Source organism: Chenopodium album, chromosome 16 (assembly GCF_948465745.1).
Source record: "Chenopodium album chromosome 16, dcCheAlbu1.1, whole genome shotgun sequence".
Taxonomy (NCBI): domain Eukaryota; kingdom Viridiplantae; phylum Streptophyta; class Magnoliopsida; order Caryophyllales; family Amaranthaceae; genus Chenopodium; species Chenopodium album.
In genome coordinates this window covers 13109799-13253977 of record NC_137849.1, presented here as the reverse complement: position 1 = coordinate 13253977, position 144179 = coordinate 13109799, and the positions used below count along the sequence as shown (strand labels likewise).

Here is a 144179-nt window from a genome sequence, read left to right as displayed (position 1 = left end):
CCCTTTATTTAAAGAGAATTGGTTAAAGAATCAAATATAAATGAACAATCATATGGTCTAATTAAACCTTATTTTTCCCTTACATATAAATATAAATATTCCAAAATCTAAATACTTATAATCAAATATGGAGTATCTTTTCTTTAAAAAAATATGGAGTATCTTTTTAAAATTAAATGTCTATTTACATTTGAGAAAAAATAATTATCATATATATTCATATATTGTAAAATTAAAAAGAAAAAAAATTCTTCAAAAAAAAAAAAGAAAAAAAATAAGAGAAATATTTAGTCAAAGATTACTAATCACCACCACCCCCCCCCCCCAAAATCTGAATACTAAATTAAAATCACTTTTCCCTTTTATTTTACTAAATAACTGATATTTTTTTTTTTTTTTTGAATTGAAAGAAGCCCTACTAGGGATACTACTCTTCATTACTCAGTTCACACTCAAATTGAAATCCAACAAATTACAAACATAATGTGAGGAGGAGCATGAGGCTAATTTCATTTTTTAAAAAACATAATGTGGTAAATAACTAAATTTTCACTTTTTTGACGTAATGTGGTAAATAACTGAATTTTCATTTATTTTAATCGAAGGCTAATTACAAACATAATGTGGTAAACAACAAGATTTATTTTTATTTTCTTTTTAAACAAATTTTCTTTTTTTTTTAATAAGGCAAATTAATTTTTTTTTCTCAGAAAAAAAAGGTAAATTAATTTATTTTTTAAAGCCAATATTTCTTTTAATTAACATAATTTTTCTTTTATCCTAATTTATGGTTATATTATTATAGTTAAAATAGTTAGATTAGTTATCATCTCTAAAATATAGAAAATATTTTTACATATATTTTCTCCCGTAATTCCGTAAATAACGTCTTCTAAATCAAACGTTCAAATGAAAAAGCAAAAATCATGGAAGCCGTCTTTCAATTTATTTTTTATTATTTATTATTTACAAAAATAAAATAAAATAAATTCATCATCAACATAAACAAATGCCCAACTTAAACGATGGCATTGCAGATTCAAGCTTTAACAATGGCAAATACTCAAAAAATTATATGATTAATCAAAATTTAACACGAAATTATGTGATAATAAAATTAAACACAATATCATAAGATATTATGCGATTTTATTTTTAACCAAATTGTGTATACATACTATTACATTGATTTCAATCTCATAAATTAATTTTATATTGATGTATAAATATGATGATTATACATTAATCTTATTGATATCATCATATATATACTTTGGTAATTTAAGAATGAGTTTTAGATGAAAAATAAAGGTTAAAAGTTGAAGATGAAATCTACCATTGAAGAAGGTTGAAACTATTAATATGAGTTTTCCTCTAAAAAAAATGCTATGAATTTTATAATTTATTTGGATGGTTGTTTATAAAATTGTAATTTGGAAAAAAAGTAAAATAAAAACTTTACTAAAACAAACAACACTTTGATGATTGGTTGCTGACTAAGCATGACTTAAATGATGTGTAAATTAAATTTTATAATTTTTTTAAAATTTAATATTCAGTGGCTAAGATTAAATAACAAAAATAATAAATAGTTTAGATTTAATCTCTTAGCGCAGTCGAACATAGTCGTTCGTAGCTGACTACTATACTAGAATCATCCGTTGTTGGTCACGTGTTAGTAAAAATATCAGACAGGCGGCGTTTTATTTATGTTAGTAATGGCAAGTAAACAATTGTAAAAGGAATGATTGTCTCATTAAGAAAGTTTAATAAAAAAAAGGAAGAGGGAGAACGTAGAGGCGATTTGCAGGAAAAAGGACAAAAGCACCAAAAACTGATCGATTGTTGGTGAATTGTGTTCTTTTAAGGTCGAAAATATTCAGATGACCATAGTTGAACTAGTACATAATTGAGTTTATGTAATACGTTTTAGTAACACTTTTTAAAATGCAAAATTATTAGATTTATAAATAACACTTTGTAACACTTTTTTAGAGTGTAACACGCAATGTAACATTTTTAACATAGGTAACATTATATAGTAATACTAATACTAGAGTGTTACCTTATTTTTTCGAAAAATTTAAACCTGAGCAATTAAAAAAAGTAAGTGAAAATCAATTCATTAAAAATGCCAATCATCCCCCAAAGGTAAAAGGAATAATTTGGGCTAAAAAAACCACCAGTTAAATTACAAGAAAAAAAAAACAGAAGAAAAAGTTAATCTCTCTAAGTTTAATTTCCTCCTCGCAATAGGCCATAGCAACGATAGATTTATAATCTCTTAGGTTTCATATTATCAATCGTATTACGCAATGTCATTGGAAGGACTGAAAGGAATGGTGTCCTTCGAACAAGTGTATTCTTCTGATAGAGGGTTCGGAATCAATTACGGAGTTAATTATTCAGTGAAGTCAAGGAAGAAGGAAGAAACAAAGTGTAGACCTGATTGTGTCTCCCCAAAAACCGAACCCACTAATGAGTACCTTTCACGTTCTGATTTGTGAGTTCGGTAAAGAGTTGAAGAGTCTTGCAAACTCTCTTTAAGCTTTAACCATATCTCTAACCTAATGTAAAATGTTTTAATCCTAAATCATTCATTTCGTGTCTTTAAACCCAAAAACATTAATTTTGTGTCCTTAAAATCATTCATTTCATGCCCAAATTATAAAAACGTTCAAACTATATTAGGTCCATAATCTCAGTTCAATTATTGCTTAGTTGGATGGATCTTGAAAAAACCTTTCCAACGATATAAGAAATTTTGTTAATTACTACCTCAAAAACAGAGGCTTTGTAAATTACTACCCCTAAAAAAAAGTTTTTAATTACTACCCCTAAAACTGATTAATTCAAGTGATTGCTACCCTTTTCCCCAATCAACCCTTAATTACGCGATTTAAGCTCTTAATGATATCATTATCCGACTAATTTATAATTAGTTACTTTTAAATCTTAATTAATTAATTAATTAAACCCAATAACCACCTCCACACCACCATTGCACCACCACCGCCCGCCCTCCACCCACTACCAAACCTCGACAATCGCGCCCCAGCATGTACTATGCCTGAAACCGCGAACGACGCCGGCAACATCATACCTCGAGCCCGGCAACACCTTACCTCGACCCCAACACCGTCCGAACTACCACTCTTCTTTCTCTTCATTCATTCCTAATTTGTAAACCCTAACCCTAATCTCTCCTTTTTCTCTCTTCCAAATTCATTATAACACATTCAATTTCATTGTAAAAATCCTCCAAACATCTTGATCTATCTTCCAATTCTTCCATGGATTGCTCAATTGCGATTTTTAATCATGTTGTGTGCTCAATAAAAACCCTAGATTTTTAATTTGGGGGTTTAAGGGTTTCAACTGGTGGTTAAGGGGAGGAACGGAGTGGAGACAGCAGGTGGTGGGGCGAATCATGTTCGCCGGCTTTGGGGAGGAGGTTTTAGCGTCGGTCAGTGGGGAGGGAGATTTATGGAGGGGAGCTAAGTGGTGGTTCAGTGGTTGGAGTTGAGCTAGGTGGGAAGCATAGTGGTGGTTTAGGGGTCACCGCCGGCGCACGGTTTTAGTGGTAGTATTCGCCGGCGCGCAGTGGCCGAGGTGGGGAGAAGGGTGGCGGAGGTGGTGTAGTGGTGGTTTAGAGGTTGTGTTAAGGTTTATTTAATTAATCATGGCTTAAAAACCACTAATTACAATTTAGCTGGATAATGATATCATTAAGAGCTTAAATCACCTAATTAGGGGTTGATTAGGGAAAAGGGTAACAATCACTTGAATTAATCAGTTTTAGGGGTAGTAATTAAAAACTTTTTTTTTAGGGGTAGTAATTTATAAAGCCTCTGTTTTTGAGGTAGTAATTAACAAAATTTCCAACGATATATTATAAGCCTAAATTTCGACTTAAAACGAATAAGTTATGGCCAAAATACTAAACCGAGCCCAAACTAAGCCTATGTCCACCTTAGCTACGACCCAATGATTATAGAGGGTCCAAATATCTTATTTACGCCATATACAATCATATTCCTAATCCTAAATCAGTTAGGTTTTTATAGAATGCTCTAGAAGGTTCTAATCTATCCTTTCCGAAAAAGATCAAAGAGTTCGAGATTGAGTAAAACTTCTCCTTTTAATAATACTTATCCCAGGCCATTCAAATTCAAAGACGGTTGGGTATCTTTTGCATAGAAAACCCATCAGAAACCAAACTCCGTACGAAATTTTCTATCTTATTCTGAACCATCGCACAATGATGGGTTCATTGCGACACGATAAACCCTATCGTGAAACGACAAGTGTGTCGCGATGCGATGAAATTTTAGGATAAATTCTTATTTTTTGCGTAGTCGCGACGCGATATCCCTATTGCGAAGCGATAAGGGTCATCGCGACGCGTCAAGCCCTGGCGCATCGCGTCAAATGTTATTCTATTTTGTTTAGAACTTCTGATCTTTCTGATCGTCCAGACTCTCTTTTTTCCTTATAAATAGAGGTCGTTTTCCCTGCTTTCAAATCATCTAGAAACCATCAATCCTAAGCTACAACAACCTAACCAAGAGCTACAACCATCAAGAATCCTTAGCTCAAATCATTATCTATACACAAATTCCTACATTTCTAATATTCTTAGCCTTAGCCTAAACACATCCTTGATACATCCCAATCAAACACCATACTTCCTTTGCATGATTCGAATACTCCAAACTATACTCGACATTGCCTTCGACCACAACGTGAAAGGTTGATAGTTATGAGGGTTTGGTCCCAAATCTGTATTTCAATTCTTAATTTATATAGTTTATTATTTATTTTGTTGATTTAGCTTTCTTGAAGTTTACTAACGTGTGTATTGTTTTGATAGCAAGAAGTTCGAGGCATCGAAGTAAGTAATTTAATTACTTATTTAGTCTTTTGATTTTGGAGTAGAAATCATGTTTAGGATGTTATTTGGATTTCTAGTATCATGTTTAGGATATTATCTTGATTTCTAGTATCATGTTTAGGATAACGCTTTGATTTTTGTTATTAGTGACATGCTAGGATTTGTTATTAATCTGTTTGGTATCATGCCTAGGATCTTGGTACTAACTATATTTTGATGATACTTTTATTATGATGATTGTTATATTAATCATATGTTGCTTGATTATCGATGATTTATTGCTATTGCTTGATCACGCCCCTTTTGCAGGATTTAAGGAAATTTGTACTTGAAATAAAACTAATAAGATAATTAACAATTGAATTTAGGTTTAACATGATTTTAATTCGAGTGATCACCAATATTAGATTTGATCGTGCATTAATAATCAACCAGCATAGATTAAACAGGTTTAGGATTCACTTAATGTATGTATGTTGATCGAAAAGCGCGCATGAATATCATAAGAATTAAGTAGAGGCATGTTTAAGGTGGGTTTGGCTTCTCTTAGGTCAAATTCGTACCATCATCCCCGAACATCCAATCATGGTTCCAGACCACTATGAAGTAAGCAATCTTTGTGATTGTGGATGGGATGTAATCTTCACACCCGTAAACGGTTTACAAGTTCCTAAAACTTGTTGGCGACTCTATTTCTTTAGCTTCCTTTCCTTAGAGTGCCGGATGCCTAAAAACAGAACCACAGTAGGGCAGAGTTAAAATTCCCTACAATTATTAGCGACTCCGCTGGGGAGGATTTCTAAATTGATTTCTAATTTGTTTAGCGATTGATTTAGAATGAGTGGATGAGACTTGAAAAATTCTTGATATTCATGTGCGTAATTTTATTTAACATTCTAGCATAAGCAGAAAAAGGTACGCATTGGAAAGACCACCAATAATGCGTCAAAAACATAGGATATACATGTGCGAGAGGCCAAAAATATTTTTCACAACTAAAATCGAAAAGACGCCGCAAAAAATTGAAAAAATACTGAAAATTGAATCTGTCGTAGAGCGCTAGAACTGTCGCTTGGCGTCAGTGACCAACGTCGGACGGCAGTCTTGTCGTTTCTCGACAGGGTTGTCACCGGACGTTGGATACTACCGTCCAACGATATGATCTTGCGATTCTGTGCCAGCTTTGTCTTCGTGTTTTGCCTGATTCTAGCACTGTCTCGACGATTTTACTTCCTGATTAAGTTTTTTCAACCTTTATGAAACCTTATGTGTTTTACATATGGTTTTAGCCCTTGGAAATTCATGCTCCGTCCACCATAATAAACGCTCCGTGTGATAATGGATGCATCCAAGTTTGTGAATTCACCAAACCATGAAGTTGAGTTTAACTCACGGGGTCCCGTCCATCATGCCAGCCCTTCTAAAAGAAGGCTTCCAAATGATGCATCCGAACTCTTAAACATGAACCCTCTTGGACACCAAAATCCTTGACCTTAGAGAACTAGAGCCATGGTTAGGTGGCAAACTTATTGCATCAAATTGTGACTACTTGACTACTTGTGCATATCTTACTTGTGCATACCTTGTTTGTGATTAAACTAAACCTATGTCTTGAATTGTTTCTTGTACATATGTCTATACATACTAACCCAAAGCTAAGAGGACCTTGCTTGATTAGTTAATTAATATGAACCCAAAGTATAAATATGCTCGACCTAGAAAACTTTTAGGTTTAAACCTTCGAAGGAACGACTGAAAACAAGTCTCTATGATGCTCCAGCTTTGGCGCACCCCATTTAACTTATGGCGCGAGACGATTGTAACCATCAAGACACGTCAGGCTTGACGCATCGCGATGGAGCAATCACCACGCGACAGTTCCATCGCTATGCGATGGTTCGGCCTTTCCTTCTACGTCTTCGCATGGAGTCCCACTATCACGATTAATTAGTTTAATGTCAATATGTAGTCTTTCCCTCGTCTTGTATGAGTCTAACCTCATGTCTAGTCAATGGTCTGAGTCTTGTAAATATCACTTACACCCACGAGTCTTCACACACTTTGTACAAACTTCTTTTTTCACACCATGACCTCTTAGGTCCATGCACAAGTCATCCTTTCCACCATTTGAGTTGAGGGTCCACCTTATTCCTGGAAATTTCCATGTCTCTCCACCAATACATCCTTTCCCTTTACATCACTTTCCATATATTACATACCTCACACTTTCCTTTCTTAAACACTTTCCACATTCACAAACTTCCCCTATACACATATACCCTTCCTGCATACTTTCCTCTTACATACTTTTGCCATACATATCATTCACCTCATCCACTATGCTCTTTCCCCATGTGTGCATGTTGAATTGAGTTCGAGTCATGTGATTAACAAAAAGTGTCCATGGTTTCCTTTTCTACAAAGTTTGGTCAAGGAAAGAGGGTCGATTAGTTCAAGATAACTCCTACATACAAGATATCTTCTTCACAAACATGGTTCGAAGGAAGAAGAAACCAATGTCGGTTAAAAAAGAAGATGTTGAAAAACTCCAAAAGACCATGCAGGGTCTTGCCGAGCTTGTCAAGGGATTCTCCATTCGAATGGAGAAAGTTGAAGATACTAATAAACAAGTATCACCTGAGACCATCAAGCGGATCCAAGAGACGCTAAGCCAAGTATATACCTAATTGTTATATGTATCTTGATATGAGTACCAAGGTAATCTCACTGGATAAAGAACTTCTTCCGCACAAGTTCTCTACAAATGACATCCCAAAGTTCAAGCTCACTGATAACCTTTACTTCCACCTGAGAGCTTTTGAAACAACCATGGAAATCAAGGGGGTTGATAAGAAATTTTCCCTCACTTTTCTCTCTTTCTTTGGAACCAATATGCCAATAATGGTTCTTTCTATGGACTCTGAGAAAATGGATATCTGGGATGGTATTATGCATACTTTCATTGACAGGTGCAAGTGTAATGTTCAAATAGAGACTGACTATAGAGAGCTTGAAATCATGAAGCAAAAGGACAATGAAGAATTCATTGAATTCTATACAAGGTGGAAGGAAGTTTCTGCTAGGATGATCAAGGTTCAAGACGAAAAAGACTTTGTGAGAATGTTCATCAAAAACCTTTAAGACATGTATTCTAAGCCCCTAAAATATCAACCTTTAAGCACCTTCAAGGTCGTCTATGATATAGGTATTAACATTGAAGATGACCTCTTGAAGGCTAATTACAATAGCAACAATGACAAGAGTAAGAAGAACAATAATGTCTTTAGGAAACCTTTCACTAATCGGAGGCCAAGATCAGCTATCTATCACGAACATTAAGTTTTTCAAAATCCTAACATCCATCATCAATAATCAGATCAGCCGCATAATTGCAATCTTTAGGCCTTGATTTACTTATAGCATGGCATCCTTCCTCATCAATAAGCCACGGGGCCTCCCATACTCTCACCTTTCTGACATCCCCAATTCTCCATAAAGCTCCCTCAAGAATGAGAGCCTTAGAGCTCCATATACTCCGCCATGAGTAGCTCGAATAAGGACCAAGTGATGCAGCCTCTAACACTATAGAATGAGGATAATATTTAGCCTTAAAAACCCGACTAAGCAGAGAGTCCTCATTACACGCAAGATGCCAGTTTTTCTTCCTTAACAACGCATCATTAAAAACCCTAAGATCTCAGAAACCCATACCCCCCCCCCCCCAAACATTTAGGTTGACACAAATAATCACATTTCTTTTAATGAATTTTTCTATCTTTCACATTTGACCCCCACCAAAAATGAGCCATCATAGAATGGATCTCTTTAATAAGGGACACTGGGAATTTGTAGACATTCATAAGATAGGTAGGAATAGACTGTATAATACTCCGTATTTTTATGTACTTTTATAAAGTATTTAAGTATTTATAAAATGTATTTTAAGGGCTCAAGTATTGTAATCAAATATTTTAAAGGGCTAAAGTATTTTAATTATAAAGTTTTATAAAAGTAAATTATATTTTGGGTCAAACGTTTATTAATTATATGGGCTCATTTAAATAATCGTATGTAAACTCTTCCTACATACTCTTATTGGACCTACCCATTTCATTTAAATAAGCACAACCCTTTATTTGAACCCTTGTGGGTCAAATATTTTACAATTCAAGCCCATTTATTTATTGAGCCCAAACTTAAACCCTATTCTCTACTCTATAAATACCTCTCAAAACCCCAAAATTTTCCCACAAAGAGGCTCAAGAATCATATTGGGGTAAGTATTATTTTCTTTTTATTTTTCCTTTTTCTCATTCTTTTTCCTTGATTTTTTCCTTGGTTCATGCGTGAACAACATCACGCTTGCCTTGCATCTTGACCTTGCCACCTCGTTGCCACGTCACCTGCTGCCCCTTAACGCCGGCCACCACACGCTACCGACCTACTGCCGGCCACCCTCCATAGTGGTTCTCACACTCTCTCTCCTCCCTATTTTTAATTTAATTTATGTATTATATATTTTGGGTATTGATTTTGATTGTTAAATTATGACTAGTATGTTTTAAAATTGTGTTTTAATCATTAAAGAGTATAAATTTCAGATTTTGTATTCTTTTTAATTATGATATAATGAGGTATTAAAAGTTAGGGTTTTAATTATAAAAGAATTGATTTTTTAAGGTTCTAACTTACAATTGATTTGGGGGTTTTGTACACCCATTAACTGTAAGTGGTTATAAAGCTTAAAGATTGTATTTTTGTGAAATTTTAATGAGTTTTTGTTAATACTAGGGGGCTAGAGCGCGCTACGCGCACTTTTAGTTTGTAAATCGATTTTGTTTGACGTATTTAGAAATGGGGCAATGTTGGGGGTTTTTCAAATTTAATATTTAAGTATGTTATGAGTTTGAATTGAAATACAAAATGCGTAAGTCGTGTATTGCAATGTAAGAAATTAATTATTATTAGAAAAATAAAGCTAATATAATTATTCGTAATATCATAAGTATTGGTTAAATAACGTAGAGGTGGTGTTGGGAGATCGAAGTACAAATATGGTTTTTTTTTTGGTTGTATAGCAATAGTAAAGGATGTTATTTAGACAACTTTAATATTTAATAAGGTTAGAGAAAGGCCACGCGTAAAGGCCTAATGTAAAATATTATGGAGATCAATATGGAGAATAACGTGATTGTTTTTGAAATTTTTTTTTTTCCTAATCAAATCTTTATGTCAATCCTAATTATTAATCTCATTTTTTTTTGGCATTTTAAATACTATGTTGTAGGTGAGTTATTACTTTGTATGGTACGATTGAAATTCCTAGTACTCCTTCATGCCAAAAAAAAGGGGGGGTTAAAAATCGGTTAAGTAAGGAATATATAATCACATCTTTTCATATTAAATTTGATTAATTTAATAAAAAGTGATACAAGTCGATTCAAATATGATGGTACGATTTCTAAAATTAAGTTTGTTATTTGAGATAAGTTAATTTATAAAATTGAGAAAATAAACATCACTTTTTTTTGTTATTTAACATAATTTCGCTTTTAGTTTTAAAATTAAATCGACTACTTATAATTCTCAGGAAAAATTATTACGTGACTTTAGTATAGGTAGTTTTTTGTATGTGTCCAAAAAAAAAAATTATTTTGGGATTGTTCTTATGTAGGCCTCATTTGTAACAAAAAATCAAAATGTTTTCTCGTACCACGTGCGTTGTATGAAATAGTACAACTCTTCTTCTTCTCTACATGTTATGATAGACATATGAAAATACACGAAAAAATAAGTGACGGTTGATTTGCAATAAAAGGCAAGAACTGATCTTCATTACACATCTCCCAAAATTGCTCTGTATTTTCTAGGAAAGTTGAAGAGCCTTTCCCTTTTTTTTCATCCTCTCTGTACATGTTTGAACCTAAAAACCTTTGGATCACCATGGTAGGAAATGATGACGATACTCCATTCACATAGTGGTATCGGAAATTTCTGGAAAAGTGCAAAGACAATCTCCGGGGTCAGTTTCTCGCAGCCAACGAAGTTCGACTGCAAGCGACAAAGAAGCTTGAGGGGCTAATGGAGGAAATGAAAGATGTTGATGCACAATTAGCAAAGTGCGCTGAGGTTGCCCAGAGGAAAAGCAAGGGTAAGGAACCTAAACCCGGAAGCAATTTTGATACTCCAATTGAAGTTGATAGTGATACTGATGAAGAGCCAGTGAGAATGAGAAGATTTGCAGGTTTTCAAGGTGAGTCATCTAAAAGCAGGGGCCAATGTAGTGGTGCTAAGGTGGCTTTTAGTGTTGGGGTTGAAGGAGGGGAGGCTGATATGGAAATAAGTGATGATGAGGGTCAAGTGAAGCATGTCATTGATTCAACGGTGGTTGTCCAGGCTGAAAGAGCGCAAGAGCAACCTGCAGTTGGGGTCGATGATGCCGGTGCAGTGCAGCAGGGGCAGCAACAACCTCAAGTGAACTAAGAGAGGGACTCAGAGGAGGAGCAAGAAGACGAAGAAGAGGAGGCTCAGGAGCAGGACGATTCATGGTACGACTATTCGGAGGAGGATAATGGCTATCCGTACCATTATCATTCTCCTGAAGTCTCTCATAGTGATGATGGAGCTTATGGTTCCGATTCTGACTAATTAAACAAAGTAGGGTTTTTTTTTAAGTAGATATGAATTTAGGGGCTAATTAGTTGTTTAAAGATTGGCTTTATCTATTTTGATGTAATATTTTGTGATTGAAGTATGGAACTTCTAATTATGTAGGATGTTATGATCGTGGTAGATCATAAGTATTTTGTTTGAATATTGATCATGGAAGGAATATAAGTATTTTGGTTATAATTGTGAGTTCATTTATTTATTTGTAGTCTAATTGCTTGTTTAATGAGTTTGTGTACATTAAAGCTAGCATTTCTAAGCATATGTATGTATGCTTGATTACAAAGGGAAGTAATTCGGAAAGGATTATCTTGATCTAAGTTGACATACAGTGAGTTTACATACATTATATTTTTAGAATTGATTGTGTAATGGGTTTTTTATATGCTTTAATGTTCTGAGGAGTGGGGGTGATTTTGTAAATGAGAACAGGAAAGATTTTTAGGGTTTTGATTGTGGGTTGTCTTAAAATCAGCCTGAGAATATTGAATATGGACCTGTTTCTAATGTTCAGATTCAGTCTGATATTCTGCTTTTTCATAATAGAATTAAGGATGGGGTTATTGGGGTTCTTGTTAATGGTACATTGTTTAGTAATTTGGACGCTATTACTTGTGTTCCTGCTGCTGAAAAAACAAAGTATGAGTCTGGAGATGTTAATAATCAATGTATGATGGGTCAGTTTTAAGAATTTATGGGTTAATAGATCAAGATAATGTTGGAATAGCAAGGGTAGTCAAATTGGTCTGCTGTGTTCATGTTTCTGAATCAGTTCTTTCCCAGCAAGAAGTGTGCTAGGTTAGATGGTATTAGTGATGATGCTAACATGGGTGACAATGGGTGATGGTTTTGATCAAATAATAGTGTTGCATAGGAAAGTGGGGGAATTTAAGTTTTAAGGGTGTACTTAGTGAAAGTTTATTTGGACTTGGAGAACAATCTAAATAAAAGTGGGAATTATTTTTCTATTTTATCTATTAATTTCCCAAGTCTAAATATAAAATAGAATAGTGTTGACCTAGGCATTATTTTTATAGTGCCTAAGGGGGCTAGATAGAGTTTATATAGGTATGTTATAGATATGCCAAGATAAAATAGTGTTGCATATGGGTGATTGGTATGTTATATGGTGCTTTAGATTTCGAATAATGGTTAGAGGCCATAAAAACCAAAATAGACTCCATGTTTGAAAATCATGTTTAAAACTTGATTGATTTGCATGAAGGGTGAAAGACCCATCGATCGCAAATAAGTTTTCAAGGAGAAAACTAACAAATGTGAAAATGTATATGCATACATAGCTAGATTGGTTGAAAAGGATTCACGGAGTTGATTTTAATAAAAACCTATCACCAATCAGAATGCTCATGTCTTTTCGTGATTATTCTAGCCAAATTGCACATATGAAATATGGCAAATTAGATACCAAAACCGCCTTCCTAAAATAGGATTTTGGAAGTGACTATGAAAATAGTCTAAGGGTTTTGAAAATCTGAATAATGCTAGATTTGAAAGCAAACTCAAGAAATCCATTATGGGATTGAAGGAAGCATTGCATAAAGGAATTGAAACGTGTTTTCTCATAAAGTTAATAAAAGGGATTCGCTTATGAAGAAACATAGAAATTCTTATGGATAAGAAGTTTAGTGGGAGCAAGAGTCAATCTTGTAAGGTCCAACAAGAAGTTTACGAACTCTGTTGTAAGTCAACTATCAAATGCTAAATGCTTAGATTTGAAAGTATTTTCAACAATGGACCAAGCAAAAAACGATAGTTAGTACATATTGGGAATTAAGATCTATTGTATAGACTTAATAAAATGTTTAAACGAGTAAAGGAATTTACCGTGTTAAACATGAATTGAAGGACTTTGAAAGGCTTTCGACCCATATGTATAAAACTATGTAAATGTTTGAACTAAGTATAAGCTAGGCTAAATACTAAGTCAAACAAGAAAGACTCTAGTAGAGACTTTCAACCATATCACATAACAAACAGTTTAGCAAGACTCAGTGAAACTGGATGAGCTAAAATATAACATGGATGGAATAATGTTGAGAATAATTCTACAATTAAATCCATCATGTACGCTACGATATGGAATCGTCACACGACTTACTTGCTTGGAGCAGGAGAAGAGTAAAGTACCAATCAAAATAAATCTAAGTCATGGATCGTTAGATTATGATCAAGAACATCCAAAGTACTTGGATAAGTAAAAGGGATGGGTTCTTGACGCATGGTAACAAATGTAATTTGAGAATTGATGTTGCAAGCACAAACCTTAACAAGGATCAAATCCTTAACAAGGAAGCCATTTATAAGCACGAGCTAACAATGAGTCGTGGCTTGAGAATGGTAACATGGACGTGCATCCATGTGTAATTTGCAGGAATTTAAGGTAAATTTCCATGATCACAAGTGATTAGGGTATCCCAAATCATTGTGAGCTGTTTGGAGTGAAATCCAAGCAAAGCATCATCAGGAAGTCTACTAAAATGTATGTTGAGAATATGGTTGCGTTAAAGGCAATAATAAGTAAGATGTTAAATGGAAAGTTCGTTGTTGAACGTTGATGATAGTAGGTTGTCAAGTTGAAGATCTCAGATCATGAAGATGAGTGGGAGCCATCACTTGGACAATAAATCCTAAATCACATATAATCCATGACACTCTCAAATCTTATCATCTTATTATGAAAGTGATCGATATTGAAGACGCTAGGATTTGCAAAGTAACTATAACTAAACCTATGCAATAAGTGAACGACAACATTCACAATTGCACGAAAGAAATCAAGCATATTAAATATGGGTGTGATTTCTATAAATGTTTTATAAAGAGTATTACTCTTAAAGCATTTGGAAAAACCATTTATCATAAGATGAAACGTTGAAAGGTTTCATAGTGGAATAAAAATTATTACTAATTATTCCACAAAACTATTTAATTGTGGTTTAGAATTAACTTATGAGTCCATTCGATTTTGAGAATATTGAAAATAGGGTATCAAGACCAGTTGGATAAAGAAACACCTATTAAGTGAACATTGAATATTATAATCGAAAATTATCCCTAATCGAGGTCATTTAAATGATGGACAATTAATGACCGCTTGAGATTAGTGTGTAGTTTGATTTATAGCACCGTTTCTTGTGCTACAAGGACATGATTGTCATAAATCATTTGCACAGGTATTGGTTTAGAACCATACTGGATCAACCTATGATAAATACTTTAAAAGATTTAAAAATCGTCATAAGTATACTTCTCATTATGGCTATCAGAACCTCTTTCCTCGACCATGAGTATTGTGAGTTCTCTTGTTTGAGTACTAGTCCGCTTCGATGTTAGTCAAACGTCTACCGTACATGGAGATTATAACGGCAACACTCGGGCGGCTAGGTCCTCTTAGTAAGAGAAGCTTACATTACAAGACTGGGAATGTCCCCCTACTAATAATAGGGAACATGTCTTTGTTGTTTACAAGGCCTCTCAAAGAGCGAGACTGTGAAAATGCATGGCCGTGCTCGGATGGATTTTAGAAATTATCTGTTTATTGACAGTCAGACTCAGATTTCGAGAAACACTTCTGGACGTAATAAGGATGACGAATAATCTTACCTTATAGTTCATGAAGAGACATTAAGTGACATAGGAAAAAGGCTATACACTAAAAGCGCACGTGTCCGGAAGGACAAGTGGGAGATTGATAGGAATGGTGTCCTTCGAACAAGTGTATTATTCCGATTGAGGGTTCGGAGCTATTGAAAAGCTATTTATTCAGTAAGTTCAAGTGATCGGAACCCTAGGCCGCTTTCGATCACTAATATTAATGTATAATATTAATGTATAATTAATATTACAGCTTAATCTTGACTGACCCTTTTGGGTCACACCCAAGCAACTAACGATCCGACATAACAAATTAATCCAAAAGGAATTAATGAGTCACTCGAGTATTGTGAACAAAGACGTCGGATTCCGAGCTTAGAGCGTCAGAACTGAATCTTAAAAGCCGAGCCAAAATTTAAGAATTGGCGAGACGGGAAAATGCTTCAAGTAACAAGTAAAAACTGTAGCCGCGCGAAAGGCTAGGGAAGCGCACTAAATAAAAGTGCGCCACGTGGCAACGCTCCACGTTGGTAGCCACCAAGTGGCAGCGCGCCATGTTACAGTGTGCACGGTGGCAGCGCGCCACGTTGGCAACCACCAAGTGGTAGCGTGCCACGGTAGCAGCGTGCCGAATTGGCAGCCACCAAGTGGCAGCGCGCCATGAGGGGGGCGCTGCCACCGAGGCAAGGGCCGCGGACCCGGGTGACGGGTCATGGATGCGGACCGAAAGGTGGCGGCCCAACCGAACCCATCTTAGGGCTCAAGGTTGGGTGCCACATGATTAGCTCACAATGGATGTGAGTTTCCTTGGGGAGCAAGTGAGGAAGTGGTCATCACCTAACTATGTAACACTTGTTAGTTAGTTATTCCTTGGTTTATTTAACTAGGAATTGAATTCAACATTCTTTCCATGTGGGATCTTTTTTGTGAAAAGTCCCACATTGAAAGATGAGTGGAATTCACAAGGAAGCACTCCTTATAAATAGCCAAAGCATACCTTGGGATTTTTTACTTGAGTAGGAGCTCAATTAGGCATCTCCACTTGAGAGAAAACCTATAAGCTCATTAATTCTTGGGTAGTCTTTTGGTCGGACTTGGCTAACCTCTAAGTAGTAGACCGGTCGAGTCAAGTTGTGGGTGGACTTCGTTGGAGGTCCTTGCCATTTGTGAGGCATTGGCTTTTCTCAAGTAACAGCTCTATCTGGTTGAGCGAAGCACGCTACAAGGGTAATTTAGTCTTTCTCTATTCTTGTTTTTTATGTATTTTGTTATATTAATTGTGAGTTTGTTCTTAGGCTTGTGTTATATTTCCGCGGTGAGTCGGACTCATCGAAACCCAACAACACTATCCTAGACAATTGCTGTAATTTATAACTTATAAGTGTAATCAGGAGATAAATTATTTATGGTGTGTGGCTTAATTAAAGCATTGAGTTTATATTATAGATTATGTGTGCAAGTATTTTTGTTTAGTGCTAATTACACTTTGTCTATCTATGTGCTGTTTAGATTTGTTGGAGACAAAATTGCAGATTGGAGGTTTATTTCTCCTTTGATAAGTAAGTCATTTAGAAATTGGTTTTACATTTTATTGGCAGAACATAATGTATTCTCTGAATGAATGAACAACTAGACACTAAGTTACTTGATGCCTAACTTCTATAGGGCCCCTTAGTATTATGTATTCTTCCACTTGATAGATGTTAAATTTATTTTTTACCAGGCCAGTACCCCAACTTGATAAAGGATGTGTGATTGATAGAAGCTAGAATTTTGATAAAAAGGGTGTGATTTCTGTTTATGGAGATGCTGAATGATGTAAAATCATGTTTTATTTAGTTTAAAAATGAATTAATGAAAGAAAAACTTCAAAAACACACCTTTGAATGCTCTATCACATGTTGGATATTCATGCTCTATCCTTTTCTTTTCTCTATATATCGAATATTTTCTAACTAGAATAAAGGGTTAAAAAAAATTCTAACCAAATTTTGAAAATTGAAATGAATAATTGCAATAAGTACATAATCTCATTTACACCAAAACTTTTGTAACCGATAAATATCAACCAAAAAATAAAGTCACACCATTATTTCTACCTTATTATATGCTTCTATGATATGAAAATTTTATGGACATTAACCCATCCTATAATCCTATACATTACTACATTATGGTAGACCTTGTATTAATTCTATAATTGCAACCCCGGAGGTAAATTTTTTGATATATAACCTAAATTTTTATCTATATAAACTTGTGAAAGTAATTGTTGTTGGTACTACATATTTTGGCCTTATTTCAAAGGTAGACACTTTATTCAAGCAGAACACAATGGGAACAACACCCCCCTCAGTAAGGCTGTTGTGTGGTATTACCTTCAAGATTCATCATCAGTACCCCTAGATTTATGATCCAACACTACCAAGATACAATGACTATTTATCAACGACTCTGTCCACGTCCCTTATTTAGTACGACCACGTCTGATCCAACATGGAATGAAATAAGAGAATTTCCACCAACAACTACGAGCCAACAACCTGAAGAGCTCCAAAGACATGAAGATCCACACATGTTGCATATCACAAATTCAACCAATAATGAAATTGCCACAACATCAAATACATTTGGAGACAATGGAAGGAAAAGGAAATGAAGCACAATGTAGGCACATTAGAATAAGAACACACTACCATAAAAAAAAAAAGGCTAAAAGCCAAACCCATGCTTAGTATTTAGATGTTAATTAAGAAATGTTGGACAAACATAATGAATATTGAATTCAACAATTGTATATTAACTTTTATTCCAGTTTGCACAAAATCAACAATTACAAATCCAACTCATAGATTTTACATTGATGCATTTCTCTTCCCACCCATATATATTTTTCCTTTTACATTTAATTATTTAAAAATAGATTAATGTTTACAATATACAATTCTCACTAAAAGACACATCTGGGGCATCTCCCGGGCCACAACCTAGTTGGATTTTAAAAGAGGAATCGGTATTATTAATTATTCTTATTGAAATATTGGCTCATTGGAATTGGTTTTAAAAAGAGGAATTGGTTTTATGAATCATTTTTATTGAATTATTGGATTAATTATTGGAATTGATTTTAAAAGCATGTTTGCAAATAAATTGGATTACATTATTTTGTACTTATCGAACTTAGCATATTTTGCTAATCTATATTTCCTATTTGTTTTGGTTCGCCCTGTTTATCGTAACGGTGAACAGTGTTGACTATTTTCAGGTGGAATCATGAATGAGCAAATGGAAGTCCTAGGATTTGCTTCACCTAGTTTAGGAATGTTGATTTTGTCTTTATTTTGAGTATTCATAACAATATTACTATTTTTCTAAGCATTAATAAAAAAAGTTGAGTTATCCGCTGCAAGTTTTTTATTGATTTAAATATTTTAAAGTAGCCTTGCGTAATCACGCGGCGGTAATACTCCTAAATATATCTCTATGGTATAATTATACGTATTATACTAGTATTTCCGTAGAGGAAGATTTGGGGGTGTTACAAAGTGGTATCAAATTTTTCGGTCCTAAAAAGATTTAAATTGGGAATAATAAAAATTGTGGGTAGACTTAAGAGAGCATATAGGATAGATAGAGTTTCACATTTGTGTGTGAAGGTAAAAAGCTTTATTTTTAAATAAAAACTATTTCCTATTTGTGGAAAGATAATTCAGAAAAGGATGCTCGGGTTCTCTACGGAGGCCTATAATAGGCACGCCTCTTTGTCTAGGAAAGGCTCGCCTTGACGTTGTAGGTAACTTTCCTGAGAAACGCGGGCTCGTCAGTCCTATATCATGACTCAAGTACATTATTATTATTTTCAAAAACAAAAAGAATTGAAACTATTTCTAGGCCTGAGTCTGTGTGATTGGTTGTGCATAAATTGGTGTTATAACACCTTGGTCTATTGTCAAGAGATCCGATTTTTCTTTTTTTTTTTTTAGTTTATTGCCCATGGTTGGGTGATCTTGAGTTATACTTGGTTTATTATGGAGTTATATATTGCTTTATGCAAATGGAATTTATGAGTTGAGTTGCTTATGTGAATTATCATTGAATTGGTAATTTATTTGTGTAAACAAGATAGAAATGATTGATTATATGAGGAAGGAATTCTTTGATTTTATTATTTGAAAGGTGATGGGAGGTCTAAAATTTGGTGTTTTAATGCTCATAGTTGAGTCATCTTAAGTTATATTTGTTGATTATACATATTGCTTCATATACAAGGAATTCATTGAGTTTTGATTTGATTATCTTATGTGGAATAACATTAATGTGTTTACTGAATTAATTTATTAATATGTTTAAACACATGTTGGATGAAGTGAAGAAGTAGATTCTTTAATATATATTACTCGAAATGTGAAGGGATTAGTACATGTTAATGGTATTGTGACTAAAATAACCACCCTTGTTCTAATTCTCTATGAGAAGTTTGACCTTGAAGTGTTTACTCAACCACCATGGCTAGTTCTATTATCTCTAGTCCATTTACCTAAAGTTGAAAAGTGTGAACCTTTCTTTGAGAATGAGAAGCACCATCATGAGGGTAAGTGGCTAGCAACCTTGACTCAATTCAAAAGTGATTTGTACTACCTTAAATTTGACTATGAACTTAGGAGGAAAGTTGGGGAACCACCAAAGTTGGGGAGAACCAAACCTTGAAAGAATTTCACCAACTTTATTACTTGAACTCCCAACTACCCTTTTGTTTATCCAAGACTACACAAAGAATTTGTTTCTTCCATTGATGAATCCATACCACCTTTTGAAAGATATAAGAATTATACTTCTCCTTCTCCTACTCCAAGTTTTAAGACTCCTATCTCGTGTAGCTGTCCAAGCCCAATAGCAAATTTTCACATTGCAAAAGGCCCAAAGTTCATGATGCTTCATCAATCAATAATCAATGAATCAATCAATAACTATATATTAAAAGACACACCAGCAATGACACATATCATCTCCTGGTGTATCCTTAGTTAATTTTCAACAAAAATAAAAATTTATTGATTAAAGAAACAAACTATTTACAAAGTAATATTATATATATATATATATATATATATATATATATATATATATATATATATATTCCATATTAATACATTGTAATTATATATTTAAAATGAAAAGATTTCACAAATCTTTCTTAAAAAATTTGGACAATAATAAATCAAAAATTAAATCATATTCTTAAAATAATTTCGTGACATGTTTTACAACAAGAAAAAATATTGCTCAGTTTTTTTGCCAACTTTTTGTTAGTTGTGTATAAGAAGCCACAACAAAAAAATTCAACATATCACATACTTTTATTATTCCTCGACTAATTGTAATTATATTACTTATCAGTTAATAAACTGTAACTATATATAACTTTAGATCACCGTGCATGGCACGAGACCTAACCTAGTATTCAGATAAAAGATTACCAAGCCTAAAGTATCATCCACCTTCTCCAAAGGCCCATTGTTATTTCTTGTAAGCCAATTTGTGGATTTTCTAGCCCATACTATAGCCCAATTCATAGCCCAATTCAAAGCTCAAGCCATGCTCCAAATTACAGTGAATACAACCCAGTTTACCAAACTAAAAATTTTACTACACTTGGCCTAGTTATTGAAGCTTATTGAGTGGATAGTAAGACAAGCTATGATGATCAAGATTATGACCCTACTAATGAAGACTTTGATTATGAGAATTCAGATTAATTGGTTGAATTACTTTATAAGCTTTCAGTAAATGTCTTGAGTGAAGTTATTCTTGTTTCAATTTTTCTATGTTTTGCAATGAATTAAGTGTTTTCATGATGTATTTCTTTTAATTTTCAATGATGGAATGAATAAGCAGGAATTATGTTTTTAAGAGAGAGAAATAAGCGATCTGGTTCCAAAGTAGGCAAGGTCCTTAGGAAGTTAACCAACATAGTTGGAAAACATCACGCAAGTGGTGAACCAAGGAAATCATCATTCTGACTTGGATTCTTACAGTGAAACCTTTAAAAGGATAGCCGCAGCTAAACTACCAGTGTACTTGGGAAAGGAGGACCCAACCAGTCTTGAAAACTAGATTAGGGAGTTTGACAAGTAGCTTGATGCCATCAATTGCCTTAGTGAATTGAGGGTGAATAATGGTGCTTATTATCTGAAGGAGGAGGCTGACTTGTGGTGGACCCAAAGGAAGGATGAGTTGTTGAAGAGACTTAACTTTGGGTGAGATGAGTTCAAAGAAGCCTTGAGAGAGAAGTTTTACCTTTCTTACCTGAGAAAGCGGAAGAGTATGGAGTTTACCAATCTCAAAATGGGAAGCATGTCTATCAAGGAGTATTACAACAATTTCATTGAGCTAACGAGGTTTGCACCTGAAGTTGTCCCAACTGAAACTATCAAAGTCTAGAAGTTTCATTTAGGATTTAATAAATTTTTTTAAGAATTTAGGTTTAATTATGTATTAATAAATAAATTAATTAGGATTAATACTTATTAATACACATAAATTGTATGTAACCTGTTGTAGCGGGTCATGTACAAGTTATGTGTTGTTAAAGAATAATACGGAGTACATATTAAATTTTGTCTTGCTAAGGAATAATTCAAAGTTTCTCTTGTTTGAAGAAGACCACACAAATTTTATATTATTCTTGTAAATTTTTCGTAAAAAAACAACTCACTGTTGAAAATGATACCCACAAGGCCATAGGTCAATATACTCCACTCAAGACTCTTAAAAGTCATGACACAAATGGTTTGTTGCAACTTTTTTATATTTTTGTTGTAGTTACCATAGGCATCATCTCAATATGTCATCGCACCATCCCAAAAATGAGCTTGACTTATAGGAAGTAAAATCGCGAAATCTGAAGCTTGTAAAGTTGAAAGCACAATAAGATAAATGTACGAGAAACATTAGTGGTATCATTAACATATATACAAAGCCTTACACATTTATACGAAACATATCCAAAAGGCACATCAAAACATGCTTTAAAGCAATTATGTTCAATTAAATCAAAGTATCAACTACACAGCTCATGAACACCACTGATATTCGACATTCATCTATTTGGCTTTTCAAAATCTGAAAAGTAGTATTAACTCAAGCACCACAACTACGTTGCATGCCAGCCCGGTTGAAAGAACCTAATCGAGACTTGTATCCCATGCAATAGAGCTTCTCCCAAACATATCCTTCTTCAACTGGTGTAAAAATGTATTACCAAATTTAGCATCTTCATAAAGTTGGGATTCATGAAGTATTGTTAAAAAAAAATAAGGACAAAACTTAATCCAATACTCTTACAGTCTTACTTGTTACATCCACTTCAAAGGCTCAACAAATATGGCAGAACATTCAGGCAATGAATTGGACACACCCTTCTTTTTTCTCCATCCAAAGCTTTCCACTCCCTTACCTTGCTCATGTGAAAGCTTTACCTTAACTTGACCATTTTGATTGATAACCTTCACACCCTAGTGAAAGCTGTCAAAGACCTCGATACCTTGCGATCCTTAGTTTGCTGATGCTTCATCATGTCGAATGCCTGCTCTCCCAATACTTCGGTGTAAGTTTCTCTGCCAGTACCTCGGTGCACTTTAGATGTAATGAGCCGGTACCTTGGCGCTTGTGCTTACTTGTGAACCAATACCTCGGTGCTTGTGCTTTGTAATGAGCCAATACTTAGGCGCTTAAGTCAATGAGATGATCGTCGTCAGGCCGATCACTAATTGCGATTGTAATCGAGCCGACTATTAATTATGTCAATTACTTTAGGGGCTAAATGGTGTACCAAGGAGCCCAAACGCTAAATGTGGTCCGCATAATCCATTTATGGGACCCATAGAGTCCATCGCTGGTAGTGGCAGATGCATCGTGCAACTTTAATCCCCATCGCGTCGCGATGGTCGCATTGCATAGCAATATGTTTGTATTTTGCCGATCCTTCCTCTCATTTCGAGTAATCTTCTCAAAGCTTCTTGTCTTCACTCCTAGAAGTGGTAGACTTTTTCAGCTTTGGAAAATCCATCTCAAGATTTTCCGAATCTTCAAATTGATTTATGTAGAAGACTTCCATCCTAGGAATTCTTTGTGATCATAATAAATCACTACTCAATCCACCAATACGATCGTCATTAGGCCGATCATCAATCAAATGTGATCGTAATCGGGCTGACTACTAATCGAATTATCTATCGCTCATCATGACGCTTGAAAGGCTCAAAATCATAATCACCTTCTTTGGAAGGAATCGATTTACTCATCACAAGGTTTGAGTAGATAATTGTCGTCTGGCAAATTGATCTACAGGAATTCAAGTCGTATCATGTCCGTATTCATCGTGCGGCAATAATTCTGTTGTGCCATGTTGTTTCCATCGTGTTGTACTGGAATTAAGATCAGAGTTTTAAAACTCGTTCTGCTCATTCATTCGGTTTCTGTGCCTTTGCTCATTTGTGCTCAACCTTAAGTTCTTTGTAAAGATTGCTCATCCATTAGGGACTTAGTGTACCTGCATCTATATTTTAGACTATAGGACTTTGCTCATGTTTATAATTATCTTGAGGTTAATCCAAAGCTTGGAGTTACTCAACTCATTGTGACTCAATGTGTTTAAATCAACTCGACTCAACGTGTTTTGACATATGTGTGCAGATTCAACTTGATGTGATGACATGACATGACTCAATATGCATGACTCGCATGTGAATTATGTTGTGTGACTCAAAAACGCAGAAAAAGCAAAAAATTTCTGTCATTTTTATGGAGGGTACCGACTTTCTCCCGAAAAAGAAAGACGTGAAAATGAATGGAGTGTTGAGTGAAAATGAAGTGAACTTCCCCAAAAAGAAAATATGAAAAAGGATGATTCGAGTAATGATGCATATTGAATGAGCTTTAATCAAGTTTATGGATTGATGTTGTATCCCATGGTGAAAGGATTATAGCGTCCTAGACTATCTCAGTTGATGACTTAATGATGAAAGTATTTGGGTAACTTAGGCACGGAGGCTAAGTACTTCATACTATGTTATGCAATGATGATATGAATAATGAATTACTCTAAGAGGATAACGTATGCTTCAAAGTTGTGTCAAGATTTCATGACAAAAGGTTCCTAAGTGTAGACACCCAAATGTGTCTCCCCAAAACCAAACCCAGTGATGAATACCTTTCACATCATTTCATTATCGAACGAAGTGAAAGTGTGAAAAGTCTAGTGATGAGGATGTTTTTATTAAAATATCTCTTCTTTCTGTTTTAGAAAATATTTCTTTTCTTACTCTATTTATGAAAACGTGCAGTCCAGTTTATTTTGGTCCATGATATGGGTCCAATAATAGTGTAGTTGGATGGGCCTTGAAAAGACCTTTCCAGCGATATATTATAAGCCCAATTCCGATGAATAATGAGGAAGTTATAGCCAAAATACTAAACTGGGCTCAAACCGGATTTTACCTACGACCCAATGATCATGTGTAGGGTCCAAAGGTTTAATCCTATTCCTAAACTAGTTAGGATTAATTAGAAGCTTCCATAAGTTTCTAAAAGATCTTAATTATCCTTTTTTGAAAAGATAAGATCATAGAATTTGAAATTGAATAAAAACTTTCCTTTTTTAAAAACTTTCCTTTTTTAAGTCCTAATTCTATTCGAATTTAAAGATGTTCAAAGACAGTCAGATATTATTTTCGTGCCTCATAATTTTTATCCAAATTTTATATGGTTGGATAGATATTAAAATTATCTTTCCAATGATATATTATAATATTAATTCCGAGCTATAACGAAAAAGATATGAAAGAAATACGAAACTCTATTTAAAACTGACACTATCCCACTATTTCGGCCATATCTTTTTTATCTATAAAATATTTTAATCTGATTCTAATTGAGTTGGAAAGTAGACTTCAAGAGCTTTCCAACGACATATTATATGACTTATTTGGACTTCTGGATCAAAAGTTATGATAAAAACAAAATTCGCAAAAACTGCTGACCGACGAGTTTTATTTCGATTCGAATTCGGATTCTTTTCTTATTCTTCGACTCTCTTTTTTCCTATAAATAGAGGTCATATCTCCCCTTTTTTCAATCATCTACAACAATCATCATCTTTCTCTCTCTAAAGCTAGAAGATTTCTCTCTCTCTATTCTTTTTCTAAGCCTTCCCTCAAACACAATTCCTCATACATTAGCACTAGACATACCTAGCCAAGTTCGAAGTTGCCTTCGCCCTAGACATGAAAGGTTATAATTTCTGAGGGTTTGGTCCCTAATCTCTATTTCAATTATTTGATTTAATTGTTTGATTTTATACTTTTCCTTGAAGTTACTAACGCGTGTATTTTGTTATTAGAAAGAGGTACGAGGCACCAAAGTATGTAATCTTATTGCTCTATTCTTGTGGAAAGCATGTTTAAATTTGTTTGATTCCTAGTATCATGTTAGGATGTCTTTATTGCTTTCTAGTATCATGTTTAGGGTGCTTCCTATGCTTTCTAATATCATATCAATATCATGTTAGTATCATGCTAGGGCTAAAGCTTTGATTTTTATTGTTTAGCGACATGCTAGGGTTTGTTATTAATCTTATTAGTATCATGCCTAGGATTTTGCTATTATATTTAAGCTTTATTATTAACATGATTATTATTGTTATTATTTTTATTATATTGCTTGATCACGCCCTCTCTTACATGTTTAAAGGGAATTTGTACTTGTAATCACGCTTAATAAGATAGTTAATAATCTTGTTTAGGGCTAATATGATTATAATTCAAGTGATCGCCAACAATAGTTTTGCTTGTGTATTAATATTCAACCAACATAGATAAACAGGTTTAGGGTTAGTCTGTTGATTGCATGCTAGTTAGAAAGCGTACATGAATACGAGAAGAATGAAGTAGAGGCCTATTTAGGGCAGGTTCAATCTCTTTTAGGTTGGATTTGTACCTTCATCTCCGAACCCTATTTGGTTCAAGACCTTTTGGAGTTGACGATCTCATGGATCGTTAAGGGGTGTAACCTTCACCCTGTGAACGGTTTACAAGTTCCTAAAACTTGTTGGGGACTCTTTTGCTCTAGCTTCCTTCCCTTTGGACGCCACCATGCTTAAGTGTATGATCACAGTGGGGTTCAAGCTTGGGGTTAATGCTTGAAATATTCCCTACACTAAGGGAAGGACTATTTCAGCTATGTATTTGTGACGTGTGTAAAAGTGACACTAAAATTAGGCTGCAAAGGCTAAGGGTATGGAAATATATAATGGTGACTCTTAGACTGTGTAGGCTAATGAAGTAGGGATCAAGCCCCCAAGTCTTGCTCTAAATGGATAGGGATGAGCATTGGAGATCCCTTGATATGATCATTTATAAATGTAAATATGAATGTGAATGTATTATTATTACGGTCGCACCCCAATGTGAGGTTGCCTACGTATCCGTTAGGAATCAGGCCGAACGTAGCTCTAGTCAAACCTCGCACAAGTGTGTGTATACCTTAAAGTGGTCTTTTGAAGGGTTGTAACGGGGTTAGGCTAAAGGTTGAAGAAGAAAGGATAAAAATCTCAAGACCCAATATAAGCTCTTAAGGTATGCAATCTCGCATTTGAATCTTTATATTCGTATGCTTGAGGTTTCTTACTTTTGTAGTCTTTTCACTTTATTTTTTGCTCCTCTTTTTTTACTTTTTTCTTTTGCATTTTCTTCAAATCCTTTTTTTATAAGTGTGGGCAATCCCGATCATGCGGTCTATCACTCACTTGGCATTCATGTTTCTCAAGCACGGTACTGAGCACTCAATAAGAGATACAATCTGAGACGTGTTCTTATCAAAGACATGTTCATATCAAAGACATTGGAACACTTGCCCTTTTGTACACTTTTATTGTTATTTGCTTTTTTGAACTTTTGAAACTTTTGGAAAATCACTCAAGCTTTTGTATTTGGAAATTGCATAAGTTGTTTTTTGGCTTTTACTGGATTTCAATTATAGAAAGTAATTTGGGAAAATTTTCAAGGGGGGCCAAGCCCTTGTATGCCCCTTCAAAGGTCCGCCTCTGCCCTACAAGTAATCTTTGAGTAAGTAACCCCTAAGTAAGTAACCCTTGCTAGTAACCCCTAAATTAGTAACCCCTACCACACTGTATGGCCTGCCACACAGAAAAGTTGTTGATAAAAATTTATATAACATAATTGTTCTAATTAATTGTAATACTCCTATTTTATTCTACATATAGCTTTAAAATTTCCCTACAAAATTCTATATATAATTACATTTTCAATAAGATAATATTTTTTTTCTTCATATTTCATGTATTGTATGAGTTGTTTTTTTTTAATTTAATTTCAACAATATATGTACATCTTTTTCACAATTTATATAATAAATCACTATCAATATCAATCAATTATTTACTATAAGACAAGAAAATAAATATGTAATTGAGAAGTGACACTCTAAATTCGCTTGTCTTCAATTCATATATGTAGTTTTATACTCCTTCCGTCCCTAAATGTTTGTCCCATTTGCCATTTTTGGTGACCCTTGATGTTATACTCATTTCATATTTGTGCTAATTTTGGACTCATAAAATGACAACTCTACCCTCATATTTACCCTCACATTTTACAATAAAAGTTGTGGTCACTTTTGACTACTCCGTAATTTAACTTTGTACCCATAAAGTGACTTTTCTCTCTCTTCTTTTATTTGAAAATGATTGAGAATTTCTTTTTCCAGTGTACTTTCATTACTCCACCTTTTACAGATTAATTCATGTGATTTTTCACCAAATGGGGCAATTATTTGGAGATGGTGGGAGTATAGAAAAAAAAAAACTTGACATGTTATATTTCATAATATAATGTTAAAATTACCAAGAATAATATAACCTTTGGTCTATTCTTTTTTTATAATACAATCTTTTGATTATTCCTAAATATTACAACCTTTCGGGGGTGTTAATTTTACACAAGACATAATCGATTAGTAACATGTTTTTATAGGTTATTGTGACATGTGTAATTGTTTTATTGGTTTTGTCAATTTAATTAATTAATTTATTATTATTATTATTATTATTATAGATATTAACAAAAACCTACAAAGTCAATCAGTTTACAAGAACTTAGTGGGGAACCGAGATACAATCTAGGCCCCCACTCATCTAGCTATAGCGAACCCGATCCTGCTAAAGATGTGAGCAGCTACACGAGCACTTATATCTTGATTCCTTGCAAACACCTGAACCCGCTTCACCAACGCAACAACATCCTTTTCTAATTCCCCCAATGAAGAAAAAGAGAAGAGAAGAAAACCATAACCAATAACCCTGCAACGCGCCCTATACTTGTCCCGTTTCCGCTGAGCAGCAACAGACACAACACGACCAGCAACAAAGTCAGACAACCCTGACTGTGTCAAAGGAGAAGACCTCGTCAAGTCAACACACACATCAAGGCCTTTATCTCAAGAATAAAGCAACACATTTGCAGGTCGAAGAGCCCCATCGTCGCCTCCATTCAACCCAACGTTAACCTCCTTTCATGCTGAAATTCCGGGCTGAAAACAAATATCAACAAGGATATCGCGAACAACAATATGCCGATGTTTAAAACCCACCATCCTAGCACAGTACACTCCATGATCTCCAAAATATCCCCATCGAAAACTCTTGAGCAAGCGGAATACGGTGCCGAAACCGAGAACAATGAAAAACCCAATCTGTAACAAAGAACAGAATGGTAAGCCTTACCATTCATAGTCTGACCCAATTAACCCCGATATTGGTACCGCCTCCCCCACCACCTAACCACTTCCCCAACAATGCAACCACCTCCTCTCCCTTCCCTATACACAGCCCTCCCCGACGACCGGTACTACCAGCGCCCAACTCCTCCAACATCCTCCGACTTACCATCTCCCTTACCCCAACCACATACCACAACCATTGAACCACGAATGGACCAGGATAATATATTATTTTGGTCATGGAGCCACCTAAGGTCGCCCACCAATCTATGAGTGAGCACCTACCCCCTAAAAAGCTTTAATATGATATAGTCAAATGGGTTACCAATGAACACTCAACTGATAAAAACAAAATAATGTCCCATGGGCAATTCTATTGCCTATGGTTTCTCCAAGGGTGTGGTTGATGAGTTATTAGGACTTTTGTAGACTGCCCCGCCCTTGCGAGATTGCGCTGATGCATTGTTAGGCAAGCCTAACACGATAGGAGGATGTTTAAACTCGGGGATCGCCTTTGCACAGGGCATCGACCATGTCAGCGACATAAGGCTTAGCCCCCGACTTTGGCTGTGACACAGTTTCAATTCCAGGTGCCCAAAATTTTTGCCCACCCTAATAGAGAGTATGGTAAAAAATAGGAAAATTTTTGTAATAAGACCTTTTAAGTGGTCAACTTTGTTTAAAATGACCTTTTAAGTGAAAAGTTGTGTAAAAGGACCTTTTAAATTGTATGATATTGTGAGGGGGTAATAGGTTGAGTTTTCCAGATGGTCAAAGGCAGAGCTCCAGTGTTGACTTTCACGTGGGAGTCACGTGACTTTTAGCCCACACATTTTTTTCCCCTTTCCCCTAAATTTCCTTCCTTTTCGAACTACTATACCCCTTTCAATTTTCCCCCTTTCCTTTCATTCTTCGAATTTTAGAGTGGACGCTCCATCAAATCCGCGCTCCATCAAATCCAATTTTGAGGCAGAAAAAGGTTGAACGTTTGCTCCCAAGTGTATGAGCGACCCCTTTGTCGCGGATCTTGTCTTTCTTAATTCTCACGTGATTTGCACCCATGTACGTGACAGGAGATGCTTATCAATATCCAACGACTGTGATTTGGTTGATGATGATGAACCATGAAGATGATGGATTAATGGTGAATATCGAAGGGAATTAGAGCAATCAGCTAACCACTTGAATCGAAGAAGCGGGGGTCTGATAGGATTTTGGAGTTTTTTTTATGTTTTTATTTTTCCTTCTGTTTTTTTTATTTTTCTTTATACATATCTCCAAAGTCCGAGAGTCTATTATATACACACGGGTATGCCACACTATACACGCAGGATCAATGACCCCGGGTGTATAATACACCCGGGTAGGGGTGTGCAAAAATGGACCTGGATCGGAAAACCGACTGAGACCGGACCGGGGGATATCAGGTCGGTCTTCGGTCCTCACAAATTGGCGATTTCGGGTTTTCGGTCCGGGTAGAAACCGAAATATTCTGGTCCGGACCGGAATGGATCGAAAAGTGTATTTTTGTAATTATTTGGGTGAAAATTTTAAATTTTATGTTTAAATTTCTAGGTGCAAAATAGGAAAACGCGTAAACAAAAACAAGACATTAAAAAAGTATGTATATATTAAGATACTAAAATGCAAAAAAAAAAAAAAGAATATAATCAGTCCATTCTGATCCAAAACCGGATCGGACCGGAATAAGCAGGTCTAGACCGGAACCCGGACCGATTGATTACGGTTTGGTCCCGATCCCCAAAAAAAGTCAATTTCGTTTTTTAGTCCATTCCGATCCCGATCCAATTTTAGACAGGTGCACAACCCTACACCCGGGTGTATATAACAAATTCTACCAAAGTCCCAGTCGTAAAAATCAATCCATCTACCCGGGTGTATATATCTGGTCGGACCGTCACAAAGGAGAAAAAAAAAAAATCTGGTCGGTGACTTCAATTTCCTCCTAAATTCCTTCTCCTCCAATCTCCTCCATCAATGGCTCCTCCACAACCCCTTCACGGCGGCGCTTCAAACCCCCAAACCCTTCAATTCCTAAGCAACGTCCTCTCACAACGCGGCCCTTCTTCCCTCCCTTACTCCGAAGACGTCAAATGGTTGATCCGCCAACACCTCGTCTCTCTCACCGACGCCTACCCTTCTCTCCAACCCAAAACCGCCATTTTCACGCACAACGATGGTCGCACTGTCAACCTTCTTCAAGCTGACGGCACTATTCCCATGTCTTATGCTGGTGTTACTTACAATATCCCTGTTGTTATCTGGCTTATGGAGTTGTACCCTCGTCATCCTCCTTGCGTTTTTGTCAATCCTACTCGTGATATGATCATCAAACGTCCTCATCCTCATGTTACGCCTTCTGGGATGGTTTCGATTCCGTATTTGCAGAAGTGGATCTACCCTAGCTCTAATTTGGTTGATTTGTGTCGTGATTTGAGTCATTATTTTGGGAGAGACCCGCCTTTGTATTCGCAGAGGAAACCCGATTCCGGGTCGAGTAATCCGAGTGCTAATCAGAGTCAGAGTCATAGTCATAGTCATGGGGATTCTGGGGTTTTGTCGAATTCTGGGTATTCGGGTTCTATGGGTTCTGGGTCTGTCGGGCATCCTTCGATGGCGGGACCGAGGGTTTTCCCGCCATCGCCGTATGTGGGTAGTGGGCGGATTATGCCCCCGTCGCCTCAGAGGCTGAGCGGGGGGACTGATGACCCAAACGAGGTTTTTAAGAGGAATGCGATTAATAAGCTTGTGGAGATGGTTCATGGAGATGTTGTGGGGTTGAGGAAGACGAGGGAGGCGGAAATGGAAGGTTTATTTAGTGCCCAAGCGAATTTGAGGCAGCGGGAAGAGCAGATTAATAAGGGGTTGAAAGAGATGTTGGATGAGAAGGAAGGCTTGGAACAGCAATTGCAATTGGTGTTGACAAATGCAGATGTGTTGGAAGGGTGGTTGAGGGAAAATGAGGAAAAGATGTCAAAATTGGGGAATAATGTCGATGTTGATGATGCGTTCGAGCCTTGTGATGCTCTTTCGAAGCAGATGATCGATGCTAGCACCTCTGATTTGGCGATAGAGGATGTCATTTATTCTTTGGATAAGGCGGTTCAGGATGGAGTTATACCTTTTGATCAGTACTTGAAGAATGTGAGGCTGTTGTCGAGAGAGCAGTTTTTCCACAGGGCTACTTCTATGAAAGTTCGAGCCGCTCAGATGCAAGCTCATGTTGCTAGTATGGCTGCCAGGACGTCACAATATATGATGTGAGCCGGAGGTTTTAGCTAATGGGAGTTCACCTCTTAGTCAGGTAGAATTCTTCCTAGTGATTTGATTGTTGTTGTTTTACTTGTGAAATGTATTGCTGTCTCAATCTCTTTACATTCTCGGTCTTATAGTTTTTTTCTCATGCTGAATTGCCAGTTTGTACTACCCTGTTACATGTGGTACCTTGACTGTATATGACATAGTGATTTGATTAATGTTAACCCGCTGCTTGATTTGGTCTGTTGAAGATCACTAGCTATTTTGGAGAATTGGAGATTAATTTTTAATTACCTGGATTGCATTTAAAACTTTATATGTATACTATTTGGTAATTTAGGGACTTGAATTTCGTTGCTGTTATCCAAGTTAAGTCTTTAAGAGTAGTGGTGGTCCAGTACAATGTTGTATGTAGTATTTGTCATTGGCTTGGCTGGAACTATGTTGCATATATTTGTAGAAGGTACTTGAATTGCAGTTTCGTAATGAGCTAAGTAACTATCAAAGTATTGTGAAATGCACACAAATATAGTGGTGGGTAGAAAGTAATGGCCAGAAAAATCATTAATTAATTCACTCTTAGAAATCTTAGTTCTAGAGCGTGATTACATGATATCTTTCTTTCTCCATCCCTGTTTCCATTGAATCTCTTCTTCACAACTTCTTGGCTTATGCCCCTCTCCCCTTAATGTCTCTTTGGTTTCCTTTGTGCAGTAGAAAGTTCCTCTTCTCTCTTTATCTTCTCTGGCTATCTCTATCCTCCTCAAGGAGATGCACATGTAGACTTCTGCAGTCCTAAAGGAGCTTTTTGTTTGTTCAGCCTCCATTTTATCTACATATGCTAAATTTTTTTGAACATTTTATAGATGACTAAGCGATCTTCATCTTAACAAAGAGAGGTTGCTTAGGCTCTGCAAATTTATACAATGCAGCTGCTTTTCCTCCTTATTTAATGCATCTTTTCTAATCCTATTTTATTTATTTTGTTGGATGTAAGGCAATCAATGATCATCAGCATCTTAACAGAAAGTAGTTGCTTAGGCTTAACAATGTAATGTAGTGTAATGTACCTGTTTCTCTTCTTTATTCGAATGCATCCTTTTTCATCCTTTACATTTTTTTTGGCTAGATAATTGATCCCTGCTTGGCTTTGCAAACCAAATTTACTCTTTTGTGCATTTCTGCCCCCTTCCATGTTCCTGTGTTTATGCTGCCTTTTGCAATTTCTCCTCTCTGTGCTAAGTCTCCTTCTTCCTCTCATAGTCTGTTTTTGTGCTTTGATCAGTACCTAAATTTTCTTTTGGCTCGACTAATGACTACAGTAAGACAGTAACCACTAGCCAAAATTAAAATTGGGAGGTTTGGTCTTTTCCAGAGCTAGGCTTTCCCAAGGTTGTTTGAGATAAATTTAAAATCATTTTGGGTATTCAATAATGGGGGTAAATTGTTGAAGCTTTCCATGGATAAAACTTTACAACTGAGTCTTTGTTTTTTAAATAAATGCTTGAAAGCTACTTTTAGTTCTTCTTTTCTCTAGTTATTATTTTGTGGGGGAGGGGATTCGGATGGTTATTGGTTGCGTTTCCCTTTTGTAGGATTGAATTATTCAAAATCCCTTTCAAAAGTTTTATTCCTTATCCATTCATATGTCGTACTAGAGTTGGTCCTGTTGCATAGTAGGAATAAGAAGCAACCTTTACCTATGAGCTCAGACCATTATTGAATTATGGAGTCCTAAGAAGTATCCAGCCCAATATTCCAGAATTTTCCTCCTGATTTGTATTTTCAAAATTCAGATTCATAAATAAGCTTTACATTTATCACTTGAAAAGAAAATGGAGGATTACTGTCGTATAGGAAAGGCAATGGGTTGGACTATGTGTTACCCGGCTCAATCCCACCACACAATAGGAGCTAAACTCTGACTCTGAGTACCTAAACTCTGACTCTGTCTCCGATAACCTCTGCAACCTCCCAAATCTGAATCCGCCTGTAAAGGAAAATTTTTACATTTTAAATTTTATACATATCGAAATTATTGAAAACTGTACATTGTATAATAGCAAATGAAATTTCAATAGCATTATATGTATAAATTATTAATTATTATAAACAAACAATTGAAGAAATTATGAAACTTAGATTTAGAAATATCAACTAACAATATTAATTCAAATAGCACATACTTATGTTTTTCTCAATTTTGATTCTTATTACAAGTTACAAATCTAGATCTACAAATTGATAAGAACAGTTTGAGAAAGAGATTTGTGAATTTTGAACCAATACACACATAGGTACACATGACAACCAAGTTCATTGATATAAGAGGAGAAACATTAATTGATGAGCTCGAAATATTAGACGGATAAATATTGGGTATTTTTTAGAGAAAAGGTGAAACATTAATCCATGGAAAGCTTCAACAATATAGCAAAGCAGAAGAATTATTGTATGCCAAGGGTTGAAGCTTCACCAGTAAGACAGTAACCACTAGCCAAAATTATTGTTGAAAGATTAGAGGAGAAGATGGTTCAATATAGCAAAGCAGAAGAAAGTGGCTGAAGCATTAAAAAAAAGGGTTTTGGTTCTTTACTTCTTTTATACCCCCTAAAAAATTGCAGTAAAAGTCCTATAAATATATATAGTGGGTCAGACTCAAACTCGGGTCAGATCCATCGGGCCTCAAGCAAGATTTGAGTCGAATCTGACTTCATTTGAATTTTGGACTATTTTAATTGGACTTGGATTCAGATTTATCTTTCCCGGATTTGGATAGGTTTTTTTTCTTCAAATCAGGTCAGACTTAGATTGAATTAAGATTGAATTGCTGTACTTAATATCATCTTTAGTAAATATTTTTAAGCACCTTGAACTACTATGATACTCAATCATTCTAATCTTTTCCAACAAGCCTTCTCTGAACTCTTCATCATTGGGAGAGCTAGTCCTTTTCATCTGTGCTGGAGTTTCTTGAAGCCTTATTTTCTTGATTTTTTTTAATATATGCTGAGTTTTAGTATATATTGTATCCTTTGTGAAAGATCCATCTTTATGTCCTATGATTTGCTGGAAGCTAGTTATTATCCCCCACAGCATTATGAGGCTCTCCACCCTTAGCCTTAACTGCATTTGCCTTGTAAATTGTACATAGATTGAATTTCAGCTTTTATCTACAGTCATTGTGGGTTTATGAAAATATGTGTAAGATTCTCTTTCTTGCTAGTCTGATGCTAACTAACCCTAGTGTTTTGACTATAGTGTCCTATTTTACCATACCCTACCATTTCCCATTCTTCTAACAAGGCTCCTGATAAAGGTTGGTTGGGTTGTCTTTTAGCCTCTTAGGAGTGGCCAAGCAAGGGTGTTGTATGCCATTCCCATACACTATTCAACAATATTTCAAAGCCAAAATTGGCCTCAACACTACAAACTAATGACTTGGGTGCAAAACGCACCTCTAGTGAGTTTTCTGGTCATCATTCTCGTCAGAGACTGAATTTTTTGATTTGCGTGTTGAAAAATATCCCGTTAAGGTTTCGGAGGTCATTTTAACCCTAATTGAGCTCAGAATAAGCAAAAACATAGGGTAAATGACTCAATTCGGTTTAAAAAACAATGACATGCAAATCGAGATATTATATACCACGCTAAACGAATCATGTACGCTATTTTTTTGCTTGTTTCGAGCTAAATTTAGGCCCTTTAAGAGTTAAAATTACCTCCAAAACCTTTATGAGATATTTTTCGGCACGCGAATCGAAAAATAAAAATTTAATTCACCGGCTCCGGTAAGAATGGTGGCCGAAAAACTCACTGAAGGTGCGCTTTGAACCCAAGTCATTAGTTTGTGGTGTTTTGGCCACTAAGCAGGTGCACCTAAGCCATAGTTCAGAGTGTTTTGGCCAATTTTGCCTACTTCAAAGGATATAATCCTTATCATTTCGATTCCATAAAAGTTTTTTCAACCTGAGTCTTGATCTCAAGGGCAGAAGATGACTTGCCTACTACTTATGTTAAGTAAGGGTTTCTTGTGCTCACTGTTGTAATCCAAAGTTGAAATTCTGTGAATGTGAGCCAGAACCTGTTAAGTGTTAACTTTGTTCAAAGTGTTATGTCCTAAAAGGTGATATAAGGAACATAACTGAAATGGTTTACGTATCGGAATGCGGAACATACACAACCTAGGTCACGAGCGAAGGTTGCTACTCTTCTTTGTGATTGAGCCAAATGCGGTTGTTTATGCGGCTTTGCAACTTTCATTTGATTGGTTCTCTAATTGACAAATTCCAATTTTATTTTTCTCTCTCTTCTTTCATGTGCTTCTAATTTATTTATTTTTAAGTCTTTTTCTCTCTCCTCTCTCCTGGTCTCTCGTGGCCATAACTTGGGCTACCCTTTTTAAAGAAATTTGACGGCTAGCGCTTTTTAATTGGTGATTTAGCTTTCACCTCCCTAAGCTACTTTGGGCCTTTAATATACGTTGGGCCTTCAATAAAATTATATCTTAAGCATACTGCATACTTAAATACATCCATATAAGATATATCTTCCTTTCACTTTTATTGCAACACTATGACTTTATAACATTTTAACTCACCGTATTTCTAATTATGGATAAGTAAAAAATATGGAAATCAGATGTTGTGAAAATATAAATCGAGACAAATTTAACAAGATTCCTCATTACTGTTGTTCTCAACATATAAACAAATAAAGTATAAAGGTAAATTGTAAGAATATGAATAGTGTAAATTCTGAAGTGTTGCAACTAAAAGTGAACATAATAAGTAACAAATTCAACTGGAAATATATTTAATTTATTATCCAAATAAAAGTCAATAAAAAATCACTGATAAATTTTTATTAATTAATTTATTTATTTCGTACTCAATTGTACCGGGTAATGTTTTGCATACCTGTCATTTTACCATGTTTGGAATTGAGCCCCATCCCATGCAACCATGGTCCTAAACTCTTGCGCTTTGAAAAATTGAAGACACACACCTGCCACAATTTACCTCAAAACTGATTTTAAATTCTTCCATGTTTTAACTTGAATCCAGATTAGCAGCTTCAGTTAAAGAATGTTTTTGGCAGTTCAATGGATGTAGCTAATCTCACCTCATCCACCCCTTGAAATAAATTCTTAAACTTTACTTGCCTCCAGGTGGGTATGGACTAGTGTGTTTGCTGAAGGATCTGATCATGGATGGTAATGAGGGGAGGTTGCTCCCGTTGCTGTCCACTTCCCTGGGACACTTCTAACTCAAGATTTTCTGACCTAGATTTTTGTTACTCGTACACTAGAGAGCATTTATAATTTCTCCTATGCTCTATAGTTTGAAAATGTATTTGGCTTCCTTTTCAACTTAATTTTTTATTTAGCCATCTTGTTTCAGTAGGTCTACTTGCTCTTTGTGCTTAGATTTTAGAGTATTGAATGTTACTCAACAAACTATGATATACCCCTTTAAAGACGGTTTAGCAGTAGCGTGTTCCCACCTCCGAGGAACTTGGGAGATCCTGGGTTTGAATGAAATAGAGGGATTATAAACCATTTGTACTTGACTACTTGTCTACCTGCATCTATCTTTGACCCTTCTGAATTAATGTACTACTTGTAATACATATTTTACTTGACATTCTCGTTTCTGATTAATTATTGTACTGACATGTTAATATAGATTTTTGTCATCTTTCAATGACCTGTCAACTTCCATATTTGAATTGACTAAAATATAAAGTTGACTTGCAATGTTACAAGTGTCATAAATAAGAATTAGGTTGGGGGAAATCAAATGATTCGTGATGTTATTGTTATAAAGATGGATTATAAGAAAAGATCTCTATGTTTAGAGGGTTTGGGGTTTAGCCAATTCAGTTTTATTAGCAAGTGTGTTAGATAACAATAAGTGATGGAACTCGATCTTTATTTTATAATAAATTACGAGTGAAGTAATTGCCTTTACTTGTATGAAGTGTGTAATGGCTTTGAGTCATATTTTGTTGGTTTCATCAATTAGCTTGTGTGAGTGTCAATACTTTAGTTGCCTGTGGTTCAAGTAATACTTGCTTCGTTCTTTTTTAATTGCAATGTTGGGGTTTTCTTGTTTGCCAGTGTCCTTTATATAATAATAATTATTTTCTTAATACTAGTTTTAGTTGAGTTATAAAATGAATATTTTAAAAGTATACATCGAGACGAATCTAACCAGACCCCAAATGACCATGTTTTTCCTAGCTTATAAATCATAAAAGATAATCAAAGGAGTTTGTGTGAAAAATATAGAATTTCCAATGTTGGGAGGAAGTATAATTTTTTAGCCTAATATTTCAAGTTGTTGCAAGTATTTTGGGCGAATAAATAAATATAAGAATACATACCTAAACAGGTTCTGTAATTATTATTTATCAAGGTCCTTATTAGATCATGATAAGTTATGTAACTTTTATGTATATATGAGGATTTTGACAAAGAGGATATGAGGTGTTGTAGGAGTAAGAATAAGAGTTGGAACCACTAGGGGGGTGTTTGGTAAAACAAAGGGAAAGGGTATGAAATCAACAAAGAGATTGGGTAAGAAAGGAAACGAAAAATCTTGGATTTACTTCGATGTTTGTTTAAAGAGTAGAGAGAAAGAAAAGAAAAAAGAGAAACCCATCTTTTTATTCCATGAAATTACTAAACTCCTTCCCTCTCAACCCTAACTCCACCTTCACAAGCCAACACAACACTTGGATGCTCAACCCTGCACCTGACCACCCAACCTCACCGATGATCGGTTCTCACACTCTCTTTTTCCCTCCTAAATCTGATTTATTATGGGTTATGGGTGGGATATCATAGAAGTTAGGTGGTTTTTTGAGTTTGGGTGAGTTTCCGATGGATGGTGTGGTTATTTTTGGGGATGATGGGGGTGTTTTTCTAGGGAATAAGGGAAGTTTTCCAGTGATTGGGAGTAGGTATTTGAGGGTGGAGATGGTGGTGATTTTTTGTGAGGGGGTGCATTTTCATGGGGGTGATGGTGGGTTGTTGGTGGTTGAGGTGGATTTTCGTTGGTGTGTCGTGTGAGGACTTTTTTGAGGTGGTTAGGATTGGCTAGTGAAGCAACAACGGTGGGGACGTACTAGTGAGGGTGTCAGTGGTGGGGTAGTGGGTGTATGGTGGTGTGGTAATAGCTTAGGGAAAGGGGATTGAAATACCATGGGGGTGTAGGGAATCAATGTAGAGGAGTTTTGGGGTAAGGAGGGGGTAAAGGAAATGAATAAAATGGGAATAACAAACAACAGTAAAGGGTATCTACTCTATGATTCCTTTTTACCCTATACCAAACGCCCCCTTAGTTTGTTAACAGCCCAATAGTACAGCAAATATGGTACCTTGTGCAGACTATAAGTCTATAAGGTGTTAATTTCGACGATGGAAGGTTTACATTTTAGTTCCAGCAGTCAATTAAGGATTCGAAAAGCTGAGCAGTTTGAGACTTTGAGTATTCCCTGGATGAAGAGTTAGCAAATAATTAGCAGAGAGCTTGACAAAGAAGCTCGTATGGGCAGAATTCTTTTCCCATTTCTCTAAAGCTTTTACTCTTTTGCTTGAACTGATCTTAGGGTTCTGGCTTTGCTGCAGGATTATATGTCGAAGTAAATACAAAGCAAACTGGAATCAATAAGTAGCCTGTTAATATTCCATGAATGAAGTCATTGCTGGGCTGGCCGATGGAGAAATCTGTATGCGAGTGACTGGAGGAAACGTGAATACGAGCTTTGGTTTAAAATTGTTCATAACATACATTATTGTATCATATAGGATATACAATGATTGCATGGATATTTCCTATAATATACCATGCTGTTTTTTGTTTCCAATTGTTTGTCTCGTTTGGGCTGAAGATCAATCTTGTGCTTACTTGATTTGATGTGTTAGTCTATTATGACCAATTTATTGTTTGGGGATTGAGCTTTATGACCCTAATTGTGTTTAATTTACCTATACAATGATGACTTGTAGAAGTCAGCAATTGTCTGATGGAAAAAAATACTCGCTCCTTGTCTAAATTAGTACAACATTTCTCTTACACATATGTTAATGCAAAACTTTGATTGATAATATCTTTAATTATCAATAAGTAAAATTATAATAATAGAATATTAATAAACTATTCATTAATACGATTTTCTACTAGACTATATTTATTCTTGTATATTAATCACAAAAATTAGTAAAAGTGAATTAGATGAATAGTGTAAGAGCATGAATATTGTTAAGGAAACAACTTTCCTTTTCCATATTGAGAAAGTAGAAATGGAGGAATGTTATGTATTTATTGATACATAACATGACAATTCATAAATATTTTAAGAATTAACATTATTACCACTGAGATTGTTACAATGATATACACTAAAGATTGTATCATTGTTATTATAATAGTATTGTAAATAGTTAAATTACACTAAAGATTGTTACAATGATATATTTTTGAAGCTAATATATGTACCACTAGGTTATGAAATTATGCCATTGGAGTATAATGGTATAATAGTAGTTGCAATGGTATTAAAATGGAAAAATAAAAATAAATAATCCTACCTTTGCGTGGTTTGACAATAACAATCCCACATTTTGATTATTACGAGGCAATCCCACCTTTATATGTCATCTTATTTTAACAAACGTTTTTATCTACAACTTGTTAAATAGGTTAAAAAATATTTTTTTGTACAGCCACGTGTCATTCAATAATTGGTCAAAATAAAAAAAGTTTAAAACAAAAACAAGTAAATTTTTTTTGAAAATTTAAAAAATTATATTTTCTTCGTAAATTATATAATTTCCATACTAATAGAATTTATCTAGTAAGTCAATTGAAAGTTCATTGTTAGATTGGATCCTATGAAATCATACTAGCTAGCTTAGTATTCTGCTAAATTTGGGGGAATTTGATATCAATAGATCTACTATGTGATACTGTCTTAGGAGTGGTGTGGGTGAAGTATAGTGACTACTTGAATAACCAAGCAATTGTTGATAATTGATTTAATATTTTTGTGAGGGCGCCCCCATTCATCTACAAGATGAACAACTTTCGTTTATCTTATGACTAATTCGTAAATAAAGAGAACAGTGACAGTACAGCTCAGATGTCGAGTAGATTGTGGGTTTGTAATTGCTGGATGGAAATGATGAGTAAGACACCGATGTGGCAAAAAATCAAGCGATGCTGTTATGTGGTTGATTGACAATTCTGCCGAACGATTCTGGAGCTCAACTCTATGCCGTTAAAGTTGCATTTAATATAGTCTTTAAGGTGTTTGGCTTAGTAGTTGGGAAGTTGTATGAGGAAGTAAACCTTAGATCGAGTGTTAATTTTGATCGTGACGAGATCAACGAGAAGGGGGATTCTGTCGAACGATTCTTGTCTCCTTGGTCTGGTAAGAGTAATTTCGAATTATATTTCAAAATTTTGTAACTATAGTGCAGGTTTATGTGAATTGTGCTACATTTGAAATCATTTGCTATTTTTTTGGATTGTTTATGTTGAGCTTAAAGAATTATTTGAAATCATTTGCTACATTTGAAATCAATTGCTTGTATTTTGCGAATTATTAGTTTGAGGAATTATTTATCGTGAGCTAGAGGAATTATTTATTGAGTAATAGAATTATTTGTGTTTACTGTGAAGCAAGTGGATCAATAATGTGGTGATATTGAATTTTTATGTCGTTTAAATAATTAATCCTGTGGGGCTACATGTAATTAAGCGTATTTGGTCTGTGATATTGATACAGCCTTGTGGAAGTGAGGTGAATAGTTGATGGTAGGACATATGGAATTTGTATAAAATATCGAATTGTTCGGAATTTTGTAGATTTATAATTTATTGGGGCTAAGTACTCATGTTACATAACTTTTTATTTTTGTTGACAATGGTTGAGGTAGGTGAGGTCTGATATTGTTTGTGATCCTGTAGGTGTGTTAAAATTCTGAACATACCCTGTTTGGGAATGGAGACTGGTGAATTTTCTCCGGGTATTGGTGGTAATGTAGGTGGTTTGCAGGATAAGGGTAGTGGGGTTAGGGGAAGGGAAATAAGCTCTGATGAGCTAATGGGTTTGACCGAGCAGCCGTTTGGGGAAGCTAATGGTTCCCTTGTACCTTTCATAGATGGTCAGCACTGCACACCTAACAATCAAAATGGCCAGTTTGCATCTCCCATTAAAACTGTGGAGATTGTACAAACGGTTGTTGCCAGTAACCATGTTAGTGTAATGAGTTATGTGGAAGAACCAAAGGTCGGAATGGTTTTCAAATCATGGCAGGACATAGAAGCATATTACAAAGAATATGCTGAGGAGAAGGGCTTTGGAGTGAGTAGGGTACAAGGTGTATATTCAAAGGGTGAGGGGAGAGATAGAATATCAACAATATGGAGGTGTGAGTGCTATGGTAGACCTGATATGAGGGCCCAAAAGGAAGCCAAAAAGAGAGCCAAAGAGGTGTATGAGTGGTACTGGTGGTGTAGTAGGAGGGGTGGTTGATGAGGATGAATTGAGTAAGAGTAAAAGAAGATCTAAAAAATGTGAATGCAAGGCAATGATATATGGTGGTGTGAACCGAGAAGGCTAATGGGTGATAAAGAAAGTCCAGTTAGAGCATTCTGGGCACGCACCTACTGCCGGTCGGGCAAAGCTCGTGAAAGAATACAGAATGAAGCACTTTAGTTCCACAATTTGGAAGAAGTTGTTTAATTATTTTGATGAAGAAGTTCCTGTGTCACAAATTCATGACTGCTTGAGTACGGAGTTGGGTGGGTATGAGACATTGCCATTTACTGTGAAAGATCTTCAACACGAGGTATACAAATCTCGTAGGTTAAAAATGAAGGGTGGTGATTCAAATGCAATGATGAGATACTTCCAACAAATGCAAGCTGGCCACCAGAATTTTTATCATTCCCAACGGCTCGATGATGAAGGAAGATTGAGAGACGTTTTGTGGGTTGATACTCGTAGCCGAGATGCTTATGAAGAGTTTAGTGACGTAGTTTGTTTCGATGCAACCTATCTGACAAATGAGTATGATTTGCCATTTTTTAATTTCGTAGGTGTTAATCATCACGGACAATCCATTTTGTTAGGATGTGCTTTAGTGTCCCATGAATATTGTGACACCTCAGATGGGTATTTAAGCAATGGTTGGAATGCTTGAATGATATACCTCCTAAAGCAATTCTAACAGATCAAGCCGCTGCTATGCGAAAGCCCCTTGAGGAGGTTATGCCAACAACTCGTCATCGTTGGTGTATATGGCACATTATGAGGAAAGTTCCTGAAAAACTTGGTAAATGTGAGAGGTAAGACTTACATGACTATTTCTGTAACTAATGTCCATTGGATGTTTTGCGTTTTTAACTATAGATTTAATGGTGTATGGTGTGTCTGTATAACAGGTACTAAGACTTCAAAAGCGAGTTGAAAGCAGTGGTGTATGAAAGTTTTACTATACATGAGTTTGAGAGACGGTGGTGTTCACTTGTTGAAACCTATTGCTAATAAGGGAATGATTGGCTTGATAGTCTATACAAGGAAAGGTACATGTGGGTACCTGCTTTTATGAGGGACTATTTATGGGCGGGAATGAAGACAATTCAATGAGTGGACAGTATAAACAGTTTTTTCGATGGTTTTGTGACTCGACACACAAAATTTTTTGAATTTCCACTCAAATACGTAAAAGCAATGTAGAGGCGTCAGAGAGATGAAACAGAAGCTGATATAAAATGTGCAAAGTACATTAGGAGACTAGCTACTGGCTTCAATGTTGAAAAACTCTTTCAGAAAATTTACACCGACACCAAGTTCCAAGAGGTGCAGACCGAGTGTGCAAGAATGCTTTATTGCTATCCACGTGAAGAGAATATTGTCTCAGACACTTTAATTTAGTACCTACTTGAAGCCCGGTTGTGGATTGTTCCAGAAGGAAAAAGTGAAGATGTTATAACTGATCGCCGAAGGTTCTACTCTACCACGTTCGACACGGAAACAAAGGTTGTGTGTTGTGATTGCCGGAAGTTTGAAACTCATGGCATAATGTGCAACCATATCATAAGGATTTTGGATTTGAATCAAGTTGTTGACATTCCTGAACACTATGTTCTTACGCGCTGGAGGAAAGATATCATGAGAAATCACACACTAGTGAAGGTTTCATATCATGATCCGAATAAGACAAACGAGGGGAAAAGGTATTGCACACTTATGAAAGCATTCGAGCCAATCTGTGATGAGGCGACAATAGTCAATGATGAGACAGTGGATATGGTTCTAACCACTCTTGACAAACTTAAAGTTGATGTCAGTAAATGTAGAAAAAGGAAGATGGAATAAACTATCCCAATGGTGTATCCAGATGATGGGGGTCCATCAGTTCAGCCTTGTTATGAGGATTTTGTGAGTAATCCGTCGGTTCAAAACCCTGGGCCACCGCAGACTTTATTTGAGGATTCACCTCTGGGTAATGTTACACTTAAGGATCCCCTTCCGAAGAAGAGAGGTCGAGGAAAGCCTAAGGGGTCAAAAAACAAGGGGTTGGCTGAGATGGGGTACAAAAAATCAACTAAGAAACAAGGACCTCGTACTAAGGTAAGAGCAATAACATTATTGGACCATTGATCTGGTATATAGGCTTTAATAACATACGTATATATGTACTAACTCATTGCTTGTTTCATGAAAGGCGTAGAAGAGGGGCAATGCTGGTGACATGAATGTTCACGCACCTACAGATCCAAGTGTCCCAGTCCAGAAACGTAGGAAGATGAGTGTAAGTCTAATGTATTTACGATTTATCACATCACAATAATCCTTACTCATTTTAATTCAATGTGTGTTTTTTTTTTTTACGAATTTTTAATTACCATGGGTGCAAGTTCGATGCAACCCTGCCCCGGACACTATCCAAGAAATTCCTGATGATGATTCTCTTCTTCGAGTCAGCCCTTTATCGGATCCTCCAGACGAACTTTCTAATGATGATTCTCTGCTTTGAGGCGTGTCCAATGGATTGTCTTACTCGTTCTGAAGTTATGTTCATGCAATTTGGAATGTTTACCAGATATAGATCCTCCTACTAACTAGTCAAAGAGGAATCCCAAATAAAATCCACGGAGTACGAATTTTAGTCTTTGAAAATGAACATTAATTCGTTTTATGTTCATGTACGTTTGTTCCTGGTTTTTAGGGTTTATGAACTCTAGTGTCAGCAATAATGTTGTTTAGATATTAATTATGTCTTAATTGTGTTGTTCGTTGATCACAACATGCTTAGTCATTAAGTATGTTGACGATGTTAACGGGCTTAAGGTTTTATTGCCCAGCTAGCAAACCAGTAATTTTTTTTCCAACCACTTTGGGCCACAACACTATGTACTACATCCTAAGTAGCTGGTTTTGTCCAAGTTACTAGGGTATAAGTATGATTTTGAGAGTCCCTTTACTAGCGGCCCAATTGCATCATTCAACTTTTTTTTTTTTTTTTTTTTTTGCAATTTGGACCTAATCCAAAAATCACATTTAAACATATACCATTAAACTAACCACAAACGGCCCGTTTTATTAGTGCCCTAATTTCTAAATATAATATTATCACAATATTATTTGCAAATGTTACAAATTCAAAATCGTAGTTCTTAAGATGTACAATGGTGCAACTAGAAGTAGGTGCACCACTATCGAGAAAGAATAATCCGAATATGACTTCGTTTAAAAAAATCCAACTGCGAGTCGGAGGAGGGTCGGATTTGGAGTCTACTTAGAATCCGACTTATCCGAAACCGACCCATTGTCATCCCTATGCACCACAACTGTACTTTTGACCAGTTCGTACAAAAATGACGGTACATAATAAAATACAATTTTTTTAAAAGTAGGTAATGTAACACGTAATTATGCAATAGTTTTGTAATATAAACTCCACATTTACTGCACATAAAATGAACATTTCTTAATAAATTATGAACATATAAAATTGCATGTTCATATTCTTTTTTTGTTACATGTTCATATTTTATTTACCAAAATGTTTTTTTTTTTTTTTTGACATGTTCACACAATAACAATATTTTATTTTTATTTTTAATTTTTTGGAAAGAAATCTTGAAGGACATGCAATAATTAACAATTGATTCCAAAATAAATCATAGATAACCATATACCATTATCACGACCCATTTCTTAATGGCCTAATATCAATATAGTATATCAGCCCAATGCTTTTTTCGTACAATAATACAAAATACTGGCCATTTGAAATATAACAGTATACTATAAAATACGGTCCACTTTTACTAATAGCCCAATTTCACTGTACCATACTTGTAATACAAGTGCAAATTTTACCCTTATACATAGAATGCATCGATCATAGTTTAAACATTTCCCCTCACTTTTAATTAAATATTAATATTCTACAATTGAAACTTAAATAATATATAAAGGAAATTACGACAAAACGATACGGAATTGTTAATGATTTAGGTTGTAACTAACAAAGTGATCTTTACCTCCTCAACATACATTGACTAACCCCGTTGACCTTACTTTCACCTTTAACACTTGTTTTTGGAATTTTGTCTTTTTCTGAACCCTTTGTCCTTTCCTGAACCCATGATAGTAGCTGAACCCTCGCTTCCGGGTGACACACAATCCCAAATTCTTTCCATAAACCACGGGTTTGCCTTCAACCAGCCAGAACCACTCTTACGTTTTTTTTTGTTTTAACTTTCCTCTGATGTTTGTTGAGACCGAACCATCTTCTCATTTCACGTGTTGATTCTGGTGACCTTGGGGCTTCGTTCAAGTCCACCCCCTTTAGTTGCCTATTCTTATCAGAAGTTGGTGTCAAAACCGGCAACAGTAAATGCAGGTTTCTTTTGGACAGATCATCGTACAACTCTTCCTCCCCTTCTCGTTCATAAAGAGAAGGACTCATCTCTAGCGCGTGTTGCCGCAATTCCTCATTAAAGTTAATTGATGAAGGATTTGAGCCCAAGCATGGCGCAAAGATACATCTTGGCAACAAAGTATCATACTCTTTCATATCACCGGGAACCATTACGATCCCTTGGACCGTTAAAAAGGGTTGACTTCACGTATTTTATACTACGTGTAGTTCGTACATTTTTCACTTCCATTGTGAGAACAATTAAAATTGAAATCAGTGGCTTGAGGATTCATCATATTCTAAGGGCAGAGAAGAGAGAACTATGTATATACTTAAAAGGTTGTTGAGATACATTTAAATGGCCCAATTACACAAGTTAAGGTAGTAAATGCTAATTGTACATGTATTATACAATGTGAATAGTCTGTACATTTATACAATAATGTTTGCTACCCCTATCTTGTACACTAGGATAAGCTAAGTACCTTTGTTCAATTAATTTTTATTAATTTTTTTTTTTTTTGGAAAATTTGTTAAAAATAAGCCAACCTTTGCGTGGTTAGCTCAAAATAAGTCAACATTTTGATTAATTAAGAATAAATTAACCTTTACAACATGTATTCTCAAAATGAGTCATGACCTATTAGCTTTGGGGATGACCAGTTGTTTTGGTTAAATATGTCACATGTTATAACATAATTGGTTTATTTTAAATAATTTAAATAAAATTATTATTTTAATTAATAATTGTAAAAAAAATTAAAATTAAATGCTCCCCTCTCACTGTAATACAGCTTACCCCACGTTGGCCAGCCACCTACAAGCCAGTCCTCCGCCAGCCGACCACCGACCACCGCCAACCCCGATTTGGACCCTAACTGTAGTACTACAATCACCCACATCACAACCCATCTCTTCCTCTCCTTCCCCAATTGCAGACTAGCGCCCCGTCGTTGGCCCCTTACCCAACGCCTGTCAAATCATCTTCTTTTATTTCACTCTGATCTTCCTCCTTCACCTTAACCCCCTTTTCTCCTCTTCCCTGAAAGACCATCTAACACTCCCACCCTCCCTAAATGTTGGCTCCTTTCTTTCTCTCTCCCTCCTTCTTGTAAATCGTCCAAACTCCCACCCCTTCTAAATCCCCCTTTCTAAATTTTGTTGTTATATCACCGATTTCATCAAACCTAGCTTCTTTTGCAGCGGATTTATTGAAGGATAGTGGTCGGCGGTGGGAGTGGTCTTTAGAGGTTGCGAGGAGGGTTTCAGAAAGCGGTGGCTGGTCATGGTCATAGTGGATGAGCAGAGGAGAGAGTATGGAAGGTTTTTTTTTTTTAAGGGAAGGTAAATGAAAAGGGAAAATAAAAAAATTTACCTATCTAGCAGGTCACTGGTAAAAAAAGCCCATATAAAATTGAGGGGTAATAAAAGTTGACTTATTTTTAGTTAATCAAAAGTGACTTATTTTGAGCTAATCATGCAAAGGTTGGCTTATTTTTGACAAATTTTTTTTTTTTTTTTTTTTTTTTTTTTTTTAAAAAAATAACAAGTTCCTTACTTTATATGATTCTTCCTCTTATATTAATATCAAAGTGCAAACACACAACACTATTTACTACTCATTAATATTTATATATATTGCATCATTACCATCAACAGTACATTATAACTAAGCATACATTCAAGCACTTACGACTATAACACATAATAATACTAATATGACTGAGTTGCGAGCCTACCACATACAGTGGTTCACTTATATATTAGATGAAGTACAATCGTCAAAATATTTATCCAACGTTAAGCTATTCCGCATTAAGTTATACTAATACTAGCCGATTATAAATTGTTCACACCCAAAACATAAACCTTACACACAAAAATTACATATAAAATGCTTAATTTAGTAGACAAACGAGCAACTCCAACGCTAGACTAAATCTCCCATGCTTAGGCGTTTCAACTGTTGTGGGGAAAAACATAGACCCTGTTGTTGTTCTTAATTCCAGCTTCACCTAAGGTTTGCAGGCCCGTGATAACCTTATTCTGATGGAAGGCAGTCACGTGGTTGGGATTAACATGGTGTTGCGCTCCCCACATGCAAAGGCACCATAAAGGGTGGCTTGGAGCATATCAGTCATAGGAAGTTCACGAGGCATGGTGACTAGGTCTTGGACATAGAACTTTTTGTACCTTGGATCAACATTGTTGTCTGGATTCTAAACAATAATTCCAACCACAAAGGATTTCATTTAATTAAATCAATTAAATCGCACAAAAATTATACATGAAAGACGTTTCTTTAAAATGTATTGCCACGATGTACTCAAATGAAAGCTTAACAATATACAATCTAAAATTTTCCTATATTAAAGTTTAAAAATTCTTAAATCTAAACTTGGGACCCATAAGAAAAGGTGAATGGCCATAAATCATAATAATAAAGTGAAAAAATGTTACTAATTCATTAACAGAACACTTGAGTAATGGAAGACAATCTGTTTTCTACTTACAGATATTAAAAAAAGTCAAAATTTAACAACAATAGTGATTTTACCATAACTGCATAAACCGATTACATTTATTCATATTAATTAAGTAGAAACATGCTATAAATTCAATGTCATAGCACATGAACACTGGACACATAACCAATTTTATTGAATCACAACTCTAAATAAGAGCTGAAAATTAGCAAGATTAATGAATTTACTATGAATGTTCATCGAGTTAAAATTTACATATTATTCAAGCAGCTAAAAACATTTAATTAATTCCTTCCCATAGCACTTGAGATCTCATACAATTTTTAATGCATTATATATTTTAAACAAGAGTCGAAAGTTAACAAGATCATACCTGAGGTTCCACGGAGAGAATATCTCCATCTTGAAGGCCATTAGCAAAGGTAGAGCGAATAGGGGAGACCACATCATTAAACCTCTTAATGATGATGTCCGGAACAATGAGATCGACTCTTGCGGCATAGTCCTGGTAGACACATTACATGAGCTCGTTTGTGTTGATGGTGTATATGACTCCAGGGTCATGCAGGTTCAAGCTACGCACTCTTATGGTTAGTTGAGGAATTCCACTGTTGAAATAGAAAGGAATTCCATCGTTGAACTGGGCCTGCTGAGCATACACAAAGGGTAAAGCACCGCCGATGAGTTGATGATGCGTTGGTTGCACCGCCTGGGCCGGTGCTACTTGATGCAGTGGCTTCCCTATTTCACCGTCCACTAATCCAGCATCGGCAGGAGGAACGTTGAGATCAGGATTTTCATTGTTTCCAGCAACAACCTCAGCCCTTTCAATAAGGAGGGAATCAACTATTTCCCTAGGGATGACGTTTAAAGGGGGTGGTGGTGGATTTTCAGGGGGGTTGTTTGGATTCACCGTAGCTGCGTGGGCAAGCATGGCTAGGGCTTGAATACTGCTGCGTGGTGAAGGCCCTTGAGACCTCCTAGAACGTGTGCCCCTCCTTGAAGAAGAAGGAGCCGCTTGGGTTTTTCTTCCAGGCATTGCAAGTTATGGATGCTTAAATTTTGTTGAAGAGGTGTTTTGTTGTGAAGAACAAACTGAGGAGGGAAGGTGTTTAAATAGGCAGGAAACCCTAGGGCAAGTTGACTTAACTTCATACATGTGTGCAATACTCTACAATGTATTGATTAAATTAAACAAAATTACTCAGTAATTGGTTTTGCTTTCTTGATTCATCATGATTTAGTGGAGTATATTGGTTTTAATATCTAAAGATAATATCCCTTTTATGGCTTTAATAAAAAATTAAAAATCGAAAATTAGACTAATACACCCAATTGTAATCCAAAACACTTAAAAAATAAAATAACATTGGAGAAATAGTACCGGTAATTACTAATACGGTCCGCACGATAATGCGTGTGACTTATTCAGGTTTTGGAATTTCAGTTCACTAAGGGCCTGTTCATATTTACTAAACTGAGCTGAACTGAACTGAACTGAACTGATTGGAGCTGAACTGAACTGAACTGAACTGATTGGAACTGAACTGAACTGAACTGAACTGAATTGAGCTGAAATGAATATTTTATGTGAGAGGGAAATTAAGAGCTGAACTGAACTGAACTGATTGGAACTGAACTGAACTGAACTGAAATTAAGTAAATATGAACAGACCCTAAGTGAATTTCACTTTGCGTTTTAAATAATCGCAAAAACCTGTGTTCCAAAATAGTGTTACGTTCAACTGAATATCTTAAACTTATATAGACTCGGGAACTAATTTGCCTTATATTGTTAAGGTGAATTGATTTTGTATCAAATTAAACAAAAAAGGCTATATGTATTATGATTAGGTCATTGTAACTTGTCAGACTTCGTTAGTGACTACCATGAACAAAATTAAGGTATAGAGGACTATCTATGATTAAGCTAAAATAAATATTTATGAGAGAAAGGAAAATAGGAGATGAACTGAACTGACCTGAAATGAACTGAAGTGAAAACGCCCTTAGTATGCTTAAATTAGAGATCAATTTATCCACACTTATATCCAACTAATCTTACGTAGAAAGTCCCATGTCCCATGTCACACGAACACACATTCTCTATCTAAAAATATTTAGGAACAAAGTTGGAGGGTGAAACCATAATTGAAACTTGTATTTCCAATTGGGGATGGACTGAAAAAAAATATTTTCCGCAAATCTACTAGTTCCTTTGTGATAGATACACGACTCCATTTTTTGGTGTATGTCAGATCTTCCAAGTACTGAGTAGTAGTTGATTTTCCAACCTCTTTTAACAATTACACTATTCACTCTGTGCATGCCTTTGTTTTAAATGAAGGGTAAAACTCTAGTAAATGTAATTGTTCATTTTTTACCCTTAACACAACAAACCCTAAAATTATAATCTGCACTAATTTTAATTTGACCACTTGTTACTATTATAAAGCCTAGCATACACACGTTTTTTTGCATTGCATTTTATTTTGCCAATGAGTTTAATAAACCACAAAACTTCTATTTAACTTGATTAAAATTAATGTAACTTTAAATTATTGGTATATGTAAAATTAGTAAAACTCTAGAAAATAAAACTGTTCATTTTTTACCCTTAACAAAACAAACCCTTAAATCATATTCTTCACTAATTTTAATTTCATATCTTGTTACTATTAAGAAGCCTAGCACACTCACGTTTCTTTGCATTTCATTTTATTATTCCAAATAGTTTAATAAACCACAAAAATCCTATATAACTTTATTAAAATGTATTTGACTTTAAATAATTGATGTATGTAAAATTAGATTATAAAATATAATTGTTACATTATTTCTTGATGTATATGTAGTTAGATTAAAAATCGTGTGTTGAAGGATTGTTTCTGTTTTTTAAGTGCAAATTATTACAGTTACCCAAATTACTAATTGACTTTGATTACCTAGCATGTCACTAATCCTTTTTCTGTACAGATGGATATCCTTTATCTTCATTAGTAAATTAATTTCTTTTAGGTGTCTATAATGTAGAGTAAAAATCACTTAATAAAATTGAATTCTTTGTACTTTTAATGCATTTCTATTAACTCAAGAAAAAAATTACAACTACCCCAATGTATCTTTGTAAGAAAGAAGGAATTTATGTCTTGTAAAATTCACCCAAAAAATATAAGGCAGGAGCATAATTATTTACCTGCATTGACAAGATATATAACTATCCCTTCCCTACTCAAGTACTCGAAAGTGGTATTGTTCATAAGCTTATCTTACGTAACTCACTCAGTATTGGCCGTCCTCGACTGAAGTAATCTTAAATGAAGTTGAAGTGATATCCAACCACATTGCAATTTCCATTTCCCACTTTTGCTCCCTAGAAACAGAGAAGGAAATTGGGACTTTTGATTCAACGGTGAGATGAAGAAACCCTAAGATTTTCTATTACTTGTATTTTTCTACCCTTTATATTGCGGAGCACCCAGTACTGTAGCAAATGAATAGTTTCTATATATCTTTTTTTTCATTCCCTGCTGAGTTGTGGCCCTTCTGGGCGGTTTGACCTAGGTGATCAAAGTAACCCATCCTGATTTAGGGTGGGTTTTGAATAGAATTTTCTGACCCGAAATTGGGTTGGGCTAGGCCCGGCCAGAAATTTTAATTTTTTAGACGGGTTGGGATATGCATTTTTATGTATTTTTAGTTGATTTTTTTGTTCCATCCGAGCCTGAAAGCCCGTATAGCACGTCCATTTAGGGCGGGTTTTGACACAAAACTTCCGGCCCAAAGCTTGGCCCGACCCGAGAGGTGGGTTGATTTTTTATTTACTTTGACTCGGCTTGCCCAATGATCACCTCTAGTTTGACCAAGATCTCGGATTCTCAGCTGAATATTTATTAATTTTAAGTTAAAAATAGGAAAAATAGACAAAAATAATCTCAATTTTGCCTCATTCGCTCAAAATAATCCCAACTTGGGATTATTTTTAAATAATCCGAACTTTGATATGAATTTGCTTCCAACGGTCCCTATTAGTCATCCAACTTGTTATAACAAGTTACTTGACTCATGTCAGCATATGATTGGTCAAAAAATAATAACTTAAAAAGTAAATAAAAATTAAATAATTTTGTTTAAGAAAAATAAAAAGTAATTATTTTAATTAACTTAAAAACTACCCCAGCCAACCCACCCTGCCCGCCGCCCAGCCCACGCTAAGGCCACTGCCGCCTAGAACCCCTCCCCGCGCCGGCGACATTACCTGCCTTCCCTTCCCCTTTCGCTACCGCAACTAAAGAACCCAAGCTCAACCGGCAACCGTTACCCTTGCAGCTACAACCCTACCCTCGAGCCGCAATTCCTACCCCTGTCGGCGGAATCCCACCCAAATCCCCACCTCTTTCCAACTTTCCGAACATGTGGATGCAAAAAGGGGTCGGGTTGATTAGTTTAAAAAAGGGGGAAAGGAGGGATTAGGGTTGCATTAGGGTCGGGGGTCGCGACGGGGAGGGGGCGTTGGCGAGAAGGTTGCGTAGGGAGGAGGGTAGTCTAGGCGACACTAAAAGTGGGGGCAGGCGAGACAAGGTGGAGGGTAGGTAGCTAGGGTACGGTGGCTGGTGGTTGGTTTTCTTGAAATTATTTTTAAAGTAACCAGTTTTTTTATTAATTTTAAAATAGTTAGTTTTAAAATAATTAGTTTTTAAAGACAAAGTTAATTAGGTAATTGTTAATTAGTACAAATAATCTTGTCTTGCAAAAAACAAATAGCCTTTTCACCAAGTTATTGGTCACTTGGGACCATTAAAAGCAAATTCATATCAAAGTTAAGATTATTAAAAAATAATCCAAAGTTGAGATTATTTTGGGAAAATAAAGCAAAGTTGGGATAATCCTTGTCAATTTTTTGTATAACTAGTTTTGGACACCTCGCGCGCGATCCGATTGGTGGAACGAAATAGTTTTTGATAGTAATCTCTACCTTATAAAAAGTACAAGATTACTCTTATAAATAGTGTTATGCCAATTATACCCTTTAAAATGTATATTTCCTACCTTATAAAAAGTACAAGATTACTTTTATAAATAGTGTTATGCCAATTATACCTTTTAAAATGTATATTTACATATATATACCTTCATTATTATGTACAAGTGTTTAAATGAATATTGTTTTGACAATTATACCATCTAAAATGTTTATTTACTTATTTGCCCTCATTAATGATAATTACCTTTTTTTTTACGGGAATTACCTTTTTATTTTAACTCTTAAGAATAATGTGTGAATATTTATACCGTACCCCTAAATATATGCTGCCAATAACTAAAATTTGTGATGTAAAGTCAAACCAAAAGAAATTCCAGATATGACTAACTATGTGCGCGCAACACGCGCGTTAGCTACCCTAATTAAGGTAAATGTGTAATTAATTTGTTTACTTTTTACATAGTATTCATTTTCCCTCAATCCATAAAAGTGAGTAGTCCATTTATTGTTCATTTCTATTACTGTAGTTTAGTGGCAGTGTAATACCATTTTTGCCCTCTGCTTTTTTTTTTTTTTTTTTTTTTTTTGGGTGAGCTCTTACGTGGCTTGGTTTGCTTCTATGAGAATGTCTCCTTTTCCTCCTGGTTTTCCTCCGTTCCATACATTTTACTTTTCAGAAAATCATTCCCACAAAGGAGAAATTGTTCAAGCTCAAACTTCATCAATTTAATGGCGAATTTTGATTCTATCAGAGTCTTCTGTGAATCCATTTTGAAAACTCTGAGTTTTTACTCTCTAACTCATCCTCACTTTCTTTCTCCTCTCTTATGAAGGCGACAACGACTGTTCAACTTTAGTCTAGCTTAGATCTCGTGAAGATTTATTCAAAAGTTGTATGCTTTTTACGAGCCAACGAGTAGCTGTTAGTCCTCCAAAGGTGATTCCTTTTTCTTCATTTTTTTTTCGCTTTTAATTTTATTAGGGTTTTGATTCAATAATAAAAATTTGAATTTTGGTATTTTTTCGGGTTTAGTGTTCAATTAATTTGAACTAGAGGAATTCCAGGTTAGCATTTCTTTCATTTTTTTTTTAATAAAAACTTGTGTTTTAGTAGATTGATTTTCACTGATTTAATAATCAATATGACCCTTTTTCATTCACTTTTTGGCTATTCTGTTTAAATTAGTAACCTGTTGTAATTTTTGTGTGGGTATGTGAACTGAGCATTTTCTATAGTAACTTGTTGCAAATTATCAGCGAACTTGCTTTGGTGTATTTTCCTTATTCTTATTCTGCTTGTAGTTTTAAATCAAAAGGTGTGGGTTAATTATTGGAGTTATCTTGTTGCTTTAAAAGAAGGGATTTTTTTGGCCTGAGGTTTGTTGTGTTTAATTAGATAATTGGAGTTATAGGTGTTAAATTTTGTTTAAATTGAAAGGGTTTCTATATTTGTTTGTTGAAGTTTAAAAATTTGTTGTTTACAAACAGGATGAACTGTTTATTAGTTGATTTTGGGGCATAAATTCTAGAAATTTTACCATTTTGATAACAATAGTCAATTAAAGGGGATAACTTTATGATCTTATTCTTCAGTTTGTTTCATCTTTTAAAACTTAATTATGCGCTTTTGAAATGGGGATGGCCGATACCCTCCTCTTATATTAAAATAATGCAAGTGAAGATGAGGTTTTGTACACCCAAATCCAATAGCCGAGAAAGATCATGTGCTTCAAAAGGAACTGAGGGGCTATGTTATTCGGACTCTCCGTTTCACCTCACGTACAAATATGGTTCGCCTTAAAGAAGGCGAGGGAAGGAAGAGGATGTTATTATGTCCCTTCACACCATAACAATACAAGAACAACATATTTGTAAAGGTTATTACATCTCATCGCACCTCTCATTCTCTGTTAGATAGAATTTAGAATGCTTTATATTTTAGTCTTCTGGATTCTCTCTGCCCATGATGCTTGTGATGGAAACATATGGTGGTAGTTTAGTCTCATACATAATAGGTCAGCCGTATGCTCCAAGTTGGACTGACCACATTCTTTTTTAAAACTAGTTAGTTTTCCAAACTGCCACATTAAAAACCTTTATTTGATCTTAACCCTCCAAATGGTTTGTTGAAGATATTGCTGAATGGTTTCTTTGTCGATTGCATTCTAAGTTCTAGGGATTATATCTATCTTTGAGTCTTAAATCTTAGGCTAACTGATTTTAATTCTATATGCAGCACCAAGAGTCTCAAGTTGGTAATGGCAACAAGTACAAAGCGGGCTCTGATTTCATGAGAAATGTGGCTCCTCTACGATCTTGTATGTTGTAGACTTTGCTTTTCGTTTAGGCTAATAACAACCTTTTCCTTTTTAGTTAATACTGGTTCTGTTCTGTATATCCTACCAAGTTAATGTGTAGATGATGTTTCTGACTTTCATATTTCACTCTCATGGTTGAAGGGTCAAAGAAAAGGCCAAGTACGAATTATCAATGTCCAGTCTAAAATCGTCAAAGAAATTTTCACCGTCCGGTCATAGTAACATAGGGGTATTTTAAATTATTCTCATGGTGTTGATATGTTGCCTGAATTTTGGTGTTTTCTCTCAATTTAATAGATGACAATTCATTTTTTTCACTTGATGAATCTTGTTTTAACTTTTATTACTCAATCACTTTGTAGGCTAATTTTGTTGGAGAGAAAATTAGTGAAGGAACTAATATAACCAGAAGGGAAGCCCAGCAACGTTGTGTAGAAGCTGCTTTGATGAAATTGGCTGGTAAGGTTACCTAAAAATTAACTTCGATCTTTGTTTTGGTATTATATGTCATTTTGTTCTCTGCCTCTATGGATTCCTTAATATGTGAGACATATCAACAAGCTTGGCTTCAATGCTACAATAACATATTCTTTATGGAGATACTGTCTCAAAATGCTACTCCCTGCCTTTCCAGTATGGAGATGATGTTCTATTCCTATGAAACAAAGCAGTGTTGGGCTGTAGGGGATCCTCAAATACCTTTTTACTGGTGCTAAAGCCTATCTACTCGCCACACTATCAAGGAATTAATGGAAATCTAAAAAAAGCCCCCAAATTTGGCGTGAGGAAGAAGCTCTTCACTTCAAAAACCCTCCAACAGACAAACAGTACTAATTTTCTCTCTTCCTCTCTATTTCTTTCTTTACATTAATTAACAGGTACTCATTCTTTAATTTTCTATTATTTTATTCAAATTCAAGTACAAGCAAGAAGTATTAAACCCCAAAAAGAAAGACCTTGAATCTGCTAATCTTCCTAGAAATGTGTAAGCTTCCTAAATTCTTCAATTTATTTAGTGTTATTCAACACTACAACAAATCATCACTTGTGCCACGAATTATGCCACGGGAATTCAAAATTCGTGGCATGATCTCATCTAGCCACGGGAAAAATGAACAGTAACATAAAACCTAAATAAGAAGAAATTTTTATGCCACGGGTAATTATTTTCCCGTGGCAAGTATACGCTTATGCCACGAGTAGTTTTTTTCCCGTGGCAAACTTTACACTTGTGCCATGAGTAATAATTCTCCTGTGGTAAACATCTTGAAAAATATATAACTGGTGTTGCATGCACCGACTTTATAACCGATGCATATTGAGTTGTAACGAGAAAATTTTTAATTAGTATATGTTTGATAACCAATTTTTTTTTTTCTTCTAACTATCATCGTTAATCCTATACTTTTATTATTTATCAAGCGTAATATTAATTATAAATTTTATAATTCCTATATATTTCAATTAAACATAACTTAATTTAAACCTAAGGTAAAGTTAAAAAATTTTGCCTACCAATTTTTTTTTATTGTAACTTTCCATATTCACCGATCACCTCACCATTGTGATCCATCTTTCCCATTATCACACTTTAGTCACTTACACTCAAAAACTAGATTGATGATTAATTGTAATGTAATACATAATGGTTCTCTAGCTTGATACTAGGGTTGTTCAAATCTGGGTACCTGGGTTTTAGTTGATACTAGGGTTGTTCAAATCTGGGTATCCAGGTTTGCGGGTACCCGAAAACCCGGGTACTCGAGATTGCGGGTAGTTAGAAATTGGCCCATGACCCAACCCGAAAAACCGGGTACCCGATCCGGTCATAGGGTACTTAATTTAATGTATAAGATTGTATTTTTGTGAAAAAGGTTTATATATATATATATATATATATATATATATACATAAAACTTATATAAAAGCAAATAACATTACAACTTTCTTATTAGTATAATTTAATATTGAATAAGTTATACAACAGTTGATACCCATTTTTTATCCTTTTAGTTTTATTTTTATGTTAGGAGGGATATGTTCATTTTTTTTTGACAGAAAACAGTGTTATTTTATTAAGCATTAAAGGAGCTTAAATCAGCTCTTACAGTATCAAAAACACTACTTGGAGCATCTTAGGAGGGATTTGTTCATATGTTTGCATTTCTTTCAAACAATAATAAAAAAAAAAAAAAAAAAAAAAAAAAAAATTGCCCTCAAATTAAACAAAGGCCCTTAAATAAAAGAGACGTCAGTTGCTCCTCAAACCTTTATATACGAGTAGTTTTTTTTGAAAGAAACGCAGTGGAGCGGCATTTTACGAGTAGTTTTTACTCCAAAAACTTTATTGAAAGACTCCTTCACGCCTTCACTTTATAATGCTCTGATCCACCGCCGCACAGCCGCACCACTGCACTCATTACTGCACCTTTGACTACCGCGCTCCACCACTACTCTTTTAGGTTAGCTTTCGAACTTCTCTTCTGCTACAATAATTTGGATCTTATTCAATTAAACTAACTGTAGACATAATTTAATCGGTTTATTCAATTGATTCATCGATTGTAGTACTAATTCGACCGATTATTCCATCTTTTTGTACAATTAAATTGTTTTATTCAATCGATTTATTAAATCTTTGTATTCAATTTTATCGTTTTATTCAATTAATTCAATTGTTTTATTAAATCGCTTTATTTAATTAAATCGTAGTAATGATTCAATCATTATATTTACTACGTAATTGAATTGTTGGAATAATTCAATCGATTGAATTGAATATTAGGTAAGTTAAAAGAAACTTTAAAGGTCTAATTTTGGGGAAATAATTCAATCGAATTTTTTTCAGTTCAACCAAATTGCAATATGTAATTTAAATCTAATTACACTTCATTTATTCAATTTTTTATTTTAAATCAAAATAATTTTTCCCAAATTAATCATACATGTCAAATTTAGAACCCTAATTAGATAAATAAAGTGGGGTAAGGGAATCAATTTCTGTTAGATTATTGCTTTGATGATTGTGTATGCAGGTCTTCTGTTAATTTCAAGTACTCTTCAAGTTATTTTTGGAATATTGCTTTGCTTTGCTCTACTTGGTAGTCATTTTGTGAATGTCCTTTAATGCTGGTTCTAGTGATGTATAATTGTTCTGATCTAGCTTTGATAAGGCATTCTTTTTAGTATGCATTAATTTTAATTTTGAGGAACATTTGCTACAAAATATAAGGGAGATTTTTCCCTGTGAAGTTCTGATTAGTAGTGTGACTAGCAATTAATCTATTTTTTTTTTTTTTTTTTAAAATCTTTTTCCCCTTTTGGATGCTATTGCCCTTGTGCCTCCCTTGCCTGCACCCTTAGTATCTTTTCCCTCCTTACAGGATGCTGCTACCTTTCTCCGTCCGCTGCTTGCTACCCTGTGGTCTTCCCATTGTTGCTGCTTCTTGACTCAGACTTAATTAGTGATTTTTTTCCTTCTCTTTTCATTACCGAATGAATATTGCTAATTCATAACATTTTCACAACTAATGAAGCCAGGCTAGCCATTGCAGCTATTGTTGCTAATGTAGCTGATGCTAATGATGCATCTTTTGCTGTCGCTGTAAATGTTGTTGTCTTTGTTATAGATCCTTTATTAGTTGCATTAAGAGCTACAGTTGTTAATCTGATGGGCTAACACTATATTTTCTTGATGTTTTAGGACTTTGGTGAATAGTCGGAAGGGCTCAATGTCGTTCATTAGCACATCAATTTTCATTAAAATGCTCACATATGGGATCCCCTATTTAGGCTAGATTGGTTTGACGCTCTGAACAACAACAGCAACAAACTGATGCGTTCTTGCCTTGTCAATTGCAGTCTTGAAGCACCTTAGATTATGTTATGTTATAAGTAGAAGACATGAACATAATTATAGATTGTAATAATCTAGTTTTTAGTGTATTATAAACTCAAATAACATAAATTTTGTAACTTCTTTGTATATATGTATGTGCTTCTGTATGAACTATTTTTTTCTTATAATAAATACAAAATTTGTTTATTTTGAGCCTTATTAGTCATGGTAACAAAGTTTGTTAGCCACAATAGAATTTGAAGCAAAGAATCTTAGTAGCTATGATAATATTAGTGGCAAGAAAAATTATTAGCGACGGTAGAATTTGCGGCAAATAACTTTTTAGCCACGGTAGAATATGTGGCAAATACTTTATCAGCCACGTTAATATTCGTGGCATGAGAACTTCTTTGCCATGTGAATACTTGTGGCATAAATATCAAAAGTTGCCACGACATCCATATTCCCGTGGCAAATTTCTAGCCACGGGTGTAAATTTTGAAATTCCCGTGACTAAATTGCATAGTCACGGGAATTTTAAACTTGTGTCACAATTTTACTTGTGGCACAAGGGTCAATTTGTTGTAAGCAGTTATAAGTATTGGGTTTAAACGAATTATATGTTAATTTGATTCAATTTGTTGTTTTTGTGGGTGTGAATCAGGCCTAATGTATTTTTCAAGTATGATACTGCTTTGGGACCGCCTTATTGGGTTATAGTTGATACCATAAGAAAATCTTCAACTGGTAACAAAAGTGAAATCGGAAGCTACTGGTAAACCAAGCGAAATTTGCTGCCAAGTCTTTGTTCTATTGTTGGTCTAAGATACGAGCCTACGAGTAGCAAGGTAATTCCCGTCTTTTTTCCGGTGTTAATTTTGTTAAGGTACTGGATGAACAATTAAAATTAAAATTGTGTGTGTGTGTTTTTTTTTCTCCCGGGGTTTAATTTTCAATTACTTTGAACTAATAAATTCCAGGTTAGCATTTTTCCCATATTTGTGAGAAAAAAATTGGGCGGGGGATGGAGTTGTGGCATTATCACGCAAGCTAATAGGGGCCACATATCCTCTTCAAGCTGAAGCTGGAACTATTAGAGGAGATCTTGTTTTTCAAATAATGGGTATGATCACTACTTTTTTAAACTTAAATGGGTATTTTTTTTTTTTTTTTTTAGTTTTGAATTTGAGTAGTTATTTTGAAAAATTGCTGAATTCCCATTCTAGGGTTTATTTGTATTAAGTAATTTGTGAGTTTAAGATGTTTTAGGGTGTGAAAATATTGTTAGATTATAAAAATTTCTTAGGAATGTACTATTTCTCAGAAATTTATAGTGGGGTTGGGTGCAGATGATTGATCCATATTAGACAATGGTTCCATTGTTGCTAGCTTACTACTATGCAACTCATCCAATAGCAACTTGTAATATGTGGATGTCCATGATAGTTATTATGTTAACATTTTTATGGAGTTTAAGGCTTTCTCATAACTATATTCGCCGCAAAAATTGGCAATGGGGTGCTAGGGAGGACTGGTGTTTCACTGATATGCACCAGCATTATGGCAAAAATTGGCAACGGGTCTCCTTTTTGCCATTTACTTTTCTTTTAAGATGTTTATATTAAGAAAAGTTGCTCTGATGCAAAAAAATTTATGTTCAAGTTGGTCCCGTGATTGGGGGATGAATTTAAGTGTTTTATATCAGTTGTGTGATCTTAAGAAAATGTGGAAGTATGATTGAATTATGTTAGGTTGTCTGAAGATCTGATACATTTCACAAAGGGTTGTTGAAATGTAGCATGCTTTTAACAGTTTACACTGATTTTGGTTCTTCGTTTATTTTTCGTGAGGTTATTGTGTGATTGGTTTGTCTGATTTCAATTTTTGTTTTTGTTAATGGTCTGATGAACCATAATTTATGACTTCTATTTCCATCCTATCAGAGTTTCAAATTCTCCCCCACCCTTCTCTTCCCTAATTCACACACCCTAACTACGGCAGTGGATAATGAATGCTTGAATTTCTTTCTACGATACATGTGAATTCTTTTTGTAGATATCATCTACTGGAGAAGTCAAGAAGCACTGAAATTAGGTGGGTTCTTTCATAATTAATTGTGACTTTCTTCAATTGCTTAATTTAAGCTTTTGTTTTTTCTCAGATTTTAAATAACGATTTAGATTTATGGGTTTAGTTCTTCTTAGGGTTTAGTTAAGGTGAGTTATAATTTTTTGGAGAGAATTTTTACAAAAAAAAAGTTAGAGAGTAAATAATTTAGCGATGATGATGTAGATTTGGAGGCTCCTAATAATCAGCATTTTTGGTGTTTATTCTAAGCTTCATTAATGGTGACACAGATCAATCTGATGGTTAGATTTTTTTTTTTTTTTTTTCTTTCACTCTAATTTTGTTTTTATCTTCTTTTATACTGGTTTTGTTCATATGAGTTGTTGATTTTGAATTTTAGATTGAGTTGGTTCCTGGGTTTTGAAATTTTAATCGATTCTTAGCTGCTGATTCACTGATTTAAACTTTTTATTAAATAAGCAAAACTACAAAAAAAAAAAAAAAGATGCGTTTTGTAAAATAAAAATAGCACATCTATTAAATGTCAGATTAGTCTGATGAGCGTCGTTTATAGCGCTCAAAAGAATAAGATTTAGGTTCATTTTCTCTATTTTCTTTCATCATTTTCATATAATTCTCTTAGCTTTATTTGATTTTCCATTTTTATAATTCACTTTGATTCTCGATTAGTTTTTACGAGTTTTTCATATTTTTAGTTGATAATTCATAGTTTTAGTTTTAGTTTCACTTTGTTATACTTTTTCTCTTTGTTTTATTTGTGTTTTGTAGGTGAATAATCAAGTCGATTTGCTCGTTTTGGGACTGCTTTGTTCGCGGGCATTATCTCGAGTGCACTGATGATGGGGATGCTCGGGAGCGCGGAGTTTGATCAAGCAAGCGAAGGAGCCAAGGCCTCGTGCACCACACAGGGGTGCGCGCGCGCGGCACAGGGGTGCATGCGCACAGACCCAGCTGTGCGCGCGCGGCTGGTCTGTGCGTGCGCACGGCCTGTGTGGGAATACGAGAAGAATAAAGTAGAGGCCTATTTAGGGCAGGTTCAATCTCTTTTAGGTTGGATTTGTACCTTCATCCCCGAACCCTATTTGGTTCAAGACCTTTTGGAGTTGACGATCTCATGGATCGTTAAGGGGTGTAATATTCACCTTGTGAACGGTTTACAAGTTCCTAAAACTTGTTGGCGACTCTTTTGCTCTAGCTTCCTTCCCTTTGGACGCCACCATGCTTAAGTGTATGATCACAGTGGGGTTCAAGCTTGGGGTTAATGGCTTGAAATATTCCCTACAGGTATGCAATGGGCTTTGGTCAGAAATGGTCCAACTACTGGACGCCCAAATTTTCGCTTGGACTAGTTTGTCCAAATAAAGAGTATTATGAGGTGTCCAAGTTTCCAATACATTTATCGGTTTTATTTAAGGTTTCTTATAAATAACTGTAATGGGTACCAAGAAAGGGGTCATAGAATTTGCTCCATTCTATAACTGTAGAAGGAGGCATTGCTCCCTGAACATGAATTTGATCACCCAAGCTATGTACACAAATTAAGTATTCACATATTTCCGGAAGGTTTGTGTGATTTATCATCTAAAATACAGGAAATATCATAGTTTCTAAGCACTTGATGCATTGTATAAGTGTAAAGTAGTATTTGTATTACAACACCTGCGATTTAGGGTCACCCACGCTGGTGTTGCATTTTTAATTCCCACTTGAACCTTCAGCTCCGCCCTTGCGTCTCCTTTCTCTTGAATACAAGGTTGCCATTGACACCTCCTATATACAAGGACAGCAAAAGCGTGTCAATGATTGAATCTGTAATAAATCTTTCTCTAGTTTTGCTTTATCATAAGACTCACAACGTAAACTGATTTTAAGGATGGAGCCTCCGGGACCCTAGCCTACTGTAGACACCCAAATGTGCCTCTCCAAAACCAAACCCAGTGATGAATAACTTTTGCGTCGAATGATAATCGAACGAAGTGAAAGTGTGAAAAGTCAAGTGTTGCGGTTGGTTTTTATTAAAATTCTTTCTTTCTGATTTCGAAAACAACTCTATTTTATGAAAACAGTCAATCCAGTTTAGTTTGGTCCACGACAAGGGTCCAACAATAGTGTAGTTGGATGGGGATTGTAAAGAGCTTTCCAACGACATATTATAAGCCCAATTCCGATGAATAATGAGGAAGTTATGGCCAAAATACTAAATTTGGCCCGGTTTGATCTTTACATGCGGCCCAATGATCTAGGGAAGGGCCCAATGTTAATTATTATTCTTAAAGTTATTAGAATTAATTATAGTCTTCTAGAATTCTCTAGAAGGTTCTCTTTAATCCTAATAGAATTAGAATTAATAATTATATTTTGATAAAGTTTTATTTGGAATAAAATATTATTTTATAAAAGATACGATTTCAGTTTCATACGGACTTTACAAATCGTTTTTAATTCATATGTGGACTCCGTGTTGAAAGCGCGTAGAAATCCAGGCTGTCGCCACGCGACAGACCCTGTCGCCTGGCGACAAGGTCGGTTTTGCAGCGACAGAGTGGAGTTTTATTCCTTATCAAATTCTACTTATTTCCGGACTGTTTTCTTATAAATAGGGTCCTGAACCTCCGTTTTCATTCATCCACAATCAATCAATTTACAATCAACATTCTACAATCAATTCTCATCTTTCTCTCTCTAAAGCTAGAAGCTTTTTCTAAACCTTCCCTCTTACAAAATTCCGCATTCACGAGATCTAGACACACCTAGCCGAGTTCGAAATTGCCTTCGCCCTAGACGTGAAAGGTTATAATTTCTGAGGGTTTGGTCCCTAATCTCTATTTCAATAATTTAATTTAATTCTTTGATTTTATATTTTCCTTGAAGTTACTAACGCGTGTATTTTGTTATTAGAAAGAGATACGAGGCATCCAAGTAAGTACTTTAATTGTTTAATTGATATTATGATATAGAAATCGTATTAAGATTGTTATTTTGGTTCCTAGTATCATGTTAGGATGCTTTCCTTAGTATGATATTTAGGGTGATTTGCTTATATCAATTATGATTCCTGCGATGCTTCCTATTCTCTTTTCTAATATCATGCTTAGTGACATGCTAGGGTTTGTTATTAATCTTGTTAGTATCATGCCTAGGATCTTGCTATTATTATGCTTTAGCGTTAACATGATTATGATAATTATGATTATGATGGTTGTTATTATGTTGCTTGATGATTATTATTGTTATTGCTTGATCACACCTTTTATGCATGTTTAAAGGGAATTTGTATTTGTAATCACGCTTAATAAGATAATTAATAATCTTGTTTAGGGCTAATATGATTATAATTCAAGTGATCGCCAATAATAGTTTATTTGTGCATTAAATTCAACCAACATAGATAAACAGGTTAGGGTTAACCAATTGTTTGCATGCTAGTCAGAAAGCGCACATGAATACGAGAAGAATGAAGTAGAGGCCTATTATTAGGGCAGGTTCAATCTCTTTTAGGTTGGATTTGTACCTTCATCCCCGAACCCTATTTGGTTCAAGACCTTTTGGAGTTGACGATCTCCTGGATCGTTAAGGGGTGTAACCTTCACCCTGTGAACGGTTTACAAGTTCCTAAAACTTGTTGGCGACTCTTTTACTCTAGCTTCCTTCCCTTTGGACGCCACCATGCTTAAGTGTATGATCACAGTGGGGTTCAAGCTTGGGGTTAATGGCTTGAAATATTCCCTACACCTACAGTGGGTGTTCCTCACCGTATGCTACATCTAAGAGTTGTTACACTTTAACCAGATAAATCAGATTTTATGTCAAGTGTTAGTATACTACGGATTAAAGCTGTAGAACAAAGGAAGGGTACTTCCAATGACTAACCCCTAGCTTTCCGTAGTCACCAGACCTAAAACGATCAGACCTTGCTGCCAAACCTATCTGCTTCATGTTCCAAACCCTAAGACGGGGAAAAGCTTGCTAGTCAATTGGATCCCTATCCAGACTGTCCAAATAGAAAATCTGCAATAAAATGAAAGTTACCAAAGGCCTAATAAATACTAATAAGTGTTACTTGACGGGCAAAATAAAAAAAAAAATTAACCAAATGCAACATATACAACTCCAAACATTGCACAACCACCACAGCCACCTGCAGATCCATTTGTGTTGAATCGGTGAGCAAAGCTGGATACACTATCCATGAATTTGTCCAACACCAAATTACACCAATCATAATGATCGCAGTCCATTAGCATAGCTAAGTGCTGGTAACAAGTCGGATGCCAGTCGAGGTGATTGGGTAGGACACAACACCATTTGGAGTACAACTACAAAAAAAAAAAGTGTCTTGAATTCTTCTTCCTCATCTGCATTAAAATAACCTTCCAACCGATCCATTATTTTGGTCGTCACTGGAATACCAATAGATGTGTATACACGACCTGTATCTCTGGTTGATTTAGTCAGCCACGTTTTCCCATATTTCAGCAAAATATTCTGAACCTTGCGACGACATTCTTCCGTCATGATTTTGGTACTGGGAACAGGCTTTGATCCCTTTGGAATACCTAGTATCCAATGAACTTGGTTCTTTAAAAAACGATACTTCCATTTACACCAATAAACATTTTATTTATAAGATCAACCCTTGTCATAATATATGCCAACTGCCTAGGTAAGTGAATATTTGCAACAAAATACAAGAGCCCTCCAAACCCCATCTCATTAACCCATCCTATTCTTCTCTTGTCAAACTTCATACATATTCGCCGAAAGGATTCAACACGACAATTGACATTTGGAGGCTAAAATGATAGAGGATTCAGTACATAAGATACAATAGACAGTCACTTAAAAAGGGTAAATTTTGTATTTAGCTATTATTAAAAATAAATATCAATTACCAAAACAATATAAACTGACCCTTGCATATGACAAAGCTTGCTGTTTAATTACTTGGCCATTGGCTTTGACTAAACCTCCTACACTTAACGCATCATCCTGCAGGTTTATCAGTAAATAAAATGAAAGTTATCTTTGTACACACTTCATTTAAATTCTTAAATGACCTATCAACTAAAATAATCTAAATATGTTATCACCTTAAATAATTAGGCTTCTAATCGGATTGTTTTCTGAACATAGCAAGCTGGTTCCATCTAGTGCATTTACAGCAACAAATGAATTACATTTACTTAGAAATCAAACAAACCACGTATGAAAGATATGATGACAAGGTACACGATTTACCTTGTCATTACTATGTGTTGCACAAACATCATCCTCGGTCTACTCAGTTGCAATCACAAAGGACAGTGCGTTAACACTTGGCAACAATATTACTAAATAAAACCGATGTAAATACTAATAAACACTACTACTCCGATGACTTACTCGGCCTACAGTTGAAGGTAAAACATGCACATTTGAGTGTTCCAACATACGCATACGCTTAACCATCTTGGGACCAAATTGTTGTTAATTGGGGAGTACTGCCAAACTACCAATACACCTAATGTAATTGTCCGTTGTTATAAATCCCTGTGTTCAAAACACAGAACAGTATGAATTATGGGCTATCCCATCCGTTTTCGTTTTTGAAAGGTTGTTCAATTAAATAAAGAGTAAGTGTTTCTGATAATGTTCTACAGCGTGGAGAACCTAAGCAAGAAAGGGGTAACTATGTGGAAATGGGAAATACCATCCGTGTTCACATGCATTATGAACAGTGAAGCGAAGCAAGTGAAGCGAAGCAATTGACTAGTAAACTAGCAACAATTAACAACAACTAAGATAGAAACAATTAACCTAAGCCTGTTGGAACCTGAACATTCTAACCTATTGTAGAACATTTGTAGAAGGCGCTATAATCAGAATTGGAGTAAATTTAAATTGATTTCTAACCTATTGTAGAACAATTGTAGAAGGCGCTGCAATCAGAAGTGGAGCAACTTGAAATTGATTTGTAAGCTGTTGTAGAACAATAGTAGAAAACGATTTAATCAGAAGTGGAGCAAATAGAAATTTAAAACGGCCGTCGTGAAGAATCTTGCGATTGGAATCGATCTTCCGCCAAAAAATCAAAATAGCACTGAACTAGGTGAACGAAAATTCGAGAATTCGTAATCAGAAATTTTTCGTATTTCAATCGCCCTTCGTTGTTGAATTGTTGAAGGATGTAATCCATTTATGAGGATAAGTTGGAAGAGATGAATCGAGTTTTAGGAATTTGAATTTGGGATGAGAATGCGAAAAAGCGAAAACCCTAACCAAAGCCTCGGTGGGTAAAAGTTAATTTGGTGAAGAAATTGAATGTTTTACATAGAAGTTAATTTGGGGACGAAGTTGAATGGTAAAGCCTCATAAACGGCGTTACCCTTAGTAAGATAGACGATGTGGTGATGTTGATCGTTGTTTGAGCAGCTGATGTGGCATTTGGACCAGGTCAGCTTGGATGCAATGCCAGATATGAAGTGGTCAATTACAGTGCTGCCCCCGCTTTAATAGGTGAACTGACATACGTACCCCTTGATATCCTCTTTAAGTTTATCAAATTTTGAAGTGTAGTTATGAACTTGTAATTTCTCAATTTTGAAGTGTAGTTATCACTCTCCAATGCATATCATTTGCCTGCCTTGATAAAAAAAAAAAAAAAATAGGATAGACAAAATTAGGTCAAATGAAACATGAAAAAAAAAAAAAAGCATTTACTTCCTCCGTTACGTATTATGTGCAACATTTGCCATTTTGGAATGTTACAAGTTATGGGCAACTAAAAAAAGTTTCCTTATATAGTAAAATTTTTTGAGTAAATTTACTAAAAGACCCTTACTTCAATCCAATTAAAATATTAAGTTATTAACCCAACTTAATTAACCCTCAATAATAACACTAAGACACATTCTCTCTCCTCCCTCACAACCATATCCACCACCCACACCACCAAATTTTCTCTCTCCTCTCTCTTAAGTCACCCTCACCTACACTCTCATTTCTCTAACAACCACCACTCAACCACCACCTTATTTTCTCTCTCATCTCTAACAAGCCACCCTCACCACCAATTTTCTCTCTCTTCTCTCACAACAATCACACCACCACCACCATAAGATCGGGTCGCCGCCACTTCCTCCTCCATTAAAATCGTCGCCGCCACTTCCTCCTTCATTAAGTCGTCGTCACCACTTCCTCTTCCATTAAAGCTTAAAGTTGAGGTTTTTATGGTCAAATTTGACCAAATAAACTTAGCGATGAGGAGGTAATACTTTCAGGTTGGTGGTAATACTCTCTTCATATTTTTAGGGTGGTTGGTGGTGATTTCAGGGAGAGGGGAGGGAGGTCGATGGTTGTGGGTTTTTGAGGTTGCGGGTTTTGGGTTTGGTGGTTGTGGGTTTTAGGTTTGGTGGGTGTGGGTCTGGTCGGTTTTGGGTGGTTGTGGGTCCGGTAGGTTTTAGGTGGTTGTGTGGTCGGCTTTGGGCGGTTGTAGATCTAGTCGGCTTTGGGCGGTTGTGGGTCTGGTTGTTTTTGGGTGGTTGTGGGTCTGGTCGGTTTTGGGTGGTTGCAGGTCTGGTGGTGGCTGCATTTCGAGGTTTATGGTGGAAGCAAAGTGGATGGAGGTGGGTTTTGGTGTTTTCTGGTGGTGGTGTTGGTTTCCTATTATGAGCTTAACTATTTGCTCTTTTCTTTAATTAATCTCCCTTAAAAGTTTCTTCTTGGAAAATGTGCAACCCATTTTGTTGCACATAATATAAAACGGAAGAAATATTAGTAATCAATGGCTTTATCTAGTTATTATATCCAAACCTAATTAGGGGAAATTCTAGTCAAAATATCTACTTTGAAGTTTGGTATTACACCAAAAAATAATAACATTAGGGGTTTTAGGCTTTTAGCCAATCATCTTTGTTTTCAAGCTATGTTTTGGCAAAGGTTATCTACTTACGAGAGCCTTTCATAAATTTTTCATTCCAAGCATAAAACAAGCACAATTAAAATTGCCAAGAGTAGACAGTGACCAGCAGACTTTCGAAGTGGAATGCAACAATAAATACAAGCCAAAGGACTACAACCCTTAAGAATATGGTGCATTAAACTACGCTATGTTCTTGATTTACAAACTAGTAAAGTATGCACTGATATACATGAAAAGATCACACAATTACATATTTCGCCTTTGAAAAAGATGCTAATTTATTGAATTAATGATGTATCGAAACAAAATGTTCCAAGCTCTTGTGCACATTGTTCCCTGATAAATTTAATACAACCTCAATGAAGGATTTCCATGACAAAAAAAAATTCAAACCAAAATTGTGAGTTGGACCTTCCCGTCAATTAGATCTCGTTGATGAAATTAACAATAATCACATCTTCTGTGTTATTTGTATTTGGGAGAATTTGGTATTCGAGGGTATCTCTTATTACAAAAGCAACCTTCTCATATCACCAAAGTTCGCTTGTAAAGCTGTGAGGAATTCCCCTGAAAGGAATACAAGCAAAAGGTGAAAAAATTGGTGAAGCACAACATATACAAGAGCGCACAAGGCTAGTTTGGCATCAATTTTTATTTTTAATTCTGTTTTTTTTTTAAATAAAAAATCAAAAACAGGAAACAAGAAAAATGTGTTTTCATTTTTTTTTTTTTTTTTTGTCATTTTTCAAAATTATTAATGTTTTAGTAAGTTAAACTAATTTTTTATTCATTATATGACATATATTATACTCCCTCCGTCCCCATTTGATTGTCAGTTTTGCCATTTTGGATGCCTCTAAATGTTTGTCACATTTCACATTTTCACAATTATTAAGATACATAAAAAGACTTTTATACCCTCATTTTTTGTCCTTATTAAGTCCTCTTCCTATTTTACCCTAACATTTGCCATAAAAATTATGTCAACTTTGACTAATTTAATGTTTTACACTATTGAATCTATCAATTTATCTTTCCCATATACTTTATTTTTTTAATTGAAAATGTCTCTTTCCCATGTACTTTTATTACTTTATTAATTGGAAATTTTACTTCCCCATATACTTTCATTACTCCACATTCTCTACCTTAATTCCCGTGATTTTCCTTCAAAAGTGACAAGCAAAAGGGGACGGAGAGAGTATGATTTTGAAAAACAAAAAACCAAAAAACAGAAAACCACAATTATGCCAAAAGAATTTCTAAGTGCGTTATACAATCACAATAATAGCTAAAACCTTCACTATTTTTATTTATACATTAACCAAATGAAAGATTATAGCACGTACATAGTCCCATATACCAAGAATATTAAGGATAAAAAATAAGCATATGAGACTGGAAAACGTGAATTCACTCACCTCCAACTTTTCCATCAAAAACACGATGATCAGCAGATAGTGTCAAGTTCATTTTTGTAACAACAGCAGGTTCTTCAATTCCTGAATATGAGTAAATTATGATGACATTCGCCGCAGAAGAAACAATTGATCAAAAGTGATTAATAACATAAAAACGATAACACACCATTACTTCCAACCACAGGTTCAACAACCTTGTTCCCTCGCCCAACTGCAAGAATCCCAGCCTACAAAAACGAGACAAAACAAGGTAAACCAAAGTTAACTACTAGTAAGAAACAGTGACTATTTACGTGCCTCATGTAATCATTCCACAGTAAAAGCATAGGTTACTAGATCAATTATTATTCAAACTGTTTTCCACTTACCTGAGGAGGGTTAATGATTGCGCAGAAGTTGTCCACCGGGAACATTCCTAGATTTGAGATGCTACAATAGCATTACAAGAAAGGTTGGAGTGATTTCAGCTCTGAAAATTCAACTTTAAGTATGTTGAAATAAGAGACTAAAAACTTGTGTGAAACACAAACCTGAATGTTCCACCTTGAAACTCATTGGGCTTCAACTTTCCGGCCCTAGCCTTTTCAGCCAATTCTTTAACCTGCCATCAGCATTTGTTTAAGGATATTCACGTATTAGTTTGGTAGTAGATCATATTTGTTCAAAAACTAATAACAAAAAGTATATGCATATTATGCACATTGGATTTCCTTTTGTCGTAAATGAAAATTTTAAGCTACAGGCGGTGGTACCATGCTTGGTACATAAAAAAAACGTGGAGAGAACATATAGCTAATTTGTAAAGAACGTACAACTATTTTGTAAAGAACATATATCTGTTTTGTAAAGAACACCTAAATGTTATTATTTTTTATTTATCTAAAGAACATCTATAATATTAATAAAGAACATTTTGTCAAAAAGAACATGATAATATTATGTAATAAACATTATTTATATATACCCACCATAATTTAAAGACGAAATTCAAAGAACATTTCACAATAAGCAACGAACATAATATTACAAATAAAAGTACATTACACTGACAATAAAAGAACATGGAAATATGTTCTTTTCACTCTTTTTTGGTACAAAAAATGTTCTTTTTACTTTAGGTATGTGTTCATTATAATTTAATAGTATGTTCTTTTCACTGTAGATGTATGTTCTTTACATTTGTATAATATGTTCTTTCCGCGAGAAACGTCTATACAATGCATGGTACAGGCGCCTGTAGAAACTACGCACACATTAGTCAGATATATTAGATTTCTGTTTTTCAGTACATGTAATCTAATAGTCATAAATTAACAAGCTAAACAAAGAGCATCAGCCTTTGCTGATACCTTACCTCTGACGATATCGCAGATATGGTCTTCTGGTCAGCATTCCTTATAATAGGAGTCATCAGTCCCTGCAATCAAGGAAAATCATGTTTAGGAAAGATGGTGCATAGAGCTTTAAAAAAAATAATTGAACCAACAAAAGAGACCTTCTCAGTAGCCACTGCAATTGATATATCAACAGAATCATTGATGATAGTTTCACCCTTCTCAGCATCCCAAAAGCCTACAAGAAGTCTACATCAGTTTGGAATCTTACAAAACCACCAAATATACAGCATTGACAACTTCAATCAGTTTTTCTATACCAAATCAGAACGAATTCAATACTGCATTAGGAAAATGGTTATATATACAGATCAGTAATACAATAACTTTCAAAAATATTTACCATTTGCATCTGGCACATTGTGCAAAGCAATAGCAACAGCTTTGATGACAATGTCATTTACTGATACCTTGACATTATGCTTTTCTGAATACACAAAAAAGGCGTTAGTAAGCTACAAAATTAAACGTAATGGTGCAAGAAAAGTACCACATAAGGAGGCCCAATACCTATAAGCTCCTTCCTGAATGACATCAGAGGATCTAGTATAACATCTGCCAAGACAATAAAAATCATCACATCAAAAAATAAAAAATAAAAAATAAAAAAGGTTGAGAAAAAAAAAAAGGCAAAAGCTAATGAGCGCCCCCGGAGCGTTAGATAAAAGAATTAAAGTGCAAATATTAGAGTAAAATTAACATTAATTACACCGAACGACGCGTGATTTTGTCATGCATTCCTAACTTAATATCATTTCAACCAATATAATTACTCCTTATCTAAAGCCCCGGGTCGCTCGTTAGCGAGATCCAAAAAAAAAAAAAAAAAAAAGAGAGAGAGAGAGAGAGAGAGAGAGAGAGAAGGGGCTAGGGGCATGAAAATAAAGAAAGAAAATTTGAAAAATTCAAACCTGTAGATAGGTAAAGATGTGGTGTACTTTGTTTTGATTCCAACAAACGTCTTGCAATAACCTGTAAATGATATATACCAAGAAGGCAAGAATTATTTAGAATCAATGAAAAATCTCCTACTGCGAAAAGAGTAAAATTTGGAAACGAGCATGACATAAATATTGATAACAAAATAACATGACTTGGACATTAAGATGATGAACTTTTCCTCCTCTATTAGTAGATTACTAAAACCTGAACTATAACATGTAATATTATTATAGCAATGCATCAGATATGCATACACATTGCAGAGCAAATATCAAATAAAATAGTACACATATCTACATGGTATAGAAAATAGAAAAACAAAATGCCAACAAATCAACAATCTCACATTAGACATATCAGGCTGTACACTTCACAAACCAAGTAGTTCAACCTTTAACTATGCCCTTGCTGAGGCCAGAAGTAGCATAATCTAATGCTTTCGAGAATATGGAGGCAAATTTAAACTTTCTCCATATGAAATTATTAAAATTTAGACAGTTGTCCATAAATTGGATAAGGTGACCACCTTCCGAATTTGGCTATTTGAAAAATCTTCATATAAAGCGGACTCTGGTGCACTAGAAGGTTTACTTTGCAGAATTGACGGTGATGGAGATTGCTCCTTTGGTGCAGCAGTTGTAGATGACCCCTTCCCTGACTGTATTGCAGCTAAAACATCTCCCTTTAACAAAGTACCACGAGGCCCTGATGGATTAAGCAATGATACATCAAGACCAAACTCCAAAATCAGCAGCTTTGCAGACGGACTAATTCTGTTAATGATGCTTTTCTGCTCTTTATGTTCATTTTGCTGAGGTAGAGCTACTGACTTCTCTTCTTTTGCTACAGGACGAGAGTTGCATGATGCCTTCACAGTTTCAATATCTTCTGAGGCCTCCACCTAGCAATGGAAATGTGATCTAACATAAAGTCACAAGTTGATAAATAATACTAAGCAATGTATACATAATACCAGAGCAACAGTAACAATCAAGGTGGGGCTTGTAAAAAGAACTTTGAATCTTAACCCCTAACTCCACCCCCACCACCCCCCAAAAAAAAGAAAAAAGAAAAAAAAAAAAAAAAAAAAGGAAGAGAGAGAGAGAGTTTCATGATATGCACTTGAATAACATACAGTTACTGCAATTGGTTGACCCACAATGACATCTTTTGAACCATCAGGTGCCAATATTACTGCAAGATACCTGCATGAGTTCAGGAGCAACCATATAAGTCACAAAAATGTACTGGAGTTTCTAGGCATTTCAGCACATATTAAGTCACAAAAAAAAGTAGGTGAATAGCACATATTAAGTCAGGTGTTAGGCTATTTGTTTAAGTTAAGGCTCTAGTTAGTCAAAGGATCCCAGATTGATCATAACTTTTCTTCAACAGGACATTCAATATAATGATAGATAAGAGGAAACAAAAATTAGTTACACAATATCCAAACAGGCCTTCCTTTAGTAAAAGGGTCTCAGAAAACAATAAAACACAGGTGCAAGTTTATACCATGGTGATAAAAGAATAACACGGGTGCAAGTTTATACCATTGTGATAAAACGGCAAGCAGAGACAAGGTACAAATAGAGTATTTCAAGTACTGCAGTGGCCATAAATGTGAATCCAATTTCACACAGGAAATAATTTTCAGCAACAAACAGCCTCTTTAATTCATGGCTAGTAGAAAATACGTATTGAGGCTTGAGATTCTCAGTAAAAATGTCACGTAAAATTAAGGTAAGGGTTTGTGCTAACATGTTACAAGAAGGACCACCTTCTATAAAGCATCCTTTTGGCTGCTCGAAAAGATTTAATCCTGTCTGACATGACATTTACAAGCCCAAAAACAGAGCTATACATAGAAAGGCATTAAGGCTTTTGTGTAGAGGGGAGGTATGAAATGATATGGAGCTAATGCCCAGCAGGCTCACTTGCAAGAAGCAATTCAAATAAAATTCCTTAAAAAAAGGATTTTAGACTCACCCCACAAAGAAAAAAAATAAACCAAACATATTTCCGTCCATGAATCTGTTAGTGGGGCCCACTATTTAACGTTAGTCTTATTCCAGCTTCATTTTCACATTTTTTTTTTTTACCTCTTTCACTTCTTTTACCTCAATTCATATATTAAAACCAATTTCACTCCTTCAATTTGTTAGCTAGCAATAACAATGCAGTTTCAAACTACAGAGTATTCTTTATTCTTTTTTATTTAACAACAAATAAGCAAACATGCAAGTTAGCACACTAAAGGTGATTGAGGGCATTTATTTTGCTGAAGAATTCAAACACCAAGCAAACCACCAAATTTTTGAAAACAAAATTAGAGTTCATGTTCAATAAAAATTGGGGATTTCTTGATGTTAAGCAATTTGATCCAATCAAGCATATTATACGCTAATTCAATTGTCAATGAGCTATTGCCCCTTAACTACTTCTTAAACAACCTCATTTTCTCTCAATTTGAATGCCTCTATTATAATTCAAGCAAATTAAAAAAAAAAAAAAAAAAAAAAAAAAACAAACCAGGTTTGTAATAGCTCCATAAAATTCTTCTTTCTCTCTTGATTATTAGACAGAGAAGACAAAAGGGAGTGCTAATTTTTTATTTTAATAATGCTAAGTGTTGACAAGAGGTTGAAGAAGAAGAATAGGTTAAATTTGTTAAAGAGTGAAAGAGGGAAAGGAATTTAAAGAGGAGAATTGAATAAATGAAGGCGAAATGGAGAATTAAAAAGAATATGGAGGTTAAGGGAAGTAAGAGGGATATGGGTCTAATTATAACCATATATTTCTCTTGTAAAATGAAACATGACAGATCAGAACTAAGAGAAAGACATTGAGAAATAAGATGTTTTAAATAAATGTTGTAAAATTTAGAGGTTAAAGTAATAGTAAGAATGGAGGTGAAGGTTGAGAAAAGTGTGAGAATCATGGAGAGTAAAGAGGAAATAGAAGGGGATGAGCCATTGAGCTCCACTAACGGATTCATAGATGGAATCCATTAAGCGGTAATCCAACTTTCTTTTTTTTATTTTATGATGAGGTAAAGTAACACTTTTATATGTTTGGATGGTAAAAGAAAATTTAGGTTTTTTCAGCTGTTAAAATTAAAAAATACTTTAAAATTTTTGGGATAAATATAAAAGATAGACTAAAGTAGCACACAATACATTATAATGATACACATTAGACATTAGAGATTCAGGAGCATGCAAGTTCAAAAGCAAGGAACAAGAAACAATAATTTAGAGGATTGAAAGTACGTTAATTTATGATAAGGGCTTAACTAAGGTGAATCCTAAGAGCCTCAATAAGAATTCTAAGGCCTAATAAACTAATAAAAGCAAAGGAATCAAGGCATTTAAGAAGAATATTTCAAGTGCAAATTGCGTTTAACGGGTATCATGTATATTTGGATTATGCGACATACTATTCTTTCTCGAAGAGTTACAAAAACAATAATTTTGGTAAAATAAGAATCAACTTCTACAAATTAAGGGCTTTGTTAGATACCATTGCTAATTTTTGGATATGAATTATCAAAAATGTAAGACACAAGTTGCATAATAAGCATAAATTTTCTCATCATCTTAAACTTGTACTGACAACAAATAAACTAGAAGCTACTACTTCTCACAAAATTTTATTCGCTTGACAGATGAAAACTCACAACAAACACAAACTAGCCCCACACTGTATATATGAAAAGAGTTAAATTAGTCACTGGATAAAACATAAACTTCATGGAAGATCCAATATTGATCGTTGTACAAGGTTGTTTTTGTCCTTTGCATTGAGCTGGTTGCCTGCAATATTTTAGTACTCCCACCATTTGTTTTCTAATTGCAATGTTCTATATTAACGCTTGCCATTGTATTACTTCGACCATTGATAACTTTAATTACTAACAAGTACCTAATAGAACTATAGAAGTATTGTACAATAATGAATTGTTCAAGATCCTACATGACTATCTCTAGTTCTTTACTCAAGTATAAATCATTATAGATAAACAAAACATGTTGTGTAATAAATGTAAAAGTTGGAACATTGCAATTAAAATAAACAGAGGAAGTATTTTGTACTTCACACATTCCCACATAAACACATGAGTCTAGAAATTTTGTAATTTTTCAATCCGTAGCCTAGGTGTAGATTCACGAGATTAATTCCTTAGCAAGAGGGTAATGTATATACACATTTCAAAAGAAAAAGGAAAGGAAGATGCCTAGGGATAATGTAGCTGAAACTGTAAGCTATAAATAGCCATTTCAAAAAAAAAAAAAAAGTAATTTGTACACGTAAAAGTTGGAACATTGCAATTAAAATAAACAAGGAAGTATTTTGTACTTCACACATTCCCACATAAACACATGAGTCTAGAAATTTTGTAATTTTTCAATCCGTAGCCTAGGTGTTGATTCACAAGATTAATTCCTTAGCAAGAGGGTAATGTATATACACATTTCAAAAGAAAAAGGAAAGGAAGATGCCTAGGAATAATGTAGCTGAAACTGTAAGCTATAAATAGCCATTTCAAAACAAAAAAAAAAAAAAAAAAAAAAAAGTAATTTGTACACGGTGTTCTATGTTATATGAAATCTAGGTATTTCACTGGGAAGTTCCCCTTTCTTTCAAAGTAAATTAGAGAGCACCATCAAGTTCTTTGTCGATGCCTTTACACATTAACCCCAGTTCTTTATCCTCAATTTGGGGGCATTGCTTTACAATAATGGTGGTGAAACATTTTTCTTTTGCAATTCGAACATCAAGTATACATAAAAACACAATGCTTTAGCCATATGCTTAAACTGTTTCCTTTCTCGCATGCATCTAATACAAATAAATTCTAATATCAAGCTTCCAGTTTCATTTTGGTATACAAGCCATGTTCTATCAACAACATTTTATCCAATACCATTGACTAAATCACAGAGTGCAATGTCATTAACATGACATAATTACTATTAATGGATTAATATAACCACTGGAACATAACATATTAGCTAAAATATGGGTGCACAAAGTGGATAGCTATTTTCAGAGTTAAAATTAAATAATTACCCCTCTTCAAGACTTTCATACTCAAGAGTAGCTTTGTCTGTTTCTATTTCACATAGAATATCACCAACTTCTATCTGCAAATTCATTTCAACTAATTAAGAGAGATAAGTCAATAGAAGAGTTGGCTAAAAACTATGGTCTACAAAAACTAACCTTGTCCCCTTCTTTCTTAATCCATTTTGCAATGTTTCCTTGGTTCTAACACAGAAATATAACAAATACCAAACAACCAAAAGTCAGAAATAGATACAAGATAGGCAAGAAAGCTAGCACATTTGTTTAAAAAAAGACAGACATGAAGGTAGTAGCTCTAATCTGTATCATAAATTCTTACCATTGTTGGCGAGAGTGCTGGCATATCAAGAACAGCGTGAGCAGGGAGCTCTGAGGTGTCAATCTTAACAGCACTGGTTTCCAACTCTTTATCTTGAGATGCAACATCTTGTGGAGCTGCATTTGCCCCTTTAACTTCTGACCCACTACTAATAGCAGGAACTTTTGTTATATCATCAGGGTCCTCGACCTTCAAAGAGTATAATATGCCTTTTATAAATGTTACGATGATCAAATATGCATGCAGAATATGTAAGTTCAACCTTCAGGTGTTATAAACGTGTCTCAAAACTCTTTTAATATTTTGTAATTCCTACTACTATTATTCTTTGAGAAGTTGAATCTCTCTTTTATAGATTACTGATTGATGTATGATATGATTATTACAAATCTGCATTACCAATGGAATCTAAGCAATCTCTAGCTTGAACAAAAATTGCATTCGATCGACGATAATACAAGTACAGGGAATTATTGAGTCATGTAAACTTTTTTATGAATAATTCATGATCATTCATCCTGTAATTGACATGACCTTGATCACACATAAAATACAATTACTATTACTCTTACTGTAATCCATTTTGATGTCTTAACATATTTTATAAACTTGCTAGCAACATTTACATAATGCTTTGTTACAGAAACAAATGTTTTTCAACGGGAAAATGGACTTATTGAGTCAATAAGCCTTTGACTACACAGGCAAAGCTGCGTACATCTGTCCAATGAAAGAAAAAAAGATGTACATCAAGAGGTTTCAAGACACCTCCAAGCCCTACCTCAACAAGAATAATTCTGGGTAGTTGCTGGCCCTGCTGTTAATTTTTATGTCTGTTGTATGCTAACCAGGATAAAGGCAGACCAAATAACCCCAAAGAAAAGAACCTAATGCAGGATATATCCCAAAGAACAGCACCACAATGCATGTATTCCTTTCAACTGAATTACTAACAATAACCCCATAACGACACATCTCCAAGAGCCCCAGTTCCTGGCTTCTTTTAGCGGCTATAATCTTATATCTAATTGGCAGGTGTTAGAGAACATTAGAGAGACATACTCAATACTCTCTTTAAACACCTAATAGGTTTTCTCGCAAGTAATGAAAAAACCTAGTACCCTACTATACAAAAATGAATGCGTATGTCTCTGAATACTTAAAATCACACAACACAGTATAGGATGATAGCCTAAGAAGGCCCCATGACCTACAAGTTGTTCAAGGCATTCAAGTTTACGTAAGGTAGGAGAGCTGGAAAATAAAGGTGAAATATTGGATATTATATGACATTCGTTTATACCATGTCAAAGCAAAAATGGCCCAAGATTGTCTAAACTTCTAATTTATTGAGAAATTATAATTGTTGAAACTTTTAATTTGTGGTGTCATGAAACTTCAAGGGCATGGCTCTATACACTTGACTACCCCAACCTGCCCAAGCCTCTTTAGTAGGATTGGGTAACGTTGATTTTTGATGACTTGGTGTTACAACAATGCAAACTAATGATTATGCTCTCTTTACAGAATTACCTTCCATATCAAAATGAAAGTAGAATACAGGGGTGTAATTTCTTTTTAGAAATTCATCAAAAAAATTGCAAGAAATTACATTGGAAGGATCCACAAAAAATACAAAAACTTCGCACAAGCTGCACAACTGAGAATCCCAGAACTCTAAATCAGCAATGTTCAAACTCTCATATTATTGAGCACCTCCAACCTACTTACACTTATTATTTTTTAGTGTACTTCAAAAATTTACTTGAATGGGTAAAGTAAAACGTTTTGTGCCAGAACACACACATATAGTTTGAAGCTACCAATTGGAACTGCTTTTTTACTATATTGTGGTTCTCTACATTTAAACAAAAAAACTATAACCAAAATTAGCAAGATAAGGAAACATGGAGACCAATTCAATTTAGTTTACATCACATACTTGTTTACTGAAATCATATCAAGTACATCATGAAATCGATTATTACACTTTATTATACATATACACAGTCCGTAACATTGTGTTTGACACGTAAGAAAACTCTTATTCACAATTTAGCCTTCGTAAGAAAGTAGGTGTGGCAGGCATTGTAGATAAACTAAGAGAAAATCGCCTGCGTTGGTTTGGGCATGTAAGACGGAGACCGAGGGTGCACCGGTTCGAAGAGTGGAAGAGCGGGACCATGGAGGGCTTAAACAAGGGAGAGGGAGACCAAAAATGATTTGGTTGGAAGGAGTTAGGAAGGATATGAGGTATATGGATTTGCAAGACGATGAAGCATTAGACCGTAAGAGATGGAGGAGGAAGATTTATGTCGATGACTACACGGAATAATCAAATTTGATTCATGTTAGCCGACCCCACTTATGGGATTAAGGCTTTGATTGATTGATTGACAGTCCATAATATTGTACTTGACACGTAAGAAAACTCTTATTCACAATTTAGCCTTCTTAAAAGTCATTATATCATGAAAAATAATTGAAGAGTTAAGCAGCATGCTCTCAAGTGTTATCAGTTAATCACAGACGAGATCAGAATATCTTAATTACATAATGCAATGTCAAAACCATCTCTAATAGCTTCAACAGAACAAGAAATTCATAAATAATAGTAGTTTACCGTTATTGCAATTGCTTGTCCCACAGGTATATCATTTGAACCTTCAGGTACCAGAATCTTTGCTAGATACCTACAAAAGGTTTCAGCTTAGACATCAATCACAAAAGTTTACAATATGAGTCTAGAAACAAATACAAACTTACATGAAAATGCCTCAAATTATAATGAAACAATTGCACAATACATAGTTTACAGAAACAAATCGCTATATTTAAGGGCACTATAGGCCTAGTTCCAATATTTTGAGTACAAACTATGTGCAAATGCATCAGCAAGTTATCTTTAAAGTAATAAGATAGCCATGATAGTTCATATCACAGATATATTTCTTTAACCACAAAGCAAGGCTAAAGCGACAAAAACATAACTTAAATTTCATTATTAGTATGCAATGAGATTGGTTCTACTTCTTATAGTGTGTTAAGTACAGAAAGGTGCTTCTATTAATTACTTGTTTCCTTATTGGCCATCCTTATCTATTGCAAAAGCACAACAATAATCATGATGTTATTGCTTTAGAAATTTGGCTTATTGGAAAAGAAAATGCTTAGTTTTAAAGAGGTAAAAGTTGATTTTGTACTCTAAGTTTCGTTATCATGTTGCTTCACCAAGATGATTAGATATAACTAGAAATTGTTCTGAGTTTATGACAACTGCCTTTCAAAATATAGGTTTTGCAAGGAGCCAAGTAAGCATCATTCTCCAAGCTTAGGGTAAATAACTATAAATTAAGGGGCCTTCTCATTAAGGAAATTCCAGTTCAACTTCAGCTCTAAACCACACGCACTCTTATATAGGTTTTTAGCTATTCATAAGTTCAAAAGTAGTAGTTTGGATGATAAAGGCACTGGGGAAAGATTGAAATCAAATAAATAACGAAGAATTGTGTAGGGTTTGATGAGCTTGAAATTTTCCACAGAGTATTCATGTGAAACTGTATAGGCATAGTGAAAACTTTGCTCATATAAATCAAAATTTTTACTTCCATAAACCAGAGGAAATGCAGATGAACACGAACATGAAAATTACAATCAACATCAACTAAAGAGAACTAATTGTAGTAAAATTGATATAATAAGCATGACCATGTTTACCTACATGACGAAAGCACATGATTACCCAGAACAATGCTTACATAATTTGATTATTCCCTAGTAATTGTAGTGTAGTCAATTGAAAAAAAATCTTTTGAATAATACAAAAGTTGTTTGGATCCCATCTGTGGATCCAATGTATCACACATAATTAATGAAGAAAGGTCAAGCAGCTTGAAAAAAATAATTGATTCTTTAGGATCCATCCATCCTACTTTCAAACAAAAGGAACATAACAATTGATCTAGGCCTTGGGATCTTCATGAGGGTCAAATTTGATAAGAAAAGGATACATATAATAAAAACCCCGAGGAGGTGACACAGATTTACAAAAGAAGGGCCATGAACAAAAAAAATATATTCCCTTGAGTTATTATCAAGTAGTTCATCTACAAAATCAAGAAGAGTCAAGGGGCACTCAACCATTTTCACAGCTTAGCAAACAAACCCATTCATCCATGGGTAAGGAATAAAATGGCAAGTCTGCACACCTTCTAATGGAAAAATTCGATACTTAAGAGCATCATCAGTGATTTTTTTTTTTTTAAAAAATAATCTGTGGGTCTTTATATATATTTAGATCTTCTCAATGGCTTTCAATCTTATATAAATAATATACTCCAAACTTTGCGCTAGATATATGAATGGAGCTAGTTCTTAGGTCCATATTGCTTTGTGATTAAATCTTAATCCAAGACGCAATCCAAAAGGTTTGATCCTCTTCAATTAACCACAATATGTATCAAACATAGAAAACCCTAAATTTTATCCTTCTAAGCGAAGAATTATGAGTCGAATTACAGATCTTCAAAGTGCTCAATCTCCATTAAAATTATCGTTGAAGTAATTTCCAACCAGTATGAATAAGTGATTGCAAGGAGATAACACCAAAGTTGAGATCCTCAAAGTGCTCTATCGCTATAAAATTACCGTTGTAATAATATTCAACCAATATGAATGAGGGACTACTTAGAGTCTAACTCCAAAGCCTACCACAAGTTAACAATGGGTTTTGGAATGGCTGAAGTGTAGTGGTTATTAAGGTAAATTTGTTTGACAAAAAAAGAACAATTTAACAAATACTACAATAAGAACAAGATATGTTTTAAATAAGTTTGCCCCTGGCATTAGCCACATCTATGAAAATATTGGTTATTGAAACTACAAAGCCCCAATATGCAAGAGATACTACCTATATAGGCCGTAGTTAGACCCATGCTTAATGATCCATAAAGAGTGTAAAACTCATAAAATGAAACAAGATGTCATTAGTCACAAATTTATAATTGGTGATAAAATTTGCTCAATAGAAGTTACTAAGATATAATTTACCCTTCTTCAAGGCTTTCAAACTCCACGGTAGCTTTATCAGTCTCTATCTCACATAGAACATCACCCACAGCAATCTGAGAGATGAAATTAATAGTAAGTGAATTAAACCGTGAAACATTAACATTAACACTTTGTTTGGATAGAAGGAAATTGAATAAAAAAAAAAAAGAAAAGAAAGAAGGGAAGAGAAAGGGAGGTGGACAAACTCTCTTTTTTGGGTAAAGGATTGGGGAAAGGAAGGGGAAGGAGAGGGAGGGATCCTTTTTCCATCTCTCTTTAATAAGCATAATCCCTCCAAAATTGGAGAGATTTGGAGGGAAAATGGAGATCACCTCTCCCTTTCTTTTCACTTCTCTGCCTCTTTCCCTTCCTTTCCTTTCCTTCCTTATTTGCTATCCAAACAAAGCGTAAAGGAACAAGTAATTCAAGAGTGAATATAAAGTTCAAATATTACAAATATATAGTTCACTTTTCACTATATTTGGGTATATAGTTCAAACATTACAAACATATAGTTCTTATTTACTTCGGCAGTGAAGATACATTTCGGAATATAGCAAATATGGACAGATAAGTTTGTAATTTTTGAATTATATTATCAGAATTTTTGAGCCATATGTTCATCCATATCCAAGATGCACACTATAATTCCCATTCCATGGTGCATAAAATTGCAAACCCCCCCCCCCCCCCCCTAAAAAAACAAAAACGTACTTGCTACTTACCTTATCTCCTTCTTTTTTCTTCCATTTTGTAATGTTTCCTTGATTCTGCAACAAACCACTACTTGATAATAATTCCTCTAAACGAAAAGAAAAAAAAAACTAGGGAATATGCACAATTTGCCTAAGATGATTAAGACAAATACATACCATAGTTGGGGACAAAGCAGGCATTTCGAGGACTATATGTGAAGGTATATCTGCAATACATGCAGTGGCTACATTAGAAGCAATAATAATGGTACAGAATTAAAAATGCCTTCATTTGTTATTTTAATTTCCCTAGTGATCAACATTGTGATGATGTAATGCTCAAAACATCACAATGTTTAGCATATAGTTTAACACATACACTTTGAATGGTGCAATGTGTGCACAGAACATGCTCACTAATAGTCATTTGGTAGATTATAAAGATACTAAATTTAAGCTCTTGCGATGAATGAGTTGGGTCAAACCGTCCAAACATCATTTTGCAAATTTATTTTTATTATTTGAAATACTAAGATGTAAGACGAATAAAATAAGCTAATTTTGAAATTTCTTCAAATTTATTATAGATAAATGTTATCATAAAATTAAGCTATTCTAAAAAGTACATAGATTTAATAAATTTTTAAAATAAGTATTGAAAGTGATAATAAGCAAATGTAGATAAGTAACCTCAAGAATTTTATTGAGATTCAAACTCTAGTTTCTCTTATATGTTATGGAGTATTTTTTTTTATTTTTCTTTTTACTCCGTATTCTTTTAAGTTCATGTTTAATTAATATTTAGAAAAATAATGCACTTAGGTGGTGCTCATGCTCCCAAAATCTTCCTATTTCACATGTATATACATCAACTGTGTTAAAAATTATATTTTAAAGTGACAAAAATAAATAAAACGAAGCAGCAGCCATGAACCCACAAGTTCATTTACAAGACAGAAGAGAATCTGTGGGAAAAATATTGGTCAGCATGGTAGTGAACAACATTGCTTGGAGAGATTACCCCTTTTGAGAGTATTGAGTGCTATAATAAAGCAGCCTATCACAAATAGAGTATTCATCAAGTCAATAATACAATGATAATAAGCGTAGGGCCAAGCTATTTGTGAAAGTCTTAAGTAGGAGGTCAATCAATAAAGTGGCAAATTCAGGCAAAGAATATTAGCCAATGTCAAAACGTAATTAACGTATATTCAAAAATGTTATCACACCTATGTATTCCCCAAATGGTGTGACCATTCATAATGAACTCTATCCCATGTAACTTCAATTGGTTGTGCAGTCCTTTTTTGTTGTATTAGAAAAAGAAACATGCCATATTGCACACTCTAGGGCATGGAGAACTTTTTGAATGGTCATCCTCAAACTAGAGTAAAGCACTGGAGATGAATTGGAGGTTCAAGGTTTGGTAGTTAGAGCAAAGGTCATCAACTTGGAATTATAGAATGGCTCATGAAAAGGTGTAGGCAGAAGACTTGGAGTGCCAAGTGCCCGCTCTGATTTCACAGAGCACCCGCTTCAAGCTGCAGGGCAAATTTGGGACTTTGGAAGAAAGCATGGAGCGCCTACTCCCTTTCCTAGAGAGCCCACTTCAAACCCTTCAGAGCACCTGATTTTGGGACATTAATCGGGAATGCGAGGTGAATCCAGAGAAATAGTGGGAGGTGTACATCAATATCTCACATAGTCCTTTCTCGGGAGTGGGAGGTGTACATCAATATCACCCACGGTCCACTAGCACCAAATAAACATTCTCTCGGGGTAGTATTTTTTTTTTCTTTTCACTATATTTTTATTCTGTTGTGAAAAACCATTTTCCTTGTCATTTATTGTCCTTAAAAAGAATCCTAATAATCTCTCTTGTTAAATCATGGAACAAGAGGTTGTTGAGATGTCAACAAGAGAAGTAGATACAACGATAGTGAGTTTGTATGCATTTTGGTGGTGGATTGTGGAGGGTGAATTCTCGTGGTAGTGTGCGGAGGAGAATGGATGATAGATAACAAAATTTCTGTCAACAAAATTAAGCTCGTTCAACTAAAATAAGTTCAGCAAATTGATTGTCATATATAGAATTATAGATTACATTGATAATAATCATATCAAAATGTAAATCATTTACTTAAACCTCATATTATATTACAATTAAAAATCCATACACTCACAACAGTAAATAGGTCAATTCCTAAATAATCCAAACAGAGAAAACAAGGAAGCTGAAGATACCTGCTGATGACATGTACCGAGCCCCAAACTGAAACTGCAAGGTATGACAAGGAAAAATAAATAAATAAATAAAATCATTCCCCAAACAAAAAGGTTGGGAATTTAATAATGTTGAACGCAAGCAATCTTCAAATTTATTCTTAAAAAACTAACCTTGATCTTAGACAAGTTTCCTAAAAAACCAGTAACCATAGATACTGACGTACACCTGAACATCATGGAATTAAATTATTTGCACAACCTAATCATTAAACTAGAAATAAAAAAGTATCGAGAGAAATAATAAAGCATCCAGAGAAGCTAGAAACTGTAAAAGAGGGGATTTTTCATTTCAGAATATTGAACAGACACAAAGAGCCACTCTATTTTTCTAGTAGGACATCAGGCACTAAGTGAAAAATCACTAGAACACAATCAAATCAATCATTGTTTGTACACTAAGTACATATTTGACTCTTACAGGATTAACAAGTTTTGGGTTTCAGATAACATTTCATAGTAGAAAGAAAATATATAAGGAAAATCTTCTCACAGTTCAAGACATGTCAATCAATACCACTAGGGAAAGCCTAGCATGGGCCTATATTTATTGCATTTTCCAATTAAAGAGTTCAGCGTGTCAAAATTGAGTTTTAAGAACATTAGAAAAACAATCATCAGTGTATGAACCAAAATTATATACAAACTTCAGAAATTCCAAGAATGGTAAGGCAGATAGTAAATGGCGTATAGGCTGGTTAATGGGTTAGTTGAGCATTGAATTGAGGCTTTTCATATGATAAATTAAGGATCATTTAGCACTAAACCGGAAAATAGTAATGTAAACAACTGCATTACAATTATAGACAAGATGCACAAAGCCCTGTTAAATATAATGTAAAAGAAGACAGCATGAGACAATAAGATAAATAGACAATAGAAGTCTCAACAGAAGATAATTCAAGCAGTAAGCCAGTGACAAAGTGAACAAAAACAAACCTCAGCAAACCCCCATTTCCATCCGTGGATAAAGCTCTAGGAACATAGTATCTGTGTAGCCAAAATCAAAAAGGCATTATGAAAGGAGAGCCTTTTAAAAATTAACACCAAGTTGTCTTTATGAGGTGGAACAAGTTGTATTTCTTACAAAAAAAAAAAAAATAAAAAAAAAAAAAAAGAAAAATTGGGGCTGGGGGGGGGGGGTGATAAAAAATGAACACGGAAAGATCAGAAATGTACTTTATAAATACAATGAAATCCTAATTAAGGAGCCAATTTGAAAGCCAGGGTCATCGTAAGTCAGCTATGTTCTTTACCCCAATTATCCTTATCCCAGAGTATCATTTATTTCGCAGCAGCACTAATGAGTTTCAAATCCATGTCTTAGCAATTTTTTCTCAAATAGAAAAGCATTGGGCACCAAATATCAAAATAGCTAAGAAGATGATGATTTCACTAAATAATTCTTACATTCACACAAATTTGTCTCAAAATTAAGCTCACATCCCTATTTTAAGCTAAGCACACGTGAAAGCTAAGTCCTACTCATCCTGAAGAAAGCATAAAAATAGCTATTGATTAAAAACTAAATCCAACAAACTCACAGCTAAACTAACTGAAATTAAAACCAGTCAACTTAGCACCAAAGCTAATATAGGCTGACACTCAATGTAAAATAATCAACCAGGCCAAAACAACAGCCAAATTAATAAGAACTGGTGACACCGCGAAAGCATAGGGGTGCCCAAACAGCAGCTTAAAAATTCCAGATGATTCACATGTCCTTGCATTCACATGTTCTTTCCCTTTGTTCATTCCATTCCATTTACCTTGTGTAAACCAAACGGCCCCTCAATTTTTTTTTTTTTCAAACTATTCCCTCCTTTAAGAGCACCTCACTATAATGAGACGCACCCTAAGGCAAAGGGAAATCCTTATCACCTTGTTGCACCTTCCCCTAACATATCAATTGCCACTCTCAATTGCCTATCATGGCTATAAATAAATACATCTCTTCTATTCTCTTGCTTTGCTCGATACATTTCTACAATTAGGGCCCTGTTTGGTTTAATGGAAAACATTTTCAGTGGAAAATTAGTTTTCATGGAAAACATATTTTCATGGAAAAACACAATTACAAATTAGTTTTCCTTTGTTTGGTTGCATACAAGAAAAGTTCAAGAAAAATATAAATAGGAGTGGAAATGTAAGGATGAATGAAAGGGCAGTAAAAAAGGAGTTAAGGAGGAGAGAGGAAAATGTGGCTTCCCTTCTTTTAGGGAAGAAAAATGTTTTCCATCATTAAGGATGGAATTTTCCACCCTTGGAAAATTTGTTTTCCACCCCTTAACAAACCAAACAAAGGAAAATGGGTAAAAAATGGAAAAATCATTTTCCATGGAAACCTTTTCCATTAAACCAAACAGGGCCTAGGTGTTCATATTTACTACGGAGTAAAATTTAGTAAAGCAACTGAAGTCTCATGCTCGAATCTCTTTTAACTCAATTCAAAAGCAAATTTACAATATACCCAGAACCTTATTAGAGCTACAAATATTCTCATGAAAGAAGCTTTATTATTGTTATTTTACAAAAATAAAAGCATTATAATAATGCATATATGTGCACCATTTTAGAGTAAAAATTCAAAAAGGTGAAATTCAACTTCAGAATTATGTAGGGCTTATGAATCAACTAAACAAATTACTAGATTGCATTACAATTAACTTGTTGAAATGTCAATCAAGAATAATTGACAGTATACCTTGATATGGATGGTATCGAAGACGAGAAAAGATGAACTCTGAGCAATGGAACGCGTGACAACAATGGTTGTCGAAGCCTTGAGAGCGCCATCGACTTAGTCAACCAATTCAATTAATCCCAATTCTAAGAGATGAAAAATGCAATCAAGAAAATCAGCAGAAATTATAGAAACAAAAAAAAAAAAAAAAATTAAATCACAGAATCAATATGCAATTACTATTACAATGTAAATGTGGATTACAGAAACTAAAAAAATGCACAGTTTAATTGAAGAAAAATCTAGAAATAAAAAAAATTAAGCAAAGATCTCAAAATTCATCTGAATTCAATAAAGTTGAGCGATGAAAAAAAGAAGAAGATTAAAATTATTCACCTAACGAATGACTGAATTCAATTTCTGGAGTAGGTTGAATACCTGCGAAATCCTTTTTTTTTTTACTGAAAGATGGTGATTGATCCTCAAATCCTCAAGGGAAAGAGGAAAAATGAAAGACGGAACTCTTTGACTTGCGATTGTGTTTTTTTTAAAAAAAAAAAGAGAAAATGGAATTTGTGCTGTGTTCTACAGCAATATTACCTACTCAATTAATGAATGTATTATTTGATTGATTAAAATAGCGTACGTATTAAAAGAATATTTATTTCAAGTGCGTAGGAAATGCGAGTTTGTATCGGCTTAAAAACACCCTTTTCAAACATATACGTCCTTCGTTTTTTTATTTACATCATTGCTTGCAAAGGTAGTTGTTAAATATCGCCCTCGAATATCTAACTAACGCTCGCAAAATAAAGTAAAATTACATATTTATCCTTATAATAACGATTATAAAAATAATTAATTTTACCTCAATTTCACACTTTTATTGTACACAAAACTTTTTACCGTTCTCTCTAGTTGTCAACGGCCACTAATGCTCATCGAATAACCACCCCAACCACCGTGAGTTTCAAAATCAAACAAATTTTTTAAATTTTGCAAAATCAAATTCGTTAGATCTTATGGATAACGACGAAATACCAGAAACACAACCTTAGACGCTCGCCAAAGGCTCGTCGAACCGTACGGAATCGGTACGTCGCAATAATTTTTTTAAAAAAAATTCGAAACCCAAGAAACGCCTAGATTTTTCGAATACCCTAGGCTGAAACGCCTAGTTTTTTCGAACACTAGGTGAAAAACAAAATTGGCACCAGTTCAAAACCCTTCAATGCCACTGGTTTTGAACCGGTGCCAATTTGGGGGTGCCAATAAGTGCATGAAAAGGCCACAGGTTTGAACCGGTGACAAAACTCGAAATTGGCACTGATTAACCGGTGCCAAAAAAGCCCAAAAAAAATTAATTCAATGTTTTTGGCACCGGTTAATGGTGCCAAAAGTGCCCAAAAAATCAATTTTTTTTTTTTTTTTGTCTTTTTTCACTTAAAAATTAAATCGACTAAAATAAATAAGAACATCAAAATATAAATCGAATATCAATCAATATAATCGAAAATTTACAATATATAATCAAAAAAAATTTACAATATAGATCAATAAAATAGATCAATTACAACATATAAATCCCAAAAAAAAAAAAAAAAAAAAAAATTTACAACATCACAATCAAAAAAACCCCATACAACATCTAAATCAATATTCTTGCATCTTGATTCTTCGATTTAAGGTCTAAATCAATATACTTGCACCAATTAAAACAAAAAAATAAATCGATTAAAATAAATTAGCTGCGAAAAAAATATAAAAAAAAAACCCAGAAAATAAAAAAAAAATCGAATTAAAATCGATTAAAATAAAAAAAATCGATTAAAGTAAAAACAAAAATCGAAAATCAGTTAAAAACCCAGAAAATAAAAAAAATCGGATTAAAATCGATTAAAATAAAAAAAAATCGATGAAAATAAAAAACGATTAAAATAAGTTAAAAACCTAGAAAATAAAAAAAAATCGAATTAAAATAAGTTTAAAAATCGATTAAAACAAACCAGAAAATCGAAAATCAGTTAAAAACCCAGAAAATAAAAAAAACGAATTAAAATCGATTAAAATAAAAAAAAATCGAATTAAAATCAAGAAATTAAACCCAGAAAAATCAATTAATTAAACCCAGAAAAATCTAGAAATTAAACCCAGAAAAATCAAGAAATTATACCCTAACCTCGAATAATTTTGGATTAAACCCTAACCTTGCTCATGCATGTGTTCATGGTGGTCTTGGTGGTGGTGGAAAAGTCGGTGGTGCATGTGAAAGTGGTGGTCTTCGTGGTGGTCTTTAAATGAAAGAAAGGAGGAGGACACGAGGGAGAAGGAGATCGAGATGAGAAAGAGAAGGAGGAGATGAGAAACAGAAGGGAGAACAGGAGACGAGGAGCAGGAGAAGGAAAGAAGAGGAGAGGAGAGAGAAAGAGGAGGAGAGGAGAGAGAAAGAGTGCGGCTGAGAGAGAGGAGAGTTAGGGTTGGGGGGGTATTAAAGGGGCGGGTTTTTTTTTAATAACTAATGGCACCGGTTCACATTTCAAACCGGTGCGCTATATGTTTTTGCCACCGGTTTGAACTGAACCGGTGCCATTATTCCTGGTTCATTTGCTCGCCCATTTTTAAGCCTATTTTTGCCACCGGTTTGGACTGAACCGGTGGCAATTAAGGGGTGCCTTTTTGCTTTTTTCTACTAGTGGAAACATCCTAGGTTATTCAAAAAAACTAGGCGTTTCAGCCTAGGGTATTATAAAAAACTAGGCTTTTCACCTCAAATGCCCAGATTTTTCATACAATCGCACGGTTGTTCGCACGAACTAGGCGTTTGAGCCTAGGACGTGCGAAAAATCTAGGCGTTTGTCGTGAATTCAGAAAATAAAAAAAACAAACATTTTCTCCGCCGACGACCGACTTCCCTTTGTCCTTACTCGTCATTACCGCGGCTGTGTAGATCGTGAAACCGGAAGTAAGGAGCTAGTGGTTAAAAGAGGAGGAGGAGGTGGTGGTGGTGGTGGTGGTGGTTAGTATGAAAAGGTGGTAGTGGTGGGTAGTATGAAGAGGGGGGTAAATTGAGGGGGTAATTTTTTTTTTATTAAAGAAGGGTAAATTTGTAATTTTAGTTTATTTTGCTGGCGTTAGTTAGATATTCGATGGCGACGTTTAGCTTTCCACTTTGTAAATGCACAAGATTTTAGGAGAGTGAATTTGTTATCTATCTATACTCTATACTAAAGTAATCCCCATAATTATCCCTAAGGTACACTTGGTATTACTTCATAAAAAATTTTCCCGCTTAAAAGTTTATTACTTTTTTTTTTCCGGTTATTGAAAGAAGTTTGTTACGTTTTACCTTATATTTAGGGAAGGGATGATGCACAACCATAATAATTTAAATAAAAATATAAAAGTGTAGTAGTAAAGTATATAAAAAATGTTACTTAATTGAGAATAAGATTAAGCTTTAATACTACGAATACTAAAAATTTTATTACTCCGTATTCCTTCCTTTTCACATGTACTATAAAAATATCACAATATAATATTTTTTATAAATTTTTTATGTTTTTCTTACAAACAATGATTTCGTTTTACACGTTTTTAAATAAACGAATAATGAAAGTATATTGTACTCTAAAACCGTGCATAGCACGGGTTTCAAACTAGTAATATAATAATGTCACTTGATAAATAAGAGTAATATACACTTTTAGGTACTAAACTTTGCAATTTGTATCACATAAGGTACTGACCTTTCATTTGTATCAATTAGAGTATTATGACCTTGATTGTGGGTTAACTTTCAGTTTGTATTATATGTTAGCCTATTTATTCCATTTTAAAAAAAATGTCATATGTCAGCAAAATACCTCGATTAACCAAAATGCCATCATTACCTTTGTTTGGCGGGAGAAGTGAAAAGGCAATTGTCTTTCCATCACTCATTTCTTCCTATTTAAGGCTTGCTAAAGAAGCTAAAAGATCACTTTCTTCCTCTTTCAGAAAAAAGAAGGAAAAAAAAAAAGCATTTTCTTAGATTCGTTAGGTAGTCATTAATGTGGCCAGCTGAATCTTCTGCTTGCAAATACGCGAAGCTCTACACAGAAGAAGTTATATTCTTTTTCTTTGTCATTTTATGATAAATCAATAACATCAATAACATAATAATAAAACAGACACCAAAAATGACATGTGTCATTTCCTGGTACTGTTTTTTCCCTCCAAAATCGTTTTCTCTTCTTTTTCTTTTAAAAAAAATGTCGAGGATATCAACTACTTAATGTAAAACATACTTCTATATATAATATATATATATATATATATATATATATATATATATATATATATATATATATATATATATATATATATATATATATATATATATATAACAAATCATATGATTGTGCTTCATTTTCCTAAAAATATATATATTTGTGATTCACATATATTTTCCATATCTTTTATTGTATAAAATATATTTTACATTTATATTATTCCATCTATAACGTAATACTAAAATAGACACTAGAAACAAACAGATACTAAAAATGACAGGTGCCACTATTAGGTGTTGCTTTTTCTTCTGTAAAATATACTAAAAATATTCACCAAATCATATAATTATGATTCAATTATCTTTTTTTAATTTTTTTAATTTGTGATTCACATATTTTCCATGAAATATTATTCTAAATCTATTAGTCTATTACTTTTTATATCATATGGAGTATATATTGTTTCTTAATCCTCATCTTTAATTTTACAACACCTGAAAAAAAAATGACAACACTTTCATGTGTAGTATTTTATTCCTTCAAATCTTCAATATAGTATATATGCAACAATTTTTTAACAAAATAAAAAAAATTGATGTATATTTAAAATTATTGATTCATTTTATATTATTATTATAATAAAAATATTTGTTATTCTTATATTTTCCATGTATTCTCTATTTAGAAATTTCGTATTGTATTTCTTATTAGGAATCGGGTTACTGATAACATTTTTTATATATATAATGTTAATCTTATTTGATTTTTTTTTTTATTTTTTAGTTATTTATGTAATTATGTATCAAAAGCACGACAATTTATGTATGTTTTCCTATCCCAAATTGTATTAAAAACATAATAATTATTTATGTTACAATCTAATTTTTATCTTTTAATACGCACAACCTTAAATCTAATGATGATCTGAAGAAATAAATCAGGATTAATATTCCTACCCATAGTGTTTAATATACAATTTTAAAATACTTCCTCCGTTAATGGTTATTTGCAACAAAGGGGTATTATTTGTGAGATATAAAATATTCCTTTGTTGCAAATAATCATTAACGGAGGAAGTACTTAATTATTTAGTTAATCAAATGAAAAACAATACCAATTTATCAATTAAATTTTAAAATACTTATTTGTCTGATTCACTCTTTCAAATTTCATTTCACAACGTACATTAAAAAAAAAAAAAACCGCATTTGTCCACATGTAGTTGTAGGGAATATTTCAAGCCATTACCCCAAACTTGAACCCCACTGTAATCATACACTTAAGCATGGTGGCGTCCAAAGGGAAGGAAGCTAAAGCAAAAGAGTCGCCAACAAGTTTTAGGAACTTGTAAACTATTCACAAGGTGAAGATTACACCCCTTAACGATCCAGGAGATCGTCAACTCCAAAAGGTCTTGAACCAAATAGGGTTCGGGGATGAAGGTACAAATCCAACCTAAAAGAGATTGAACCTGCCCTATAAAATAGGCCTCTACTTCATTCTTCTCGTATTCATGTGCGCTTTCTGACTAACATGCAATCAATAGGTTAACCCTAAACCTGTTTATCTATGTTAGTTGAATTTAATGCACAAATAAAACTATTATTGGCGATCACTTGAATTATAATCATATTAACCTAAACAAGATTATTAATTATCTTATTAAGCGTGATTACAAGTACGAATTCCCTTTAAACATGCATAAAAGGTGTGATCAAGCAATAACAATAAATAAGCATCAAGCAACATAATAATCATAAATCATAAAAATAATCATGTTAAAGCATAACAAGAGCAAGATCCTAGGCATGATACTAACAAGATTAATAACAAACCCTAGCATGTCACTAAACATTAAAGATCAAAGCTTTAGCCCTAACATGATACTAACATGCTATTAGGAAAGACAATAAAAGGCATCGCAGGAATCATAATAAGCATATTTGATATTGTAACCTTTTCCCTAAACATGATATTAGGAATCAAAATAAGAACCTAAACATGATTTCTATATCATAATATCAATGAAACAATTAAAGTACTTACTTGGATGCCTCGTATCTCTTTCTAATAACAAAACACACACGTTAGTAACTTCAAGGAAAATAATAAAATTAAACAATCAAATTAAATAATTGAAATAGAGATTTGGGACCAAACCCTCAGAAATTATAACCTTTCACGTCCAGGGCGAAGGCAACTTCGAACTCGGCTAGGTGTGTCTAGATCTCATGAATGCGGAATTTTGTTTGTAAAAAGCTAGAGAGATGAGAGCATATAGAGAATTGAGAGAATCGATAATCGATGTTTGTGAATGATTGTGGATCCATAAAAACGGAGGTTCAGGACCCTATTTATAAGAAAACAGTCCGAAAATAGGTAGAATTTGGTAAGGAATAAAACTCCACGCTGTCGCTGCAAAACCAACCTTGTCATTTGGCGACAGAGTCTGTCGTGTGGCGACAAGGCTTGTCGTGTGACGACAGTCCTGTCGTTTGGCGACAGCCTGGACTTCTACGCGCTTTCAAACACGGAGTCCACTTATCAATCAAAATCAATTTGTAAGGTCCGTATGAAAATCGAAATCGTATTTTCCATAAAATAATATTTTATTCCAAATAAAATTTATCAAAATATAATTATTAATTCTAATTCTATTAGGACTAAAAAGAAACTTCTAGAGAATTCTAGAAGACTATAATTAATTCTAATAACTTTAGGAATAATAATTAACATTGGGCCCTCCCCTAGATCATTGGGCCGCATGTAAAGATCAAACCGGGCCCAGTTTAGTATTTTGGCCACAACTTCCTCATTATTCATCGGAATTGGGCTTATAATATATCGTTGGAAAGCTCTTTGCAAACCCCATCCAACTACACTATTATTGGACCCTTGTCGTGGACCAAACTAAACTGGATTGGATGTTTTCAAAAACAGAAAGAAAGAATTTTAATAAAAACCAACCGCAACACTTGACCTTTCCACACTTTCGCTTCGTTCGATAATTAAATGACATGAAAGGTATTCATCACTGGGTTTGGTTTTGGGGAGACACATTTGGGTGTCTACAGAAGCCCCCACTTTGACTGAGTTTGGAGAAACGCAAGTTTCGAAAACGAAAGTCAAAGTATCGATAGGGACGGAGAATAATTCAGAACGTTCTGCGATCCCAAATCATTCTTGTAACGCCGATACCTGCAAAATAGCATTAGTTAAATAGATAAAAGAGTTAAGAAACGCGTATCTTGCACCGTCGAGCACACGTCTCTGGAGTAACCGGTTTGTTGCATTTTGTTAAAGACCGCTCTGCTTGTAGCTGCCTCCTATTTCATCGAAGATGACTCTGCTTGTAGTCATTCTTCGCCGCTTGTGACCATCTTCCACATCCTAGGGAACACGATCGAAGATAACTCTGCTTGTAGCCATCTTCAGTTGTTTGTGACAACCCTCCACAATCTAGGGAACGTCGTCTATCATTGCTGCTACATCTCGAGCCTTTTCCTTGAATTATAGTGACGACCTCCCAATCATAGCAAAAGTCGTCGAAGACCACCTCATCACGAACCGCTCTTCTCAAATCTTGGTGACAACCTCCACAATCTTAGCGAATGCTGTCGAAGACCGCCCATCTCGTGCTACCTTCTCAAATCTTGGCGACAACCTCCACAATCTTAGCGAATGCCGTCGAAGACTGCCCATCTCGTGCTATCTTCTCAAATCTTGGTGATAACCTCCACAATCTTAGCGAACGCTGTCGAAGACCGCCCGTCTTGTGCGATCTTCTCAAATCTTGGTGACAACCTCCACAATCTTAGCGAACGCTATCGAAGACCGCCCATCTCGTGCTATCTTCTCAAATCTTGGTGACAACCTCCACAATCTTAGCGAAAGCCGTCGAAGACCGCCCATCTCGTGCTATCTTCTCAAATCTTGGTGACAACCTCCACAATCTTAGCGAATGCTGTCGAAGATATCTTCGTTTGAAGTCATCCTCATTTGTTGCTACAATACTCCGAAGAATATCACCGAAGACCAATGCTTGTCGATCTTTAAAGCTCGCTTGAACTTTGCTTTCGCTATGCCAGTACGTCGGCGCTTTTGCTTCTTGTGAACCATTATGTCGGTGCCTCTGTTGTTTATGAACCAGTATGTCGGTGTCTTGTGATGAGCCAATGTTTAGGCGCTTTAAGCTAAGTGAGACGATCTTTCGTCAGGTCGATCACTTATTGCGATTGTAATCAAGCCGACTACTTAATCATATCAAATTGCTTATAGGGGCTAACTGGCATACCAAGGAACCCGAAATTGCTGAAAGAGGTTGAAATAATTGCTCTGAGTAGTTGAGCATTCTATCGCCACTGCAATGCCTCTGGCGCCGCGATTTGGCTCTATCGCCAGACGCTGGGATCTAGCGCCAGGCGCTGAAATCTGTTGCCAGACGCAAGATGTTGTCGTCTGGCGCTGGAGTAGGGTCTTCCCTATTCTACTCTTGCTGCTGCTGTTCGTTGCTCGGTTTTTGCTCCGAACTTTGAACTTGGTCGTTTCCTTTCAACCAAATCCGCTCAAATCTTTTGTAAATTAAAGCTCTTCATCTCTAATTTACTGATCTATGTAACTCCTCTCATCTTGGAAGAATCTCATGTGTCATATTCGCGGTTTTTCGAAAAAAATCCGGGAATGTTCTTGCTTGCTGGGGTGCACCTGCATTTATATTTTGGACTATAAGACTTTGCTTATCTTTCTTTAGGGTTGTCCTAAGGCTTAATGTTGCTTGACTCATTGACTTGACACGACTCAAGGTATAAACTTAACTTAATGATGACTCACTTCGTGTGACTCGTGTGTGCATAGTGTTGACTCATGAAGCTCGATATGTATATGACTCGAAATGCAGAAAGACAAAAATTTCCGTCATTTTTGTGGAGGGTACCGACTTTCTCCCGAAAAAGAAAGACGCAAAAAGGAAGAAGTTTTTGATGGTGCATGTTGAATGAGCTTAGTCAAACGTTGTTTGATACTATCTCTCAAGGTGCAAGGATTAACTCATCCTAGGCTATCTCAATTGTTGACTCAATGATGAAAGTATTTGGGTAACTTAGGCACGAAGGCTAAGCACTTCATACTTTGTGATGCAATGATGATTGATGAGTGATTTTGTTATGACAAAGTATGCTTTAATGTTGTGTTAAGATTTCATGACAAAGGGTTCCTAAGGAAAAGACTATTTGGTCATGTATCTGTGTAGTGTGTGAAAGTGACACTAAAGTTAGGCCGCAAGGGCTAAGTGTGTGGAAAAATATTATTTCAAGAAGAGTCAAATGATGGTGACTCTTAGGCTGGGTAGGCTAATAATGCAAGGATCAAGCCCCCAAGTCTAGCTCTAAATGGAAAAGGATGAGCATTGGAGATCCTTTGATATGATCATGGTGTGAGTGTGAATGTGAATATGAATGCATGTTTATTACGGCCGCACATCGATGTGAGGTTGCCTACGTATCCGTTAGGAATCAGGCCGAACATAGCTCTAGCCGAACCTCGCACAAGTATGTGTATACCTCAAATAGGTCTTTTAAGGGTTGTAACATGGTTAGGCTAAAGGTTGAAGAAGAAAGGGATAAAGGCTCAAGACCCTACATAAGCCCCCAAGGTGTGCAACCTTGCTTTTGAATCTTTGTATTATTATGCTTGAGGTTTCTCGCTTTTGAGCTCTTTCTTTTTTTTATTTTTGCTCTCTTTTTTTTTGCTTTTGCATTTTTTTTAATTTGAACCTTTTTTGATAAGTGTGGGCAATCCCGATCATGCGGTCTATCACTCACTTGGCATTCATGTTTCTCAGACACGGTACCTAGCACTCGATAAGAGACGCAATCTGAGACGTGTTCATATCAAAGACATGTTCATGTCAATGACATTGGAACATTTGCCCTTTTGTACACTTTTATCATTTTTGCTATTTTTATTTATTTTGATCTTTTGAAGTTACTCAAGCTTTTTATGAAATTGAAAATTGCATAAGTGGCACGCCATCCCACCCCAAGGTTAGGTAGATATGGGTTGAAAAAATAAAGGTATATCGTTAGACGAGGCTCAAAGTGGTTTGTCAAAGGATTGTATATTTGAAGGGTGAAAGTGATATGATGTGGCTACAAGGGGTGCCTCAAATCATTGGTATATCTTGTGCTTAGTTCGACATTTTTTTTTAAATGCAATGCAATGAGATGATCATATGTAAGGAAATAAATGCTCATTTTATTAAAAGGAAAAAAGGAAAAACCTACAAAGTGAATCTAAGGAAAAAAAGTGCCTATGCTAGACTTATTGGGGAAAGGAAAAAAAATGAAAAAGAAATAGAAAAAGAGGTCATGAAATCTTGTCGTTGAAGCTCGCCTCTTGTCTTGTGTCGTTTGCTTTATCATCACTCGCTCTTCTTGTTAGCTAGAGGTATGGGAAGCTTGTTATTATCGATCAAATGTTAGATAGCCTCTTTTAGCTTCCAACAGCTCTCAGTAGTATGACCCCTACCTTGATGGTACTTGCAATGTAAATCTGGGTTCCAACTAGGCAATCTCTTCTCAGGTGCGGGATCTTGAATAGGTCTAATGGGAGTAATGAGTCCGTTGGCATGGAGTCGGTCGAAAGCAGCATCATAGCTCATCCCAATGGGGGTGAAGTCTTTCCTTAGTTTTTTCTTAGATCCTTGGTTATCCATGGCTAAGACTTCACTGAGATCAAAGTTACTAACATTGTTACTAGAGTGGGCGTTTTCGGAAGAAGAAAGATTGTCGTTCTTCTTTCCTTTCCAGCCACTGTGGTTACTATTGTTAGCAGCTTTTTGCTTTGCGAGGTCATCTTCGATCTCGATGCCTATGTCATAGACGGCCTTGAAAGTATTCAAGTTGTGTTGATATCTTAAGTGCTTTGAATACTTTTCTTGTAAATTTTTGATGAACATCCTCACGGATTCTTTTTCAGTAGGGGCTTCGATCATGTTAGTGGAAGTTTCCCTCCACTTATTAAAGAAAGAAGTAAAGCCTTCATTCTCTTTTTGTCTTAGCATCTCAAGTTGTCTATAATCAGTTTCGACTTGAATATTACATTTATATCTATCAATGAAAGCATTTACAATAGCATCCCAAGTAGAGGTTTTTTTTTATTAAGAGAAAAGTACCATTGCTGACAAACAGTTTCTAAAGATAGAGAAAACACAGAATGAAAAGCTTTCTTATCTATTCCCTTAATATTCATTACAGTTTCAAAGGCTCTTAAATGAAAATAAGGGTCATCCATTGCCTTGAATTTCGGGATGTCGTTGGCATTGAACTTCTGCGGAAGAAGATCCTTGTCCAGCGAGACCCCTTGTGAGCTAATGCCCTGTAATCTATAGTCATTGGACAATTTGCTCAAATTTTCCTAGATGAGCTCCATTTGCTGTTGTCTCATAGGGTCATTGATTTGGAGAGTCAGATTCTTCAACATTTCAGCAATGTTAGCCACTTGTCCTTTGAGTTCGTTGACTTCTTCCTGACTTGCCATTATCTTCTTAGCTTTCCTTTTTCGACCGATTGGCTTATCAAAAAGTTGAATTTGAATAAAGGTGTTGTCTTTGATTAAATGCCCTTTTCTCCTTGACCAAGTACTGTGGAAAGGGAAATTAAGGGATATTCATTGTTAATTATTTGACTCAACTCTGTTCAACATGCAATAGATGGAAGAAGGTAGGAAGAATGAATATTGTGATATTGGGAAAGCATGTAGAGAATGGAAAGATGATGTAGATGGAGAGGTATGAAAAAATTAGGAATAGAATGTACCCCCAACTCAAATGACGGAAAAAATCGACTCATGTATGAACCTAAGACATGGTCATGGTGACTATATAAAGTGTGTGCTAACACTAGTGAGTGTATGTGACATGTTAAGGCTCTTGTGTAAGACCATGCGGCTAGAATATGTGACTAAACTCAGTTAAGGACTTAAACATGGCTAAAGCCATTAACAAATTGGTTAAACTGATTAGCAGACTGTTTAATTAGACTCGTCGTGATGACTCGAGTAAGAATCTGGACTGTCGCCGGAACAACAGAACTGTCGCCATAGTTTAAAGCTTGTCGCCAAACGACAAATCTGTCGCCAGGCGACAAGCAGTAAACTGCAGCGCCACAGCCCAAACTTCTGCGCCATTGCTGGAACATTAATTTGGGACTGTTTCCAGTAAGTTTACTCTAAGGGGACATGCCTACAGTCGTACTAAGTCAGATTCATTACTTTATTAGTCTTTAATTAGTCAAATTAATTAATTAATTAGTTAGACAAAGTCCTTTTTAGTCATTAATTAGTTTATTTAGACTTAAACACAAGTCAAACAAACAGTTAGCACATATAGGGTATACACAAGCAAAGAATGCACAAATAGTTCAAATAGTCACAATATGATGCAATGAGTTTGCAACCTAACCATGGCTCTAGTTCTCTAAAGTTCAGGATATGGGTTAGTCAAAGAGGGTCCATGGTTATGAGTCCGGATGCACCGCGCGGAAGCCTTACCTTTGGAAGGGTTGGCGCGAGTGGATGGGACCCTGCAAGTTAAAAACTTGATTCCACGGTTTGGTGGATTCACAAATTCGGATGTACCCGTCGTTGCCAGGAGCGTTCGATTGGGTAGATGGAGCGTGAACCCCCAGAGGGTTATGTCCATATGTAGAACACATATGGGTTTCAAAAAAGAGAGAAAAAACTCAATCAGGAAGTAGAATCGAGCCAACAGTGCTAGAAATAGTCAAAACAAGAAGGCAGAGTTCTGGCTCGGTATTGGAAAAACTTGGCGCCAGACTACAGGGACTGTCGCCGAAAAAGTACCCCTGTCGCCAAGCGACAGAACTGTCTCCAGGCGACAGAAGTACTTTACAGGCGACAAGCCCTGTTTTCTAGGCGCTAGTTCCTACATGCCTCAGCAGGTATCTACGTTCTTAGAATTTTCCAGATTTCGCAGCATTATTTCGATTCTAGTTGTGAAAGATATTTCTCAAATTTCCTACGTGTAAAAATCCTATGTTTTTGACTCATTTTGGATGGTCTATCCAATGAGGACCTTTTTTATGTATATGACAATAATGCTAATCAAAATTACGCACATGAAATACTTAGAACTTTTCGAGTCTCATCCGCTCATTCTAAATCATTGCCAAAATAAATTTTAGGAATTAAAACAGAAATCCTCCGCAGCGGAGTCGCCAAAAACTGTAGGGAATATTTCAAGCCATTACCCCAAACTTGAACCCCAGTGTAATCATACACTTAAGCATGGTGGCGTCCAAAGGGAAGGAAGCTAAAGCAAAAGAGTCGCCAACAAGTTTTAGGAACTTGTAAACCGTTCACAAGGTGAAGATTACACCCCTTAACTATCCAGGAGATCATCAACTCCAAAAGGTCTTGAACCAAATAGGGTTCGGGAATGAAGGTACAAATCCAACCTAAAAGAGATTGAATCTGCCCTATAAAATAGGCCTCTACTTCATTCTTCTCGTATTCATGTGCGCTTTCTGACTAACATGCAATCAGTAGGTTAACCCTAAACATGTTTATCTATGTTGGTTGAATTTAATGCACAAATAAAACTATTATTGGCGATCACTTGAATTATAATCATATTAACCTAAACAAAATTATTATTTATCTTATTAAGCGTGATTACAAGTACAAATTCCCTTTAAACATGCATAAAAGGTGTGATCAAGCAATAACAATAAATAAGCATCAAGCAACATAATAATCATAAATCATAAAAATAATCATGTTAAAGCATAACAAGAGCAAGATCCTAGGCATGATACTAACAAGATTAATAACAAACCCTAGCATGTCACTAAACATTAAAGATCAAAGCTTTAGCCCTAACATGTAACATGCTATTAGGAAAGACAATAAAAGGCATCGCAGGAATCATAATAAGCATATTTGATATTATAACCTTTTCCCTAAACGTGATATTAGGAATCAAAATAGGAACCTAAACATGATTTCTATATCATAATATCAATGAAACAGTTAAAGTACTTACTTGGATGCCTCGTATCTCTTTCTAATAACAAAACACACACGTTAGTAACTTCAAGGAAAATAATAAAATTAAACAATCAAATTAAATAATTGAAATAGAGATTTGGGACCAAACCCTCAAAAATTATAACCTTTCACGTCTAGGGCGAAGGCAACTTCGAACTCGGCTAGGTGTGTCTAGATCTCATGAATGCGAAATTTTGTTTGTAAAAAGCTAGAGAGATGAAAGCATATAGAGAATTGAGAGAATCGATAATCGATGTTTGTGAATGATTGTGGATCCATAAAAACGGAGGTTCAGGACCATATTTATAAGAAAACAGTATGGAAATAGGTAGAATTTGATAAGGAATAAAACTCGACGCTTTCGCTGCAAAACCAACCTTGTCGCTTGGCGACAGAGTCTGTCGCGTGGCGACAAGGCTTGTCGTGTGACGACAGTCCTGTCGTTTGGCGACAGCCTGGACTTCTACGCGCTTTCAAACACGGAGTCCGCTTATCAATCAAAATCGATTTGTAAAGTCCGTATGAAAATCAAAATCGTATTTTCCATAAAATAATATTTTATTCCAAATAAAATTTATCAAAATATAATTATTTATTCTAATTCTATTAGGACTAAAAAGAACCTTCTAGAGAATTCTAGAAGACTATAATTAATTCTAATAACTTTAGGAATAATAATTAACATTGGGCCCTCCCCTAGATCATTGGACCGCATGTAAAGATCAAACCGGGCCCAGTTTAGTATTTTGGCCACAACTTCCTCATTATTCATCGGAATTGGGCTTATAATATATCGTTGGAAAGCTCTTTGCAAGACCCATCCAACTACACTATTATTGGACCCTTGTCGTGGACCAAACTAAACTGGATTGACTGTTTTCAAAAACAGAAAGAAAGAATTTTAATAAAAACCAACCGCAACACTTGACCTTTCCACACTTTCGCTTCGTTCGATAATTAAATGACATGAAAGGTATTCATCACTGGGTTTGGTTTTGGGGAGACACATTTGGGTGTCTACAGTAGTATATAAAATATTTTATTTTTATTTGTTTAAAAATGTGATGTTGATTTATAAATAATATTAAATAATATTAAAATTACCGTGATGGCAGGGGACTTAATCTAGTTTTGACAGTTATGTGGTTGTTTGTTTGCTTGTTAAGGTGTTTTTTGTGTAGAAAAATTGAAATTATGACTTCAAAATTTTTTTTAAACAACATTTTTGCTGATTTGGTTTTGTTTCTGTGTAAGGACAATATATGAAAAACATAGTTGATCATATTAATTGTTTTCAATCGGTTCAGAATCTACAATTTAGGTTAGGGTTTTAAGTGAATGGGTGTGTGGGTAAAACAACGATTAACACTTGAACTAGCTAGAACTGATATGTACCTACATGTGGCCTTAGGTATGGACGCACTTGCTCAGGCTCACCTTATCTTCAGCCAACAGGACCTCCTTGTCACCCACATCTTCACCAAAGTTGACTGAGACCAAATGAACGTGGAGCTGGTGTGCAAGAAGTGGAGAATTTGGTGGCGCCTCCATCACTTTGCTTTCCGTCTCCGCTTACTTGGGCCACATGCTGATGTGGCGGAATGGATTTTACCAGACATTGTCTTCAATGGAGGCAAAGACTTCCATGCCTGGAGGACGAAGGACATGAAGGTGTACTTCGATGGATTCCCTCTACTGTTCAAGGAGGAGGATAGGAATTATGAAGGGGATAGGGCAGCTAGGGGGGTCTGTTTTTGGAGCAGCTAATTAGGAATGGATGTGTAGTCATGAATTCATGACACTACTTTGTTAAGCTAATTTAGCAGTTTTTATGTTAATCTTCAATGTCACGAGAGGTAATGTAACACCCCCAAATTACTCTCCAATAATAATAATTATAAAACATGATTTAGAGTGTAACTCAGGGATATTACCGCCACGTGATTATGTAAGGCTTAACAGAGTTTTGCAGCGGAAAATAGTACTTATCTTTTATTAAAAATAATAATAATAGTTTTGAAACACTTCTGGAGAACCTAAAACATTGATACTATGTTTACTAAATTAAACTAGGTGATCACCGCCCATCGTTCCCAATGCAGCATATAATTCACGTCGTCTGGTCGCCATCACCTATCTACTCATCGTTAATGATAAGTAGGGAAAAGCAAAAACAAAACAAATACGTATTAGCCAGAATGCTAAGTACATACAAATGCTAGACATGTAAAATCAATTTAATTAATTAAACATGCTTTCGAAGAGATTTGACTTTAATAAATCATAATTTATCCAAACCATTCATGAATAGAAATTCATGTATTAAAACTTGTCAAAAGAACCAATTTCCAAAATAACCAACTTTCCAAAGATAATTCCGAATAAGACGGATCAATCCATATTTTCGTAAATCATTTTTCCATCTAAGTGTGCACACCCCCCAAGCTAGTAACTCCTTACATAGTGCTATCAAGGGGAAAGACTAGGTCATAGAAAGTCCATAGTCTTCAACTTACTCCGCATAGTGGGAGTTAAAAATTCAAAGATCCAAGGAATAAAACCTGATAAATAAACTTCCAATATCCTATACTCGGGATAATTTAAACAATAAAACTTCCCTTTTTAAACATCTTGAATACCAATACATTTTATAATCATCCATATAAAATATTTAAGATCAAACGATTAAAACATGGTTTCACCGAAATATATTTCACAATCATTTAAACATGGTTCGAAATCACTTAACGTGTAAATCACGTTGCATATAAAAGTCATTTTATAAAAGATCTAGCCACGTGTACGTACCTTGATTTGCACACAAGTACGGAACTCCTAATTTCGAACCCGAAATTCCTCCTATAACAAACCAATAGTTCTAATCAAATATTTTTCAACCCATAGACACAAGACTTAAAATATCGCCTTTACTAGTTGTGCATGAACAATTGATTAATTTAACCCTTTTATAATTTAATAGTTACTTTTTTTTTATATAAATTAATCTTTAATAATCCATCAAGGTAATAATGATAATAATTGTAGTGGCTTGGAGTATGTAATATGAGTAGTATATAGCAGTAGTAGTACAATATATGTAGGTAGTAGTAGTGGTAATAAAACAACAATGATGATTATCATTATCATAATAATAATAATAATAATAATAATAATAATAATAATAATAATAATAAAATTGAAGTATGTAGTACGTAAGTAGGAGTAGTTCATAAGTAGTAGAATGTTAGTAGTAGTAACCAATAGTATTGAAATACTAATTGTAGGGAATATTTCAAGCATCCCACACTTGAGCCCCACTGTGATCATACACTTAAGCATGGTGGCGTCCAAAGAGAAGAAAGTTAGAGCAAAAGAGTCGCCAACAAGTTTTAGGAACTGTAAACCGTTCACAGGGTAAAGGTTACACCCCCTTCACGATCCATTAGATCGCTAACTCCATAGATCTGGAACCATGACTGGATATTCGGGGATGAAGGTACAAATCCAACCTAAAAGAGATTGAAACCGCTCTAAATAGGCCTCTACTTTATTCTTCTCATATCCATGTGCTCTTTCTGACTAACGTGCAATCAATAGATTAACCCTAAACCTGTTTAATCTATGTTGGTTTAATATTAATGCACAAGCAAAACTATTATTGGCGATCACTTGAATTATAATCATATTAGCCTAAACAAGATTATTAATTATCTTTATTAAGCGTGATTACAAGTACAAATTTCCTTTAATCCTACAAGAGAGGGCGTGATCAAGTAATAACAATAATATATATCACGCAACAATAAATAATAACAATCATCATCATAATATTCTCAATCTCATCAAAGCATGATAATATTAGCAAGATCCTAGGCATGATACTAACAAGATTAATAACAAACCCTAGCATGTCACTAAGCATTAAAGATCAAAGCTTTATCCCTAACATGATACTAACATGATATAAGAAAGAATAGGAAGCATCATAGAAACATGCATGATATTAGAAATATTAGTTAATACCCTAAACATGATACTAGGAAGCATTAAAAGCATCCTAACATGATACTAGGAATCAAAATAATCAAAGCATGATTTTCTTATTAAAATAACAACAATTAAATTACTTACTTGGATGCCTTGTATCTCTTTCTAATAACAGAATACACGCGTTAGCAACTTCAAGGAAAATATTAAATCAAACAATTAAATAATTGAAATAGAGATTTAGGACCAAACCCTTAGAAATTATCAACCTTTCACGTCTAGGACGAAGGTAACTTCGAACTTGGCTAGGTGTGTCTAGAACTCGTGAATGTGGAATTTTGTAAGAGGGAAGGTTTAGAAAAAGAAGAGAGAGAGAAAGCTTCTAACTTTAGAGAGAAAATAGAGAGAGATGATGGTTGTGAATGAATGAAAACAGGGAGATACGACCCCTATTTATAGAAAAATAGTCCAAAAACGATAGAAAATACTTCAAGTTCTATACGTAATAAAACTGGCATCTGTTGCCAGGCGATAGACATCAGCGCCAAGCGACAAGATTAGCGCCCGGCGACAGATGTTAGCGCCAAGAGACAGACTCTGTTGTTTGGCGCTAATTAAAAGATAAAACGCGCTTTGCATGCGAAATCCTTTTCTTAATATGATTAAGCAGCAAATTCCGTGTTTATCAAATTAAAATCATGTTTGTGATAAAAGACTTATTTTATTCCAAATAAAACTCTTTTAAAAATAATTATTAATCCTAATACTATTAGAATTTAAAAAGAACTTTCCAGAAAATTAAAATCAATCCTAACAACTTTAGGAATAATAATTAATAGACCCTCCTTTAGATCATTTTGGCCGCATATAAAATTCATTTCAAGCCCAATTTAGTATTTTGACCACAACTTCCTCATTATTCATCGGAATTGGGCTTATAATATATCGTTGGAAAGCTCTTTTCGAGCCCGATCCAACTACACTATTATTGGACCCTTATGATGGACTAAACTAAATTGGACTGGCCATTTCCATAAATAGAGTAAGAAAAGAAATGTTTTCAAAAACAGCAAGAGAAACATCCACATCACTAGACATTTCACACTTTCACTTCGTTCGATAATCAAATGACGTGAAAGGTATTCATTACTGGATTTGGTTTTGGGGAGACACATTTGGGTGTCTACACTAATAATAATAGTTCAAAAATCCAAAAGAAAGTCTTACTCTTTGTTAATTTATCAAGGAACAAACAAAGGCTAATTTGGTTTCTTGATTGGAGTAGGAGCACGAAAGAAATAGCAAGGGAGGAAGGAGGAGGTGGTCCGTAAGGCTGGCGGTGGCGGTGCGGCGCGGTTGGGCTGGGCCAAGGTGAACGAATAGGAAGGAGCAAGAATTTGAAGTTTCTTTACTGATTTGGGATGAAATTAAGCATAAAACTTACACTATTTATAAGCAATTTGGACTAAAAATTCTGGTTGAAACTCAATCTTAGTGAATGATTATGATGATGCCACATATGGTGGGAGGAGGATTGAGGTAATTGTAATGGTGTTTCACCTTATTCTTTGACACTTGGAGGAAGGAAGGTGGTGAAAAATGTATAATGGAGGGGAGGTGTAAATGGTGAAGATTGTGAAGGAGAAGCTTCCATCAAGGTATAATGGTGAATGGAGGAGATGATACTTACGTATCATAAGGAGGAAGATGGAAATTTTTTATTTTATTTATTTATTTAGTTTTATTTATTTAGTTTTATTTGTTTTTAATAATAATAATAATAATAATAATAATAATAATAATAATAATAATAATAATAATAATAATAATAATAATAGTATTGGAGTAGAATGCTAATAGGTAGGTTGACATACCATTTTTGTGTAGTACTAGTGTACTACATATGAATTGAACGTGTGAAAAAGCAAATTTGGTATTTTGTCGTCTAAATCGGGTACAAAGTATTAACGGTTAAAATCTGATTTTTGGGTACGACAAATTTTGTCTTGACTCGTATAAAAATAAAATCGTCTTTGTAAAATCATATAAATATTTTTGTATAATAATAAAATATTTCGGAAAGATTTATAGTTAATAATGAGTGAGTGGCTTAAAAATACGGGGTATTACAGTCTACCCCCCTTAAAAGAAGTTTCGACCTCAAAACTTGAGTAAAAGTTGGTTAAATAATCCAAGTTAATTCAAATTGACTCATGCACAACTTATAGTGACTCGAAGTGACTCAAACTATGACTCAGGCACAACGCATAACAACTCAAAATGACTCAAAAACTAACCAAAAAGGGTAAAAGCGCAAAACTCTATCGCATTCTACCCCCTTAAAAGGAGTTACGCCCCCGTAACTCGACTACTGGCCTCAGAAAACAACTCTGGATATCTTTTCCTCATATCTGTTTCGGCTTCCCAAGTAGCTTCCTCGGATTTATGGTTTGACCATAGAACCTTGACTATCTTAACATCCTTGTTCCTAATGCTTCTCACTTTACTATCCAAAATCTTCACAGGTCTTTCCTCATAAGTCAAGTTCTCGTCCATCTCGATGGTCTTAGGCTGTAAGACATGGGAAGCATCTAGTATGTACTTCCGAATTTGGCTCACATGGAACACATTGTGAACTCTTTCTAGCTCGTTAGGCAAATCCAACTTGTATACTACCTTTTCCACCTTTTGGATGATCTCGTAGGGTCTAATGTACTTTGGGCTTAGCTTCCTCTCTTCCCAAACCTCATTACTCCCTTCATCGGAGATATTTTCAATAAAACTTTCTCTCCTACTTTGTATTCCTCATCCCTCCTTTTCATATCGGCATAGCTCTTTTGACGATCTTGTGCGACTTTAATTTTCTCTTGAATCATCCTTACTTGTTTCACCGTCTCTTCGATCATTTCTGGCCCAAGTGTAACAGTCTCGCTTATGTCACTCCAATATATCGGGCTTCTACACTTCCGCCCATACAAAGCTTCAAATGGCGTCATCCCAATGCTTGCATGATAACTGTTGTTGTAGGAGAATTCTATCAAGTCCAAATGGTCTTCCCACGAACCCTGGTACTCCATAACACATGATCGCAACATGTCTTCTAATGTTTGTATTGTTCTCTCTGTTTGACCATCGGTTGTGGGGTGGAATGTAGTGCCCATCAACAACTTAGTCCCCATAGCCTTTTGTAAACTTTGCCAGAAGTTAGATAAAAACCTTGAGTCCCTATCTGATATGATGTCCTTGGTACACCATGGTATTTCACTACGAACTTCACGTATGCCCTTCCCAATAGGTCCATCAACCATGTACCCTTCAGACTTAGTTAATCGATCCACTATGACCTAAATTGTATCATTCCCTGCTCGAGTCTTCAGCAAAGCTCCCACAAAATCCATAGAGATCGAATCCCACTTCTAACTAGGCACTTCCAAGGATTGAACTGTTCCTTGGGGTCTCTTATGCTCGATTTTGACCTTTTGACAAGTCAAACATCTAGCCACAAATTCTGCCACTTCCCTTTTCATATTCGGCCACCAGAATGTCTTTTTCATGTCATTATACAACTTATCCCCTCCGGGATGCATCGAATAAAGAGAACTGTGAGCTTCCTCCATCAATCTTTGCTTCAAATCACTTCGATTATGAGGAACACACCATCTCCCTTTAAACCTCATGCTTCCATCATCGGCTATTGAAAAGTCCAATACTTGCCCTTCCTCGATCTTCTCTTTAATCTTGTTTAACTTCTCATCTCCAGGCTGACTTTCCCGAATCTCATCATAGATTGACGGTCTGCTCAACAAGGCACTCAAAGTCTTCTTAACTTCTCCTTGTTCCAATACCTCCAAATTCATCTTTTGGAATTCCACACACAATTGGTTTGGGAGTATCATCGCGTTAATTGCATGACTTGACTTCCTACTTAATGCATCAACTACAACATTTGCCTTCCCTTCATGATACTGAATTTCCAAATCGTAATTCTTAATCAACTCCAATCATCGTCGTTGTCTCATGTTCAACTCCTTTTGAGTGCATATGTACTTCAAACTCTTGTGATCGGTGAAAATCCTACATGTCACTCCGTACAAGTAGTGTCTCCAAATCTTCAATGCGAACACAATTGCGGCTAACTCCGAGTCATGGGTCGGGTAATTCATCTCATAAGGCTTCAGCTATCTCGAGGCATAAGCAATCACCTTTCGATTTTGCATCAACACACAACCTAGCCTGAATTTCGACGTATCACTATACACCTCATGTTGCTCACTTCTATCAGGCAGGGCTAACATAGGTGCCGTAGTCAACTTCTCTTTTAATGTCTGAAAAGCCTTCTCACACTCTGGAGTCCATTCATACTTACGTTCTTTCCTCATTAAGCTCGTCATAGGCCTTGCAATTCTCGAGAAATCCTTAACAAATTTCCTATAATAACCTGCTAACCCTAGGAAACTCCGAACATCTGACACACTCCTCGGGGTCGGCCATTCACTTACCGCTTTTACCTTTGATGGATCCACCGATACTCCTTCCTTAGAAATCACATGACCTAGGAAAGCTACCTCTTCCAACCAAAACTCGCACTTTCAAAGTTTGGCGTACAATTGATGCTCTCTCAAGGTTGACAACACCGTCCTCAAATGATCCTCATGCTCATCCCGGTTACTTGAATACACCAAAATATCATTTATAAACACCACTACAAACTTGTCTAAGTATGGCCTAAAAATTCGGTGCATTAAATCCATAAAAACCGCAGGTGTATTAGTTAACCCTAATGGCATAACGGTGAATTCATAGTGACCATAATGAGTCCTAAAGGCACTTTTTGCAATGTCCGACTCTGTTATCCTCAACTGATGATACCCTGACCTCAAATCAATCTTCGAAAATATTCCTGCCCCTTTCAACTAGTTGAACATATCATCAATCCTAGGCAACGGGTACTTGTTCTTGACCGTCACATTGTTCAACTCTCGGTAATCTATACATAGCCTCAAGCTTCCATCCTTCTTCTTTACGATCAACACTGGTGCACCCCATGGTGATGAACTCGGTCGAATGTATCCTTTCTCCAGCAATTCGTCTAACTGAGTCTTCAACTCTTTCATCTCAGCCGGGGCCATCCTATATGGAGCCTTTGAAATAGTTCCTGACCCGGGCACTAAGTCTATAGTGAACTCAACATCCCTCACAGGTGGCATCCCTGGAATTTCTTCGGGGAAATTTATCTCCTTCTTCTATCCTTTGGACACTACATATATACAGTGGGTATCCTTTTGCTACATCCTTCTTAAGTTGCAAAGCAGATACGATCTTCAACCCTGATCTTTTCCCTTCCCTTCGATAGGTTACTCTAACTTTTCCCGGGCCACACAACGTGACCTTTTGGGCCTTGCAATCAATTTGGGCCTCGTACTTGCCCAACCAGTCTATCCCCAAAATAACATCGAGATCTTGTAAGTCAAGCTCGATTAAGTCTGACGGAAATTCTACTTTTGAAATGACAAGAGGTACACCCTGATACATCTTAGTGCAACTCACCACTTCCCCTGATGGGGTAGCAATATCTAAGGAAACAGACACTGGACTCTCTAACTTGAGTCTATCTACTAAAAGAGTGAGACACCCTTGAATCAAATAGGACTTTAGTAGACATAGAACAAATAAAGAAATTACCAATGACCACATCAGAAGCAGTTGCAGCCTCACAGCTATTCATCACGAACACAGGACCCTTGGGAGTCGCTCCACTGTTGTTGTTGGGTCTAGGCTTGGGATTGAATTCGCTGGGCTGAGTTGGCTTGGGTTGGTTCTTTTAATTTTGGGGTTTACCCGACTTCTCATCAGAGACCTTCTTATAACACTTATACTCACGGTGACCTAGCTTTTGACAGTAGCGGCAAGTCACTAGGTTTCCCTCACAATCTTTTCCTGGGTGGTTTTTTCGCACATCTCTTGCAAAAATAGGTTCTCTTGGGTTTGTCTCCATTCCCTCGGTTCCCATTTCCTCTTTCAAAATTACCCCTGTTGTCCCTTTTCCTATTGAAATTCCAACTCGGGTTCCCCTCAACCTTGGGTTTCTTCTCACTCCCATTGAAAGTCCTACTAGGCTTCCTCTTTTCCCCCGAAAAGTTTCCCTCTAGCTCTCTCCCCTTGATCCCATAAAGCTGCAATGCTCTCCCGTAAACCTCATCTAAGGTTTCAAAGGTCACTCCTCCTAGCTTCCCTTGAAGGGTCAAAGTTAAACCTTGCTCAAACCTCTGGGCCTTAAGTGCCTCAGTTGGTACTACCTCAGGTGCAAATCTCATTAACTCAATGAACTTGCTATAATACTCATTAATCATCATGTTCCCCATCCTAAGGTTCGTAAACTCCATACACTGTTGTTTCCTTAAATAGGCAGGGTAAAACTTCTCTCTTAAAGCTTCTTTAAATTCAGCCCACCCAAAGTTGGGATTACTCAACAAGTCATCTCTCCTTTGACTCCACCACAAATCGGCTTCCTCTCTTAAGGTAATAAATAACATTATTGACTTTTAATTCCTCAGGGCAATTAATAGCATCAAAAAGTTTATCAAATTCTCTCACCCAATTTTCTAAGCTCGCTGGGTCTACTTTGCCAAGGTAAGTGGGTGGTTTAGCCGCAGCTATTCTTTTAAAAACTTCCCCAAAAGCATCAAGATCATTATGGGCTTTTCCCTAGTTTGAGACAATACCGGCTATGTTTTCGGTTATTTTAGTTAGCCTTTTGATGACAGAGCTGACTTTGGAACTACTCCCTTTCTTAATTCGTTGCCTTAGAGACATGATCTTGAATAATGTGGTAATTAAGCACATGAATTTACAAACAAATTACTCATCCATCCAACAAAGATTCAGAGATGTGACAACTTTACTGTTCACAAAATATCTTGAGTACTAAACGTTCCTCAAAAGCAACTCTATGTAACATCTCAAAATAAATCATCACAAGATTTTATCATAATTTTCATACAATTATAACATACAAATCAACAAAAATTTCACTATATAATTCATCACATAAGAGTACAATTCACCTTCCAATCCATTTCTAATTCAGGAATAATTATCGGATAATTCATGAACTTTTGATATACCTTGGAATATAAAATTCCCAAAATACGATGAACCTTTCTCTAGTTCGAAATTTAATCCGAACCATATACTCTAAAAATATAGTTTGGATGCATACTAAGTCCATATGCACATAATTCACATAAAATTTGAAATCATCTTAAAATATATTTCAAATATTTATTTCGAAAATACTATATAGTTATAAGTTGAATACTTGATTAATAATGTGGATTAGTTGGACCAATGAGATCGCAGGTAGGAGAGGTTAGGGTCGATGTTGCCTTGAGCCCAAGTCCTGCCTAGCCAGAGCTCATTGCCAATCCAATAATCACCACTATTAATCTTTCTTCATATTAAAATAGAAAGTAGTTTTTACTAAAATATATACTTGAGAGAAAAAATGCGAAACTCTATCCTATATGCCTTTCTCAGGTCTACCCATCAGTTTTATATTCCCATTTTTATCTTTTTAAGACCCGAAAAAAGATACCACTTTGTAACACCCCCAAATTACTCTCCAATAATAATAATTATAAAACATGATTTAGAGTGTAACTCAGGAATATTACCGCCACGTGATTACGTAAAGCTTAACAGAGTTTTGCAGCGGAAAATAGTACTTATCTTTTATTAATAATAATAATAATAGTTTTGAAACACTTCTGGAGAACCTAAAACATTGATACTATGTTTACTAAATTAAACTAGGTGATCACCGCCCATCGTTCCCAATGCAGCATATAATTCACGTCGTCTGGTCGCCATCACCTATCTACTCATCGTTAATGATAAGTAGGGAAAAGCAAAAACAAAACAAATACGTATTAGCCAGAATGCTAAGTACATACAAATGCTAGACATGTAAAATCAATTTAATTAATTAAACATGCTTTCGAAGAGATTTGACTTTAATAAATCATAATTTATCCAAACCATTCATGAATAGAAATTCATGTATTAAAACTTGTCAAAAGAACCAATTTCCAAAATAACCAACTTTCCAAAGATAATTCCGAATAAGACGGATCAATCCATATTTTCGTAAATCATTTTCCCATCTAAGTGTACACACCCCCCAAGCTAGTAACTCCTTACATAGTGCTATCAAGGGGAAAGACTAGGTCATAGAAAGTCCATAGTCTTCAACTTACTCCGCATAGTGGGAGTTAAAAATTCAAAGATCCAAGGAATAAAACCTGATAAATAAACTTCCAATATCCTATACTCGGGATAATTTAAACAATAAAACTTCCCTTTTTAAACATCTTGAATACCAATACAGTTTATAATCATCCATATAAAATATTTAAACATTTAATATCAAACGATTAAAACATGTTTCACTGAAATATATTTCACAATCATTTAAACATGGTTCAAAATCACTTAACGTGTAAATCACGTTGCATATAAAAGTCATTTTATAAAAGATCTAGCCACGTGTACGTACCTTGATCTTGCACACAAGTACAGAACTCCTAATTTCGAAATCGAAATTCCTCCTATAACAAACCAATAGTTCTAATCAAATATTTTTCAACCCATAGACACAAGGACTTAAAATATCGCCTTTACTAGTTGTGCATGAACAATTGATTAATTTAACCCTTTTATAATTTAATAGTTACTTTTTTTTATATAAATTAATCTTTAATAATCCATCAAGGTAATAATGATAATAATTGTAGTGGCTTGGAGTATGTAATATGAGTAGTATATAGTAGTTGTAGTAGTAGTACACGCAGGTAGTAGTAGTGGTAATAAAACAACAATGGTGATTATCATTATAATAATAATAATAATAATAATAATAATAATAATAATAATAATAATAAAATTAAAGTATGTAGTACGTAAGTAGGAGTAGTTCATAAGTAGTAGAATGTTAGTAGTAATAACCAATAGTATTGAAATACTAATAATAATAGTTCAAAAATCCAAAAGAAAGTCTTACTCTTGGTTAATTTATCAAGGAACAAACAAAGGCTAATTTGGTTTCTTGATTGAAGTAGGAGCATGAAAGAAATAGCAAGGGAGGAAGGAGGAGGTGGTCCGTATGGCTGGCGGTGGCGGTGCGGCGCGGTTGGGCTGGGCCAAGTTGGACGAATAGGAAGGAGCAAGAATTTGAAGTTTCTTTACTGATTTGGGATGAAATTAAGCATAAAACTTACACTATTTATAAGCAATTTGGACTAAAAATTCTGGTTGAAACTCAATCTTAGTGAATGATTATGATGATGCCACATATGGTGGGAGGAGGATTGAGGTAATTGTAATGGTGTTTCACCTTATTCTTTGACACTTGGAGGAAGGAAGGTGGTGAAAAATGTGTAATGGAGGGGAGGTGTAAATGGTGAAGATTGTGAAGGAGAAGCTTCCATCAAGGTATAATGGTGAATGGAGGAGATGATACTTACGTATCATAAGGAGGAAGATGGAAATTTTTTATTTTATTTATTTATTTATTTTTATTTATTTTTTATTTATTTTTATAATAATAATAATAATAATAATAATAATAATAATAATAATAATAATAATAATAATAATAATAATAATAATAATAATGATGATGATGATGATGATGATGATGATGATGATGATGATGATGATAGTATTAGAGTAGAATGCTAATAGGTAGGTTGACATACTATTTTTGTGTAGTACTAGTGTACTACATATGAATTGAACGTGTGAAAAAGCAAATTTGGTATTTTGTCGTCTGAATTGGGTACCAAGTGGTAACGGTTATTAAAATCTGATTTTTGGGTACGACAAATTTTGGCTTGACTCGTATAAAAATAAAATCGTTTTCGTAAAATCATATAAATATTTTTGTATAATAATAAAATATTTCGGAAAAATTCATAGTTAATAATGAGTGAGTGGCTTAAAAATACGGGGTATTACAGGTAGTTTTTTGGAGTGACAAATTGTAGGGCCTTTTATGATTTTGTCACTACCATGACATTGTTTAGTTTAAGTTTATTTGTATCTGGTTATGTAAACAATTAACAATGCTGGTTTTTGTGGTGGATGTGTATATTTGAAGGTTTTTATGGTTTCTTTTTATAAGTCAATGTTGTTAATGTTTATATTTATGTTTGATGATTTAAGTTATGTTTATGGATATGTTTGATGCTCATGATTTGGTTGTATTGTTTGATTGTTTGTTATTCTTGTAATATGTTTATATTGTTCATAATTGGATTGTTAAGCTTATTTGATCATAAATGAATTATGACTGTGATGTGTTAAATTGATTTTAGACAGAAAATATGGCTTTAAATCCTTGCATTGTGGTTCATCACGGTGAGGAATGGTGGTTAGGGTGACATGTTTTATAATGGGAGTAGGATTAATGTCTTTGAAGACATACCTGAGTGTGTGGATTCAGCTTATGTGAAGAACATAATTGAGTTTCTTGGACATGAATTGTGAAGATGCATTATTTAGATCCAAGGAAAACAATGAAAGATGGTATTAGGTTCTTGGGTTTTGATATTAAGACATTTGATCATTTCTTGTCATTTTTTTTGGAGTTCAAAGTGATTCATGTATACATTGAACATGAGTTAGGGCCCACATTAGAAACTACTAGTATGGGATTGGGTCATGGTTCTTTCACTGAATTGCTTACTAGTGGTGGGGTAGGGTTTTCAGTACTGTAGGCGTCGTTCGAAGCGCGCCTATGTTAAGCATGTTGTAAATATGCTTGACACTCATAGGAAGTGGGAATTGACATATATGATTAGGGACAAGGAAATTAGGGAGCCACCAACAAGTTTTTAAGGAACTTGTAAACCGTTCACGGATCATTTAAGGTAACCACGATAAGGGACAACGAAAGACAACAATGATTGACCCGTGAAGGTTACACCCCATTCATAATCTATGAGATGACTAACCCCATATGGTTCGGAACCACGAAAAGGGGATCGGGGATGATGGTACGAAATGAGTCATGGAGTCACATTCGCCCGTATTGGCCTCTACTCAATTCTTATAATGAAAAGTATTCCCTGCGATCTCAAAGGCATACAAACAAATATTCAATTCGCTCAAAACTATTATTATGCTAAATTGGTTGAATATTAATGCAACATATACTTCTAAAATATTGTGATCACTTCAATTAACAACAAGATTAAAAAGGAACATGAACCGGTTGTCCAAATTATCTTATTACTCGTGATTTTCAATAACATATTCCCTTTAAACATGCAATTTGGTGATCATAACATATAATAAAATCGGCATTAACATTGGAAGCAATTTAACAATAATATCGTTAGTCAAATCAAATTATAATAATAACCCTAATCATAATACTAGTAATAAGAATAAAAATAAGAGTAATTAAGTGATTAATCACTCACTTTCCGCGTTTCCTTGAATTGCTACATCATGAATGAACTGTTAGTAACTTCAATAAAAATATGAATCAAATTGAAATTAAATTAAATAAAAGTAGAGTTGATTTGTCTAAACCCTCAGTCAATTCTACCTTTCACGCCTTGGTTTAAGTATAGAACTTCGGGTCAAGTATGGACTCCTTGGAGTGCTTAAGGGATGTATGAAGAGAGAATAGGGAAGGCTAGTATTAAGCTAAAGCATAAGAGAGAAAGAGAGAATGATTTGGTGTATAAGAGAGGAAGAGAGAATGATTTTTGGTGATCAGGCTTGTTGATTATTAAAAAAGGGGTGATATGACCTCTATTTATATAGAAAAAAGAAGGGTCTAAGAATCAAAAAAAGATCCGAATTCGAATCGGAATAAAACTCTTGCGATAGGCAGCAATTTATGTGGCTTTTGTTTTTATCATATATTTTGATCAAGAAATTGGAATAAGATAAATAATATGCCGTTGGAAATATCTTGAAGTCTACTTTCTAACCTAATTAGAATAAAATCGTTTGAAGAATAAAAGATATGGCTGAAATAGTGGGATGGTGTCAGTTTTGGATAGAGTTTCGTATTAATATCTCTTTTGCTATAGCTCGGAATTAATATTATAATATATCATTGAAAAGATAATTTCAAGGACTATCTAACCATATAATATTTGGATAAAAACTACGAGGCACGAAAATCATATCTGACTATTTTTTAACGTCTTCATTTCGAACAGAATTAAGACTTTTAAAAAGAGGAGTTTTATTCAGTTTCAAACTCTTTAACTTATCCTTTAAAAAAGGATAATTAAGATCTTTTAGAAACTTATAGAAGCTTCTAATTAATTCTAATTGGTTTAGGAATGGGATTAAAGCCTTTGGACCCTTCACATGATCATTGGGTCGTAGGTAAGGTGGGCTTAGGTTCGGTTTGGGCTCAGTATAGTATTTTGGCCATAACTTATTCGTTATAACTCGGATTTGGCTTTATAATATATCGTTGGAAAGATCGTTTCAAGACCCATCCAACTATTCAATCATTGGACCCAGATTATGGACCAAAATAAACTAGTCTAAACATTTTTATAAAAAGGACACGAAATGAATGATTTTAGGGGACATAAAATGAATTATTTTGGGTTTAAAGGCACGAAAGGAGGAAAATAAGTTATGGTTTGGGGAAATGGGCTAAGAATTTGGTTGGTTTATGAAATTTATTGGGATTGAATATGCACTCCAAGATTAAATACTCAACCCGACCAATAATGGCAGTAAAAAGTTGTTCATCATCGGATTTGGTTTTAGGGAGACATTTTTAGGTGTCTAAAGAAGCCCCCACTTTGACTGATTTTGTAAAAATGTCATTTTCAAAAACGATAGTCAAAGTAGTGGACTGGGACGGAGAATGATTTAAGATGTTCTGCGATCCTTAATCACTCTGTATACGCCGATACCTATAGAAAAACGTTAGTTCCACAAATAAATGAGTGAAGAGATAGAGTGCGTATTTGACACTAGTGTATTAGTGGTAAATATGTTTGGTAGCTTTCCCCGCCTCGATAAATCCACCGGATGAAGACTGTTATGATATTTTTCCCCGCCTTAGGAATGATGATTCCACGCCTCTAGAATGCTGTTAGATGATGATTTTCCCCGCCTCGAGAATGCTGTTAGATGATGATTCCACGCCTCTGGAATACTGTTAGAAAATGATTTTTCCTCGCCTCGGGAATGCTGTTATAGTCGCTGACTTCTTTGCCTTGAGAGGTGGCAACGACCGACAATTTTCTACGCTTGGTGAAAAACTTGTCTGATTGAAGATAGCTTCCTTGCCTCAGGAAAATCTATCGTGAGCTACTCCGCCTCGAGCAGCCTATTGAATGAAGATAACTTCCTCGCCTCGGGAAAAGCTATTGTGAGCTACTCCACCTCAAGAAGCCTATTGGATGAAGATAACTTCCTCGCCTCAAGAAAAGCTATCGTGAGCTACTCCACCTCGAGCAGCCTATTGGATGAAGATAACTTCCTCGCCTCAAGAAAAGCTATCGTGAGCTACTCCGCCTCGAGCAGCCTATTGGATGAAGATAGCTTCCTCGCCTCAGGAAAAGCTACCGTGAGCTACTCCGCCTCAAGCAACCTATTGGATGAAGATAGCTTCCTTGCCTCAGGTTAAGCTATCGTGACCCACTCTGCCTCGAGCAACCTATTGAATGATGATCATTTAGTATTTGATGATGGTTTGCTTTTCCCCGAACGTGGGATGTAAATCGTTCGTTTATCCCCGAACGTGGGATATAGATGTTAATTTGTTCGATTTTCCCCGAACAGAGGATGTAACTAAGACCTGCAAAATAAAATTTGCTAATGGACTCGTATAAATTGTGATTAACTTGACCAATTGACTTGACCAAGCTTAACTTGACATGACATGACATTTTTATGACTTGTGACTGTGTGTGTATAGTTTGAGTGTGTGTGTGTGCAGGCACAAGCAAATGAAAATACAAAAGCAATAATTTCCGTCATTTTTTATCATTAGTGGAGGGTACCGTCTTTCTCCCGAAAAAGAAAGACGTGAAAAATGAAGTGAGAGTTTTCGAACTTTCCTTGATAAAGATTTTGAAAAAGTTTTTAAACTTCCCCAAAAGAAAAGACATGAAAAAGGGAAACAGTTTTGAACTTCCTCGTTGAGCAAAACGAAATGAATCACATATATTTTCTTCTTATCAAATTAAATTGCTCGTCTTGAAAATAATATATGCATAATGAATGTTCTTAGGCTAGGAGGCTAAGGAAAATTACATCATGTGGCACGATAAATGAATGCAGTTAAGCTGTGAAGCTAAGCGCAGTAGTTTGTTGACAATGTATGTTGCTTAGGTTAGGGAGCTAATCTTGATGAACGTTGGTTAGGTATAGAAGCTAAGCACGTATATAAATAAAGTGATTGTTGAGTATTGCATAATGAACGTTGCTAAGGTCAAGGAGCTAAACACGATATGCTTTGTATAATCTTTGATATATAAATGTTGCTAAGCACATTATGCGATGCGTGAAACAATGAATATTGCTTAGGTCAGGAAGCTAAGCAAGTATACAATGTTTCTTTTAATGAATGTTGTCTTGAAAGTTGACGAAGCATACGCAGAAGGGGAACAAGATTTCATGATAAAGGGTTCCAAAGGGAAGGATGATATGGCTATGTATGTGTGAAAGAAGTGTGTGAATGTGATGCTAAGGCTAGCTGCAAAGGTTATGGTGATGGAAATAAATGTGAGAAGAGTTGAGATGATGACTCTTTAGGCTAGCTAGGTAGGTTAATGATGTGGGTTCAAGCCCCCAAGTCTAGCTCTAGATGGATAGGGATAAGCATTGGATGTTCTTTGACTCGATCATGCATGAATATGAATGTGGTCGCACCTCGATGTGAGGTTGCCTACGCATCCGTTAGGAATCAGGGCGAACGTAGCTCTAACCGAACTTTGCACAAGTGTATGTACACCTCAAAGAGGTCTTTTGAGGGTTGTAATGTGGTTAAGCTGATGGTATAAATAAGAAAAGGGTAAAGGCTCAAGACCTGAGAAAAGGCCCCCAAGATATGCAACTGTGTACTTGAGATTTGAACTTGCAAGTTTTAGTTTTCACATTTTTTTGCTTTGAATTTTTGTTCTTTTTTCATTTTGTTCTTTTTTATTCTTTCGAACCAATGTAGGCAATCTCGGATCATGCGGTCCATCACTCACTTAGCATTCATGTTTCTTAAGCACGGTATCAAGCACTCGATGAGAAACACAATTTGAGACGTGTTAATATCAAAGACATTGGAACACTTGCCCTTAGACATTGTTTTATTTTTATCATTCTTTTTTGAACTTGATTTTGAATGTTACACAAATTGCACACCTTCCCATCCCAGGGTTAGGTGAATGTGGGTTAAAGAAATGGAGGTCAAACATTAGACAAGGTTTGAAGTGGTCAATGAAGAAATGGAATATTGTAGACACCCAAATGTGTCACCCCAAAACCAAACCCAGTGATGAATACCTTTCATGTCATTTGAGTATCGAACAAAGCGAAAGTGTGACAAGTCTAGTGATGAGGATGTTTTTATTAAAATATCTCTTCTTTCTGTTTTTGAAAATATTTCTTTTCTTACCCTATTTATGAAAAACGTGCATTCCAGTTTAGTTTGATCCATGATATGGGTCCAATAATGGTATAGTTGGATTGGGCTTGAAAAGAGCTTTCCAACGATATATTATAGGCCCAATTCCGATGAGTAATGAGGAAGTTATGGCCAAAATACTAAACTAGGCCCGGTTTGGTTCTTATATGCGGCCCAATGATCTAGAGGAGGGCCTATTATGAATTATCATTCCTAATGCAATTAGGATTGATTATAGTCTTCTAGAATCTTCTAGGAGGTTCTTTTGAATCCTAAAGGGATTAGGATTGATAATTATGTTTTATGAGTTTTATTTGGAATAAAAGAAGTGTTTTAAATGAAATTATGATTTTACTCATCGTACGGATTTTACGACTTGATTTTATCGAAAAATAGATTCCGCGTTGAAAACGCGTGGAAAACCTTCTACATTGCCAAACGACAGTTTCGTCGCCTGGCGACGAGCCTTGTCGTTGGCGACAGAAGCGTGTTTTATTCCTTTTCGAACTCTGATTCGTTTCTATCAATTCCGGACTATTTTCTTATAAATAGGGTCCCTGGACCTCCGTTTTTCAATAACCGGAATTCTCTAATTCTTCTCTCTATCTACAATCAACAATCATCATATCTCTCTTTCTCTCTCTAAAGCTAGAAGCTTTCTCTCTCTCTATTCTTTTTCTAAACCTTCCCTTAAACACAATTTCTTATACATTAGCACTAGACACACCTAGCCAAGTTCGAAGTTGCCTTCGCCCTAGACGTGAAAGGTTTGATATTTCTGAGGGTTTGGTCCCAAATCTCTATTTTAATTATTTAATTTAATTGTTTATTTTAATACTTTTCCTTGAAGTTACTAACGTGTGTATTTTGTTATTAGAAAGAGGTATGAGGCATCAAAGTATGTAGTTTTATTGCTCTATTCTTGTAGAAAGCATGTTTATTCCTAGCATCATGTTAGGATGTTATTATTGCTTTCTAGTGTCATGTTTATGATGCTTCTTATTTCTTTCCTAATATCATGTAATATCATGTTAGGGTTAAAGCTTTGATTTTTATTGCTTAGTGACATGCTAGGGTTTGTTATTAATCTTGTTAGTATCATGCCTAGGATCTTGCTATTAATATTATGCTTTAACATGATTATTTTTATAATTGTTATGATTATTGTTATAATTATTGTTATTATGATTATTGTTGTTATTATGATGATGATTATCATGTTGCTTGATATATTATTATTGTTATTGTTTAATCACGCCTTTTCTTGCATGTTTAAAGGGAATTTGTACTTGTAATCATGCTTCATAAGATAATTAATAATCTTGTTTAGGTAATTTGATTATAATTCAAGTGATCGCTAATAATAGTTTTGCTTGTGCATTAAATTCAACCAACATAGATTAAACAGGTTTAGGGTAAACCTAATGATTGCATGTTAGTCAGAAAGCGCACATGAATACGAGTAGAATAAAGTAGAGGCCTATTTTATAGGACGAGTTCAATCTCTTTTAGATTGGATTCGTACCCTCATCCCCGAACACCAGTCATGGTTCTAGACCTATTGGAGTTAACGATCTCCTGGATCGTTAAGGGGTGTAGCCTTCACCCTGTGAACTGTTTACAAGTTCCTAAAACTTGTTGGCGACTCTTTTGCTCTAGCTTCCTTCCCTTTGGACGCCACCATGCTTAAGTGTATGATCACAGTGGGGTTCAAGTTTGGGGTAATGCTTGAAATATTCCCTACAAATATGTGTTTGGATGGTTAATGGGAATAATAGGTTGCAAAGGTGCCTCAAGTCATTAGTGTACCTTGTGTTTAGTTCGGCGATTGTTTTCTTTTTTTTTTTTTTTTTTTTTTTTTTTTTTTTGCGAATGATCAAGGTAGAGATGTAAAAGGGAAAGACTGCTCATTTTATTAATGGAATAAAGGTGAATAAAACAACAAAACACACAAAACTCAGATTAAACAAGGTTCGAAGTGGTCAATGAAGAAATGGAATATGTGTTTGGATGGTTAATGGGAATAATGGGTTGCAAAGGTGCCTCAAGTCATTGGTGTACCTTGTGTTTAGTTCGACGATTGATTTTTTTTTTTTTGAAATGATCAAGGTTGAGATGTAAAAGGGAAAGACTGCTCATTAATGGGGAAAAGGGAGATAAATAATTTTAAAAAAGATCATGAAATCCTGCACGAAGGGCTCGCCGTGTGCCTTGTCTTCATTGCTGCTTATCACTTCTTGCCTCTTGGAGGGACAGGAAGTTTGTTTGCATCAACTAGATCTTGAATAGCTTCCTTCAAATTCCAACATTGCTCGGTAAAGTGACCCATTCCTTAATGGTACGTACTTACAGTGTGCATTGGGGTCCCACCTAGCGCTCCTTTGTTCAGGTTTTGGCTCTGTAAATGGCCCAATTGGTGTAATCAAGCCTTGGCCGTAAAGGCGATCAAAGGCAGCGTCATATGTCATTCCCAAAGGAGTGTAAGTTCTTCTTTTCTTTTGAATCGGAGCGTCAAGAGCTAAAACTTCATTGAGATCCACTTGGTTGATATTGTTGTTAGTATTTTCGGGCTTAGAAGACGAAGAAGAAGGAAGGTCGTTCTTCTTGTTTTTCTAAGTGTTATTATTATTACTACCAGCAGTCTTTATTAGCTCATCCTCGATATTGATGCCGACATCATACATCGCTTCGAAAGTGTTCAAGGGTTTGAGATGTTTCCTGTACTTATGAGTCAGATTTTGGATGAAGAGGCGAATCATCTCTTTTTCTTTGGGGGGATCTACCAAGAGTGCAGCTGTTTCCCTCCACCTGTTCAGATAAGCGGTGAAACCTTCATTCTCTTTCTGTTTGAGAATGGAGAGTTCAAATTCAAAAATTCTAGCTCGAATGTTACACTTGTAACGATTTATAAAACTTTCCGTAACGTCATTCCAAGTTGCAATGTGCTTGGCATCGAGAGAATAAAACCATTGCTGACAAGCATGCTATAAGGAGAGAGGGAACACCGTAGGGAAGAGTGCTACATCCAATCCCTTGAGAGCCATGGTTGCAGAGAAGGCCTTCAAATGGAATATTGGATAGTCAGTAAGCTTGAATTTTGGGATATCAACAGTGGAGAACTTCTCAGGAAGTTTCTTCTTGACAGCGAAAGAAGTGGCAAGTTGCTCCACATAGGTGAACTCTTCGAAAAAGTTGCTCACTTGTTCTTTTAGTTTGTCAACTGTGGCAACAGTGACCTTGGTTTGTTCCATGGTATTGACCTTAATGGTAAGGGTTTGCATCATGACAGAAAGTTTCTTGATGAATTTGTGAATGTTCTCAATATCTTCTTTAGTGGCCATTGGAATGAACTGAAAGTAATTTGAAGGTGATAATTGATGTGGAGATGGTGAAGTTTTCTTTAAACGTCTCTTGGGCTTAAGAGGTTGTTGTGGCAGTGACTCGAACCGCACCAATCTACCCCTGCTCCTTGACCAAGTATTGTGAAATAAAACAATCTCACTTAATGGTTTGACTCACTTCTCAAAATAGGAAAAAAAAAGAGGAAAGGTAGACATTTGAAAACAAGTGAGAAAAACTCCACTCATTTTCATTATGACGGAAAACGATGCATGCATGGTCCTAATATACGATCATAAACAATGTGGTGCAGGACTCAGAGACAAAGTGTGTGCAAAAACTCAACAAATGTGATTAGGTGAGTTTATAAGACTCGTGGTATTCGCATGGCTAGACATGAGGAAGTTGTAAGAAGACAAAGGACCCATGGACTAAATAGCATGGAAGACTAAAAGACAAACTAACTTGATTAATTTTGTCCAATTTTAATGTTTGTGCTATTTACTAGGTAGAAATGGTCCATTGGCAATTGTTACTCATATATAAAATAAAACTAACCACAATCAAAGACAAAGAGCACATGTCAAGATTAGCACAATAATCACAAAAGAATAGGAAGATTGACTATAGAGTTATAGAAGAGTTATGACTCATGGGAATAAATAAATAAATAAATAAATAAATAAATAAAAATCTACAATCCTATATTATACGAGTTGACGCGGATTAGAGGACTAAGAGAAGTACAAGATTGGCTAAGACTAGGTTAACTCAAAATTAAAATTAAAATAAAAAGAAGGTTGGATGCTAAAAAGACACCTAAACTGGATAGGCTATAGTATTTCGTTAATAAGTATTGATATGTGACTCTTATTGGTACGAAACCAATGCTAAATGAAAGATAAAACTCGGGGCTATAGATCCATATGTGGCACGACACGTAACTCTTTCTAGAACTCCGGGTATGACCAAAACAAGTTGACTATTGTGTAGGATACAGGAATAAAAATCCGGGTTGACTCAAAAAAAAAAAAAAAAAACTATGACTCGAGTACAATAAAAAAAGGATTATATAGAAGAGATAAAAAAAATATAAAAAAAAAGTCACAAAAAATGCACACATAAACACATTGTCACGCTTGATGCAATGAAGTTCGCAACCTAGAGTCAAGTTCTATGTTCCACTATGGTCAATTTTATTTGGGTGTCAAAGGTTATCATGATAAAGAGTTTGGACGCGTTAGCAAGACAACCACCTTTGAGGGTGTATGCCAACAGGCGGCGGTGCAAGTTCATGATGAAATCGAACTCGACTCCACGGTTTTTGTGGATTTAATATCTCGGATGAACCCTTGTTGTCATGAATGTTTTCGGGTTGATAGAGCTTAAATCCCCCGGGCAAGCCACATACGTAGAACACGTACTATTGTGGCAAAATAGGTAAGCTAAAATGCATATGTATATGTGACAATGCCAATTAAATCACAGGAATACAATTCAAGAATCTTTCAAGTCTCATCCACTCATCTCAATTAAATACCGATCACTCAAAGCAATAAATAACCAATAATCCTCCCCAGTGGAGTGGCCAAATTGTAGGCGTCGTTCAAAGCGCGCCTACGTTAAGCATATTGTGAATATGCTTGGCACTCATAGGAAGTGGGAATTGACATATACGATTAGGAACAAGGAAAGTAGGGTGCCGCCAACAAGTTTTTGAGGAACTTGTAAACCGTTCACGGATCATTTAAGGCAACCACGATAAGGGACAACGAAAGGCAACAACGAGTGGCCCGTGAAGGTTACACCCCATTCATAATCCATGAGATTACTAACTCCATATGGTTCGGAACCACAAAAGGAAGATCAAGGATGATGGTGCGAAATGAGTCATGGAATCACATTCGCCCGTATTGGCCTCTACTCGATTCTTATAATGAAAAGTATTCCCTGTGATCTCAAAGGCATACAAACAAATATTCAATTCGCTCCAAACTATTATTATGCTAAATTGTTTGAATATTAAAGAAACATATAATTCTAAAATATTGTGATCACTTCAATTAACAATAAGATTAAAAAGGAACCTAAATCGGTTGTCAAAATTATCTTATTTCTCATGATTTTCAAATACATATTCTCTTTAAACATGCAATATGGTGATCATAACATATAATAAAATCGGCATTAATATTGGAAACAATTTAACAATAATATTGTTAGTCAAATCAAATCATAATAATAACCCTAATCATGATACTAGCAATAAGAATAAAAATAAGAGTAATTAAGTGATTAATCACTCACTTTTCGCGTTTCTTTAAATTGCTACATCATGCATGAACTGTTAGTAACTTCAATAAAAATATGAATCAAATTGAAATTAAATTAAATAAAAGTAGAGTTGATTGGTCTAAACCCTCAGTCAATTCTACCTTTCACGCCTTGGTTTAAGTATAGAACTTTGGGTCAAGTATGGACTCCTTGGAGTGCTTAAGGGATGTATGAAGGGAGAATAGGGAAGGCTAGTATTAGGCTAAAGCATAAGAGAGAAAGAGAGAATGATTTGGTGTATAAGAGAGGAAGAGAGAATGATTTTTGGTGATCAAGCTTGTTGATGATTGAAAAAGGGGTGATATGACCTCTATTTATATATAAAAAAGAAGGGTCGAAGAATCAAGAAAAGATCTGAATTCAAATCGGAATAAAACTCTTGCAATAGGCAGCAGTTTTTGCGGCTTTTGTTTTTATCATATCTTTTGATCAAGAAATTGGAATAAGATAAATAATATGTCGTTGAAAATATCTTAAAGTCCACTTTCTAACCCAATTAGAATTAGATTAAAATCGTATGTAGAATAAAAGATATGGCCGAAATAGTGGGACGGTGTCAGTTTTGGATAGAGTTTCGTATTTCTTTTATATCTTTTTTGTTATAGCTCGGAATTAATATTATAATATATCATTGAAAATATAGTTTCAAGGGCTATCCAATCATCTAAGATTTGGATAAAAACTATGAGGCACAAAAATCATATCTGACTATTTTTAAACGTCTTTCATTTCGAACAGAATTAGGTTTTTCAAAAAGAGGAGTTTTATTCAATTTCAAACTCTTTAACTTATCTTTTAAAAAAGTATAATTAAGATCTTTTAGAAACTAATAGAAGCTTCTAATTAATCCTAACTGGTTTAGGAATGGGATTAAAGCCTTTGGACCCTCCACATGATCATTGGTTCGTAGGTAAGGTGGGCTTAGCTTTGGTTTGGGATCAGTTTAGTATTTGGCCATAACTTATTCGTTATAACTCGGATTTAGGCTTATAATATATCGTTGGAAAGATATTTTCAAGACCCATCCAACTATTCAATAATTGGACCCATATTATGGACCAAAAAAACTGGTCTAAATATTTTTATAAAAAGGACATGAAATGAATGATTTTGAGGGACACGAAATGAATTATTTTGCGTTTAAAGGCACGAAAAGAGGAAAATAAGTTATGGTTTGGAGAAATGGGCTAGGAATTGTGTTGGTTTATGAAATGTATTGGGATTTAATATGGATTTAAGCACTCCAAGATTAAATACTCAACCTGACCAATGGTGACGGTTAAAGGTTTTTCATCATCGGGTTTGGTTTTTGACACGGGTGAAACCTAGGTCATTGATTTCTAAGTATCCCCACTTAAAACCAAATTTATAAAACCAAACCCAACCCTAAGTATAGAGCTAAGTCCGAGTCAAACCCAAGGGAATGCGGTATATGCTAAAGTCTCTAGTTAAGCTTTTCCGAAGTCTTAAACAATGGGGTTGGTCTAACCTAGCAAATCAACTCAATCAAGCTAACCAATAGAATTCAATTATCAAAGCACTAGGTAATTTAGGATCCACATGCACTCACGATAAACTTGCTAATTTGTCGGGAATTTGATCAATCAAGCAATGCGAGGGAAAACGATATTTGCAATCAAAATCACTGAAAGAGCTATTTCCTAGAGTCAAGCTAGATGTCTCTAAAAATGACTTCAAAGGAAAATTGCAAATCAAGTTCAATCGATAATAATAGCTTCCAAATCAACTTTTCGTGTCATTGAAAACTACTATGCAATCTAGCTTGGTAATCAAAGTTAGCTACTCCTCTTCAAATCAAACACATGCACAAATTTCATCAACCAATTTAATCACATCATCAAATCAATCAAAAACCCCAAATTAGCTATAGCTTTCATTCATACATGCTTCACCACATCCCTAGCAAAGGAACTACTCACTACACATTGTAAAATTGAAAAGCATAAAAAAACTATCATCAATTTCATCATTAACATTGCAATCCAAATATTAACAATCAAATCAAACAAACTGTAGAAATTCAACAATATATCAAGAGTCGAACATAAATTTGCATTAAAAAGGAAGGAATTCTTACAAAACTTTGATCAATATCAAAGTGAATGAAGATCAAAATGTAGCAAACATCAATTACCAAGTTTCTCTCTCTAAAATCTAAGAGCAAAGTTTCCAAAATCTTGAGTTTCTCTCTCTAAAATTCCAATCAAAAGTTTAATTCTAATCTAATTCAAGCTTAATTTTCTCTCTAGAAAATGAAGAAATTCTATATATAGTAAAACTAACTAAGGAGAAGTTAGTTAGACATCCAAAAAAACCCCAATAGGCGCTTCCTCTCCACCTAATGCGCAGCCGCAATGAAATGGGTACGGAACAGGGGGAAGCAGGCTGCGCGCCCGCTCCACAGCATTGCGCGCCCGCGCCACTCTCACGCGCGACCGTGCTTGAGAATAGGGGAGAACTTCCTCGTGAGGTTGTTGATGCTCCCGTGCGCTCCACTTGATACATGTTGGGGGAGGCAGCTCCCGTGCGCTCCACTTGATACATGTTGGGGGAGGCAGCTCCCGTGCGCTCCACTTGATACATGTTGGGGGAGGCAGCTCCCGTGCGCTCCACTTGATACATGTTGGGGGAGGCAGTCTCTAGAGGTCTTCACGGTGGGTTCAACATCGATTTTGATGTCCACGCAGCATGGGAGCGCGGCCTTGATGACTTGGCTTTTGCACTCCTTCTCTTTTGAGCTTCAAGGGGAGGAATCGACTTGCATCTTGAGCTTTGTAAACCCCAAGAAAACGCCATTGATTTCCTTGAGCATCACTAATCTCCTGAAATCAAAGGGAAGCAAACAAGGAAAGGAGAAAAGGCAAAATAAACTAAGAAATTCAAGAAAATGGGAAAACAACTAAGGAAAATACAAAATAGAGAAATATTAAGTAAAACTAAAGAAAAAGAGATAAAAGAGATATAAAAGCAATCAAAATTCATCCTAAAAGAGGCTAAATGAGTGCCATAAATGACACTCATCAAACTCCCCCAAGCTAGACTTTTGCTCATCCTCGAGCAAAACAAAAGCAAGTAGAAATAGGATGAAAGAATTATTCAAACAAGAAAAAGGAAAGAAAAAGATAAGAATGTAGGAATCACGATTGTTTTGCTACAACAAGCCCTTTAAACCCCAAAGTCGCCAATGAGGACGAGTGAGGTCTCGTAAGGGTATCCAAAGAGTTTGACCCATAACTCTTGAAGGTAAAAATGAGGAAAATCATTAAAAATAAAGTAAAATAAAAAATTCAAACAAATAGCTTTTGAAATGGACTTTTACAAATGATCAAATGCTAGTGAATAAACAACTTTCTATATAATAAGGGTATGCACGTTCCAAGATATCCAAGGTTGATTGAAACATAGGATACGCTAAGCATAGAGAACTAATGAAACACAATTCACCTTCATCAACTAGCTTCAAATCCTCCTCTAGTGAGCATCTCAATGATTCCTCGAAGGAACCGGAAAAAAAGAGATTTAGGGCTACTCGACATCTTAACTAAAGCACATCGCTCCATAGGCTTGACTCACATCTCCCTCCACCGACTTGTGACTCAACCACAAAGGTCAAAAGTTCTTGAGAAGGGTTGTAATGTAAAGGCGAAAAGGGTGAAGTTAGGCTAAAATTTAAAATTTGGTGGTATACCTAAATTGTGAAGCAAAGGGTGCAGTGATCAATCATCAACACTATAATCAAGCAATCACTAGACAAAAACACCAACACCCCAAGCTTATTCAAAGCCAAAATCACAAACACATACAAAAAGCGTAAGAACGCTTTCCCCCAAGCTAAAATGAAGCATTGTCCTCAATGCTTAAAATAGGGAGAAATATACTTACATCAAAATATTTTTGAATTTTTTCATTTTTCACATTTTTTCACTTTTGCCAAAGCATTTGAATTTTCTTTGCTTTTTCTCATTTTTTTTACTTTATTACAATGTCCTCGCCTCTTTTAACTATGGACGACTTTTTCAACTTGGCATTTGCCTTTTATTCACAAGATATTTACAACACAAACTTGCATACATTATAAGAACCAATAGTCAAATAATCCACCACAATCTCCAACAATATTGATCAATTGCTTCACAAAAACCAAGAATGGAAACAAGAATGAAACAAAAGGCTCAAAATATAAAGATATGGCTTAAAAAGAAGGTTTATGGCTCAAATGGTTAGCAAGTAGGCAAATTTTTAAACCCAAAATAAAGAAATAGAAAACTATCCTAGGAAAAGAAAAATCACCACCCTGAAGAGATGCCTTTGTCCTTCCTAAATGGCTCGGTCGCGATCTTGGGAGACAAGAGTCAAGTTCTAGATAAAGTATACAATAGTTAAGGATCCATGTGCCTCTCATGCAAAATATGTAGAAGGCTTGAAAATAATGAAACCTTACATGGTTGTAGCAATAACTCACTATTAGTTTCAAATCCACCAAAGGGAGCAACTCCAACTTTCCACAAACAATTAAAATCCGGTTTCAAGGTCCCAAAAGTACTAAAGACACTACTGTAGACACCCAAATGTGTATCCCCAAAACCAAACCCAGTGATGAATACCTTTTGCGTCAAATGATTATCGAATGAGGTGAAAGTGTGAAAGGTCAAGTGTTGCGGTTAGTTTTTATTAAATTCTTTCTTTCTGTTTTCAAAAAACAACTCTATTTTATGAAAACAGCAAATCCAGTTTAGTTTGGCCCATGACAAGGGTCCAATAATAGTTTAGTTGGATGGGGCTTGCAAAAAGCTTTCCAACGATATATTATAAGCTCAATTTCGATGAATAATGAGGAAGTTATGGCCAAAATACTAAACTGGGCCCGGTTTGATTTTTACATGCGGCCCAATGATCTAGGGGAGGGCCCAATATTAATTATTATTCCTAAAGTTATTAGAATTAATTATAGTCTTCTAGAATTCTCTTCCCCTTTTAATAAAATGAGCATTTATTTTCTTGCATATGATCATTGCATTGCATTCATAAAAATAAAAAAAAATAAAATAAAAAAAATAAAACCATGTCGAACTAAGCATAAGGTATACCAATGATTTGAGGCACCCCTTGTTGCCACATCATATCACCTTTCACCCTTTAAAAAGTATGCAATCCTTTTTTGATAAACCACTTTGAGCCTCGTCTAACGATAGACCTGTCATTTTTCAACCCATATCTACCTAACCTTGGGATGGGATGGTGTGCAATTTACGCAATTTCAAAATACGAAAGCTTGAGTGATTTTACATAGAACTCAAAAAAAAAATTTAAAAAAAAAAAAAGCAAATAGCAATAAAAGTGTACAAAAGGGCAAGTGTTCCAATGTCTTTGACATGAACATGTCTTTGATATGAACACGTCTCAGATTGCGTTTCTTATCGAGTGCTCGGTACCGTGCCTGAGAAACATGAATGCCAAGTGAGTGATAGACCGCATGATCGGGATCGCCCACGCTTATAAAAAAAAGATTTGAATTTGAAAAAATGATAAAGCAAAAAGAGAGAGCAGAATATAAAGAGTTAAAACACTCAAGCATAAAAATACAAAGATTCAAAAGCAAGGTTGCACACCTTGGGGGCTTACCTAGGGTGTTAAGCCTTTATCCCCTTCTTCTTCAAACCTTTAGCCTAACCACGTTACAATCCTTAAAAGACCTCTTTGAGGTATACACACTTGTGCGAGGTTCGGCTAGAGCTACGTTCGGCCTGATTCCTAACGGATATGTAGGCAACCTCACATCGAGGTGCGGCCGCAATAAACATGCATTCATATTCACATTCACACATTCACACCATGATCATATCAAAGGATCTCCAATGCTCATCCCTATTCATTTAGAGCTAGGCTTGGGGACTTGATCCTCACATTATTAGCCTACCCAGCCTAAGAGTCACCACCATTTGACTCCTTTCAACATATTTTTCCACACACTTAGCTCTTGCGGCCTAACTTTAGTGTCACTTTCACACACTACACAGATACATAACCAAATATACTTCCCTTTTCATTATTCCAAAACCGATTCCAATTATTCAATATTCAAAATAATAGTTAATAAAACCAATTCCTTTATTAAGAACCAATTTCTTTTAATCCAATTCCTCACCCAAGTGTGCACACCCCCCAAGCTAGTTTCCTAATATTACAAGGCTATTCTTAAGGAAAGACCCGGTCATACAAAGTCCAAGACCTTATCAATAAACCAAATCTGCATAGTGGGATTACCAACATGCTTATAAAGCATTAATAATAATAATTCAATGGTTCAATAAATCCTTTTAATATCCAATAAATTCCAATATAATTCAAACTCCTTTTTAATAATTCCACATACTTTCAAAATCAAAACCTTTTAAATAGATACTTGAGAATAAAATCTCATATTAATAACTTTTCAAAATCAATAACTCTTCCTTGAAAAACCTTTTATTTAATTCAACAAACCTTTTAAATCAAATCCTTTATTTAAACATGATAAGTAATCCAAACCATTCAAAACATGATTTAAAAATCAATCATTCAAAATACTTTTATTAAAATCAATACCTTTAAACATAATTTATTTCAAAATCATAATTCAAATCAATTTAATTCAATCACCAATCAAATCATGTAAAACATGTTATTCAAACTAATCACTTTCAAAGGTATCTATCCACCTAAACGTACCTTGATCCTTGCTAGAAAAACCACACAAAAAGAACCTCAAGAACCTTGATTCCGAATATCAATCAACACTTCGCACTTTCAAAGTTCAATCACGAATACACCTTGCAAATAACATAACCATAAGGTTATCACAACATAAACTCAAATCTAATGTGCATGGACTATAAAACTCTTTTAAAATAATACTTTAATATAAAATTATAGCTTTGAAATAGGTATTTGTATTTTAGAAAACTAACCATGAAGAAAATAAAAGAATAGGATTAAAGAGAATTGAATTTTCGTTGGAAATAATAGGCAGAACTTGCAGAGGTCAAAAACTCCTTCAATATAACTCCGAATTGGGTGATTCTTGAGCCTAACTTCAAGGATTTTGAGAGGAACAATCTTCTGTGAAACATCAAATACCCTAAAAACTGACCAGAAGTGCCTGAAAAATGGCTTCAAAGGTATACGGGATAATATTTGTATGAAAAGAGGAGAAGAAAAGTATGAAAAGGTTTAGGGAAAAGAAGAATAAGAAAGAAGAAGAGAATTGGGTTTTTGGTGTGAAGAATATGAGAGGTATGAAGGGGTATTTATAGGCTAACTCATGCAAGAATTATAGCAAGAGAATGTGGGAAGAATTATGGCAAGTAGGGTTTAAGAGATTACTTGGAGAAGTGAGTAAAAGAATTAAGGAAAGTTTGGATATTAAGGTGATTGTGTATAATTGAATATGGAATGTATGTATGTCATGAAAAATAATAAGGACATTGGAATTACTTGGGGAATAATTAAGAAGAATGAATGGCAAGAAAATATGATGATTAGATATTAAAAAGATGGAGAAATAGAATTAAGGAAAATAAGAGATTTTGAGGAGATAATAAAAATATAATTTACCAAAATAAGTCACCCAAAAATCCATCATGGTGGCTTTAGATATTTCGGGAATTAATTTGCTAGTTTTAAGGAATTAAAAATAATTGTGTAAATAATATTTATTGTATAAAATAATTAATTAATAAAATTCCAATTATTCACTAAATAAAATAACTAAGAAAATCAGATTTTCTACACATAGAAAATCCGAAAATCATAGTTAATAATTTAGGAATTTTCGGCCCTTTTAAATAAATAATAAAATATAATTTTGTTTAATTAAAATATCCGATATATATATATAAATAATCCGGTTTTTAAAATAAAATAAATGGATAATAAATATTATCTAAAATCCAAAAATAATAATTAAGTTTTAAAATACTTTAGGCGCCGGAATTCAAATATCATTTTGGCTCCAAAATTCAAATAGTAAAATAAATTACTAAAATACCCTTTTTAAGAGAATACTAATTAGAAAATACGTTTCAAAAATGCGGGGTATTACATTACTCCATTTCTCTATACGCGGAGTTTTAGGAGAAATTAGAGAAATTTATAAAATATGGAGGTAGTGGGGTAGGTGGAAGAATAAAAAAAAATTGTAAAAAACAAAAGTAATGGAGAGAATTAGAGGAGAGATAAAATGATATTAATAAAATATGATTCATGGTGGGTCCACTAGGTGAGAGAAATTAATTAAATATTGTGAAATATTTCCAAATAAGGAAATGAGCAAATATCTAAAAACGGCCAAAAATGAAAAGTGAAGCAGGTATTTAAAAACGAAGGGAGTATATATTATTCGGATAAATAATTTATTATAGTAAAAGTAATGTGAGGATCATGAAAGTGAAAGTATATTAGAGAGAGTAGTGGGGACCACAAGAGATGGAAATGATAAATTAATTTGAGTGGGGTTTAAAGTATGTGAGAGAAATAATTGCTGACGTGGACGGTACGTCTCGAATTTTAATAAATTGTAGCGTATTTAGGAAATTTTGTTCTTTTTTAACATTATATATGGAAATCGCTTGTTTAAAGTAGGTAAGAGAAAAAATAAAATATAATATAAAGTTACTATATATAGAAGTGATGCAAATAAAAAAACACACCCATTTAAGAGAAGTGATGCAAATAAAAATAAATAAATAAATAAATAAAAAACAGAGGGAGTAGTTTATTTTAGTAATTGCGGTCTCTGCAGTGTTCGTAGTAAAATTTTCTATAAGTGTTTGGATTTTGGAACAATGACTTGGTTAAAAAAAAAATAGGGTGGATTGCACAATTCGTTTTTCTACATTGATCGAACCAAATAACTCATGAGCTTTAGACACACACTACTGGGAATTTTAATTTCCTTGTTTAGAATAATTTGGAAAGATCGTAACTTTAGTGTTTTGTACCAAGTATCTCTACAAAAAACCATTAGCACAATTTGCATTTAACGAATGGCACTATAGAATCCTCACTGATGCCTCTTTTTTTCTTTCAAGTCTCTTATTTAAATATAACTCCTCACAACGACTCCTCAATCTTCATCATTCATCAACTCCATTATGGTTTTCTAAAAGGAGCTATCCATCAAGTTCAACAAAAAAAATTTGATTCTTAACAGCACAAAGTAGCGAGAATCATTAGGAACATCAATAGGTTATGGAGCACGCACTTTTAACTTCGACACCACCAAACTTTTAATGGTAGAATTTACAGTTCTTCACAAAAGTCTCGCTCTTGGGCATGAGATTAGAAATTTAATATTGAAGGTGATAATCACTTAATCATTAACTCTATTAAAGATATTGTGTTAGTGGCATAGCGGGCATATCATTACGAACACTTTCCACCTTCTTAACAAGTTTATTAATTGAAGTAGTCGACATATTTATCAAAAGAGAATTTGAATAGTTAATTGAATTGCTAATGTTGTCATTTAATTAGTAATAATTTGGACATTATCCCTTGTAAATGACTTCTTTATTTCCTATTCTCATATACGTTAGAAATTCCCTTGTTATGAGGGTTCATAATGTCTCCCTTTATCTTCTTACATTTACTAATATATACTTCCTCCGTCCTTTTAATAGAGTCTCATTTCTAAAATTTATTACTCACATAATAAAGAGAAATGAAATAATTAAAGAACGGAGGGAGTACTTCCTCTGAATCAAATTTACAAACAATTCACCCCATTTGCACGAAATTTAAAAAGTCGGGGTGGGTGAATGTGAGGAAGAATTAATAAATTATATATTTTTTTAAAAAAGTAAGATACAAATAGGAGTTTAGGTACGTCTTCTCGCAAGACCGTGACCTAAACTATCAAGAAGTAAAAAAATAAGAAAATTTGCTATCTAAATAAGGGTCGATATCTTGATGAGTCGGAGCGGATTAGCCGAGAAAGGCAACATAGTCTGCTGCCCGATTTCCTTCCCGATAAATGTGTTGCACCTGAAAACTCGAGAAAGAATCCAAAATGGCCTTGACATCCGCCATAAGGAGGTGGAGCTTCCAAGGACAGCTAAAATGGCCCTGCAAAATATTAATAACAGTTAGATTGTCTCCTTCAATAAAAATATGTGTAATGTTAAAAATTCTAGCAAGGAGGAGTCCATTGCGAAGGGCAATAGTTTCAGCAAGAAAGGCAGGGCAAGAGCCTAAATTATAAGTGCGGCTAGCCATATGATTCCCCAAGTGATCACGAATAACAACACCTGCGGCAAAAGCAAAATTTTGAGTAGCAGAACCGTTAAAATTAAGCTTACAATAACCGAGAGGGGGTGGGGACCATGACACAAAGGGAGAGGGGTAGAAGGAGGAGGAGGTGAAGGCGTTGTAACTGGTAAGTGAATAGCGTCCAAAAGAGAACGAGACTCCCATTCTTTAAAAATAGAGAAGGCTCGGATGAATATAATATGAATATTAGTAGAGGAGTTCTTAAAAATGACAGCGTTCCGATGTTTCCAAATACTCCAAAATACCATAGCAATCTTAGGGAGAAGCTTAGGGGAATTAGCCTTAAGGGAAAGAAAGAAAAGCATAAATTTGCTGAGTTTGAGGGATGCAACCAAGCCACTGAAGGACAACAGAAGAAGACCAAAGACTCAACGAAAACGGATAAGAGAGGAAAAGATGATCCTGGGATTCAGAATGATGAGAACAAAGAACACAAAAAGGAGGAACGGTAAATTAAATTAAGTAAGGTAAAAATTATCTTTTTATTTCTTTACCACTCAAAATTAAATAACCAGGTAACAGTGGAGTATAAATTTAAAATTTGACATTTTTTACATTCTAACAAAGAAAAAGTCCAACTTCTAAATTTTACATAGCTTGAAATCTATTAATATAGCTGCTCAATTTTCTTCTTTTTGTCCTAAATGTAAGTCCTCCACGCTCATTATTATTTCAACTTCAATTTCACACAACATTGTAGTGTAATTTTTTAAATCACTTCACACACTTGGACTTGAAATTTTTTTTCTTTTGTTTTAACAAATGCAGTTTTTAAGAAAAAAAAAAATTATAAATTGGAAGTTGTAGAAAAAAAATGAACATGGTTGGCTTTGATATTGAAATGATACAAATGAAGATTGATAAGGTGTCGTATACTGGTCAAAAATAAAATTTTAATAAAATATCCTATAAATGTTGTAGTATAAGTACGGTCAAGACCACTAGAAGAGTAAGAAATGGGTATTTATTCTAGCTTCTAAAGATTTGGAAAAATCAAACAATGACACAAATTGGAATATTGGATAGGTAGTTAACATTAATAAAAAAAAAAAGTTAAAAACAAATAAAAATTAGTACCATTTTGGTTTACTATATTTATAGTTCAGAATTTATCGAAATTTTATTCTACTAACTCTCTTAATTTAATATAACATAATCGATTACTGATCTAAGTCCACCTCTGCTACTTCAAATTCTGTCGAAGCTTCCAAAACTGCGCTATTACACTTCAATACACTAGTTCCCACACCTAGCTCCAAACTCTCACAAACAAATTTCTAAAAGGTATTGAGTGCAGCAAGCCACACCCAAGAATTTGTGTAGCAAGTATATATGATATGTAGTATTTGATATAGGATATGTATCTTGTTGGAGGATATTTGTTATTTGATAGACGATACGTACAGTTTGTTGGAGGATATGTACAGTTTGTTAGAGGATATATAGTATTTAATAGAAGATATGTATAATTTATCTTGAGCAAGCCCTAGTTACTCAGCCTGAGTAACGAAATTTGTTACTCAAGTGGCATATATTGTAATTTTTCACAAATTTTTTTTATTATTATTTTTTTTTTTAAAAAAAACCTTCGTCTTCTTGGAGAACGTTGAGTGCGCTTCAGGGCTTCACCACCACCACCAGTTTGCGTTTCACCACCATTACCCTTCGTCTTCTCCGTTTCCCGTCTTCGTTACAGACACCAACACCATCGTCGTTATTCGTCTTTCGTCACAACCACCACCACCACCATTCTTCTTCTGAACCACCGTCCATCGACGATCTTTGATCTTCTTCCCTGTTGTCCCCCTTTTCTTCTTCCTTCCTCGATAACAATGGCTTCAAGCCCTAAACGCCGCTTCGCGGCGGAACAAAACGAAACCCTAGGAACAAATAGTTTTAATTAGGGCCATATCAACCCCTTAGGGCTAGCATCTTGTTCCGGCGGAGATGTTACTCTTGCGGAGGGAAGGAGGAAGAACGGTGGAGAAGAAGAAGGGTACTGCTAGGGCCAAGGATTACTGGTGGGAGAATAAAGGAAGAAGGAGGGTGTTGTTGAGGATGGAAGAATGAAATTTCAATTTTGTCCCCCATTTCTGTGAAATAGGCTGTAAACATTTTTACCCCCAATTTAAAAGCACGAAATTACATCCGTGCCCCTTGAGTTACATTTGTTGTTACTCAGGATGAGTAACTTGTATTTCCCGTATTTATCTTTGATAGAGGATGCGTGCAATTTATTAGTTGATACGTGTTATTTGGTAGTATATATGATATGTAGTATTTGTTGGAGGATATGTGTTATTTGATAGAGGATACGTACAGTTTGTTAGAGAATATGTATTACTTCCTCCGTTTTTTTTAGTTGACACCGTTTGATTTTTACACTATTCACACAACACACTTTGATTTGTGATTACGTTATGGATACAATAAAATATATTCGTTTGGGATCTTGTTTGAATCGTTTCAATGTATATTTTATTAATATTCACTTTTTATAATTTTACAACGTTGATAATTAGATATATTAATCGTTTATAACATGTGTTGGCAAGCGTGATAATAGAAATGTGCCAACTAAAAAAACAAAGGAAGTATTTGATAGAGGATATGTACAACTCGTTGGTGGATATGTGTTATTTGATAGAGGATACATATAATTTATTGGAGGGTATATATTATTTGTTGGAGGATACATACAGCGTGTTGCCGCACCCGCCCAATACTTTGCGATAAATTTCATTCTCCCTTTTTTGCCCCCCTTAAAATCTACTGCCGTCACATCATTCCCCTTAAAAACACTAACTAAAGGAGGCCTCACTTTTTTCTTTGTCTTCTTTAATTTATGAGATTTAGTTTGTTGATGTGTCGCTTTTATATAGTGTTCTACCTCGTCCCTTGGTCATAATTAGAAGTATTTTTTTTTCTATTCGGAGCTATTTTTATTACTAATATGTGTTTTCGAGCGTTTTTATAGAGTTGACATTGTTTTATAAGAATTGGAAAATTTTGTATCAATTCCCGAGCTTACTTAGTCTATACAAACATCGGAGTATTCGCCGGCTCGCCGCATCATATTACCGTATTCCAAAGCCCAAGACCATTTTAAGAGGTTTGAATTTATGTTCACGGACCGTAATGGAAGGTTTTGGTCATGCTACCTTTAAGCCCAAGAGTAAAAGAGGAACCGAAGACAATGCCAGGGCATTTCGTGAGATGCCCGCTGCACTTGCCCGACCGAGTGAGAGAAAGGCATAAGAAGAGTAGAAGACCTGGGCATCTGCCCGGTACACTCGCCCAACCGGGCGAGAGAGAATAACCTGAAATCCGGAGGCGTATATGGACAATAGTACACCCCATGGAGAACAATTTGTGTAACCCATGCAACTGAACACTGAAGTTGTATGAGCCAATTTATGGCCAACATAGATAGTGCTAATCAGAAATTCGGAACCAAGTCTCATCATGAAACACTGCATCTCCCAAAACATTCTTTCTAATCTACTA

The 144179-nt window shown here is 35.0% G+C and overlaps 2 protein-coding genes, 3 long non-coding RNA genes and 1 pseudogene across 16 annotated transcripts; 4 read left to right on the top strand and 2 right to left on the bottom strand.

Moving 5' to 3' along the window:
- The first annotated feature begins 30926 nt into the window (after nt 1-30926).
- On the top strand, nt 30927-40195 carry LOC145586247 (protein ELC-like pseudogene; annotated as a pseudogene). Its single transcript, XR_014100858.1, has 2 exons — nt 30927-32297; nt 39885-40195. The product of XR_014100858.1 is annotated as a protein ELC-like pseudogene (transcript).
- A 946-nt stretch (nt 40196-41141) lies between these two features.
- On the top strand, nt 41142-45735 carry LOC145584934 (uncharacterized). The gene is made up of 4 exons (XR_014100454.1): nt 41142-41689; nt 42229-43611; nt 43708-44899; nt 44994-45735. It is a non-coding gene; the product is annotated as an uncharacterized LOC145584934 (long non-coding RNA).
- Nucleotides 45736-55252: 9517 nt separating this feature from the next.
- On the top strand, nt 55253-61037 carry LOC145586245 (uncharacterized). Of its 9 annotated transcripts, none has more exons than XR_014100852.1 (6): nt 55253-56545; nt 56905-56986; nt 57349-57445; nt 57621-57813; nt 57907-59448; nt 60690-61037. It is a non-coding gene; the product is annotated as an uncharacterized LOC145586245 (long non-coding RNA). The 9 variants fall into 9 exon arrangements; XR_014100854.1 differs by lacking the exon at nt 57907-59448 and adding an exon at nt 60370-60450 and having other exon boundaries at nt 55260-56545; XR_014100853.1 differs by having other exon boundaries at nt 55260-56545; nt 57907-57971.
- Nucleotides 61038-61468: 431 nt separating this feature from the next.
- LOC145584933 (uncharacterized) lies at nt 61469-64576 on the top strand. Of its 2 annotated transcripts, XR_014100453.1 has the most exons (4): nt 61469-61672; nt 61805-61947; nt 62768-62918; nt 63681-64576. It is a non-coding gene; the product is annotated as an uncharacterized LOC145584933 (long non-coding RNA). The 2 variants fall into 2 exon arrangements; XR_014100452.1 differs by having other exon boundaries at nt 61805-62918.
- Nucleotides 64577-71089: 6513 nt separating this feature from the next.
- LOC145586244 (dihydrolipoyllysine-residue acetyltransferase component 1 of pyruvate dehydrogenase complex, mitochondrial-like) lies at nt 71090-91290 on the bottom strand. 2 transcript variants are annotated; one of them, XM_081643027.1, is made up of 24 exons: nt 91080-91290; nt 90705-90829; nt 88940-88990; nt 88115-88169; nt 87962-87995; nt 85895-85944; nt 85748-85792; nt 85023-85096; nt 82597-82666; nt 79974-80162; nt 79793-79837; nt 79640-79713; nt 75705-75774; nt 75096-75470; nt 74539-74599; nt 74138-74182; nt 73971-74054; nt 73729-73805; nt 73588-73650; nt 72764-72834; nt 72602-72662; nt 72400-72460; nt 72234-72314; nt 71090-71379 (listed from the first exon to the last, which is right to left on the bottom strand). In XM_081643027.1, exons 2-24 carry the CDS (start codon nt 90794-90796, stop codon nt 71321-71323), a joined length of 1887 nt encoding a protein of 628 aa, XP_081499153.1. In that variant the 5' UTR covers nt 90797-90829; nt 91080-91290; the 3' UTR covers nt 71090-71320. The 2 variants fall into 2 exon arrangements, with proteins under 2 accessions (XP_081499153.1, XP_081499154.1); XM_081643028.1 differs by having other exon boundaries at nt 91122-91290.
- A 22629-nt stretch (nt 91291-113919) lies between these two features.
- LOC145583912 (uncharacterized) lies at nt 113920-115539 on the bottom strand. Its single transcript, XM_081640863.1, has 3 exons — nt 115035-115539; nt 114296-114639; nt 113920-114249 (listed from the first exon to the last, which is right to left on the bottom strand). Exons 1-3 carry the CDS (start codon nt 115537-115539, stop codon nt 113920-113922), a joined length of 1179 nt encoding a protein of 392 aa, XP_081496989.1.
- Nucleotides 115540-144179: the final 28640 nt, after the last annotated feature.

Excerpts from the sequence above, each read along its gene's own strand:
- LOC145586244 (XM_081643027.1), bottom strand. The coding sequence starts at position 90,796 with ATGGCGCTCTCAAGGCTTCGACAACCATTGTTGTCACGCGTTCCATTG. Across the intron at positions 74,055-74,137 it reads ATTCAGGAAGGAGCTTATAG|AAAAGCATAATGTCAAGGTA; the intron begins GTATTGGGCCTC and ends TTGTGTATTCAG. Across the intron at positions 73,651-73,728 it reads TTGCAGTGGCTACTGAGAAG|GGACTGATGACTCCTATTAT; the intron begins GTCTCTTTTGTT and ends CCTTGATTGCAG.
- LOC145583912 (XM_081640863.1), bottom strand. The coding sequence starts at position 115,539 with ATGTTATTTATTACCTTAAGAGAGGAAGCCGATTTGTGGTGGAGTCAA. Across the intron at positions 114,640-115,034 it reads TAGGAAAAGGGACAACAGGG|GGTGTCTCACTCTTTTAGTA; the intron begins GTAATTTTGAAA and ends ATTTGATTCAAG. Across the intron at positions 114,250-114,295 it reads CTTTGCAACTTAAGAAGGAT|AAGAAGGAGATAAATTTCCC; the intron begins GTAGCAAAAGGA and ends TCCAAAGGATAG.